The 116,102-nt window shown below is 43.3% G+C and overlaps 1 protein-coding gene across 1 annotated transcript; it reads left to right on the forward strand.

The window, feature by feature from the left end:
• The first annotated feature begins 889 nt into the window (after positions 1 to 889).
• BMPR2 (bone morphogenetic protein receptor type 2) lies at positions 890 to 92,219 on the forward strand. Its single transcript, XM_081911965.1, has 13 exons — positions 890 to 1,589; positions 39,204 to 39,377; positions 42,510 to 42,689; positions 69,305 to 69,415; positions 70,851 to 70,942; positions 71,936 to 72,166; positions 73,809 to 73,923; positions 76,514 to 76,674; positions 79,050 to 79,197; positions 82,380 to 82,516; positions 84,177 to 84,352; positions 85,853 to 87,132; positions 90,116 to 92,219. The coding sequence occupies exons 1-13, from the start codon at positions 1,514 to 1,516 to the stop codon at positions 90,364 to 90,366; spliced, it is 3,132 nt and encodes a 1,043-aa protein (XP_081768091.1). The 5' UTR covers positions 890 to 1,513; the 3' UTR covers positions 90,367 to 92,219.
• The last annotated feature ends 23,883 nt before the right edge of the window (positions 92,220 to 116,102 follow it).

Consider the following 116,102-nt stretch of genomic DNA (forward strand, 5'->3'; position numbering starts at 1 on the left):
AGTCCACCGGGAGAGCGGCGTCAGGCGGAGGCGCCTTCCCACAGCGACAGCGGCAGCCAGAAAGAGAGGGGAGAGGCGCGAGCAGCTCCCCCTCTCGCCGGGCCGCCCGTCTGGCGAGCCTCCGCAACATGGCGGCGCGGAAAGGCCTCCGTCAACACCTTCTCACCTCCCTCCCTCAGGGGGCCGCTCTGCCGGGAGGAGCGCCGCCTCTCTATGACCGCCGCTTCCCAACCGCGCGCGGATCAGAACCTTCGGTGGGAGAGAGAGAGAGCGAGAAACGGGAGAAAGAGGGGCTGTTGGGGGGGGGGGACGGGACGTCGACGTCGCGTCGGCTCCCAGCCAATGAGGGGCGGGGCGGGGCGGGGCATGGTGGCGCCCGCGGGCCGGGCGCTTCAGACTGGCAGTTGGAGCAGCGACTCCCCTTTGTGTCTGGTCTGAGGGGGGAAAGAGGGAGCAGCTGCCAGCCGAGCCCCGAGCCGCCCGGCGACTGGGAGGCGTGAGAAACGGGCCCCAGGGCGGGCTGCGAGCGAGGCGCCCCCGAAGGCAGGGCAGGCGAGACCGTGTGTGTGTGAGGGGAGGGCGGCAGGAGGGCTTGGCCGGCGCTGAGGGAAGGAAGGGGGGAAGCCTTTGTGAGGGGAAGACGAGGGGGCGCCCTCCTTCGCCGCCCTCCCTCATCCCCTCGAAGCCTTTTCCAGTATTGGGGGTCGGGGTGGGCTGAGGAAAGAAGGCCTCTCTTGCCTTCGGGGCTGCTGGTTTGGGGGGGGAGACCCTCATTACTGGCGCCCTTTCCAGAGAAGCGCCAAGAATATTTCCCTTTCTCCCGTCAATTATTTTATGTAAGGCTAAAGGATCGGATCCTGACGATTTCTCTCTCTCTTTCTTTCCAAAGACTCGTCATGGGGAGAGACGCCGTTAAAACCCCTCACGTCGAAGACGACGACGCCTTGTTTTTAAACGTCAAGTGACTGGAAATAACATTTCAGGAAAGAGACGAAATCCGGGTGGTTTGGTGGTTTTTTTGTTTGGTTTCCTCAGACCTCGGCCTTTTAAATGCCTGCCCGTGTCTGCCTTTAGGGGGATCGAGGAAGCTGCTTGTAAAGGTGACAATCGTGGGGTTTTTTTGGTTTCGTCCTCTCCACACCTCTCGGATATGATTCCTGTGCAACGTGTGCGGTGCTTTGATATTGCGAAGAAGCGTGGGAAGTAAGCCTGGTTTTTATATACATATATATATAGTATGCGGAAGATGACCGCCGGCTGGGGGGAAAGGACACGTATGTTCGCTTGAGAACCAAAACTCTTCATTGGGAGGCGAGCCCTGAAACATGAAGACAGATCCGTGTAATGGAGTAAGAGGTCAGGCTGCTCCTCTCATCTGCCATTTGCCCTTTCAGACTGGATTGTAAACCAAGAGGGTTAAGAACTCTTTGGAGACGGGAGATTTCCTCCTGCTGGCATTTTAAAAGAAAATTATTCTACACATCGTCACCCACCCTCCTGGATTTCTTCAAATATGACCGCCTTGCTGCAGCACCTTTTGCTATTGCTCCTTTTCTCCACTGCCACCTTACTACTCAGCACTGCGGCTGGTAAGTAGCCAGTGGGTGTAGCAGTACAGCATGATCTGCAAACGAATTAAGCCGGATTACCTGGATTTAAACCAATTTGGTGCCAGTGAAGGCCATGTGAATAAATCAGCGTACATTTCAATAATTTGACTTAATTGGTTCTAGAGATTGCATCCACGCTCGTTTTGCCTACAGGGAAGGGGGTGCGGCTGGCCACTGCTAAGGCTTATCTTTTTAAAATGTCTGCATCATGCTCCTGGAAATTGTTTCAGTTTTCAGACGCTGATCTAGTGAATCTATTTATCTTCCTATATTTTATTGGGGCAGATTAGCACAATCTAGTAGTTAGGATGAAATTTTATTTTATTATTATATTTGTCACCATTCGTATTTTTCCAACGCACACCCTGCACTTCAGAAACTGTTGGCTTGCTGTGTATGAAATCTTTGTTCACAGCCATAAGTGTGGTCAATGGTTCTTCATTGACTGAAGTATGTAATACATATTGTTTCACACTATGTGAAACAATGTATGTCTGGGTTGGAAAAAACCACAATCTGTCAGTATTGGCAGAGAAAAAAGTACAGAATGTAAGCAGAAAAACTGATGCAGAATTATTTTGTGTTCTGACTATCTTGAGCAATTTTGTTTTTATGAGCTTTGCTCACTGCAAACAACATATTGGATATATTATTCATCTTTTGGACATGTGTGGAAGCTTGATAATGGCATAAACCTTCTTGGGTGATAAAGGATAAAAGAGCTCGTGAGTTGAGCCTATGTTATATGTTTAATTTTGATTCCTGGTACATATTTTCAGCCAGTTTTTAAACTGCAACCCAGTTTTTATACCTGCTTCCTGGGAATAATTCCAATTTAACTCAATGGCGCTTACTTCTGAGTAGAGATATGCCAAAAATTTCACTGACAGAAATCTAGAAGTACTGTATGTCTTCCTACCCTCAGTTACCAGCTGAAATACCAAACTAACTTCATTTTCCTCTATTTTTTTCAAGTGGACAAATAAATTTGCTTTAGGAATGCTTCAAAAGAATTATATTAAAAGAACAGGTGAAATTATTTGGGTCCTTCAAATAAAATTTTAGAATTAAGATTAAGAGAGCAATTCTCTCAGGTACAAGAAGCCAATGATGATAAAACCTTTAAATTTCTATATCTATCTATCTATCTATCTATCTATCATCTATCTTAATACTAATTGTTTTAAAAAAAGGAGTGGTTAAATGTGAAGGGTTTTTCAGTCTTCTAGGCAAGTTACATGTAGGATTGCACTGCATATTTGTTTTTCAAGCATGATTTAAATGTTGGTTGATGTACCTAGGAGTAAATCTCAATGAGCTTGGTAGTGCTTATTTCTGGGTATACATGCTTAAGATTTCAGCAGTACTAATTTTAAGTCTTTAAAAGGGCTTTCCGTGGGGGGATATTGAACTAAAATGATTGATATAGAACATTTGATTGCAGCTGGCTGGCCTTGGGCTAAATCATTGGTGCTTCAGATTAATGTCCACTATGCATGTCATTGGTAGTTCATAAGCTGTTTCCTCTGTAGAATTTATATTTGAAACCCATATTTCTACGTTTAAACTTTACAAGTGTAATAAACTATTCCATATTCAATCAAGTCTGCAAAAAATACATGGTTTTTCTATGGGATGATTTCTTGGCAAAATTTGAGACATTTATTGTGCTTGCTAAGAGGAATAGCAATTGTCTTCAGTTTTTACCTGAGAGTAAACTTGGTATTAATTATAGACTGGGGAAGTTCTTATGGGCAATCTAGCCAGCGTTTTACATATGATGGGAGAATCCGTGGCACCTACATATTCAGTCTAGAAAAGTAAGATGGTTCAACAGCTCTGCTGAAGAAAGTAATTCACTAACTAATATTTAGAGTCCAGATTTATATTCTATGAATATGCTATATCCTATTACCACTCAAGAACTTTCTGATGTGCACTCATTCACAAACCCCAACATTTAAGTAGTGGTAAAGTTCTACAATATCTAACAGGGATAAAAACAAATGGAGTCCTATACTGAATCAATAAAATGAGTCTAATTCCCAAATTCTTTTAAATGTATTTCACAAAATCTATGAATACATTGTAGGATAAATCAGTTTAAACATAATAAAAGTCCTGTTCAGTCAGTCCAAAGACCCATCTGGTCCAGCATTGTGTTCTTATAGTGGCTAACCAGATGCCTGTGGGATGCCCAAAAGCACTCTCGCCACTTGTGATTCCTGGCATTTGGAAGCATACTGCCTCTGACAATGGAGGTAGAACATACAGTAGGTAGGGCTGTCACTTCCTCTTGTGGGAGTGAATTTCATGGTTTAACTTTGCACTGTCTGAAGACATTCTTTTGTGCATCCTACATCTTCCAGCAGTCAGCTTCATTGAATGGTCCTGGTTTTTAAAATTATGAGAGGGAGAAAAGTGTCTCCCTGTCCAGTTTGCTACACCATACATAGTTTTTTTTCATTATGTCCCCCTGCTTCCCATTTTTCCTAAACTAAACTGTTGCAGATGTTATAACCTTTCTATGTAGGGGAATTGCTCCAGTCCCTTAATCACTTTATTTGCTCTTTTCTGAACCTTTTCTAGCTCTACAGTATCATTTTTGCAGCAAGGCAACCAGAACTGTGCACAGCATTCCAAGTATATTCGCAGCATAGACCTCACAGCACCATGATACTGGCAGTTTTATTTTCAACCCCTATTGATTCCTATCATATATTGATCCCTATGTTGGTGTTTCCGTTGCATCAGAAGTGGTTTAGTCATGCTGGCCACATGACCCGGAAAGCTGTCTGCGGACAAATGCCAGCTCGTTTGGCCTGAAAACGCAACCTCATAGTTGAATTAGACTGCACTTAACTGTCCAGGGGTCCTTTACCTTTACCATTTTTTAAACTTATCATGTGATTCACATTTCACAGCTACCACACACCAAATCAACATCTTCATCAAACTGCCCACTGTGACCCCAAGGTCTTGTTCCTGGTCAGTCACCACCAGTTTAGATTCCAATAGTGTTTATGTGAAATTATATTTTTTTACCCCAGTGTGCATCTCTTTATATTTGCATCTGTTGATTTGCATTTGCCATTTTACTGTCCATTCACCTAGTTTGGAGAAAACTGAAAGTCTGTGAATAACTTTGGGTGACATTCAATGCTGTCTCATTCAATGGGGAGGAAAGCCAAGTTTTTCTAAGCCCTCCACCCCTTGTAGTAGCCTCCTATGCCATTCCCTCAAATCTGCTGTGATGGGTCTCCATACTGCAGAGTAGATTTAAGGAGGGGCAGCAGTGAGAGGAGGAATCATAGGATCAACAGCTTCCAGCTGCCATAAAACCCCTTAAAGAAAGGTTGAGTTATAAGACTATTTTTTAGGGACTTGATAAGGTCTTTTTTTTTTAAGGGTAAACAGCCCATTTCCATCTGAGCTGGCTATTATAAGAACTTCGTAAATTTATAATAAGATTTTTTAGCTTGCTTGTTTTTCTCTTACCTCCCCCTTCTTTTTTCTACTTGTGTCATGCATTTTAACATTGTAAGCCTGAACACAGGAATTATGTTGGGTTTTTTTTATTGATATGTAAGTTTCTCGGGGGCCTTGCTAGCTGAACTGTAGAATATAAATGCCTCAAATAAATAAAGTTTTCCAATGTGATCTATGAAATGCTTGGTTCCATAGATGGATCCAAGTATTTGTACTTACACATCTTACTTTACCTTGAAAAACCTAGAGCAACTATCCCATGCAGTCTCCAGTTCAAGCTCTGACCAGGCTATGATCTGTTTATTTTTAACAATGACACACCATTATTTATTTATTTTATTTTAAAACCGCATAGCCCATCCTTCCTCTCAAAAGAGCTCAGTTCAGTCAATACATCTACAATTTAAAATAAATATAAAAATAAAAACATTCTAAAAACAATTAAAGTTAAAAAAACATTACTTCATATGGTGATTATGTGCTCTCACATACTTTTCTTTGGACTTGGAGCATAATTCCACCTATCCTAATGTTATTATTTTCAATCACAAACTTTTTAGTATAATCTGGCCAAATGTAGATGTGTGTATTTTCCTAGTTTGTGGAAAGTCTCAGTAAGTCATTGAAGATAACACACTTAATTAGGCTGAATTAAAAACTTAAACTAGAATTATTTCCCAGAGAGGATAATTTTGATTGATACCCCTTTAAGCCAAGAACATTTTCTATCTAAATTGAAACACCACACAAATTAGGTATCTAATAGGGGGGAAAGTGGCAGAACTAGAAGTATGGTGATATGATTCTTTTTTGGCAACCAACTGCTATGTTTTTGGGTACTAATCCCCACAATCTTCTCTTGCAGGTATATTTAGTTATAATTTATTTTATTTATAAAAATATTTCTATACTGCTGTATCAGGAAAATATATCCGTGGTTTAAAGGTAAAGGTACCCCTGCCCGTACGCGCCAGTCTTGCCAGACTCTGGGGTTGTGCGCCCATCTCACTCAAGAGGCCTGGGGCCAGCGCTGTCTGGAGACACTTCCGGGTCACGTGGCCAGCGTGACATCGCTGCTCTGGCGAGCCAGAGCTGCACACGGAAACGCCGTTTACCTTCCCGCTAGAAAGCGGTCCCTATTTATCTACTTGCACCCGAGGGTGCTTTCGAACTGCTAGGTTGGCAGGCGCTGGGACCGAGCAGCGGGAGCGCACCCCGCCGCGGGGATTCGAACTGCCGACCTTTCGATCGGCAAGCCCTAGGCGCTGAGGTTTTAACCCACAGCGCCACCCGTGTCCCCTTATCCGTGGTTTACAGCAATATAAAAACATAAAAACAAACAATAAAATTTAGGTCAGGTAGGTGGTCCAACTTCATTTTGTAACCTCTATTATTCTGGGAATCCTCAGTTTATCCGTTTGCTTTTTTGGTCTGCTCTTATTTCAAATAATAAAATGTTTAATTTTTCCAGAAATTTACTGAGCATATGTAGCATAGAAAAGTCTTATGGCTGTATGTTGATATGAAAACCAACACAGTTTTAGGACTTGTTACAAATCTCTCCGTGTTACCCGCTTGTACTAAAACGCCTTCCAGTTTCTCAGCCTCAGTTCTTCACTTTTAAATTTAGTTGCTATTAATATGATTGAGGAGGAACGAGAATCTTTTATATTGATTGTAATGCAGTGAAAATGTGAGTTAAAAATGATATACTGAATAATGACTTGTCTTGGGGTGAATAAAGATGACTGCCTTACCTTGTGAGAAATGTGGGTGAGTTTGTTCAGATTACTATTCTCCTAATTTTATACTGTATATAGTGCCATGTACATGGATGACAGTGTATAAATAATAACTTGCAAATAATGAGACAATGGATCCCTGCTCCACTGACTTTTCCTCAGTGAGATGAGCGGCAGGGGAGCATGTTGAACTTACATGTAACTTTGTCTCACTAGGTTTGGAACTAGGTGATTGTGTGAAAGCCTTAATGGAGTATGTGGGTTTTATAGAGGAATATGAAGGAAGTAAGAGGTGGCATTAGAGAACATTATTGGATACAGTTCCAGGTATAATGGGGCAGCAAGGGAGAAAGGGCAGAGTTATGTGGGGAAATGGTTGACCTTTGGATTGCTGAGGGTGGTGGAACCCAAGGTGTGAATGCCTCAGATATGTGAAGATGCCACCATCTGCGAGGTTCTCTTTGTGTCCATGGTAGTTGGAACCCTATGAAACCTCATAGACCATCAATCATGTAATTTTGTGAAAGGGGAAATTGTTACTATTTGGTGATGGATTGAATGTGGGAGTTGAAGGAATGAGCAGATGAAGGATAAAAATCATGACTATGTGCCTTTCCCACGGGGTGGATGATGTCAGTGGATAAGAAGAGCGGGGCTTAGGAGAAAAGATAAGCTCATTCATGGGCATATTGAGTTTGTAATGACAACAAAGCATCCAAGTGAAAAAATCAAAGGGGCACTTGGACATGAGAGACTAGATGAAAGGAAAAAGTTTTGGATGTCAAGTACAGGTGGTTCTGAAAGCTGTGGGATGTAATGGGGTTACTCAGGGACAGTGTAGTGCTGTAATATAGGTCAACTGGTTTTGTGATGTTCTGTGGTTATTGTTGCTGATTCCAGTTACTTAATTCTGTTGCTGTGGGATACAGCCATCCCTTCAGGCATTGCTTCAGCCTGATGTCACTTTTTCCTGGTTCTGTCTTTGTTAATGGGAGTAAATGTGGCTTAACACAGCAAGAACAAAACAAATATTAACTCACATTGATAATAGAGATGCTTACATAGTTTTCAAAACTGATTGAAAATGTTTGCATATATGTATATATAATGTTCTGCCTTCTTAAGGTTCTTTTTTTCTTTGCTAAATAAATGTTCTTATCTCTGGTGACATTTTTGTATATGAAGTTGAGTGATTGTGTGTTGAGCAAGGAATATGCTGTTAATCTTTTTTTAAATGTGTACAGTGCATGCTCAGTTCTACATTTTCCCCATATTGTGGAATATATTGCAGAAAAAGCAATGGGAGGAATTCAACATCATACTCTTCTGTTCATTCCATCAGCATAAGAATATCTGCTTGCCAGACTGAATGATTCCTCCTCTCCTCCCCCCTACATGCTGTTGAGAGTTTTCTTCATCCTGTAGATCAGATTGGGGGGCAGAGAGACTTGGGGAAGCCCCATTGCCCTTGAACTGGCTTCTGCTAGCACACTGGAGTAGATGAATGTGGGCCAAGGAAGTGTGTACCTGAAATATTTAAAACAAAATTAAAGGTGTGTGTATGTCAGGCTTGTAATTAAATCCACACATTTTACTAGCTTCCAGTGGTCTGATGGAGAGCTCTATCTTTTTGCAGCAGTCTCCTGCGTTTTTATGGTCTTGCAGCCTGCTTGTTTTCTATGCTGGACTCACTCCATTGTGGCTGGTCTTGTGTTGTCTGTTTACTTACTGAATGGAAGTGGAAAGTAGATGAGGGAAAAGAATAAAGATGGTATAGGAGCCCACTGCACCTGGCCGGCCATCACCACTAGAGTGCTAGAGGAAGGCAGAATAAGAAGAGAGCAACAGCTATGTGCCTGTTAATTCCAGTATTGAAGGCCACATGGCTGTTGATCCTTCTGATGGGCCCTCCCCAAGTGGCTTTGTGAGGAGTATTTCCATGGTGGGGTGCAGTGGGCAAACGGAGTCTGCCGTGTCAGCCCAGTCCTTGTCACCAAAGCAATGACTAGCCTGGTGCAGTGGGCTCCGTTTGCCCTCCACACCCCGCCATGTACAGTAACACTCCTCGCTAAGCTGCTCTAGGAGGGCACGTGAGATGGACACAACAGCCATGCCTTTGCAAGGCTGGGTTCCTTCTCATGCCGCCCTCCCTGAGTGGCTTTGCAAGGCTGGGACCTGATCAGCTCCCATTCTCACAAAGGCACACAGGGCTGGTTTGAGGAGGGCGGCATGAGAAGTGTGCCCCCTGCCCAAAATACGCCTGGGGCAATTGCCCTGGCTACACCCCACTATGCCTCTGCTTTAGCCCACCTCTACCCATAAAAGAAAAATGGCCTGAGACAAAGCTAATTGATCCTTTCAGTTACTGCAGATAAGGAGTACTGGAGACAGTCAAACATGCATAAGACCATTTTTGAACACTAGCTGGCAAGAAGCAGCTATAAAGACAGGTTGCATGGAGTGATGTTGAGTCCGTGGCCATATTCCAGTGATCATATCTTTGCATGTATCAAGACATACGGTATATGGTTTGAAGGCTACCACTTTGGTGAAGCTAAGCAAGTTTGGTTTGGGTACAGGCCTGAATGGGAGATTCTCTAGGAACTACATATGCACTACCTTACGTTCTATGAAAAAATATAGGTGGAATATAAATGGAAGAAAATAATAATTTAAAAGATTTTAAGCCAAAATATGAACAGGGCTTGTGTAACCATACATAGATGTTTCGCTCTTCTTTTTGTGTGATCTGGGAAACAAGCCAGAATGTCTTCAGTTTCCTATAACTCCGTGTTATGTTCAGATTGGTAAGCCATGTTAATGACTTCTAAACAAGTTAGAATATAAAGTTCTGGTTTTTAAAGCCATTTACCATGGTTTCCTGGTTCTGGTGTAGTGGCCTTTGTGTGGGGCTTGAGATTGTCGGAATGCATCCCCTCTTGTCTTTCAGGCATCCGGCCATTTTATGTGTGCAAACATGTTTGTGATTCCGCTGGAGGAGAAGCACCTCAAACCTTCCCCTACCCCCATTGTCTCCATAGAGTCCATACACAGGCGTGGGTTCATGTGGCCAACAAGTGTGAAGTTATCTTAGGCAGTGTTCGGAATTCTCCAGGTGCCAGGCGTGTTTTGCAACTGGAGCAAGTTCAGTTGCAACCACATTGAAATTTCTGAATGCCAGGTTGGTGGCTGACATCTCCACTTGGCTGATAGCACTGTGGCGCTGCCAGGCAAGCCAGGTGACTCGGATGCAGCCAAAGACACATGTCTTGTGCTTCTTCACTGTCGCACAAGCCAGATGACTCACATAGCAGCAAACTTTGCTTCAGCACTGCTGTGAGAACTGCAATCCTAGGCACACTTTCTTATGGGTAAGAAAGCCCCTCTCAATGAGGTGGGGCTCACTTCCAAGCAAATGTGCCTAGGGATAAAGAGGAGGAAGTGTGTTCGCCCTCATGCCTACACGCGCAAGCTCACCCAGCCCCATGCTCCCGTCTCTCATGAGGCGGCTGCTGGGTGCCTCGGAGCAGCCATGCTGGGCCAGCCAGGGCACCCCAAAAGGTGTTTCTCCCACTCCCTCCCTGCCCCCCTTGCAGTATTAGTTCATATGTTTTTTAGGGGGGGAGGTTACTGTAATTGGTAAAATGCACGACTGAATTGTTAAATATGTTAATGTTGATGATATACACGATTCATTTTTTGCTTTGCAACCTGGTGCCTAGACATTCCATTGTGGCAACCTCAGCCAAGGTTTAAGGTGCCATTTGGCGAATAGCTTACATACCTGAATTTCTAACACAAATTTTAGGCCAATGGGTATAACTGGTAATTCTGATTCCTCTTCAGTGCCTAGGGCAATTTTTATTTCACAGATCCCCAAACCATTCAGACCATGTGGGTCTTGGGGCAAAGAACATAATTATCTGATTTAGGCACCCACCCTGCCAACTGGAACATGCCCTCAGGTGGTGAACCTGCAAGGTGCAAGTACCAGATATTTCTTGGGGACTCCTTCTGCCTCATTATGCTTCTTCTCCAATAATTCCAGTATTAAGATGGGCTTTCTAGGTAAGTCACCTCCTCCATTCCCAGGATGGCCTGCCCTGGTAAATTGGTACTCTTTTCATTTGGGGAAAATAGCTGGTGCTAGGGGGAAATAAATATTCCCTAGCAGACAGAAGGCATTGCTTTTTGCTAATGTCTCTTGTGGTCATCTTCAGGCAGGCTTTCCCTCCAAGGCATTCAGGTCAGGCCTTCCTGCTGTTGCTATTCATGCGAGCACTCTCCCCAGAAACATTGTGGACTACCTTTTAATCTTCCTCAGGAATATCTAGGACACTATTCTGGTTTCTTCTCCCACTGGTCTTAACCACACCACTGGTCTTAACCACACCTGCCCAGCAATGCCATTCTTCCACTTGTACCTCATCTGTCAAGGTTGAATAATTGCAAGAGGATTGTTTAATCTCCTGCCTGGGCTCTGGGGCTATTAAAGGTCCATTGGACTCCTCCCCAAGTTCTTGGGTGTGGGCTAGAAATGGACTGTTTTTAGTGTCTCCTTGGGGGTGCCTTGCATCATGAACTATTTAAAACCAAATGTACAATTGTATATTTTAGAGTATTCCTGAAAATTAAAAACATAGCATAATACTTAACTTTTTAAAAAAAGTAAACTTGTGCTTCTTCTCACCACTTTTTACTTGGGGTATAAAATGGATTTCAAGCTATATCTAGAAGTGTGTCATTTCCCCTGCAATTGAGCAAGGGGAAATCTCCCAAAGTCAGCAATGGAACAAGATAGCTGAGCCTTCATTCTAGTATTATTTAGGTCCCACAGTGATGCAACTTCTCTGACTGCTTGAGGCTAACAGGAGGTATTATCTTTATTAAAACATAAAGTGTCTTGATGCAGTGTAATTCAAACACATTTCCCACACTATAGAAATATGCAGAGAATGACATGTAGAACAGCTTTCAGAAAGCAGAAGCTTTGATCTTCTCTTTTAAGAGCTGAAATCCCAAAACTTCCAGGAAGGGTTTATAACCAGTCTTTTTCTTTTGTTTCATATTTCAGCATAGCAAGATAATGATGAAATACAGCAATCCATTTTGTATAGATTTCCTAGAGTCTTTACATAGTAAAACACCCTAGAACCTCTCTTAATTCTTTTACAAATGAACACTTAGGTAAACTGGGGTTTGGGTTTACCCTAGAAGAAATATTTTTAAATTACTGAAACACGTTAATATCATTTAAATTTTAAACTACTTTTAAAGCAAAATCACCTTATAACAGTGTTTTTCAACCACTGGTGTGGTGTGGGAAAAATTGAAAAATTTGAAAGATTTAAACATAAAGTATTTTATAATTTTTCATATTTCTGTTTACTTGCTGTTTCATAATAAAGTAATTATAAAATACTTTCTTTGTGTTTATTTGATTCCTATTCAAGAGAATTACTTGAGTTAATTTTTTTAACATTTTCTAATGGTGGTGTGCCTCGTGACTTTTTTCATGAAACAAGTGTGCCTTTGCCCAAAAAAGGTTGAAAAACACTGCCTTATAATGTTGTAGCTTGGGGTTATGGTCATCAATTTAGAAGCAGATTGAATTTATAGGCTTTCTGTTTCTCCATTTGAAGAACTGGGGTTGATTTTAAAATTGCAGAAATAATACATTTGCACTGTCCTGTCTAGAGTAGGTCATTCCAGGCAAAGCAAGCAAGCAAACAAACAAACAAACTAAGAAAACCCTAGCAACCTTCTAACATGTGAAAAGTTAGCATACCTGGAAGAAGGTGATCTCATCGTTTGTGAAAATTTAGGTTCACAGCAGTGTTGGAAATTTGTCAGGCGCCCAGAGTGTTCTGTGACTGGCACAGGTCCAATAGCGACCACATAGAGATTTCTGGAAGCCAGCTTGGTGACTGACATCTCCTTCTAGCTGTTCCCTCCAGCTTTCTTAAGCAGGTAAGCAGAAGAGCTCATGTATTGCATTTATATCCCACCTTTTCCTCCAAGGAGTATGGTTCACCCTGCTTTCCATTAATCCCTACAATAACCCTGTGAGGTAGGTTAAAGGTAAAGGGACTCCTGACCATTAGGTCCAGTCGTGACCGACTCTGGGGTTGCGGCACTCATCTCGCTTTACTGGCCGAGGGAGCCGGCGTACAGCTTCCGGGTCATGTGGCCAGCATGACTAAGCCGCTTCTGGCGAACCAGAGCAGCACACGGAAACGCCGTTTACCTTCCCGCCGGAGCGGTACCTATTGGGAATCCTGGGAAATCAGGATTTCAATTCCAGGTGACTTTGGGCCAGTTACAGCCTCCTAATCTACCTCACGGGACGCAGGTGGCGTTGTGGGTTAAACCACAGAGCCTAGGACTTGCCAATCAGAAGGTTGGCGGTTCAAATCCCCGCGACGGGTTGAGCTCCCGTTGCTTGGTCCCTGCTCCTGCCAACCTAGCAGTTCGAAAGCACATCAAAGTGCAAATAGATAAATAGGTACCGCTCTGGCGGGAAGGCTCTGCGCTGCTCTGGTTCACCAGAAATGGCTTAGTCATGGTGGCCACATGACCCGGAAGCTGTACGCCGGCTCCCTTGGCCAATAAACGAGATGAGTGCCGCAACCCCAGAGTCGGCCACGACTGGACCTAATGGTCAGGGGTCCCTTTACCTTTACTAATGTGTTACGTAAACTGCACCTGCTCCATTTCTTTATATTACACAATTATTAAAAGTTTAGGAATCCTGCCATCTTTTGTATTTGGCCACCCTTTGTGTGGGCATCTGTGTGTTGTGTGAGTATAGGTGCTAGTACCCAGAGCTAGTATGCTGACCTCAGGTGGGGCAAAAAATCCCACCCTTGGTATAATATTGTATATCTCATTGGGATTAAGTGACTTTCATTAAGCCATCTTGACCTTTGTCAAAAATATTCATATTCTGGTTGATGAACGACTTGATTTGCCTTGCAATATTCAGTGTTTTAGTTTCTGTGTCAAGGTTGTAGAGTAAGGTTTGCTTTAGTTGAGGTTCTATCCTTTCTTCTTGGAAACCAGTAGCTTAACCTTAAAGCACATATATTCACAGTTTTTTTAAAAAAAATAAAACACAAATAGCCTTCAGAGGTACTTTATGAGAATATATTTAGTAACTATTAATGTACCTGCACTGGAAGTTCTTGTTCCTAACTGAGATAGCAGGTTCAGAAAATTTACTAAAAATTTCCTTGTTGAAATGCCAGAACCTTCCTTATCCCTTTAACTCCAAAGAAAGCAAAATTATGTATGTTGAACTGAAGTAGAATGACATTCATTCTTCATAACATCATTGCTATTAGGCCTGCTCAGGTGCTCACCAAGAAGATACACAGGGAACGCTGGGGTAGCCTTTCTTTGGGTGTCCTCAACTCCAGCCTGAGCTTCCTTTAGGGCAAAGAAGGGGGAAACTGGTACAATAATTTTAAGTTTCCAGTCATCTTTTTTGCTTTTTTAAAATCAAACATTGTGGGTTTGTGTTCACAAAGAAGATTTTTGTTTTTGTTTTTAATTTGGGGACAAGGCAAAACTAAGCTCACCTTCCCGTCACTGTCAGAAAGACTCCAGTGTGACTTTCAACTCTTGTAAGACAGAACAGGTTAATCAGACTTCCAGCTGCAGCAAAATTCTTGCCTCTTTCAGCATACCCAGGAGAACACATCTTCCTAGGAATGTGCAAACAGGCAGGAGAAAAACTGACATAGGTCTAATCATCTTTTTTTTATTATTTTGAGGTAAGCCTCAAACTATACTGTGTTTGTTTCTCTCCCTATCCCTTGTGATAGTACGTCAAAATAAATGTGTTTTCGAGTTGTAGATGTCTGAGCTTCTGGATAACCTCAGGGCAAAATAAGCAAACAAGAGATCCGTTCATGAAAAATGGAACTTTAAATTCAGGCAAGATGAAAATAGTACTCTAACAGTATTCTATCCCAGCCTTGCTGTTAAATGGTGTAGGCCAGGACCTAAAACTTGCAATTTATGATGAAGTTTCATCTAACCATCTTTTAGAAAGCAAGGCCCTTTTCTGTGTGTATTGGGAAGGTATGAGGTTCTTATATGTATTGCCAATTCAGTTCAGGCAGATTGCTAAATCTTCATCACCGAAGCTCCAATTCTTGGAATTCTAAGATGTTAAACACATAAGGAATTATTGTGGTGAAGAACAAGTGTTGTTTTGGAAGCCTAGGAATTGGTTGGAAAGTTCAGGAATGCAAATAGTTGCAAAGTAACAACCATCTGCCACTTATGATCCCAGCTGTCCAAATTCTCAGTCACTGCTGTTACAAATTGCCACTTAAAATCCAGTTGTTTTTTCATTTATATACAACGTTGAGACAAGTGTTCTAGTTTTAATTTACATACCCTGAAAATGTTTGTGGCCTTTGCAGTTTTGCTGTAAACTAACACATGTCTATGCTGGAATAGCTTTAAGAAATTCAATTTGGTAAACATGTAATTTTCTTACAGGGAATTTTGAATAGGACTGCCTCATATCAGGTTATATTTTTTGTCTTCCTAATTGCAGAGCTTGTTTCATGGTGATGGCTGGCAGAATAAAGTATTTCTAAGGAATGACTTGCTTATTTTTCTTTTTGTGCTATAGTTACAAAACAATATGGATTAAATAAATAATATGGTTTTAAAAGAAATTATTTGAGAGCTAATGTCCATTATAGCAGAGGCTTGAAGACTATCACAGATATATTTTTAGCTTTTCCAGGTCACTTCTCTGCAAGCATGCACTTGATTTTTTAGACCACATTTCAAATTGTGCTGCACTATGAAATGTATTTTAAGATGGACAGATTTATGCTGGGAGCTTTTTCATTCCTTTTCAGCTCATCACATTACTACTTAAAATGGAAAATAGTTCAATTTATTCTAGCAATAAAGCATGTGTTATTTTATAAATACATGATTTTATACATAATTTTTATACTGAAATTCACCTATTACTTTTAAAAATAGCCTGATGTCAAAATGTTTGCTGATCATTGGAAATGTAATATGTAATAGAATGCAAAATACTTCGTTGTTTCTTTTCCACATATAAAGTTACATTCTTTTTACTCTCCAGGGTATTGTGAATAATGGCTCTAATATACTGGTTGTGACCATTCCATATTTTTCTTCTTATGTTTGGTCTCCCATTATTAATAAGCATTTAAAAAATAGCATTAAAAAAATAGTTCATTTAAAAAACTAGGTATTATTTTCTATTTTCTCTCTCTAGAATAGCCCCTTGTTTCCTCTTCACTTGTGTGCTGCCTGTCAAGATCCAGACAGAATTTTCATTACCATCTTTCTATACTCCTCCATTTCCAAATGTGAATTACCACATTTTCTTCACAGCTTTGTGTGTTTCACTGAATATGTGGGGCACATTTTATTGCATCATGAAGAGGCAATTATGTGTTTGGCATTGAGTATATATCGTATTTTTCGCTCCATAAGATGCACTTTTCCCTCCTAAAAAGTAAGGGGAAATGTGTGTGCATCTTATGGAGCGAATGCAGACTGCGCAGCTTTCGCTGAAGCCAGGAGAGCAAGAGGGATTGATGTGCACCGATCCCTCTTTCTCTCCTGGCTTCAGGGATAGCCTCCGAAAGCCTCCTGAGCGCAGCAGGAGCGCTCTCGCTGTGCTCAGGAGGCTTCGCGTTGCTTTCGCTGAAGCCAGGAGAGCAAGAGGGAAGGAGCTCTGTTTCTCCTGCCACTTCGCTGGAGGGCGCTGCGCAGAGAGGGAGAGAACACTTTTTTTCTTGTTTTCCTCCTCTATAACTAGGTGCGTCTTATGGTCAGATTCGTCTTATAGAGCGAAAAATACGGTACTCAGTGGGGTGTTGAAGCCATTCACAACTTGCTGCCTTGCAAGTATGCCCAGATGATACACGTGTTAGTCACATTCACACTCTACTTCTCAGGCATACCCCAAAAGTGTTAGGTGTACATCGTTAAGAGACGCAGGTGGCACTGTGGTCTAAACCACCGAGCCTCTTGGGCTTGTCGGTTATAAGGTCGGCAGTTCAAATCCATGCAACAGAGTGAGCTCCTGTTGCTTTTTCCCAGCTCCTGCCAACCTAGCAGTTCAAAAGCATACCAGCATAAGTAGATAAATAGGTACCGCTGCGACGGGAAGGTAAATGGCATTTCCATGCACTCTGATTTCTGTCACAGTGTCCCATTGCACCATAAGTGGTTTAGTCATGGTGGCCACATGACCCAGAAAAGCTGTCTGTGGACAAACGCCGGCTCCCTTGGTCTGAAAGCGGAGATGAGCACTGCACCCCATAGCCGAATTCAGCTGAAGTAAACTGTTCAGGGCTTTGGACCAATTATATTTGGAGACCACAAGTCATTCTCGCCTCAGATTTCACAGCTCTGAATTATTCCTGATCCATTCCTACAACAGAATTTTTTTTTTACTGATTTGCTGCTAAGTAGGCTTGTTGTGTTTAAATTCTCTCTGTTACTAGTGCTAGGTATGATTTAGTGTAGTTAAGAGAGTGGTGTGAACAGGTAATTTATTAAAAAGTCTGACCTCTTTTAACAGCAAAGAAATTTTGCCTTGTGACCTGTTTATATAGATTCTTTAGTTGTGCAATCCTATGCATATTTACTCAGAAGTCCCTCTGTGTTGTTATTCTCAGATAAGTGTAAATTCAGCGTTCAATGCAATAATTAAATATGTTAATTCCTACCAATAAGGCCTGTTTTTGTATTTTGCCCGATGGTTAATTTAATACTATATTTTATGTTCTGTGTAGCATGTTAAAAATATGCAGAAGGTATTAAATGATACAATAGTAGTAATTTCCAGAATAGTAACAAATAAAGATTGTGAGCTGTGTGTTTTATTCATTTACAGCACCTAGTGTATATTGAGGGACACGCGTGGCGCTGTGGTCTAAACCAGTGTTTCCTAACCTTGGGCCTCCAGATGTTTTTGGCCTACAACTCCCATCATCCCTAGCTAGCAAGACCTGTGGTCAGGGATGATGGGAATTGTAGTTCAAAAACAGCTGGAGGCCCAAGGTTGGGAAACACTGGTCTAAACCACAGAGTCTAGGGCTTGCCGATTGGAAGTTCAGCGGTTCGAATCCCCGCTGCGGGGTGAGCTCCCGTTGCTCGGTCCCTGCTCCTGCCAACCTAGTAGTTCAAAAGCATGTCAAAGTGCAAGTAGATAAATAGGTACTGCTCCTGCGGGAAGGTAAACAGCGTTTCCATGCGCTGCTCTGGTTCGCCAGAAGCGGATTAGTAATGCTGGCCACATGACCCGGAAGCTGTACACCAGCTCCCTTAGCCAATAAAGTGAGATGAGCACCGCAACCCCAGAATCATCCGCGACTGGACCTAATGGTCAGGGGTCCCTTTACCTTTTGGTGTATATTACATGCTTACACAAATGATTAAAAGGTGCAATATATAAACATACTCTTTAACAGCCCTGACCAAATGGTGGAATATACAATATGAGTGGATTAGACTGTTGACATGAGTGCCCCTGAGCACCCTCTTCTGCTTTGTAGAGCCCACATGGCTCATTGGTATACTCCAGAGCTCATGGCAATGAAACAGGCTGGGAGATGGCTTGAACACAAGTGCAGGAAAACAACAGGTGAATGCAATTGAATGTTGGTGAGTGCTCATTTCTGAACCTACTCAGTGGCAGTGAAGGAAGCAAAGAAGGCATACTTTGCTGCCTCCAATACATAGCCACTGTATCGTTCAGCAGAGAGTAGTTTGGGGCCTTTTATAGTCTGGCCCAAAAGGAGGTGGTATTTACTTCCTTTCGCTTTAGCTTCTTGCTGCCATTCATGCACTCTGTACCCCCCTTCTTGTCTGCAGCAAGATTATTTGATTTTATTTGTTATCAGGGCACTTGTTAAAAACATATTCCCATGATAATGCTGTCTTTTCTGTTTTCTTTCATGTGAATGTCAGGAAAAAATAATAATTGAGTTTTGCTACTATGCATTAGTATGCATTGATCAGCATTTTATTGTTTACTAGTTCATTCCTAAAATCATATTGTTTTTGTTTTTGACTCCGTGAATGTTGTAGAGGCTCCACAGCTGGCAAAAAAGCACAGGGTTTCTGTCTATTTCAACAATTTTTCAGGAGTGAATTTACGGGGAATTATAGAGCTGGAAGTTTGCTGCAAAGCAAGACTCTTCACCCACCACAGATCAGTCCCCACAGTAGCAAAGTGTGCTGTAAATAAGAAGCTCCTGTGTTGCAGAAAGATGTCTGTCAGATATGTCTAGATGACTTGAGGAACATCAGATACCTCTAGAGGAACTGAGCCAAGCTGCATACTGATTGGATAGTGCAAAATTTTGTGTGACTGGTTATAAAAATATAGTTCCAGCAAGTATGGGCAACTGTTGCCAGCAGCTATCACACAAATACAAGTCAAGACAATAGATCATAATTCTGTCATTTAGGTGAGCTTCGGATATTTCATAATCAGTGTGGTTTCCCCTGTAAATCTATTTTTGTAATCAGCAGACACAAGGAGTTGGATCCAGGCTTGGCCTTCTGTGAACAGAAGGGTTCCTTTCATTGGCAGAAGGATTATGATCACTGGTAGAATAGGGGAGGTCATTTTATCCATTTTATCCACCACTCTCCACAGCCCACCATGTTCCCTAAAAATCTGATCTGAGGATGCATATTTCTCTCTTAATTAATCGTCTAAGCTTAGAAGACTGCAGGAAGGAATTCAGAAGCAGCAGTGCCTGTGAATGTCATGGACTCTGAATGGACCTTTGATAAAAACAGAACATTGAGCAAATGAAGATGAGAAATGGAGGTTGAAGAGATTTTGGTGATAAGATATAGCTGAAAGAGGGTATAAAGCCTTACAGAAACATTAGCTAATCCATTCAATGGAGTGGGGACATTTAAGGGTAAGTCAATGGACTGGTAATTTTTAAAATCATAGTTTTATAACTAAACTTGAAGGCTAACTGTGCATAAGAATATATTAAAAGTCTAAGTACAGTATCTAAAGGGAGATAGTGAATTCTTTAGATAAAAGCACATTATTCTAGTGACTTTTCTTTAACTCTGTATCAGTATGTATCAATAGCATTTATACAAATGGTGGTAGTTGGGTTAAGCTATTGGTGTACAGAAAGGATATTTAAAAGTATGTATCTATTGACCCGGAAGTGTCTGCGGACAGCGCTGGCCCCCGGCCTCTTAAGTGAGATGGGTGCACAACCCTAGAGTCGGACACGACTGGCCCGTACGGGCAGGGGTACCTTTACCTTTACTTTTTATCTATTTCATCTCCTGCCTGGCTGCAAAATCCTACTAGTCAAGTTTTACAGTACAGTCTTACCTCATGTTGTGTTAGGTTCATGTTGCGTCTTTTCAGCTTGCGAACGCGGCAAACCCGGAAATGTTTAGTTTTGGATTTTGTCGCGCACGTGCAGAAGCATTCTGTGTGTTTCACACATGTGCAGAAGCTCTCTATCGCGTTCTGTGCTTGCGCAGAAGCACCCTCTAGTTGCGAATTTTTCAGGGTGCAAACGGCACCCTGGAACGGATCGTGTCTGCAGCGAGAGGTACCACTGTAAATGTTACAAGCTTTGTGAATTTTTAGGAAGTACCTTGTTAAAGGGTAGCTAGTATTTTGAATCTTGTAGTCTCTTAACTGCATCCTGAGCACAGCTGCGTGTTCTTACTTTGCTCACTGCCAAATTTAAACAAGGTCGTAGAAAAGATTAGATTAGGAATTGAGTTTTACTAGAACCAAATATCAGCTACTCATCTCGACTTTTACACTGCCAAATCAAAACAAGGTCATAATAAAGATTAGATTAGGAATTGAATTTTACTAGAACTTAATTTTAGCTACTCATTCTAGCTACTTGTCTTTAGCAAGTGTTTCTATAGTGTGGTCTTAGTCCTATGCCCACTTACTTGGGAGTAAGCCCCTCTGAACTCATTGACACTTATTTTCCAGCAGACCTGTATACTGCACTACTAATAGAAGAGTCTTTCTGGAGCCCTTCCATTTTTTTTTAGTCCAGCAGTTTCCTCATCTGCAGTTTTTGAATGGTTTGAAGACCAACCACTCATAACTTTTAACTGCTGAAGTTGATGTAGACAAGCAGGTTATTTTAAAAAATGGTGCTGTGTCCTGAATAATTTTGAATTTTTTACATAGCCTTTTGAAGGATCATGCCCCAAACATTTGAGCCTGTCTGTCCAAATTCTGGATAAAGCCTAGGATAGCAAATAGTTTTTCCAGACATGCCTACGCATGAATTCAGATTGTTAAGAATTTGCTTGATAAGAGAATGTGATTCCATTTGCCAACTATATGTGATGCTTTCCCCTGTCATTTTGAACTTGTAGTTACTTTAGCCCCATTTTTAGAAGCAGTAAAAGAGATTTTTTAAAATTGTATAATTATAAGAAAGTGAGTGATGCAGTGAGTGAACTGAAGCAGTCAAAGTGTATGATGCTTAATATTTTAAAATCAAATATAAAGTACCGTATTTTTTGCCCTATAGGACACACCGGCCCATAGGACGCACCTAGATTTGGGGGGGGGATAAAGGGGGGAATTATTATTTTTCCCCACCCAGGCGCGGGGGAAGCCCTAGCCCCCAGCCCCCAGAACAGGAGCCAGAGCGATGCCGAAGCTGAGCGCAGCTTTGGCATCGCTCTGGGAGCTTGCGCGGCTGGGGGCAGGGCAAGCCCGAGCTTCCCCCAACCCCAGCCCCCAGAACGGGTCATTCAATTAAAAACTATCCATTTTATGGGTGAAATTGTAATATAGATTTACATATTTGTAAAGAGACATGCACAGCAAGCTATTAACTTTGTACATTGACTATTATGTCAGGAAGCATAGCCTTTATAACTGAGATAGTAAAAATACTATTTTCTTGATAGTTGCCAGAATATTTCAGTCTGAACTGTAAGATCTAGGAAACTCCATTCATATTGAGAAAACTTCATTCTGATTATGGTAGCAATACCTAATTTGACCTTATGACATGAGGTTTGTGACATACATGTTAGACGTGGAGAGTCAGTGAACTGCACTGCCAAGAATGTAGGGTTTGGGTGTGGGAGACATAAGCCCATAGCCTCACTTAGCTGTACAGTGGTACCTTGGGTTAAGAACTTGCAGTTTCACCCACCAGGTTTAGTTAGGAATTAATATTTTGTATTAAGTTCTGTATAGCCATGTATAAGAAATGTTTCTTTTCCAAGATCCAGATGCTAGTTTTTTAATAGTCACGAAAAGGCATATGATTACCCACACACCCCTTGAGTTGTCAACCAATTTTTTAAAAATTGCTCATGGAATAACAATGCTTTGTAAAAAAAATCTATGCAGCTGGGGGAAGGGGTGGCTAAATGCAGAAAATAGAAGTGTGAAAAGAGTATATGAGAGAGGAAAGTACATGAAATTTAGTATTGGAGACCCTGAGTGTTTTTAATTCTACTTGATTGATATACAGTACTACATGGGTAACTAAGGCAAACTAAGGCCCGCGGGCCAGATCCGGCCCATTCGCCTTCTAAATCTGGCCCGCGGACAGTCTGGGAATCAGCGTGTTTTTACACGAGTCCTTTACATGTGTCCTTTTATTTAAAATGCATCTCTGGGTTATTTGTGGGGCCTGCCTGGTGTTTTTAGAATGTGTGCTTTTATTTAAATGAGTAGAATGTGTGCTTTTATTTAAAATGCATCTCTGGGGTATTTGTGGGGCATAGGAATTTGTCGTCGTCCCCCCCCAAAAAATAGTCTGGCCTCCAACAAGGTCTGAGGGACAGTGGAAAGTTTGCTGACCCCTGCAATAAGTGATTTCTAAAATGATGTTTTATGCATTTATTAGAGGATTGATAGTTAATATTTTGCATCTTTCATAAGGCAATACGTAAGAAAGTAAACGTGACCTGAAAGATTTGTGTTTGAATGGAGCAACTGAGATGCAAAATTGTACACTGAAACCTAGTTATTATAACTAAGTACCGGTAGCTGCGGGGCTGTGTGCTTCTAATGTGCGTTAGGCTGACCAAATGGCATGAAGAGTTTGTTACTTGGATACGCTGTGAGGCTGTTCCTGTCCTCTCATGCCTTTTTTTGAAGTTTTCAGTGACTGAAAAAAAATATTGGCTGCAGTGTGATGTTAGGCAGCTGCAAGAGATGGTATTTGTTTATGTTAGCTGATTTGTTTTGCAAATTAACAGCCTAAGTCTATCTTAAGCTTTGAGAAGTGGCTTTCTGGTGAAAAGAGTTGTGAATTGATGTCAAGAATTTTAAACTATGTTCTCTTATCTCTGCAGCGCAGTTGGAAATCTGGGAGTTCTCTCAGATATTGTCCATGTGTGCTATTAATTGTAATGTTTGTGACCCTTAGTACTACACATGTTTTATTTAAGCGATTAAAGTTATTCATCATAACAGCTTGGAGAGCACATGATAAATTAAAAATCTGGTGCATTCACAAATTCTAAAAAACCAGGTAATTTGCATTTTGTATGTGCTTATTGTATTCCTGTGTTCTTTCTCCCGCCCACCATGTTCATTGGATATTATGTTTTATGCAATTATATTTGTTTACTTTGATTAAACATATTAAATAATTTAGAGGTATTATGAGCTTGGTAAAGTATAATTTGTTCATTAATGGTATATTGCTTAACAGCTTATTGCTGAACTTACATTCAGATGTGAGGAATAACATCTCTCTTCAAATTTAGCGTATTCCCATCTCATTTAAGCTAGTGAAACAAGATAAACTGCAATTACAAGAACTGTGTGTTGATAAAACAGTGTTGCTTTTTGTATAGCAACAGATTGCTTAATAGATTCATGCTACTTGCTGAGAAAGAGTTGAAGCAGAACAGGAGTCCCTCTGTCTTCTGGGAAGTGAACTTTATTCCAGTTAGCTGGGGGTCTCTAGGGACTGTTGGACAGTCTATTGTTTAAGATTCTTTGTAATGTAAACTAATGTGGATTAATGAAGTTGGTTTGAACAAAATAGCTTTGTAGAAGCTAAACCTCTTTATTTTTGCATACTTTGTATGTATTTTGCTTGTTCATTTATGAATAATACGTTCGTTTAACAAGTAAAGTAACTAAATGTCTACTATACAATGAATACATGTAAAATTCTGAACAAAATTCCTGGTATGATAGTACTGTGGTTGGTGGAACACCACCTCACATTTAGAACAGAAATGAAACTCTCTATTCTTGTCATAAAGCACCGTATTTTAGGATTGGGACTCCAGTCAAATATGCCATAGAGTAGGGTTGTTCGTGTGGAATCATTGTGTAAGTGGCAGCCTACACTTCTATTATTATTGCATCGTGGGGCCTTCTGATAGCAGTGGTAAGAATGAAAACCCCTCATTCTCTATCTCTGCAGTAGTCACTTTATATGGCATGCTGCACCTGCCCTGCCAACTTTTTAAAAGCTTGTTTCTACCTTGTAAATTAAGCTACATTATTTGTCATAACTGGAGGATCTCCAAATAGCAATATAGCATTCACAAGAAATCACCATTGTGTAGTAGTAGATGACAGGGTAGATCCAGGGTCAAATCCCCCCATTTAATGATATTGAACCAGTCACTATCTCACAGCCTAACCTACTGCAAAGGATCGCTGTGAGTTTAAGTGTTGAGGAGACCTGCCTATGCTTTCCTTTCATTGAATTAATTTTTATTTGTATATTGTGTTTGTACATGTTTTGTATTACATATTTGTGTGTGTTTAAATGAGTTGTATGTTGCTTGGAGACCTTCAGTGACCAACAAGTCCAATAAATGATGATAGTGGTGAAGCAAAAATAAAGTTTATCAGAGAGGCATATGGTTGCAGTCACACCTGAATTAGTCAAAATGGTACCTACTAGGCTTCAGCTGGTGTGTTTTGACCCACTACCAGTTCACAGTCTGATCCAAGTTGCCACTCAGCAGCACTAACACCATATATGGTTTTAAAAACCTGAAGAGGGGGAAATTGGGCTGCAAAAGTGTGTGAGATCATGGCAACCAAAATGGCTGTCATGCTCTCATGATAGAAATTTAGTTGTCCCGGTCGAGCACACTTGTGGGGTATGCAGTCCCCACTCCGTTCTGCCCTGTATTTTGTCAAACCAAAGGTGGCAGCCCTAAACTAGTCTCACTTTTTATTGGGCTTTGGAGAGAGGCAAGAGGGGAAGATCAGTCCTTACCCCAAGGGCAATAGGAGCAGCAGAGCACCATATCATAAGCCAGGGGTCAGCAAACTTTTTCAGCAGGGGGCCAGTCCACTGTCTCTCAGACCTTGTGGAGGGCTGGACTATATTTTTTGGGGGGGATGAATGAATTCCTATGCCCCACAAATAACCCAGAGATGCATTTTAAATAAAAGCACACATTCTACTCATGTAAAAACACGCTGATTCCCGGACCATCTGTGGGCTGGATTTAGAAGGCGATTGGGCCAGATCTGGCCCCTGGGCCTTAGTTTGCCTACCAATGTCATAAGCCTTGTCAGCTTCTGCCAATCTTAGTAGAGGGCTGTGCATGTTTTAGGTTTGTTGTTGTTTTGCTTCACCAGCTCCAGGCTGGTGCAAGAGAGAGGCACAGCTCCACTAATACCCACGGAAGACCCTATTTCAGGGCCCTACTCTGGCTATCACCAGTTGTAGCCTGCTGCCTGCTTGGTCAGAGCTTGGGTCTCTGCCACAGTGATCCTCTTCATGGCACTCCTCTTTGCCAGCAGGCTGAGGACACTGCTTTGTCCTCTCCCCACCCATTAACCCACCTATCACCTTGCAGCCAGAGTTCCCCTCTGCCTCTCTCCTTAGCCCAGCACAGATTGCCGACCATGATCTCCTGTAATGACTGGCTACTAAGCAAAGCAAACATTTGTGAATTTCTTCTTGCATAAGGTAGGAGCAGGTAACTTCTCAGTTTATATTTATGTTTACTTAGATTGCAGTAGGTACATATCAGCTTTGTATTTGACAGCCACGTTTATGTGGGCTGTGTGTCTCTATATGGATGTAATAAGATTTGATGTTGATTGGAAATGATGTTCTGCAGAACATTTTGTTCCACCATACTTTCACATTCATTTGCAGTCAGTTGCGTTTAGGTTTTGTAAGATCACCCTTATCCTGTGCCTGGACTTACATGCAGCCATTTCAGATGGATCAACCCAGTGTTGCTGTCTGGTGCTCTGATTGTATAAATTGCTTGGCTGCAGTGGACACAGAGTAGCTTGCGTGAAATAGGTGTACTGTAGCAGCATTCTGGCCATGAAAGTTGATTCTGTTGTGTTGCCTCTAAGGCCTTTCTCTGCAGTAAATTGCACTTGTTGCAAGGGATCCAGATGTCTTTCCTCAAGGTAACAACTTCTGTGGCAAACCACAATGCTCATTGCTAAGAAAATGTGGTCTCTTTTCCGCATGTTAGTGTGTCATTTGAGAGTCTGGTAGGGAATATAATTGCTCATGTGTCATAGGCACTTATTGGTTAATGTCTGACATCACTGGTGCAAAGCAAGATGGCTCCTTCTCCCATGGCCACACTATTTCGTGTACTTAATTTTTTAAAAAAACCTTGCACTTGGAGGTGTAGCACAGAGCTGTGGAGATAACACCCTGCCCCCATCCCAGCTCCTCACTGTGCACATCTACCGGTACTTTGCAAGGAAGGAAAGCATCGCTCATGGCTCTGACTACTACTGGTAGTACTGACACCACCCTGGCTTATGAGCCTCTAAGCCAATTGGGGGCGTGGGCCTCCCCAACCTTTAGGCTTTTATCCTGGGATTTGGGGAACTGGGAGGAAGCCCATCTTTTATTTTACTCCCCGTTTACACAAAACTGTTTGCACAGAGTGTGTTGGCAATGCGCCTAGTTTGTGGTAGATGAAACCCAGTGGGCTAAAACAGCTAACCAAGCCCCAGTATTCCATATGATGGAGAGTTTATTTTAGAAAAGTAATGATTAGGGGATGCGGGGGAGAGACATAAGTGGAGTATGTTATAAAATAAAAGCGTAGGTTCAAAATAACAATAACAAGAATTTATTACTTAAACTCTGCCCATCTGACTGGGTTGCCCCAGCCACTCTGGGTGGCTGCCAACATATTAAAAACACAACAAATTTGTTGTTGTTGTTTAGTCGTTTAGTCGTGTCTGACTCTTCGTGACCCCATGGACCAGAGCACGCCAGGCACTCCTGTCTTCCACTACCTCCCGCAGTTTGGTCAAACTCATGCTGGTAGCTTCAAGAACACTGTCCCACCATCTCGTCCTCTGTCGTCCCCTTCTCCTTGCACCCTCCATATTTCCCAACATCAGGGTCTTTTCCAGGGAGTCTTCTCTTCTCATGAGGTGGCCAAAATATTGGAGTCTCAGCTTCAGCATCTATCCTTCCAGTGAGCACTCAGGGCTGATTTCCTTAAGAATGGATAGGTTTGCTCTTCTTGCAGCCCCTGGGACTCTCAAGAGTCTCCTCCAGCACCGTAATTCAAAAGCATCAATTCTTCGGTGATCAGCCTTCTTTATGGTCCAGCTCTCACTTCCATACATCACTACTGGGAAAACCATAGCTCTAACTATATGGGCCTTTGTCGGTAAGGTGATGTCTCTGCTTTTTAAGTTGCTGTCTAGGTTTGTCATTGCTTTTCCCGATACAGGGCCTCCTTGAGATGTCTTCAGAAAGTTGTGTAGTTGTTTACCTTTTTGACATCTGATGGGATGTTCTAATTGATGGAATGTTGTATCCTAACATTTTGAGCATGTTATGATGTTCAGCTTACATGCCTGGCATATGTATAATTCTTTAAGATGTTCTGATGAAGACAAAAACTAGTAAATATCACCCCACCTTAACTTTTGTTGACAGAGGAGTGGGTGGTGGAAGCCCCCTAATATGGAGGTACCTATGGCAGCATGGAAACTTTTGTAGATTGCTGCTTGGGGCAATTATTATTTTGCCCTGAGAGGAGAGGGCATATATATTAGAAGGATCTCTTCTTGGGTTCCTGTGCAACAAATTATTGTTTCTTCGGAGGAGGGATGCTTTAGCTGTGCAGGCTTCCCAAGTATAGCATTAGTCTATAAAGCATTAGAAAGCTACCTGCTTTATTAGAAAAATAAATTAAGGTTATCTATAACTTATCCCAGAAAAATATACCAATGGAAGAAATTACAATTGTATCCTGAAATGAATTTAAAAAAGAAAATAAAAGATTGTTTTGTGCTTGAGTAATTCTTCTCATCTGGAAGGCGGCAGCATTTTACTTTCCCCCGATAGTATTTCCTGTGTTCGTTACAAGTGCAGCTCTGATAAGCAAAAGCCAGCCTAAGAAAAGTTCATGAAGTGTAGTCCAAGGCAAAGATAAGACGTTCAATTTCTTCCCATTCTGATAAATGCTATGCAGCTACTAGGTGGCTCAGATTCTTATTACATTTTAGCATGATTGTGAAGCAGTGGGCTGTCATCACATTTAAATAGAGCAATAGAGTTTAAATAATGTTTGCAAAACTGATAAACTTAACATAGTTTAATTCATACTAAATTATCTTTTATCACTTCAAGTGACTTTAAGCATATTTAGTTTTTTTTATAATGTGTCATTACTTTTCCATTATTTTGACACCCCCCCCCAAAAAGCCTCTTTAAAAGCAGTCAGTTCCCCAAAACCTGCTGGAACAAAAATGGCTTCACCTGCTGGCAGCAGGGCAGCAAATAGGGAGGCAGTACTGCTTCCCTAGAGAGGGAGTTCCAAAATCTGGATGCAGTTGTTTATGTATGTGACAACGGCCGCTTGGATGTTACTAGCCCAGAGATGGAAGGAAGAAACAACCCCAACCATATACGATATATACGAAATATATGTGTAATGGTTCTAGGGGTTGCTCGTGCGTAAGTTGCCGCCACTCCTGGCTAGGTTGCCTGGTTGAACCTTTTCTGTCTGGACAGCCTTCCACCCGTGGCTGTCTCAATCGCTGGCAGAATCCGTCAGTGGGCGTTTCTTGAACTTCTTCCAGCAAAGAAGTTCTTTGATGCCAAGTCTCCTCCTACTCTCCCTGTGCGGAAGTCTTCTGCGCAGGGAGGGTGTGGGCAGCGGAGGACCCGTGCTCTCCCCGCTGGTCTCTGGCGAGGAGTGCTGGAGCCTCGTCTTTGATTCCCCCATCTGCCCCCCTTCTCCACTGGTGTTACGCTGATTTCCTTCCCCAGCAGATGGGCTGCCTCTCTCCCTACTGGGACCCTCTCCGGCATCCCTCCGGAGCCTTCCCTCCGCCTCTGGCTCCGATGGCAGTTCCCTGACAATACAATATACATGATATACAATATCTTTATTGTCATTGTCCCATGCAGAACAATGAAATTGAAAAACTACATAAAACATTCAAAAACCCCATTTTAAAATACACTGTACTATAGAGACCCCTTAAGCTGCGTTTAGAACCAGAATTGCATTTGCGTAGAAACTGTTTCTCAGGCGGCTAGTTCTGGCCTTTATAACCCTTTACCTTCTTCCAGAAGGCAGAAGCTGAAAGAGGTCATTTCCGGGGTGCTTACTATCCCGCACTATCTCTGCCGCTTTCTTATGGCACCTGACAGCATAGATTTGATCTAAGATGGGAAGAGTGCACCCAATTATTCTATCTGCAGTCTTTACAACCCTGGACCAGAGAAGAATGGCAAATTAAGTTGATGGACTATGCCGAATTGGCAAAACTAACTGGGAAGCTCTGGAATCAAGAAGACAAGAAATTTTTCAAAGAATGGGAAATGTTTATAATGTATATACAAAATCATTGTAATCAGGTCAAAACATTAGCAGGATTTTAAGCACACTTGTAATCTAACAGAATGTATAGATAATTTAGGAAGATGAAAAATTGGAGAAGTATTGATATGCAATTGAAAATAGAATCAATGGAAGGGATGGGGGGAATGTCAGGAATTCAGAATAATCTTGACAATTAGATTTGGAATTGTTTTTGTTGTATGTTTATATTTTGGAAAAGCAAATAACCACACACCAAAAATCTGGGAGCAGTGACTGAGAAGGCCATCTCCTGTGCCCCCCCCCCCCGCTAAATGTGCCTGTGAGGGTGATGGGACCAAGAGAAGGCCTTTCCTTTCTCAGATATTAAACCTTCATATGTATTAATGTGGAAAATAAATACGTTGCATTTCATTATTTCACAGTTATCACAACTATGAAAAAAGATGTGTTAATCGCACATCTATATTAAGATAACTTTAAGAAACAGTGGTGGTAGAATTCTGATTATCATTTTCCAGGAACATTGATGCAAGAGGTATGAAACAGAGCTATTCTTTTGCTTTTGACTAATGCAGACATTACTAATTCAGGACAAGTCACTGGTGTAAATATATGTGAATAGCTTGCACTTCTTGATAAACAATGGAATTGGAAGGAGAAGGAAGAGAAGGGGGGGGGTTAAAATACCGGTTTGTAAAAGGATATATATGTGAATAGCTTGCACTTCTTGATAAACAATGGAATTGGAAGGAGAAGGAAGAGAAGGGGGGGGGGTTAAAAATACCGGTTTGTAAAAGGAAGTGCACATTCCATGGAAAGAATGGGGAACTTGTTTAGAGGTGACAATTTTCTATCTTAATGAGGAATCAGTCCTTTCTTCCTTTGGTGCAAGGGTAGCCAACATGGTTCTCTCCAGAGGTCATTGAACTCCAACTTTCATCTTCCCTGGCCATTGATGATGCTATCTGCAGCTGATGAGAGTTGCAGATCACATTTTTGGTACCTGCACTCTGAAGCCAATGAATTTATAGCTCTGTTGCTGGGCATTTTGAATTCCAGTTTCCTCTTAGGAATGACGCAGCTAGGAAAATAACAGAGAATGCTCTGTTATGCATTTTGAGGAGGAAATTGGTTTTGTTCAATGTTTTTGTTTTTTCTTTAAACCAAAATTCCAACTGTCAAGTGTTCAAAGTGAAACTTAACAAAAACCTTCATCGGAACTTCTTTGCAGTTCTATTAAAATAGCCTTTCTATTTAGTAGTAGGAGTAGTAATAAAGGAAATCATTTTTTCCAAATACTAGTAGTTATGATTCATGAAGAAAAATATAAAAATTATCACATTTTATTTATTAAAGCCTAATGTATTGGATCCATCACAATTTTCCCTGAATGCAAGGAGTCCTTCCGTGAACTGCAACCCAGAAAGGGCTGAAGAAACAGGAGGGATGGAGGCATTCTTTACCAGTTGCCCATTTCCCCCGGCATGCTCTCATACCATGCTTGTATTGTTTCATATAAATTCCATCAACCCTCCTGGACAGTCTTTTGCTAAAGGCTGTAGGGGGAAATCAGAAAAAAAATTGCTGCCACCCCCTCCATTCATGTGAGAGTTCCATGAGCAGAACTGGGCTGATACATCTCTGAAACCAGTGTCTGGTTAATTAAACTTTCAGAAAATGGTTAATGGAAAAAGAAGTGTCATACATTTCCAAAGCATTTTCATCCTAAATACTCTTCTGACTCCCTGAAATCAAAGCATTTTACTCATGTAAAATAGAGAACATGTTTCCTTCCTGGAAGAAAGGAGCTCAGAAGAAATTCTACAACATACCGTTTTCCTGTAAGCATCAAGTCATTAAAGTACTGTTTCAATATTAATGAATAATCTATGAACCAAAGGCAGTAATCTGGTTTGGATTCAGTAGCTACAGTTCTAAAACTATTACTTGTAAGTACTTCATGAAGCGATTTGAGATTTCATATAACTAAGCTGCTGGAAAATGCCTTGCTTTTATTATAACTTCTGTTGTTGCCCTAAAAATAGGGATTCCGCTACTGTAATTTGATATATCCAACAAGCATAGCTCCTTCTCAGAGAAGCAATTGTGTGGTAATATCTCCTTAGGATGCATATTGGTCAGTATGCAGCAAAGTGCTTCTGCTAGAACAAGGATTTTTTACTTATGCAACCAAACTTCTCCATCTGCTTTCCCAACATTGTCTTCTGTCTCCCTTCCTTAAAGGCAGGGTAGGTTTATCAACTTTAAAATCTGGGGAAAGAACATTCCTATTTGGTTGCTCACCCGAAGCTTGCTTAAACTTCTTTTTGCAGTCTGTTTGGGACTTTAAAAATAGGGGAACTGTCAGGCCACGGTAAATGACTGGAGAGCTGTGTTCAGATTGGTTCGTTAGAAGTTACGCAGACCTGCGATACAGTGTCTTATGTTTAGATGAGGGGAAGGAAACCACCCGTGGAATGTGTAAGCTTGCTAGTTTGACTGCATTTGTCTGCATTTGGGGAAACATTGGAGCAAATAATAGAAATAATTAAGCTGGCAACGTGTTGAAAAAAATTAAGGTGTGCAGATCTGTTTCACTGGGGATGGCCACAGTTGGATATCACCCTATGGGCTGATGTGGGCCCAGTTACCATAGCCTAGTGATGTAAAATAAAGCCGAACACCTGCAATAGGAAGGAATAATACAACATGGATATATGAGGAAGAAGCAATATAGGATAAAGTTTCCAGGTTGGAACTGTGTGGAAAATCTTATAAATTCTGAGGGGCTGTGAATTCATGATACAATTAATATCACTTAGCAGACTAGATCATGGCGATTAATATAATATTTTAAACACTGCTGAGTTGGGTAGATAATAACAAAACTAAGCTCAACAATGTCAAATGTGAAAATGAGAAGAGGTGAAAAGAATATAATATAAATATAAGAATAAATATAAGAAGGGTGCTAAGAGGCCAGACAGTTGCTCCTCTCAGTAATTCAGATGCTACAATGGATAAGAAACTGTGCATGAATTAACAATGTGATGATGTGACCCCAAATATCAGTGCTTTTAAAAATTGTATTAACAAAAGCATTATTTCCAAGATTTTGGCAAGTAAGGATAGTGCTGCAGCTCTAGTAAGACTTAATGCAGGCTTGCATTCAATTCTGGTCAAAAGAATTCAAGGAGCTTGTTGCTCAAGAGACAAGTTATCAAGATGATTTGTTTCAGAAAATCAGGTTGAGAAGGAAAACTGAGGAAAAATAGGCACATTTTTTTCAAATAAGAAGATTACAATGGCAATGTATTTGAGAATGATGGTCTGAAAGAAGTGGCAGATCACTTGCTTGCCCAAGTTTTTGCATCTTACCCTGTTAAAACAGCAAAAACCTTAAATTGCAATATAGTGATTTTAGAGCAGCTTTGCAGTGGAATAAACTGCTCAGGAAGGATGTCTGAGCTTCCTAGGTGATTTTAATAAAATGTTGGGTACTTCTTCCAGACATGAATTAGGTATATAATCCTTTATTTTAGAACAGGAGTTGGACTAAATAATCCAATATCTTGTCTTTCAATACTGTGACTGACTCTTGCTTCCAAAGTGATTATGAAAGATTGTGCGTCAGTTCAGATATTTAGAAATAATTTTCTTAGTGTGGTATGCCATCGCTGATCTGGGAATACAATGCACTCATGCAGTAACTTAATATCTAACCTGGTTTACCCTTCAACTACACACTCTCAGACAGAAGCACTTTCCATGCTTGTGGTGACAAAAGAATCTGCTGCTGCTATTATGTAAATTGTTTCCAGGGTATCCTAACTATTTCCATGCAGGAGCAGTTATTTATCAGGTTCTTGATGCAAGTGTTTTCCCAAAGATTAGCCCTCAGCAAAACTTTTGAATATCTGGTTTCACACTGAGAAGTTATTTTAAAGTGTCCCCAGGGACTGAAGATAGAGCACCCATAGAGACCACTGGGGAGAAACCCCAAAAGATTTTAATTAAGCTTCAAATGTGTACAAGTATGTTTAGTTGTCATGAAATGCTAACATGACTAACTGGGGTGGTGGGGAGGAAAATTGGGGCTCAGGAAATGTAATGGAGTGGCTTGAATATTAATTACACTGTAACACTTTGATGCAGAACTCCAGTTCTTATCCTTTTAATTTATGTGTACAGTTGCACAAGTCAAGATTTCATAAGGAGCAAATAATTTGCAGTTAGTGAAATGTGTGAATTTCCTCCTTTCCTTGAGTCACAGCATAAATACTTAACATTTACACATGGAACTGTGTTGTCCTTTGTTACTGAAGATAGAAACAACATCCTTTCTTTGTTTCTTTGGCAGTCAGTGCCAAGGATCAGAAAATACAGGACAGCTGAGCATTCCAGGCACAAAGCATCTGTTCTTGAGAATAAAATTGTGTGTGTGTGTGTGTGTGTGTGTGTGTGTGTGTGTGTGAGAGAGAGAGAGAGAGAGAGAGATAGATCTACAGTTATTAAACCAAGGCAAGAGCAATCCTTTGTCTTCAGAAATGTCTGAAAGGCAGGAGTGGGGAAGGTTACATTAGTAGTCAAGACAATTTCTGAGCATGTAATGTGCCGCAGCAAGATATAATTTTTGCAGAATACTTAAATAATGTGTAAGATAACGGGAAGGTATGTGACATGAAGTTCCTAGACCATCAGTGCTATCAAATACCGCCACACATTGTTATCCATTGCTGTCTTGTGTAGGACAACTTATGCTGTGAATCTTCTGCTTTGTAAATATAGTGTTGGGTGCTCTATCAGCAAGAGGTGTCACAATTTAAAAAAAAAACTTTTTAAATGAGTTTATGCTGCAGTGTTATTTTCAGATATTTGGAAATTGCATAATAGGGCTGCCAATTACCTTGCCATAGTCTCTGGTCAAACTGGTTTTGGCGCTTTTTATAATACAAATGCAGTACTCTTGGGTGGGGACCTGTTGTATAATTCCTATGAGGAGTAACACATTCTCCACACTAGCTTGAAACACTTTTTATGATGTTTCTCCCCCTCCCTTTAGTACATTCAGCAGTAATGCTTACCCTATATAGCTCTGTAAAAAAAACCAAAGAAAACTCAGCTTCCTTTCATGTCAATAAAATAGTCGTATGTGCTATCCTTATATATCAATAGAGTGGACATCAGTTTCAGCTTATTTTCTTTTTTAAGAGAAGAGAACAGGTTGTCATTTGGCTTATGTCGAAAATGGCTCTGAAAACTATAGTTTGGTATGATATCTGAATTGGCAAACCAGAATCAGAAATCACGGTTTGTGCTAATTCGGGTCTATGGTCCTTAATTATGTTTGTATTGTTATAGTAATAGAAACAGGTTTTCTGTTACTTTAACAGTGAGAGAAGAAGCCTTGTCATTTCCTCCACAGAAATCATTGTGTGCATACAGCCTAAATGTTTCTGCATTACTGTATTTTTCGCACCATAGGGCGCACCGGACCATAGGGCGCACCCAGTTTTTTTGGGGGGGAAATAAAGGGGAAAAAATTATTTCCCCCCCAGGTGCGGGGCTGGGGCGGGGGAAGCTAGAGCTTCCCCCGACCCCAGCCCTCAAACAGGCAGCTCTCCGCAAGCAGCGGGAGCGCTCCCGCTGCTTGCGGAGAGGTCCGCGAAGCCTGGACGCGCTGAGCTCAGCGCGCCCAGGCTTCGGCATGCAGGCACCTCTCCGCAAGCAGCGGGAACGCTCCCGCTGCTTGCGGAGAGGTCCGCGAAGCCTGGACGCGCTGAGCTCAGCGCGCCCAGGCTTCGGCATGCAGGCACCTCTCCGCAAGCAGCGGGAACGCTCCCGCTGCTTGCGGAGAGGTCCGCGAAGCCTGGACGCGCTGAGCTCAGCGCGCCCAGGCTTCGGCATGCAGGCACCTCTCCGCAAGCAGCGGGAACGCTCCCGCTGCTTGCGGAGAGGTCCGCGAAGCCTGGACGCGCTGAGCTCAGCGCGCCCAGGCTTCGGCATGCAGGCACCTCTCCGCAAGCAGCGGGAGCCCAGCGCTGGGCTCCTGCTGCTTGCGGAGAGGTGTGCAAAGCCTGGAGAGCATGAGGGGTTGGTGCGCACCGACCCCTCTCACTCTCCAGGCTTCAGCGAAAGCCTGCATTCGCACCATAGGACGCACACACATTTCCCCTTCATTTTTGGAGGGGAAAAAGTGCGTCCTATGGTGCGAAAAATACGGTAGTCTCTTGTAGTAAAAACAGCATTCTTTGGGCCCCTGAAAGCCTAACAAATGTATTCTGGCATAAACTCTCAGGGGCCCAAGACTACTTCATCAGATGCATGAAGTGAAATCTTAGCTGAAGGTCTTTTTTCTAAATTTTGCACCTCATTGCCATTCAGTTCCTACCTTACATTATTCCCCATTTATATATCTGCCAACTAAGATTTCACATTATGTGGTTCCTGTCTGTGGGAATTGCAGGGCCCCGGGCCTCACCACACAATACAGCTCCCCTTTTCCAGGGGGGCTGCATTGCAGGAGGGGTTCCAGGACCTCAGTTACCCAGCAGTGGACAGAGGGATACTGCCCATGTCACTAGGATGCCCAGCCGCGTCATGCCCCCCGGCTAACCTATCATCTACTTTGGTGCATCTGCCAGCCCACTCACCCTCTTTCTTGCGTTGCTTGACTATGGCCTTGCTATGACTAATCTCGGTCGCCTGGTTGTTGGGGCCGGGTAGGAATTTTTCCACTTGGCAAATTGGCTCCAGCCATTTGGTTTTTGCCTACCTTGTAGCAATCAACACAACTTTGTAAGGTGAGGCATTGGGTAAGCAGGTGGCGCTGTGGATTAAACCACAGAGCCTAAGACTTGCTGATCAGAAGGTTGGAGGTTCAAATCCCTGTGACGGGGTGAGCTCCCGTTGCTTGGTCCCTGCTCCTGCCAACCTAGCAGTTCGAAAGCACGTCAAAGTGCAAGTATATAAATAGGTACGGTGGGAAGGTAAACGGCGTTTCTGTGCACTGCTCTGGTTTCCAGAAGCAGCTTTGTCATGCTGGCCACATGACCCGGAAGCTGTATGCCGGCTCCCTCGGCCAATAAAGTGAGATGAGCGCTGCAACCTCAGAGTCGTCCGTGACTGGACTTAATAGTCAGGGGTCCCTTTACCTTTAAGCCTTGTTATGGGAGGGGAAGCTGTTGCCTCCACCTGCTCCTCCACGCTAAGGGTGTCCCATTGAAGGGATCCAGGTGTGTGGTTCCTGTCCGAAGCCTGGTCATGGGTTAGGGTCATGCCACGACCCCATCGGTGACCCTGGGGGAGTTTTTAATTGATATGTATCACAAGGCTCCCGCTATTGATGGTTGACCCTTTCAAGACTTCCTGCAGCCGGGCAGGAGTCAGGATATAGTCTTGCTTCACCCAGTTGCCTAAGCCAAACTGCTCACATCTCTAACCAATAAAGTTGTGGCCTAATTTATCCCATTAATCCAACATATTTGTGCTTGTATGTTTATTTCTGTGGGAACTGTGGGCCCAGGGCCTCGCCACGCAAATAGATTTGTTAGGCTTTCAAGGGCCACAAAGTTCTGATTGTTTTTGCTGCAAGAGACTATGTATACACAGTGATTTTGGTAGAGCTGTTGGAAAGCCTTCCCTCTTTAATTGCTTTTATAGTCTAAATGGTAGGTGAAGATTTACATGCAGATTCTTGTCGTAGCATATCTAAAGGTGAAAACAGAAGAATAGAATCGGCAGGTAGCTTTGCTAAAGAGGCTGAACTTTGTTGCTGAGTATAGTTCTAGTTCAAATCTGATTTGACTCTATTTACTCTAGGTCATTAATGTCAAAATTATTTTGTGGAAAGAATATATATTGAAAGGCACAATGAACATATGAACTGTGATATTTGCTGTCAAAAATGCTACGTTAATGCTAGTGTGTATTTCTTCCTTTACAGAAAGTTCGCATATTTTTTCTTTGATGCTAGAAAGTGGCAAAATTCTGATTTAAAGCAAAAAAAATAATTTCGCATTAGTGTATTTTCCCTTTCACTATTTTAATAAGGCAGTCACTTATGGATCAATTTTATCCAGTCCCTTTGTTTTATGATACATTATTACACAATGCTTTGCTCAGGCATGGCAACCCAGTGAATACTTATCTATGAAAAATCTGGAAATGCACAAAATAGGCATTTTGCTTTGATTGATTCAACCAGTTTAAATTCTGTGCACTAGTTTAAGGACTTTAAATGCTTCTTTCATTCTGAAGAGTCTTTCTTTCTAATGAAATAATTATATAGGGTTGTTTTGATGAGGTATGGCCTAATTTCTGGAGTGTATCAAAAAGAAAAGTGGACAAAAATTCCTTTGAATTTCTGGGATCTTAAGACATTTTGATCTTTTAATATTCTAGCTCAAGGGAGATGTATGTTCAGTGGGAAGACTAATTATGATGATGATGATCTAAGATTTACTGATAATGTGGCCTGGGACTGAATGTATTCCTATTCATCCGGTTTCCCTTTCTGAATATTTAAAGCATCTTCATTTATGAATACCATAAAATGTACCAAGCTTGTGATGCTGCTGCAGGCCACCTTTAAGTGCTTTTTTTCTGCTGTAGTACTCAGTGTCACTTCATTACTAATGGTTCTGCAAATAGGATTTTTGGATAAGTATAATATATTTCTGCGGGACACAGGTGGTGCTGTGGGTTAAAGCCTCAGCGCCTAGGACTTGCTGATCGAAAGGTCGGCGGTTCGAATCCCTGCTGCGGGGTGCGCTCCCGCTGCTCGGTCCCAGCGCCTGCCAACCTAGCAGTTCGAAAGCGCCTCCGGGTGCAAGTAGATAAATAGGGACCGCTTACCAGCGGGAAGGTAAACGGCGTTTCCGTGTGCAGCTCTGGCTCGCCAGAGCAGCGATGTCACACTGGCCATGTGACCCGGAAGTGTCTCCGGACAGCGCTGGCCCCTGGCCTCTTAAGTGAGATGGGCGCACAACCCCAGAGTCTGTAAAGACTGGCCCGTACGGGCAGGGGTACCTTTACCTTTACCTTTTATAATATATTTCTGACATGGTGATCTCTGGTGTTCTAGTGTGAGAGGAAGAACTATCCCGGGACAGCATATTCACAAAAAAGGAAAGGAAAGCAGATACTGCAGAGGAAAATTTTTCCATACACATAAATAGGAATTGCACTGGGTCCAGTGGCAGCTCCTAACAGGAAGTTGGGTATTGCTTTTCTGAAAGTTCTGAAGTACCAAAATTGCCAAGACATTTTGCTACCTGAGGCAATCTAGCCAACATACATAGTACCCAAGCATGACTTGTCTGCACATGGAAGAAAAACTTACCAGCACCTCTGCCTGTTTGCCCTTTAATGATAACAAAATCAGCTACCTAAGGTGACTACCTCACTCTTCCTAATGAAAGGGCCAGCCCTGAAAATGACTCTTCTAGTTTCTTCAGTTATATTTTTCTCTTCTAGTTTTGTCAACAATCAGTGCCACAATCTGGTTTGTAAACTTGCCTGTTTTTGTTTTCTTGTTTAGCTGCACAGAGTGAAGAGACGACATGTGCATTTAGGGACCAGTACCAAAATGATCATGGAATTAGCGAAAGTCGAATTTCTCAAGAGAATGGTACAGTTTTGTGTATGAAAGGCAACACCTGCTATGGTCTGTGGGAGAAAACACGTGAAGGAGAGATCCATCTTGTGAAACAAGGTAACATTCAACAATAATGGCATTCAGCAATAATGACAACAAACATAACTTAATCTACTTGTCACAAAGGTCTTAATATTCAGAGGCAGGTAGCAGTTTTTTTGTAAAACTTTTAGACATGTATCTTCTCATAAACCACAGAGCCTAGGGCCTGCCGATCAGAAGGTCGGCGGTTTGAATCCCTGTGACGGGGTGAGCTCCCATTGTTCGGTCCCAGCTCCTGCCAACCTAGCAGTTTGAAAGCACGTCAAAGTGCAAGTAGATAAATAGGTACCACTCCAGTGGGAAGGTAAACGGTGTTTCCGTGCGCTGCTCTGGTTTCGCCAGAAGCGGCTTAGTCATGCTGGCCACATGACCCGGAAAAACTGTCTGCGGGCAAATGCCGGGGCTCCCTTGGCCAGTAAAGCGAGATGAGCGCCGCAAATCCCAGAGTCGTCCGTGACTGGACCTAAAGTTCAGGGGTACCTTAGCCTTTACCTTAATACCTCCGCGAACGTCCGCCCTATCGACCGTCCATTTTGGCGAACATCCGTGGCAAACCCAGAAGTACCGGAACGGGATACTTCCAGGTTTGCCGCTTGCGCACATGCGCAGAGCGGCGCTTTGTCGAGAATCCCATTCATTGAGTGTCCAGGGCTCTGGAACGGATCCCTGACTCAAAATAAGGTACCCCTGTACTGCCTTCTGATCACAAAGGAATCTACAAACAAATGTCCCTCATTTTGAAGAACAGCTGAGTGCAGACATAACTCTTCTCAGTTCTCTGCTGCCACAAAGGCCAGGACTGGGCTTAATTTACAGGAGAATATATTTCATTTGAACATTAGGAGAAACTTATTGAACAGTTCAACAGTGGGATCAATTACTTAGAGGAGTGGTGAGTTCTCCCTCACTAGAGTTCTTCAAGCAAAGGTTGGCTAGCCATATATTGAAGATGCTCTAGTTCTGGGACTCTTGAATTGAGCAGGGGGTTGGACAGATGGTCTATGACACACCCCGAAAAAAGCTCTGATTCTCTTAATTGTATGACTCCTGACTCCTTCCCAGTTCATTGTTGCACCCCCCTCTCCTCCTCAAGCTAAAGCTAACTACAGTTCCATCTTCAGTGGTGTTAAGATGCCCATAGTTATCAGCAAATTTGCAAAGCTGCTTCTATCCATTGTTGCAAATGGTGGTTAGCATTAATGTAAGTTAATGGTCAATGGTCAAATTGAAAAGGTGGGGAGGATACTCACTTGGGAAAGCCGTGTGCATGTCCATAGGGCATTCCCAATAGCTTAATCATTATTAGGCTTCTGGGCAACATTACAATTATGCCAAGCCACAATTTTTTCAAGCATACTTTATAGAAATTTTTAATACATGGCAATCTAAAGTTTGATATGCTAGTGATTATAGAGCTGCTAAGTAGAAATAGATAAAACACTACAAATTACCAGAAAGCAAAAACAAGGTCATAGTGCTTATGTTTAATGAAAATAGTAATAGGTAATAGCAATGAATTAGAAGTGAGCATAGAGGATAGTCTCTAACATAACACTGAGCAGTCTTGGATGATTAATAAGGATGATTAAATGAATAAGCCATACAAAAGAAGGAAGTTCCATTACTGATCATTAAGGGCCCCAGACTCTGAACTTCCATTTTGTTTTTTAAAAAATAAGTCTCTATCCCACTCAGAAGGAAAGTTATGAAGCAAAATATGTAATTAGACCCTAAAACTACATACAGCAATGAAAAAAAGAAGTTTTTTGGGAGTAGGGGACGGGAACATGCAAAAGTGGTATAAATACATAGTACCTCCCTTAAAAGCTGAAATGTTAGATGCAGGTTCATCAACTAAATCAAAGTATGATATTTAAACAACCAACATAACCAGAAGTTGTTGGAAACCTGAAGGCAAAATGCCAGGATAATGCGAACTCGCTTACACAGTTGGGAATGCTTCACCTGTGGTTTGTTTCAGAGGTCAACAGTTCAGGAGTCTTGATAAATTTTAGCCACACTATTTTGCTCACTGTCTTAGCTCAGGACGAATCACTGCATACTTTAATTGAATACTGTGCTCTGTCCACTTCCTGCATGCCAGACATGATGACCCCTGCAATTGTATGTGTAATCTGTTGGTCTGGTGCGGTAGAGAAATGAATCAAGAACATGCATTAGTTTCAAAAAACATGCATCAGCCTCTGACTAACCCTTGAACACACACACGAACACACACACACCTGAAGTGGAATGAAAGGACTGGTATGCAGCTGATAATGTAAATGAGTCACAAATCAGTAAACCAATGAACAATTTGAAGACGCTATGGTGCATTTGATATTTTGCCAGGACCAGGTTGTTACGGTCATAAGACTGTTTAGTTTTGGGACACAGACAGTGGTTAAATTGTTGGAATGAAAAGAACCACCACAAATATGTTTGTGTAGGCTTTTATCTGCTTTAATACAACTTTTCTTACATGAAATTGAATCTGTTTTCAGCATTAAAGCATTAGTACAAAATGCACGTCTCAGTAGTGAAATCCACCCACATAAGAGAATGCAGTTAAATTGGCTAAAGAAAGTACCGTATTTTTTGCTCTATAAGACTCACTTTTTCCCTCCTAAAAAGTAAGGGGAAATGTGTGTGCATCTTATGGAGCGATTGCAGGCTGCGCAGCTATCACAGAAGCCAGAACAGCAAGAGGGCTGTTCTTGCTGTTCTGGCTTCTGAGATTCAGAATATTTTTTTTCTTGTTTTCCTCATCCAAAAACTAGGTGCTTCTTGTGGTCTGGTGCGTCTTATAGAGCGAAAAATACGGTACATAGTCCAAGTCACATAATACCCATTTAAGAAAAGGAGCATATATTTAAAAACAGAAGATGAAAGAAAAATGTCCTAATGTCAAAAAGTCATGGAGCTGCAAAAGACCCTACCCAAGGTCCCAGCAGGTGACACTTCTCTTAGGGAAAGGATTCAGAGCAGTGTTTCCCTGGTCTTAAAAGGCAGAGGGATTTTTCTAGGTGAGAGACAATCTAATAAGAGCATGAAGTTGAGGAGCAAAACATGTAAAAAGTTTCACAAGCTAAATAAATAGCCAAAAGAAATGCTGCTATTTGATTTACAACCTTTTTCTCCCTCCAGGATGCTGGTCTCATATAGGAGACCCTGAAGACTGTCACTCTGAGGAGTGCATCGTCACAACCACCCCTTCCTTGGTTCAGAATGGGACATATCGTTTCTGCTGCTGCAGTTCCAACTTGTGCAATCTCAACTTCACAGAGAATTTTCCACCAGCAGACCCTACCGATGGAACGCCTTTCAGTGAGTCAGAGTGCCTCAGGCTGTGTGATAATCATGATTTAAGAGCAACTGAGAAACCATTGCTACTAATAGACTCCACATGCAATTCACTGATGAGAACTTAAAGATTGAAATTAACTTTGTTTTTCTATTAGTATGTAAGCTATCTGTTGTATTATACAATGTTTCACCTTAAAAATAATTTAGGCTTCGCTTGTATATCCTTTACAACATTGTGGCAATATTATTTTGCCATGGTCTTATTCTCCATGCAGAGGGCCTATTTGCTCTTCCTCTTGCTTTGAAATAGCTCAAAATACCCTTTTTAGTCTTTTAACCTGTCTTGCAAGGTTGAGCTTGGTTCTGAGCTTTAGCCCTCCTGACCTTCTCCCTGAAAGTGTTGGCGTCTTCTTTATATCCTTCCTTTGTGATTTGCTTCTCCCATTATACATGCCCCTTTTAAATCTCAGCTCATCTAAAAGCTCCTTATGCAGCCACACTGGTTTCTTTAGATGCTTCCTACAGTACTTCTCTTCCTTGTTGGAATTGTTTAGATTATGCCTTCAATATTTCACCTTCAAGAAACTCCCAGCCATCATGAACTCTTTGCATATTTAAAAAAATGAGATCTCACCCTGTAGTTCCTGAAGCTGGCACAGTGGTTTTTTGTTTTTTTACGCCCTCCCCCACCTTCCACTCTAGCTTTGACTCTGCCCTGCATGATGGTTAGGGTGGCTTTGGAATACTTCAAACAACGGCATCTGTGAAGCTACTGCAAAGGAGAACACAAATCATAACCACAGCTGTACAGAATTGTATTAGGCATATGGAGGTTACATTTTGCATTGCAATGTTGTTTTTCCTACTTCTGTTGAGCTATAATTATGCTGAGACTGGGATCACACTCTGATAGAAAATATCTGGAATGGCAACACGACCCAAAGCTCTCTTTTACTTCCAGACTAACGGGAGATAACTGCCTATATATTTACAATCATTTATTTTCTATCTATCTCCAGTGCCCAGTATTTTTTGAATTGCAACATTGGAAGACAATTTAGACATTGCTCTGGCTTGTGTGTAGATGTCAAAATACATATAGTCCTGGAAAATAAGTAATGCTCCTAATTAGCTGCAAATGCTGTATATTAATGTAAGAGCATATGTTTTTAGACATCAACACAGAATTTAAATTTGTGGTATTTAATATAATCGGCACATAACCATTAATATTGTGTAGAAGGGATTATGTTTTTATAGTGAGAGAGCCTTAAAGCAACATAGGAGGAAATAATGGAAATTTATGTGGTATTGTGTGGTATTTAAACAACGTGATTTCAGAAACTGGGATGTTTGACAGCAAGAAAGGAATATTGTTCAATGTTCTATATGTATAAAATGAGGCTTCACAAGAAACCACAAAGAGGATAAATTATTTGCAGTAAGAATCTGAAATGGTCTTCTTTGGGTTCATATTCCCTGTTGCTATTTCATCTCATTGTTTTCATTATGATTTATATTGGAAGAAACTGATATTACTAACCAGTACTGAAGTGCAGGGCTAAACTGAACTTTCATCTTAAAAGAACAAAATAAATATTGCTCTCAATATCTGCTGGAAATTGATAGTTGTGGAGAGTTAAATGGTATACAAATCATGCAATTTGGACTTACTAATATTCCCTAACAGACAAATGCTGTGTAAGCATCCTGCAAGCCCCATACTGTAAGACTGTAAACATCTCAGAACAATAATTAGGCCATATATGCATTGTTAATGTTTTGCAAGATTGCTTTGCATACCAAGAGGAAATTTCTAATTCTGGAGCAGAATTGTTTCTTTACTAGTTAGATGATTTATGATCAGTAGCTGTGCTTGAGAAACAAAATTAACATACAGGAGTCTTAAGGTTGGAAGGCAGAAAGAAAAGTAGGTGGGAGACAAGAGGGGGGTCACCATAGTACTGGTGTTTCATTGGCTGAAGAGCAGCATGCTACTCTGTGACTGCCAGTTTTGCCTCTCTTTGTCCCCGGCTTGAAAAGCTACTGTGCTGTGATCTGCTTTCCTATGTGTTTTCCCTTGCCCTACCCCTCCTCCCCTTTCCCTCTCTCACTCCCAGGCTGTGGGAAAGAAAGAAACTAACAGGTCCCCCTGTTTTCCCTTCTAAACTTTCAGCATGCATTGTTGGATGCACTTGGGGTTTGTAAAAAAAAAGTTTAAGAAAAGAAAGTGTTGACTCCCTTTGTGCAGCACCTGGTCGGTCTCTTCTCCTATACTAGGTGGCAGCAGGCAATTGATATTATTCTTTCTCCTTTTAAAAAAGCTCTAACAGAACAAGGTGAGGTCATGGTACACTGCAGATCAAAGTTGCTCTCATGTCCCCCATCTTATTTTCCCTCTCTGGGCCTGCATGGCGTACAGAGACACTCCCGGAAAATGACATGGCCAGCATAATTGCAGGTTTGCTCTACAGCAGTGATGGCCAAACTTGGCCCTCCAGCTGTTTTGGGGCTACAACTCCCATCATCCCTAGCTAACAGGACCAGTGGTCAGGGATGATGGGAATTGTAGTCCCAAAACTGCTGGAGGGCCAAGTTTGGCCATCACTGCTCTGCAGCATGCCTGTATGACAATACTGCATTGCTGTCCTAAGAAATAAATAAATTGAAGGCGGGCATGTTCTCTTCAGGGCTGCTGTAGTAGTGAGGGATAAAATTTACTTCTCAGCTTTTCTTCTGCTTCCATCACTGCAGCTTCCAAGTCAGGAAGGGGGAGTGTGTTTTGAGTAGATAGATCCTGGCAAAGAAGGCTTTTTGCTGAAGGAGTAAACTAACAAAGATAAGCAGAGGGTTTTAAAAGCTTGCCTGCAGTTTGAAGAAACTTTTAAAAGTTCCCAAAGTTCATTTTGAAGTCCAAGCTTGGGGACTTTTGTTTGCTAGCATCTTGGCGAAAAACTACAATGTAAACCTTGTTTTAATGCATTGCTAGGACCATTCAGAGATTCAGTGTGCCATCTGGAAACCAATTAATGCATTGCAATATCCATTCCCTGTTATTTTGTCTTGGTTTATCTCTTGTGGTACATTCTCTAGTTTGCCAGAAGTTCTAAATAAACATTAGTGTTGTAGTTAGTTTACTGATACCATCTTATGAATAGCTAAGGACTGACTGTATTTCACGCTACTACAATTTCCCAAAGTTATGGGTACTGGTAGATGAGTTGAAGCAACAGCTGTGTAGACTTAAGACAGCCCTATTTCTGCCTCTGTTTACACCAGCGTAAAAAAATTGTATATTTTTCTCTTAACACAAAGATGGAATTCTAAAGGAAAGTTTCATACACTGATGGAAATTATGGCACTTGTCTGAGCCTGCTTCATGCTCACTGCATAGCTGGATTTTTAAAGGCTTATTCACATTGCACTGTAGCCAAACTAGTGTGTGATCTAAGGTAAGAAAACAGATTTCAATAAAATGTTTGGTATGAACTAAGGTGGTTCCAAATATTTTTCAGAATTTAAACTTGCAAACACAAGTTTAGCCAACAAATACTTCTGATTCACACATCACACATGATGGTTTTAACACCATGTGGAATGTTAGTTAATTATGATTTATACTGAAATCATTGCCTTCATGGCTAAAGGATCCTTGAGATCTTTCTCCTCATTGTTATCACTTTATTAGGTGGCGGTCCTTCCCTCTTCTGTTCCCCTAAAAATATACATAGGAATCCCTGTTACTTATTTGCTTACATTTTAAATCCATTTAAACTTCAGTTTATAGTAAAAAAACACAAAAAACCATTTCCCCCTATTGCTCCAGTAGCACCCATCCTAGCATAATAGTTAAAAAGTAAACTTGCTGAGCTTTGTATGCTTTGTGTTTGTACATACTTTGGAAATATGAACTTCAGCACTGGAGAAATGAATCTGCAATCTTCAAAGAATTAAGCCTGAAATTTTAATAATGAAAAAGCAAAATTTGCATAAAATGTTTAGTAAGCCAAGTTATGAATGAACCTAGTGTTCCCATATACAGCTACTTTATGTAAGTTGGCAAACAAGGCAGACCGTCTTGACTCTAGTTTCCCATTATGTCCAAACCAGAAAAGTATGGTTAACAGCTTGGGAGCACTCCAAAATATTAATTAAGCTGCAGTTTAAAGTTAGCTTAATATTGCGGCATGTTTCAAAGCTGTTAACTATCATTTCCTGGTTCAGGCGAAAAGGAAAACTATAGTCAAGGGAAAACTTACACAAAGGCAGGAGTCAAACAGTTGTGTATTGGGGGAATATATCTGGTTAATAAGTTGAGATCTGATTGTCTAAATGCTACTGGTGTAGTACAGCTTTTCTTCAGAGGCAAGCTGCTTTTAACAGCTAAAGGAGCAGCTTGTGTCTGAATTGCTCAACTTTGGCAGTAGTATGAGAGAGCAGCAAACTAGTTATCATCTCTAATTATGTTGCAGGCACTAACTTCACAGTACTCAGCAATCGTGCTCAACAAAGCATGCACAATTGTAGCTGATGTGCCAACTAATAGAAGAATGTCCCCCCCCCCCCCCCCCGGCAACAAGATGTCAGGATTAAACTGCAGGTGGAAAATGTAGTATTACAGCAACAGAAGTACTAGCCCAAAGAATGACTCCTGTGTCCCTATCGTAATTGAGTAACACATGCACATTTTATGATGAAAAAAACCCCCTGGAAAGGCCCCAAGAAGCATTTATTTACATTCTCCTGTCAATGACTTGAATACATTACCTCTCCATAGCTTCCACAATTTGAACATTTTCAGCCCCCCTAGAGATTATGCCTAACTAGTATTGTGTTGTACTATTCTTGGAATGCATCTTGTGTTTTTGCAAATAATATTTAAACATAAATAAAAGGCACATTGCTCAGTTGCTATAGAAACCAAGATCGTATTAGCAGACTATGAGCCATTTTGTTCGCTGTGTTTTCTCTTAGTGCTGGCTCAATGATGAGAAGTGAGATACTTGTTTTATGGTTCTTGGGTTTTTTTAAGAATAGGATTTTGGCTATTATTAGAAGATGAAAAAATCTTTCAAGATTGAGAATAAATGAATATTTGTATCAGACATTTTTAGGAATGGCTGGGTTCAATCATGTTGTGCATTCCAATATTAATCCAACCAAGTCAATATTTAAAAATTTACAGATTTGGTAAATGTTATTTTAAGCCTTACCTGAAATAATATGTCTAGATTATTTGAAATTCTCATACCACCATTCCATAAAATTGGTAGGTTGCATAGCTGACATAATTTAAGCAAAGTTTCATACAAGTTTTTATTTATTTATTTATTTGTATTATTCATACAAATAAACAATATTAGGTAGCAGATGTCTTAAGCCTGATAGTATATAGTTCAGTATGGAGAATGACCTGAAGGCTGTGAAAACTTCTGCACATACTGAATAGTCTTTAGGGCATTTTCCAGAGGTCTTTATGTTTACGATTAATACAAATAAATACAAAATACTTGTATAAAACTATAATAAGAACCATGTGGAAGACACAGAAAGACTGTGAAAACTGTTCAGGTTATGAAAACCAGAGGCACTTTTGCTTCATTTTTGTTTTGCAAGGCTAACAGTGTAACAGTTCATTTTTTACTTTTCACTGTCACTAAATTGCTATGTAAATTTGGGCAGTTTAAGAAGTGCATCTGTTAAAGGAAGCTAAAAATGCATCACCCGCATTTAACAATTGAAATGGAATTTTCTTTGAAACGTTTCTTCAGGACACCAATAAAAACTTTTCAAGGAAGAGGTAAAATGATAGCTTCTATATAAGTATCGTATGCTGTAAAAATACAGCACGTCGTTCGAGTGCAGTTGTTGCATAAGAAAATAACATGTGTCTAAGGGGTGCGATTGAAATATGATTCTTTTTCTTTTGTATGAAATAACGAGTGCAAGTGTGCTTGCCTATGAGTTAAATGATTTGGGGGGCAGGCCAGCTCTCTCCCCCCACCCCATATTTCTCAGGGAAAGCGTAAATTCACTAATCCGTAGACTACCTTTCTGAGCGAGGCTGTGAAAAAAGGAGGGAGCCCCAGCAGTTGCATTGTCTTGAAACCATCCTTTGCGGAAAACACAGCAGGGTTGTTCTTTCTTTGACACAGTAAAACCAGACAAAGGCTGAGTGTAGCAAGGAAGCAGACGGCACGCCTCCAGCCAGTGCCCCGGCCTGGCTCCAGGATTTGTAAACAGAAACATCCCAGGCTCCAATAAGGCAGACGGCGGCTCCCCGTCTGATCTGCATGCAGGAAGTGCCTGCTTGTACAAGTCTTGCCATCGCATATAAGCACCCATGAGCTGTTTAAATTTGCCAGAGCTGCCTTTCTGTGAACATGGGAGAAGCCAGGGTGTTTTAACTGCTTAGAGGAACACAGCATGCTTTATATGCAGCATTCTTAAATGTGAAAGACCATGCAGCCACGTGAAATGTTCAGAGATGCATGGGCGTATGTGTTTTAGTGGGGATCAAGCTTTATGTTCGGGGGGAGGGCAGAAGCGAGTTATCTGCAATGCAATCGGTCAGCTTGTTAAATATTTTTATTTATTTTCTTGATTACGGGGGCAGCTGCCTCCAACCCCCCCCCCCCCGCTACGCCCATGCAAAGGAATGTGTGTGTTTTCTCTTGGAGTATAAAAAATCCACATGCACTCAGATTTTAAGGAACGTTAACTTGATCAAGCAAACTACAGCTCAGCCTTTAAAATTCCAAATTTGTTGAACAAAAGAAAGCAACTTACAACAAAAAGGCAAAGTGTGGTACATTCAGTTCCTTAGTATAACAAATTACATAAATCTTATCAGCGTTCAAATCATGCATATAGAGGTGGTGCTTTTTTTAAAGTAGCAGTACTTGCAGATTTCCTTCTGGCTAACTTTGGTGCCCGTATCCAGGAGGAGAGCTGCAACTATTTAAGAAAGCCCATCTGTCTTAAGTGCCTGTGTGCCTCAAAGTTCCATCACGTGGCTTGCCTTGCCTTTTCTCACTACTCTTTCAGCAGGAAAGATGTAGCTCAATGTTTACGTCTCTGGAGGACAGGTCAGCTGGAAGGAAGAAGCTTAGCTTGAAGCCTCCAGGCTTCCCCAAGACTAGTGGTAAAGCACTGTCTGACTATGGAAAATGATTGATTGATCTTGCCGTCATGGAAAGGAGACAGTTGCTGCTGGCTTGGTAATTTGCTTCTTCCGTGCTCATTAACTATTTGAGGCCACTTCACATTGCAGTGCTTAATTTTGAGAGGTGCTATGGATAAAATCTGCAGCTGTGCAAGCAAGCAGGTATCCTTATCGTTAGATAAGAGGAAATTGGGTATTATTACTCCAGGAGTAAAAGGCGCACTATGTATGCTCTGAGCTGCCATCTTTATTTGCTACTTCATGTGTTTTGTAGCCATTCTACCTGTAAGAGCACAGTTATCAGCTGCTCTCAGATTTTATACAAGCCTCTCAAGATAAAGGGACCCCTGACCATTAGGTCCAGTCGTGGCCGACTCTGGGGTTACGGCACTCATCTCGCTTTATTGGCCGAGGGAGCCAGCATACAGCTTCCGGGTCATGTGGTCAGCATGACTAAGCCACTTCTGGCAAACCAGAGCAGGGCACGGAAGCGCTGTTTACCTTCCTGCCAGAGCGGTACCTATTTATCTACTTGCACTTTGATGTCCTTTCGAACTGCTAGGTTGGCAGGAGCAGGGACCGAGCAACAGGAGCTCACCCCGTCGCGGGGATTCAAACCGCCGACCTTCTGATCGGCAAGTCCTAGGCTCTGTGGTTTAATCCACAGCGCCACCCGCGTACAGTATTATACTACAAACTCTTCTTCCCAAGCAGTTGCATCACCAGGAAATTTCATTACTTAGACTTAGACTTAGGCTTAGAGCTAGGAAAAGGCTGCTTTGATAATGAATAGTGTTTTTCACCTTCTGGCATGTGCCCAGCAGTAGGCAGATTCTGTGACTGAAAACCAAAACAAGAGAACTTGCTGCCACAATTTTTAAAAGAAGTTACAGCATTTTGAATCTTGGGTCAATTTCAAATGAGCATTTCCCCCTCTGTAGAATAAGGCAAAATCTACACAAATTGTACAGGAAACACCTAAGAGCAGGAATCTTAACACCTTGCTTGGAAAAATCTTCATAGATGTTACATTTTGATCGTGATTATTTTGCAGTGAGAAAAGTTGTTCTGGAATAGGTCATTTGTACTTGAAGCAACACCCTTCTTAATATATTAGGGTAAACTTAATTTTGCTGACCATATTTTCAGCCGTATGATATAACTATTAGTTCAAAATAATGCAAATAAAGTTCAGTGTTAAATCAAGCAGTGCCACAAAACACTTTACAACAGGATTACAGTAAATTTGGTATAGTATAACGTATTGTCTTTGTATCCAAATATCTATAGTTCCTTAAAGAATATGAGACTACTGCATGAGATCAAGGCATAATGCTAAAACAAGAATTAATGTTACGACAGTGAACTGGCACATGCCTTGGGCTTGCACATTCCCCACTAACCCTTCCCCTTCTCTCCTTTGTACACAAAGAGAGGAAGCCTGAGAACGTCAATTTACTGCTTGGAACAAACAGTAGCTTCCCATAATAAAGTGTGACAGAAATTGGAGTTTGTTCCAAACAGCAAACAGAATCTAAGGTTTCTAGACACTAACCCAACGATAACCCTAGTGGTGCCCTCCAGATCTTGCTGGACATCAGTTCCCATCTGTCCCAGCCAGCATGACCAATGTGGTTTGTGTTTACTCTCCAAACTAGAATTGCAAACATGGTTTGAAGCCGTTTTGTCATTCTGGTTTGCTGGGGGAAGCGCAGACCATAGCTTGCTGGTTCCAAGTCTGTTGGCAAACCAGTTGAAGCAGAGCGTGAAAGAAGAGAAGAGCATGAGTGTGAGGCTCCTGTAGCACCAAAGCATGATTTAGCATTACATGTGAATCATTTCAGTATGATTTCTGTAGCTCCATGTGTGAGAGTAACAACTTTTTTGTAGACATGGTAGTAACCTTTCCTGAAGACGCACAAAGTTGCAGCTGCTATACCATATTTTTCGCTCTATAAGACGCACCAGACCACAAGACGCACCTAGTTTTAGGAGAAAGAAAACAAGAAAAAAAAATATTCTGAATCTCAGAACAGCAAGAGGGATCGCTGCGCAGCGAAAGCAGCAATCCCTCTTGCTGTTTTGGCTTCTGGGATAGCTGCGCAGCCTGCATTCGCTCCATAAGATGCACACACATTTCCCCTTACTTTTTAGGAGGGAAAAAGTGAGTCTTGTAGAGCAAAAAATACGGTATTAGCTAAACCCGTTGAAATGAAAGTGTGAGAAACAAGAAAATACCTCACAGTGTGTAAGCATTTCAAATAATTTAGTGAGTCTGTTTTTTCCGGCATCTCAATTTATTGTATTGCATATAGTCCTCTTCTGCTTAATAATAGACTGCACTTAATTAAAAATAGCTGCAATTAGCTTGGATTATAGTGAGAAGAAGTGCCACCAGGTGTCCCAGAATGCAACTATAATCTGACTTTGGAAGAAGCTCAGTCATAAGTATGGGGTAATGGTTTGAGAAACTGGATTTAATTAAACTAAATGTTGTACTGCTTAGCATTATTAAAACGGTGATAAACTGGTACCTCTTTGTATGTGAATACTCTTCATTTTGATTGAAATCTGGTTTAATAAAACATGACACAGAAGCAAATGAAGTCTTAGGGTGAAGCTCAGATGTTCCAAATCCAGATAGCCTCCCTAGTTTTGTCAAAATGATTAGATTGCGGAGGAGCCCGTACACACACACACTTGCATTCGAAGAGCCAACAAGGCAGTACAGAAACAAAACATATGGTTTTGGATCTGGCCATAGCTTTGCCCAAGAGGCCTGATCCTGAAGCTAGTGTAGCAAAAGCAAAAGTAGGGCTTCCTAGCACCATTTTGGGCTGCTCTGCCCCTGGGATACCGGGAACAAATTCAACATGAGTGTGATGGGACGATGAGCTGCTTGTGCGTAAAATGCAAGTCCCTCAGAGTTTGATCAGGTTTTCAAACCTCTGCCTGTGACGGAGCCCCTCCAGCATGGCTGCGTCAATCACTAGTAGAATCCGAAAGTGGCTGCTTTCGGAAACGTTTCCAACATAAAAGCTCCTTAACGGAAACACGTCGTCTGGCCTCTCGGCGTGACAGTTTCCGTCGAGGTGTGGGTGTCCCTATAGGAGGTCCTGAGACCTCCCCACTGGTTTCGCTTGAAGCGTCTCTGAGCCATCCCTCCGACTCACTTTCCCTTGGAGTTCTTGCTCGCCCTCTACTGGTTCCCTCTTCCGCTGCTACTGCTCTCTCAACCTCAGGGAGCCTTTGCACCTGCGGCGCTTTAGATGTCAGTTCCCTGACATCCACCTCCCCTCCAGGGCCCCCTTCACCCCCTCCCGTCTCCTCTCCTACTGGCGGTGAGGAGGTAAAACCCCTGAAAGAACCTCCCTCATCTTCCGACGTCGCGAACACTTCCTTCCACTTGTTGCTGTTCCTACTCTCTAGGTACTCTTCGTCATCAGAGTCCACTCCATCTTCCAACTCCGACTCCGCGAACCCTTCCATTTCCTCTTCCTCATCGGTGGTGCCGAAATACTCCCTCCTAAACCTTGCTATAGGCTGAGGTTTCCTCGGGAACCTTTGGTGGAACGTTTCTGTTAAAACCTCGTCATTGACTTCCTCTGCACTTACCCAGGTGTTTTCTGACTCCGGTTCCCCTTCCCACGCCACCAAATACTCCACCTGATTACCCTTCCACCTGGAATCGAGGATTTCCGCTACATGGTTGCGGCGTTCCCTCTCTTCCAAGGCTGGTCCCCTGACGTGCTCCCCTTCACGTCCCCCCCTGTATGGTGACAGTAACGACCTGTGGAACACTGGGTGCAATTTCATGTGGTTGGGTAATCGGAGTTTGAAAGCTACCGGGTTGACCTGCTGAATCACCTCAAAGGGTCCCAATCTTCTGGGCCTCAGTTTCTTACAACCCCCTTTGAACGGCAACCCTTGGGTTGACAACCACACTTGATCCCCCACCCTTATGGTTTCACCTTCCCTTCTGTTCTTGTCTGCCTGCTTCTTATATTGTGCCTTGGCCCTTTCTAAGTTGAGCTGGAGCTGCTGATGGATGGCTTCCATCTCTTCTACAAAATGTTCAGCCGCTGGAACGCTCCATCTCTCCCCTCCTTCCCCTGGAAATGCCCTGGGGTGACACCCGTAATTAGCCAAAAAGGGACTCATCCCTGTGGACACATTCTCCGCATTATTGTAGGCAAATTCTGCCAACGCCAACTTTTCGACCCAATCGTTCTCTCTGTCATTGACATAACACCTAAGATATTGTTGAAGAATGCCATTTGCCCTTTCCGCCTGCCCGTTGGTTTCAGGGTGCCGGGCAGTTGAAAAATTAACTTCCACGTGTAGCAAGCTCATGAGCTTCCTCCAGAACCTGGAAGTAAATTGTTTGCCTCGATCTGAGATCACCCTCGAGGGAGCCCCGTGCAACCTAAAGATATGTTCCACAAACAACTTCGCCGTTTCTTCCGCTGTGACTGCATGTGAGCATGCTACAAAATGGCACATCTTAGTTAACAGGTCTACTACTACCATGATGGCTGTTTTCCCCTTGGACCTTGGCAGATCCGTCATAAAATCTATTGATATCGCTTCCCAAGGCCGTTCTGGTGTGGGTAAAGGTTCTAATAACCCTGCCGGCGCCCTTCTTTCCCCTTTGGCTCGCTGACATTGGTCACACCCTCTTACATACTCCCTTACATCTTCCCTCACCTTAGGCCACCAAAATTCCCTGGTAACCAACCACATGGTTTTGTGTTGCCCAAAATGTCCCGCCGTGGGGCTATCATGCAACTGCTTGAGTACTCTCCCCCTCAATTCACCTTCGGGTATATACAGTGCTCCTTTGTAATACAATGCCCCATTTCTTTCCTCAAAACCTCCGGGGCTCTCGCCCTCCCCCCTGAGACCTCTGAGCTTATCCTGGGCATATTCATCATTTTCCGTTTCCTCCACCAGTTCCCGTTGCCCCACCAGCGCCGCCCCACACACCCAGCGGTCCTCCGGGATGACATGTCTCTCTTCGATCACCTCCTCCCCTTCCCAATATTCTGGTTTGCGTGAGAGCGCATCCGCCCTGACGTTTTCTGGGCCTGGCACATAACAAATCTCAAAGTTAAATTTGGAGAATTCCTGTGCCCATCTCACTTGTCGTTGGTTGAGCACTCGAGCTGTTCTCCAATACTCTAAATTTTTGTGGTCGGTGCACACTTGCACCTTGTGTGTGCCCCAATTAATAAATGTCTCCACCTCCGGAATGCTTCGTGAATGGCAAGTAGTTCCCTGTCATACACCGTGTAATTCCTCTCGGACTTATTCAGTTTCCGCGAGAAGAATGCACACGGTCTCCACTCCGACGCACTCCTCCCCGGTTGAAGAAGGACCGCCCCTATAGCCCGATCGGATGCATCTGTTTCCACTCTCATGGGTTTTTGTAAATCCACATGCAGAAGTTGTTCTTCCGAGGCGAAAGCCCTTTTCAGTTCTTCAAAGGCTCGATCCGCCTCCACCGTCCAAACAAATTTCTTCTTGCTGCTGAGGCAGTCGGTGATGGGCGCCGTCAAGTGGGCAAAGTTCTTGATGAACTTCCGATAAAAGTTCCCAAACCCCAAGAATCTTTGCACGTCCTTCTTGGTCTTCGGTGTCTTCCATTCCAGTACCGCTTGAACCTTGCCTGGATCCATGGCCAATCCCTTGTCTGACAAGCGGTACCCCAGGAATTCCACCTCCTTGGTATGAAACTGGCACTTCTCCAGTTTCACCCACAGCTGGTTGGCTTGCAGCCTGCCCAACACTTCTCGAACGTCCCTCACATGCTGTTCCTCATCTTCCGAATACACCAACACGTCGTCTAAAAAGGCCACACAGTTCTTGTAGAGCAAAGGTCCCAGAACGTGGTTTATAAAAGCTTGAAAACAGGCGGAGCCCCCTTGTAGACCGAAGGGCATAACGAGGTATTCAAAGGCTCCCAAAGGGGTAAACATGGTGGTCTTCCATTCATCTCCCTTCCTTATGCGTATCAGATTGTACGCCCCCCGCAGGTCCAGTTTTGTAAAAATCTTTCCCTTCCTTACTCTGGTCAAAATGTCGTCAATTCGGGGCATAGGGAAAGCCAGGGGCTCCGACACTGCATTGAGGGCCCTAAAGTCACACACCAGTCTCGGTTTGTCTGTGTTCTTTTTGTCCACAAAAAACACTGGGCTGCCCCCCACCGCTCGGGACTCTCTGATGAAACCTCGCTTCAAGTTTTTGTCAATGAACTCCCTCAGCTCCTGCATCTCCCTGTCTGACATGGCGTACAGCTTGCCTACTGGGAGTTGGGCCCCTGGGAGTAGGTTGATTTGACAGTCAAAGGGTCTATGCGGTGGCAGTTTGTCTGCTTCCCTTTCGCTGAATACGTTGCTCAGATCTGCGTATTGCGGGGGCACCTTCCCTTTGCCCATCACTTCCATCCCCGCTAGGGTGACTCTGTCTCCTCCCGAGACCTTCCCCTCCTTGCAGTGTTCTAGGCAATGCGCTGACCCAAAGGAGACCACCCTCTGATGCCAGCCCACTAGCGGATCGTGTAGCGCCAGCCAGCTCATCCCCAAAATGATGGGCGCTCCTCCCAGGATGGCCACATTAAACGCTATCTGTTCGGTGTGCCTTGCCACTCTCATTATCATCGGGACAGTCTGTTGGCTAACTTCTCCCCCCAACAGCTCTCTGCCGTCAATCGTAGTCACCTGCAAGGGGTTACTTAAAGGGATGGTCTGTATCTGGTGCTCAGCTGCAAACTCCTTACTCATGAAATTACAGGAGCTGCCTGAATCCAAAAGCGCCTTGACCTTTAGTGGGTGTCCGTTTGGCAGTTCTAGTAACACCTCTATCACTAAAGCAGGTCTGGGAGGTTCTGGCATGGGCACTTTCATTGCTCTTTGGCCTGGCTGCTGTGCCCCGACGGTGGCAGCCAGGCGTTGGCTTTTACTTGCTCCTTGCTTTCCTCTTCCTTTCCCCCAACAGCTCCTGCCATCCCTTGCCATTCCTTTCTTTGTGGGCAGACTCTGGCAAAGTGCCCTGGCTGTTGGCAGAGATAACATCTCTTGGCGCTCTTTCCCTCCTTCTTCCGCCCTTCACTGGGATTTGAAACTGCGCGCGCCCGCGCTGTTCCAACTTCCATCGGCTCTGCCGGCGGGAAAGATGGCTCTGGAATGTCTGGAATGCGGAACTCCCTCCAACGGTCTCCTTTCCCTTCCCGCCTTTCCAAAGCCCTCGCCTCCTGGCGCGCTCCTATGGCCAGCGCAGATTTGGTTAATTGGTCCATAGACTCCGCCCTGGGCCCCCGGGAAAGCTCATCTTTGACGGTTGAAGAAAGCCCCTCTTCGAAAAGCATTTGGATGGGCTCCGCCGATAGGTCCCACCCCAATTTATGAATCAGCATAGTAAATTCAGTCCAGTACTCACGGACAGATCTGCTTCCTTGCTGGCAAGCCATTAACTGCCTTCGCACCACCCCCTGCTCAATATCGCTGGAAAACATCAGGTCCATGGCACGAAAAAACTTCCTCGTGTCCTTTAAGATCTCATTATTCGCTGCCATCAGGGGTCTAACCCAATCTTTCGCCCCGGATTCGAGATGGCCAATCACATACGCCACTCGCGATTCCTCGTCGGGGAAGTCATCAAACTGCAAGTTTAGAGCGTATTGCATCTCTGTTCTAAAGGCATGATAGTTCCTGGGATCCCCCCCGAATTTCTGCACCAATCCTGGTACCTTTCTGGCGAGCGGGGTGGTTTTCTCCTTTCCCTTTTCTGCATCCTGAGCCCTCCTCTCCTCAAGCCTCGCCGTTTGCAGCGCCAACTGGATCTCCAACGCTCTGTACCTTTCTTCCAGGCTTGGACCCCCTCCAGCTGCTCCTGCACCCCCGGTTCCGGCTGGGTTGCTCATGATGCTTCTCTCTGCACAAGCTGGCTTTCGGTGACTTTCGGATTGCTGTGATGGGACGATGAGCTGCTTGTGCGTAAAATGCAAGTCCCTCAGAGTTTGATCAGGTTTTCAAACCTCTGCCTGTGACGGAGCCCCTCCAGCATGGCTGCGTCAATCACTAGTAGAATCCGAAAGTGGCTGCTTTCGGAAACGTTTCCAACATAAAAGCTCCTTAACGGAAACACGTCGTCTGGCCTCTCGGCGTGACAGTTTCCGTCGAGGTGTGGGTGTCCCTATAGGAGGTCCTGAGACCTCCCCACTGGTTTCGCTTGAAGCGTCTCTGAGCCATCCCTCCGACTCACTTTCCCTTGGAGTTCTTGCTCGCCCTCTACTGGTTCCCTCTTCCGCTGCTACTGCTCTCTCAACCTCAGGGAGCCTTTGCACCTGCGGCGCTTTAGATGTCAGTTCCCTGACAATGAGCTTCTAACGAAAGGACTTGGAAACTCAGTCTAAACCATTGTCGTTTATCAAAGAAGTAGCCACTTAGGTTGCTATGCAACACTCATCTGACGCAAAATATACACCATCACTTTGCTTTTTTCAACATCCTTTTGTTGGTAATATCTCAAAACCATTTCCAGAACTTGCAGTCACAGCCTGTCAGATAACTCCCTTTTTCCTGTGGTACTTCTGTTGTATTCAAAATTAATCCTTCAGTACAACAAGGTACTTATTTCACTCACAGTAGAGCTATAAACACTCTCAGTGCTTTTACATGTACATCTCTGTGTTTAAGAAAACAATAAAAATAATTTCATGCCCCAGGTAGTTATGAATATGACCCCAAATTGCTCCTTATGACTTCCAATTCTGATTCTTTAATTCTACGAAATTGCACAGGGTTAGTTTTATTCCACATGTCATTTCAGACAAGGGGTTTGGGGTTATTGTTTCCTATCCTGCCTTTTTAATTTTATCGCTTCAACCTATCCTGCTATCTTTCTCCCTCCATGCCTTTATTGTCCAGCTGAGATTTAAAAAAATCTCATCACTTTTCCCCTGGGCTGGTGGGTGACAAGTAGAACTAGTATCAAATGTAGACTTCCTTCTTGGCCGCACAAAAACTCACTCATGTTGATTTATATCCCGTCCAACCGAAGGCAGAGATTCACTGATAGACAGAACAGGGGTTGCCAACCTTTTTGGGCCACTGGGTACATTTGGAGTTTACAAAAAGTGCCAAGGAAGCCATTGACAAAATGGCTGGGTTGAAGTGGGGGTGTGGCGTAACGGAAAACGACTGCCATATCTAAAAGAGCAGAAAAAGTGTCAGGACCACAAAATGGTGGAGGGATGCTTCTCTCCACCAGCTGCGTAGGAGAAAAGGTACCTGCTTCAACCACCACTACAATAATTCACAGATAGAGTGCATCTTCTCTGCTCAGAGCAGGAGGTTGTTGTTTTTTGGCAGGGGGAGATGTGTACAGTTCTGGCACCCCTTGATGCGTGAGCAGTGGCGAAGTTGCATGCTCTGGCACCGGGATGGAAAGCAGGCGGGGGCATGGCTGGCGTGCATCCCAGGGACGTGGCTCATGTCCCAGGAGCGTGGTGTGCATCCTGGGGGTGTGGTGTGCCACGCGGTGGGGGTGCACAGCACGTGTCAGGGCAGCCGCGATGGTGCCCCCCTCCCTGATGCTGCTGGGGCGGTGCGCTCCCCCCCCCACGTTACTCCGCCAGTGTGGGTGAGTATGTGTGCAAACAGAACTAAGCAGGAACAGCAAGCAGTTTTTCATCCATTGTAGATTTATGAGGAGCTATTTGCTTAAAGCTTATACTGGAACGGGTGGCGCTGTGGGTTAAACCACAGAGCCTAGGACTTGCTGATCAGAAGGTTGGCGGTTCGAATCCCCGCAACAGGGTGAGCTCCCATTGCTCAGTCCCTGCTCCTGCCAACCTAGCAGTTCAAAAGCACGTCAAAGTGCAAGTAGATAAATAGGTACCGCTCCAGCGGGAAGGCGTTTCCATGCGCTGCTCTGGTTCGCCAGAAGTGGCTTGGTCATGCTGGCCACATGCTGTACACCGGCTCCCTCAGCCAATAAAGCGAGATGAGTGCCGCAGCCCCAGAGTTGGTCATGACTGGATCTAATTACCTTTACCTATACTGGAACACGTGAGCACAGTGTGGGCCCTGCATGCCCCCCCCCGAACAATATGTAGTAGAACACTATGCATGTAATACATTGTAGAAGAAGTAATGCAGCGCTTGCAAGCGGGCTAGTTGATTCCCCCCCCTTGACATTTGTTAAACACTAATCAATAGTTTACGTTGGCTGTAATTTATTTAATCACTCATTTAAAAATCTGAAGGAAAATCACAGTTGAAATATTAAGGGAGCAGATGCATAGTACTCTGCATTTAGTTTAAAGGTATGATAATGATAGCAATAAACTATATTACTGGGGGTGGGGAGGCCTGGGCTCAATACTCCAAAATGCAGCAGAGGAGATGGATAGAGCATCCATGAAATTATTTTATTTTATTTTTGCTATATATGCTTGTAGAAGTAATACATTTGGGGTTTAGGTGCTGGAAGGGCTTCAAGATTTCTGATGAAGTTTTATTTCTGCAGGGAAGTGGCTAAAAAGAGGAAGGGCAGGAGGCCTCCAGAACTCTTTAATAGCATACTTTATTGCCATGATCAAGACTATGAACCAAGGATGTTAGGGGAGAAGATTATGTACAGTACAGTATGTAGCACAGCAATTAAGGTAACAGGAGTTTAAAATTTGAGGCCTGTTGGGTAATCTGCCTCTGCCATAGTTCAAATAGGACAGCACATTTGATACAGTCTCTTGTTCTGCTATAGCTGTCAACGTTTCCCTTTTTTAAAGGGAAATTCCCTTATTCCGAATAGAATTCCTTGCAAGAAAAGGGAAAAATTGACAGCTATGTGGAGTGGCAACCCTACTTGTAAAATTGCTGCCGCTGAATAATTGCTGGATTGGCATGGCACAGTGGTGAAGAAATGCAAACTTCCTGCATAGACAAGAGAAAATGACTCCTTATCACTTTATGAATATTGACTCGCTATACAGTACAGTGGTACCTCGGGTTAAGTACTTAATTCGTTCCGGAGGTCCGTACTTAACCTGAAACTGTTCTTAACCTGAAGCACACCACTTTAGCTAATGGGGCCTGCTGCTGCCGCGCCGCCAGAGCACGATTTCTGTTCTCATCCTGAAGCAAAGTGCTTAACCTGAAGCACTATTTCTGGGTTAGCGGAGTCTGTAACCTGAAGCGTATGTAACCTGAGGTACCACTGTATAATATTTGTACTGGTCGGTCACACTGCAACAACAGTCTCAGCTGCTAGAAGACAGTGCAAGAGGTACACTCAACTGAGCCAAGACTCAGAAGCAGGATCCCAAAGGGGCTCTTTGGAAGGCCTATACACTGCCGTGGCTGGATTTCTCCCTGGCGATGAGGAAAGCCTTTTCTGGCAGGGGTGTTTTAAGTGTGTGTGAGAGAGAGAGAGAGAGAGAGAGAGAGGGGGGGGGGGAGAGGGTGGGTTTTGGAAAGAGATCATTGTCCTTTGGGTGCAAGAGGAAATGGGGTGGGTGAGGGGGTAAGGTATTTAACAACCCTTCTGTAGGTTCAGAACCTGAAGAATAAAGAAGACGTTGTGGTCTTCTTGTTGTTTAGTTGTTTAGTCGTGTCCAACTCTTTGTGACCCTCTGGACCAGAGCACGCCAGGCACTCCTGTCTTCCACTGCCTCCTGCAGTTTGGTCAAACTCATGTTCGTAGCTTTGAGAACACCGTCCCACCATCTCGTCCTCTGTCGTCCCCTTCTCCTTGTGCCCTCCATCTTTCCCAACATCAGGGTCTTTTCCAGGGAGTCTTCTCTTCTCATGAAGTGGCCAAAGTATTGGAGCCTCAGCTTCAGGATCTGTCCTTCCAGTGAGCACTCAGGGCTGATTTCCTTCAGAATGGAGAGGTTTGATCTTCTTGTAGTCCATGGGACTCTCAAGAGTCTCCTCCAGCTAGTGAGGGGGAATTGAGGCAGGCAGGGTGGAGCTATTGTCCTGGAGAAAGAAACCCTGGTGGAGGGAAACAAAGGCGGCAGAACGAACATAATATTTCATATACACGTTTATCTAAACTAATAATTGTAAGCAGTATTCTAGAACATGCTGTAAATAAAAATAAACCTGCTTCATTATAATCGCAGTCATAATAAACTAACATGGAAACAAAATTCTTTTGCATTAGGGATTTTAGCCCGAATGATTATTCTACCTTGAGCATCTTAACGTACTAACAACGTACTTGCAACTGCAGTACAAAAACAACTAGAATTAAACTAAACACAAAGCTTCTATTGGTCATTTTCTCAACTACTTTATTAGTTCTGAATCAGAAATAAAATTGCAATGAAAAGATCAGTTAGTTTTATTCTGTAACTAGAAAATCATCTTATTGCTGCAGAATCTTGGACAAAGGCAGGATTAGAACTGATTTTAAACTTCATTTTTCCCCTCTAAATCATAATCTGAATTTACTAGGAAACATTCTTAAAGCCCAATATACTATAAGTTTCTTCCTTTGTGAGGTTCTAACAAATAGGAAGACACAAATAGCCTTACAGTGTGCCTAATCCAAGCATAATTCAAACCAAGTTAACAACTAGGAGCATTGTTTTACAGATCAGCTTTATACCAGTGTGTTATTTTATGTGAAGGTCATCCAGCTAGAGACTGGCTGTGGACTTTGTTTAACCCCTGAAATAATTTCCAATTACTGCCCTGTGACCAGGAGGAGAAGTCTGTTATGTAGTGTAGTTTCACCCTGGGCCAACAGGGGGATACTGTATATAGTTTTCACTCAGGTCTGTAGATAGTTTTCACTCAGGTCCGCAGCAGTTATTTTAGGCGGGAACTCTGGGCTGTGGTTGTTACAATGTTGACAGCCGGCTGCCTATAAAAGCAGGCCGGCTGAGCTGTTTGCAGTCAGTTCTATTCCAGCTTACAAAATAAAGAGCTACTTGAAGAAATCGCTGTGCCGGCTGCTATGTCAACCCACAACTTAATACTGGCGACGAAGGTGGGATGGATGGACATCAGAGCACAGCCAGATGCGGCCAGCCTCTGAACTGAGCTGAATCACTGAGCTGAATCACAGAGCGAAATCACTGAGCGAAATCACTGGGCAGAACCAATTCAGAGCTGACTGTTCTGGCTAGAGCACTGTGTTCCATCCATCGCCCTTCACGCCGGCATCGGAATCATGGCTTCACTTGTGCCTCTACTGCCGTTTGCGCCAGCCTCTGAATCATGGGACTCCTACCTTGCTCGGTTCGACTGCTACCTCCAAGCCAACGAGCTGACAGCAGTATCAAAGGATCGGAAGCGGGGCCTATTCCTCAGCCTCTGTGGGCCTGAGGTGTTTGAGACGGCCCGAGCATTGGTTGCGCCTGAAGCAGTCCAGGCAACACCATGGGACACGATCCAAGAGAAGCTCCGCAACCACTATGCACCAAAGCCGTCCAAGATTGCTGCTCGCCATGCGTTCTACCACCGGAACCAGGCAGAGGGGGAGTCAATCAACAGCTACACCACCGCCCTGCGCCAGGCTGCAATGCATTGTGAGTTCCGAGACTTAGACGATGCCCTGATGGATCGAATCGTCTGCGGGGTCCGGGACATCCATCTGCAACGGCGTCTCCTAGCCAAGCCAGACCTCACGCTACAGAAAGCCATTGAGGAGGCTGTGGCCTCAGAAGCTGCTGAACGCTCCGCCCAGGAGATCCGCAAGTCCAGCAGCCCGCGTCTTGCTAGGGAGCCAGTTCCGGTGCATCATGAAGAGGCCAGCAGTGATGAGGCATCCTCCAGTGAAGACGATGACGTGCACCAGACAAAGCGGGAGCGCAGGAAGTTCCAACAGAAGTCCAAGGGCCAACCGGAATGTGCCGGCTGCGGAGGCAACCATTCCCGTGCCAAGTGTCGATTCAGAGACGCCATCTGTAGGAAGTGTTCCAGAAGGGGCCACATCGCTAAGGTCTGCCGATCGGCTCCGTCTGACACCCCCCCTTCATCGACTCGCAAGTCCAAGTCTTCACTCCAGTCTGCCAAGGAAAGTTGTTTCGCTCTCACCAACTGCCGCTGCCCGTCTGGAACCACGATTGGCCAAACCGACTCGCCTACGCGACGCAAGCTGAACGTCACGGTGCTCATTGAAGGAGCTCCATGTGACATGGAGATCGACACCGGGTCTGCCCTGTCCATCGTGTCATGGAGCACCATCAAAAGACTGGTACCCAGAGTGTCCAAGAGGCAACTCAACTCTCACCGCGTACACCTGAGAGACTACCAGGGAAACGACATTCCCGTGGTAGGCGTTGGCCGGTTCCGGATCGCCTTCAAGGATTTTTCGGGCCTGCTCCGGTTGGTGGTGGTCGAAGGTCAGCGGCCAAGCCTCCTAGGGCTAGACTGGTTTGATGCCCTCGGCCTGGAAGTCACCGGCATCAACTGCATCTCTAACGCAGAGACTGAGGGTCTGGTCAAAGACTTTGCCGAGGTTTTTGACGGCACCTTGGGGCAATATACAGGTACGCCCATCTCCTTTAGCCTTGATCCACAAGTCGCCCCCATCAAGCTAAAGCCACGCCGGGTTCCCTTTGCTCTCAAGGCTAAGGTGGACGAACAACTGGACAAACTGATTGCCCAAGGAGTTTTGGAGCCGGTTGACCACGCCAAGTGGGAAACCCCCATCGTCACGCCTGTCAAGCCAGATGGGTCGGTGAGAATCTGCGCTGACTACAAGTGCACGATCAACAAGGCACTTCAGCAGCACGCTTATCCGGTTCCTGTTGTCCAACACCTGCTGCATTCCCTGGGTGAGGGTAAGGTCTTCGCTAAGCTGGACCTTGCCCAAGCATATCAACAACTGCCAGTTGATGATGCCACTGCTGAAGCCCAGACGATCGTCACCCACCGGGGGGCATTCCGTTGCCGCCGGTTGCAGTTTGGGGTGAGTGTGGCTCCTGGAATCTTCCAAAGCCTTATGGAGCGTCTCCTGCAAGGGCTTCCGGGCGTGGTACCATATTTTGATGACGTCTTGGTGTCTGCAGACTCACACCAGCAGCTGTTCGAGCGCCTCCGTGCCGTGCTGACCAGGTTCCAAGAGGCCGGGCTCAAGGTAAAGAGGGAGAAGTGCCAGATCGCCGTTCCACAGGTAGAGTTCCTGGGCTATCTTATCGATGCCTCCGGCCTTCACCCAACCACATCCAAGATCCGCGCTATCCAGCAGGCCCCCACCCCAAAGAACAAAACGGAGTTGCAGGCATTCCTGGGGCTGCTGAACTTTTATAACATGTTCCTGCCCCACAAAGCCACAGTGGCTGAGCCTCTTCACCGACTCCTTAGCACTAAGACGCCTTGGGCCTGGGGTCATCGGGAGACGGCGGCCTTCAACGCGGTCAAGGCTCTCCTTTCTTCAGACAGTGTGCTGGTACAGTACAGTGAATCCAGGCCGCTGGTCCTTGCCTGCGACGCCTCACCTTTTGGCATCGGTGCTGTCCTTAGTCACCGTTTTCCAGATGGAAGAGAAGCACCGCTCGCCTACTTTTCCAGGACACTATCTCCGACGGAACGGAATTACAGCCAGCTCGACAAGGAGGCATTGGCACTTGTGGCTGGAGTGAAGAGGTTCCATGAATACCTCTATGGCAGGACTTTTGACCTCATCACTGACCACAAGCCACTCCTGGGCCTCCTCGCCGGTGATCGTCCAACTCCACCGGTCCTCTCGCCACGCATGCTGCGATGGACTGTTTTCCTGGCTGCCTACCACTACCGGCTCATCCATCGCCCGGGGAAATCGATGGGCCATGCCGACGCCCTCAGCCGTTGCCCTCTTCCAGCATTTGTGGAAGACCCGGCTCCAGCTTCATCGCTCCTTCTGATTGAGGATCTTCCGGCAGCGCCTGTATCAGCTACCACTGTGGCCTCCGCGTCTGCCCAGGATCACACCATCAGCCGGGTGCTCAACTGGGTGTGGAGGGGGTGGCCACAAGGGCCTTTTGCATCGGAGTTCCAGCCCTTCGCAACCAGACAACATGAACTCTCAGCTCATCGCGGCTGTCTGCTGTGGGGAGACCGCGTCGTGATTCCCCAGGGACTCCGTCAGCGCGTCCTGGAGGCTCTGCACGTTGGCCACCCGGGAATTGTCAAAATGAAGGCATTGGCTCGGTGTTACGTCTGGTGGCCTAATATGGACGATGCCATCACTGCCTGGGTGTCCGCCTGTCAAGCGTGCCAAGAGTCGAGGCCTGCACCACCGGCAGCTAAGGGACACACCTGGGAGATGCCAAAGACACCCTGGTCGAGGGTGCACATCGATCTGGCTGGCCCCTTTCACGGCCGGACCTTTATGGTAGTGGTGGACGCCTATTCCAAATGGCTGGAGGTCGCCCTGATGCCCTCCACCACTACCGAAGCTGTCATCCGGGTGCTGCGAGGCCTGTTTGCAACGCATGGGTGTCCTGATGTCCTTGTCTCTGACAACGGACCGCAGTTCACGTCAGGCACCTTTGAGCGGTATCTTTTGGGACTGGGCATCCGCCATGCCCTAACGGCACCCTTTCATCCATCCAGCAACGGGCAAGCGGAAAGAATGGTGCGCTCGGCAAAAGAGGCACTGGCGCGCCTGGACCGGGGAGACTGGCATGAGCGGGTCGCCGAATACTTGTTCGTGCAACACATCACCCCTCATGCGGCCACAGGGAGGAGTCCTGCTGAACTGCTTATGGGCCGCCGCCTCAGGTCACCGCTCGACCGGCTACACCCGGACTTTACCGTGGCTGAACCCCCAGGCTGTGCCAACGCGCCACGGTCATTTGTCCCAGGAAACCAGGTCTTTGCCCGGAACTATGTGGGGGACATTCCTTGGGTGCCAGCCACAGTAGTGGGAGTCACTGGACCTCGCTCGTACCAGGTGGCACTCGAAGATGGACGCTTGTGGCGACGGCACATAGACCAGCTTAGGCGCAGGGTTGGGAACTTGGACACTACCGAGGTGCCCCCAACTGCGCTTGCAGCTCCAGAAGAGACACGTACAGATGGCGAGGCCCCACCTACACCTCCCTCGCAAACTACCAGCGTGGAGCCGAACCAAGCCGCTTCAGAACAGACTCAGACCACTCCACTTGCGGAGGCTCCACCCACAGCAGCGGATCCAGGGGAGTTGGTTCCAACGCCACCTAGGGTCGCACCACAGCCTCAGCGAGAACTGTGTGGCCCTCCGGACTTGGCTACCAGTCCCCGGCGGTCTGGCAGAGTTTCCAAGCGCCCAACTTATTTAAAGGACTATGTTGTTGGACATGTATCACTGTTGGTCTAAGTATGGTAAATGTAACCGATATGCTTTTGTGCCTAATTGAACCATTACGCGTAGTGCTGTATATAAGGAAACCATTACGATTGTAACTAACGCCTTATCTCGGTGGGGAGGGGTGTTATGTAGTGTAGTTTCACCCTGGGCCAACAGGGGGATACTGTATATAGTTTTCACTCAGGTCTGTAGATAGTTTTCACTCAGGTCCGCAGCAGTTATTTTAGGCGGGAACTCTGGGCTGTGGTTGTTACAATGTTGACAGCCGGCTGCCTATAAAAGCAGGCCGGCTGAGCTGTTTGCAGTCAGTTCTATTCCAGCTTACAAAATAAAGAGCTACTTGAAGAAATCGCTGTGCCGGCTGCTATGTCAACCCACAACTTAATAAAGTCAACAAGATGAACAGTCATCTTTGTAGTCTCTCCCTTGTCAATTTAGGATTTAAGATAACTGAAAAAGAACTGCATCATGATTAGCTCTGAACATTTCAGTCTACATGAAGGTGTTGGGTATGGAAAGATGTTGGCAAACAGAAGTAGCTAATAGCTATTTGGAATGGGGGGAGAATAGGTGGTAGCTCTGTGGCTAGCTCTGTGGACAGAAAAGGCACATACTTTTGTAAGCTCAGAAAATCTTTAATAAAAATTATTTTTAAAAAGAAAAGAAAAGGCAAGCCTTTTATTAGCATCTGACTTTGTGAGAAACGCCATTGAGAAAACATGGTGATGTAATGTTCTGCATGCAATTAATGGAGAAAGGTTTTACCTCCACTGCCCAAGGCAGTATGCCTTTGAATGTCAGTTCCTGGGAATGGCAAAAGGCAGACTTCTGTTGCACTTGGGTAATGGTTCCGGGCTTCCCAGGGGCATCTGTGAGGATAGAATGCTGGACTATGTGGGCCAATGGCTTGATCTGGAACTATCAAAACAAAAAGACCATATAAGATAGCTGCCAGCTACGATGATCAAAGCCTGTCCACATCAAAAGACAGCCGCAAATATCAAAGCCACGCAAGATGATGGTGTATCTCGAGAAAAGGAGCTCTGGTAAAACACTTGCATGTAATTCTTTCTGTTTTGTTCAGATCTGTTGAGTGAAAGCTAATTGTTGTTGTTGTTTAGTTGTTTAGTCATGTCCGACTCTTTGTGACCCCATGGACCAGAGGACGCCAGGCACTCCTGCCTTCCACTGCCTCCCACAGTTTGGTCAAACTCATGCTGGTAGCTTCAAGAACACCGTCCAACCATCTCGTCCTCTGTCGTCCCCTTCTCCTTGTGCCCTCCATCTTTCCTAACATCAGGGTCTTTTCCAAGGAGTCTTCTTTTCTCATGAGGTGGCCAAAGTATTGGAGCCTCAGCTTCACGATCTGTCCTTCCAGTGAGCACTCAGGGCTTATTTCCTTCAGAATGGATAGGTTTGATCTTCTTGCAGTTCATGGGACTCTCAAGAGTCTTCTCCAGCACCATAATTCAAAAGCATCAATTCTTTGGCGATCAGCCTTCTTTATGGTCCAACTCTCACTTCCATACATCACTACTGAGAAAACCATGGCTTTAACTATACGGACCTTTGTTGGCAAGTTGATGTCTCTGCTTTTTAAGATGCTGTCTAGGTTTGCCATCGCTTTTCTCCCAAGAAGCAGGGGTCTTTTAATTTCATGACTGCTGTGATCATGGAGCCCAAGAAAGTAAAATCTCTCACTGCCTCCATTTCTTCCCCTTCTATTTGCCAAGGGATGATGGGCTCATTGGCCATGATCTTCGTTTTTTAGATGTTGAGGTGAAAGCTGATACATAACTAGAAACTGAAATCCAGTTTTAATTTCTCAAAAGTCTTTCACTTATTTTTTTTACCTTCCCACAGTAGGCTTGCAACAAGTTGGCAGGTTGCCTATTCTGAAGACCGTAGTTTTGTCAGCATCTAAAAATAGTATTCCAAAGAGCAATGTTCTTTACCTTGTGTATCTTCAGAAAGAGCTATTGGACTTAATAAAATGATTAACAGCTAGATCCTTATCTTTAATTGAAGCGATTTTAACATTAAATTTAAAAAAATAGGGGTATGTGATATAATCACCAGAGTAATACTTCAGTCTCATTTGCTTTCTACTGGGTATCCTAATTCTTTCTGAGAAACCTGCCTTGTATGAAGAAGCCATAATACATAGTTTTCTTTCTTTCAGATTCATCATATTCACTTCGCCGAGATGAGACAATTGTCATTGCTCTGGCATCAGTATCTGTGTTGGCTGTTCTGGTGGTTGCCTTTTTCTTTGGATACAGAATATTTGGAGGTAAGCTTTGATGAGTGTGTTGTTAATTTTCATCTTTTGTTTATCTTATCATGATCATTCCCGAGTTACTTACTCTTCTGTTTGGCAATCCAGTTTTTTAAATATAAAATGCATTAAAACGTCCCCATAGCCTACCCAGAGATCAGAATGCAGGCAGCAATTTGCTGCCAGCTTCAGTAACATTCAGTCCATTCCCTTTTCCCTCTGAGGGCCATGTTCCCAAAGCAAATATCCAAGCTTTAATGTCTAGAGGGCCTGTCACATGCACCTTCTCTATTTTTCAGAGAGGTGCTACACAACTATTGGAGCTTTTTGGTGGCAGTTGATGGTAACAAGAAAACCATAATAAAGGGGATGCATGTGACAAGGTGTTTTGGATTTTGTAGATAGTATCTTTTTTCCCCCAAAATTTTTTTTATTGGTTTTCACAACATTATAAACAAACACATAAGACAAACATAAATCATAGCCTTATTGAAAATTACACTTATTAACATTGTTAAGTGACTTCCTCGCTTCCCCTTGGTTGAATTCCATTGTATATCATTTTAACGGTTTTCCAAATCACAGTTCTTATAAAACTTAACTTAAACATTAACATCCTTAAATCTTCACATTATGAAATTAAACATATTAATTCATCATTTAACATAAATAAAATCCTAAGCCAATTAAGTATCTGCAAGCTGTTTTCAGTTAATTTAACTTGACATATTTAACTAAGTAATCATTAAATTTAATCCATTCTTCCTGGTACTCCTCCTCCTTCGTCGGCTAGCTCCGAAAAATCCCTCATCTTCACCTGCCATTCTTGGTAATTCTTGGGTTTTCCCCTTTTAGCTAACAAAATACGAGCAGCAGTTGTGGCATACAAAAATAATTTAACATCTTTCTTGGGCAATTCCAAACCTGTTATTCCAAGAAGAAAGGCCTCTGGTTTCTTTATAAATGTATATTTCAACATTTTTTTCAATTCATTATAAACCTTTTCCCAGAAGTCCTTCACCTTGGGACAGGTCCACCACATATGATAAAAGGTTCCTTCCTTTTCTTTACATTTCCAACATAGATTGTCACAGTTATGATATATCTTTGCTAATTTTACAGGAGTCAAATACCATCAGTACATCATTTTCATTATATTTTCCTTTAACAGAGTACATAGGGTGGGATTTAGCAGATAAGATCTTGAGGAACACAGCAAGTTAGCTGTCCCGATTAACCTTGGCATAGGGAAAGTAATGTGCAAAACTCCATAGCTGGCATCCATTGGCCATACTAATATTGGTTCTTCTAAAAATGCCACTCTGTCTAACTCTTTAAGTTGTTTGCAAGATGTCTCCTGGATAGGTTTGTCCGTTGCCAAGACATTGTCAAGACCTCGGACATTTTGATGTGTAACACAAACTTTTTTTCCTGGCTCTTCTTTCATCAGGAGATCATAAACAAGGTATGCACAGTATAGACATGATGGAAGCAGCATCATCTGAACCCTCGTTAGATCTTGATAATCTGAAGCTACTGGAGGTAACTATGCCATTTGGAGTTTCTAGGTCTTTGCACTTTGCATGAATTATGAATCACTTGATCAATTTAGTACAAGATGTTAATGCTTACTTTACATACATACAAGTTAGTATTTAAGGATTTTTGCAACCACACTGATAATCATTTAGCTAGATGCTACTTTTTTGTACCTGACAACTAGGTCTTGATAAAGGGGCTATTCAATATATTCATTCATTCAATATACTGACCTTCATCTTAAGCTCTCATTGTCCTATAACATTATCACTCGAGTATTTCTTCATAAATAAAACTGCTTGTATTCTCAGCTGGTGTTTAGAAAGACAAAATTAATATTTTTGTGGTTACTATATTCACAAGTTTGTGATGATCTGCATGCATGAAGCCCCTTTTCTATTTTAATTTAACAAAGCCATGCCTCATAAAGCCAAGCTTAACATGAGCCATGTCTTTGAATCCTGTTATTGGGTTCTTCCTCTTCTTCTTTTTTAAGTAACAACAATTTCCACTTGTATATACCCGTATTTTTCGCTCTATAAGACGCACCAGACCACAAGACGCACCTAGCTTTTGGAGGGGGAAAACAAGAAAAAAATATATTCTGAATCCCAGAAGCCAGAACAGCAAGAGGGATCTCTGCGCAGCGAAAGCAGCGATCCCTCTTGCTGTTCTGGCTTCTGGGATAGCTGCGCAGCCTGCATTTGCTCCATAAGACACACACACATTTCCCCTTATTTTTTAGGAGGGAAAAAGTGAGTCTTATAGAGCAAAAAATACAGTATGTTTCTTTAGATACGAACATGAACTAAATGCTCTACCATGTCAGAGTGAAATGTAGCACTGCAGTTGAAAGGCCCAAATCCATGGACAAAACTCAGTGCTCATGCTCACTGAAATCAGCAAATTTAAGTGAACTGTGCACTGGACTGTGGCCAAAATGTACATCGTATTAATGTGAAGTTCATCAAATGGTCCCTTTTTTAAATTTCACAGCTTATTGGTCGAGGGCGATACGGAGCAGTTTACAAAGGTTCCTTAGATGAGCGTCCAGTGGCTGTAAAAGTATTTTCTTTCACTAATCGTCAAAACTTTATCAATGAGAGAAATATATACAGAATCCCACTTATGGAACACGACAACATTGCCCGATTCATTGTGGGAGATGAGAGATTCACTGCAGATGGACGGATGGAATACTTATTAGTGATGGAATATTATCCCAATGTAAGTAATAATTTAAAGAGAGTTACTTTATACACCTTTGGGAAGATAGAAAATTGATTTAAGTTGCAATTAATGTAAAAATATTCTGTGGGGATTTTTACATTATTGTATTTTTAGTAACAACAGGTCAGGTTCATTCATTCGTTTTGCTTGTATGCTGCTTTTCCACACACAAAATCAGGCTTAAAGCAGCTTACAACAAGGAAACGGATGCATTTCAAACAAATGCTACAAAAACATTTTCACAATAACATAGCAAAACAATAGCAAAGATAATGATATACCAAAAAAAAACCCCACATTCCAGTACTACAAATCTAACAAGACTATTTAAAGAACATGCAGAATCTAACAGCAAAAATAAGAAGGGAGCTTCATAATTTCACCTTAGTCTAGAAACACCCCTCCCATGATGTTGCTCACAGTTGCTCCGCTGCAACAGATTCTTATAAGGCTTCCACAGGCAAAGGGTGGAACTGCTCCTCCCATGATATTAAAGAAGAAAATGCCGGGAGCTGTGTTATATACACATGAAAGGTTCTATCACATTCTGAATCTAGAACAAGAATTTGAACTTAATATAAAGGTAAAGGGACCCCTGACCAGTAGGTATGCCCTCTGCCAGCATTTCTCACAAGCCCTGAACTAACTATGCAAGAAGACATTAGTCCAAATGCAAATAGGTGTATGTAAGGTAAAGGGACCCCTGACCATTAGGTCCAGTCGTGGCCGACTCTGGGGTTGCAGTGCTCATCTCACTTTATTGGCCAAGGGAGCCAGCGTACAGCTTCCAGGTCATGTGGCCAGCATGACTAAGCCGCTTCTGGCGAACCAGAGCAGCGCACGGAAACGCCGTTTACCTTCCCGCCGGAGTGGTACCTATTTATCTACTTGCACTTTGATGTCCTTTCGAACTGCTAGGTTGACAGGAGCAGGGACCGAGCAACGGGAGCTCACCCCGTCGCGGGGATTCGAACCGCCGACCTTCTGATCGGCAAGTCCTAGGCTCTGTGGTTTAACCCACAGCGCCACCCGCGTCCCAGAACCTAATATAGGGCTTTACAAATAGGATCATGTTTAACCATGAATTGTTGTGTCACTGAGCCTGGGATGTCCCCAGATGTCTCGTTCCTTTTCTCCTATAAGTGAACAATTGTGAAATGTGGTTAAGTCGTTTGATTAAAGCGGCCTCAGAAAATACTATTGCTTTTGCCATCATGAAGCACATCTGGTGGACATGAGAGTCATTTTTAGATAAAGCCAACAGTAACCACAAACAAACTAGCACCTCTCTTCCTGTTTATAAAAGAAATAACCTAGGTCCACAAATTTTGAAATGGAGTACAGTGGTACCTCAGGTTACATACGCTTCAGGTTACAGACTCCGCTAACCCAGAAATAGTGCTTCAGGTTAAGAACTTTGCTTCAGGATGAGAACAGAAATCGTACTTCAGCGGCGCGGCAGCAGCAGGAGGCCCCATTAGCTAAAGTGGTGCTTCAGGTTAAGAACAGTTTCAGGTTAAGAACAGAACGAATTAAGTACTTAACCTGACGTACCACTGTATTGGAAATAAGTGTTGATTAAAAGTCTCTACAAGGGACTGATGACCCTAATAACATGCACTGTTTATTCCCTTTCCAGGGCTCTTTGTGCAGGTATTTGAGTCTTCATACTAGTGACTGGGTGAACTCATGTCGTTTGGCACATACTATAACTAGAGGTCTGGCATATCTCCACACAGAGTTGCCTCGAGGAGGTAAGGCCAGGGTTATGCAGCTTTCCATAAAGATAATTTAGGATTTTCTGTTTGATAACAGAATCAAAGGATTTTTAGAGATTTTTATTTTATGGTGATTCAAATATTTCTGCCATTAGAAATAAGCAACTCTTCTATACACTATTTTTTGCACCCATTGTGCTTTATGTAAGTTCATTTGGAGCTTTCTTAAATAATTAGTAACCATGATGAGGTGTCTTAATTTTGGCACTTGATTTAAAATACATTATGCTTTATTTGCTTACACATTTCAAATATTTTTACACTTCTCTTCAGCTGAAAAATGGCTCCAGTAACAGTATAATCTCAATGCATGCTGAGCAATGTATGATTGAAAAAGTAGAAAAATGAGAAAAATGGCCTGAGAAGTTGATTGCAAATAAAAATATATGGAAATAAGATTTTTAAAGTCATTTGTTACCCCACAGTAACTTTGAAGGCTGCTTTTAGCAAAAAAAATTGAACAGAAATACCAAATAAGAGCAGGTGCAAAAATTACAGAATTACTCAATGTCTCTGAGTCAGGCAACCAGATATTATGAATCAGAACAAGGAGGAATGATAGCTCAGTTGGTAGAGCATGATACTCTTAATCTCAGGGTTGTGGATTCAATCCCTTCCTTGGGCAAAAGATTCCTGCATTGCAGGGGGTTGGACCAGATGACCTTCAAGATTCCTTCCAACTCTACAATTATATGATATATATGGGGGGGGAAATCCTTCCAGTAGCACCTTAAAGACCAACTAAGTTAGTTCTTGGTATGAGCTTTCGTGTGCATGCACACTTCTTCAGATACACACGTCACGGGGATTTGAACCGCCGACCTTCTGATCGGCAAGCCCTAGGCTCTGTGGTTTAACCCACAGCGCCACCCGTGTCCCAGAACCTAATATAGGGCATTACAAATAGGATCATGTTTAACCATGAATGGTTGTGTCACTGAGCCTGGGATGTCCCCAGATGTCTCGTTCCTTTTCTCCTATAAGTGAACAATTGTGAAATGTGGTTAAGTCGTTTGATTAAAGCGGGCTCAGAAAATTTTGTGTATCTGAAGAAGTGTGCATGCACACGAAAGCTCATACCAAGAACTAACTTAGTTGGTCTTTAAGGTGCTACTGGAAGGATTTTGTTTTGTTTTGACTATGGCAGACCAACACGGCTACCTATCTGTAAATGATATATATGACTTCTTTGTGCATGGGGAGAAAGAAGAGACACAATTTTTGCCATATTTTTCTATGCTATTTGGTTGTATCTAACAGTATACATCTGCTGATCAAAATAATCTGTTGTCATGGCCAGCCCCAGGTAAAGAAGCACATATCTCGTAGTTTGTACTTTGTCTGCAAGAGAAATACTTACTACAATGTCTAGCCTCTAGGCAGCTGTCCACATGCCTGGGTCCTATAGAGCAGTAGGTCCCTTCCTCTCCTCTGGCTTATATACCCTCCTCTGAAAGCTGGAAAGCTGGATTTAAGCAAGGCAGATCTACCATAGATCACTGTTTTGTCTTGCACATCTTATCTATAAATACGCCAAGAAAACCTGTGGGGTCTTATATGCAGCCTTCATTGATTTGAAGGCTGCCTTTGATTCAATTTCACGAGTAAGACTCTGGGCCAAACTGAATACATCCAGTATAGATAAAAGATCTTGATTAGTGGCCTATATAAAGATACTGTGCTGTATGTAAGATCTTCCACAAATGGCCAACTCATAGGCCCTGTACCAGCCACCAAGGGGGTTAAGCAAGGCTGCATCCTAGCCCCAGCTTTATTTAACCTATATATCAATGATATGGTTAAAAGCTTAACATCTCCGGAGTTTCATGCTCCTAAATTAGCCACAAACCCTCCTCTGACGGGTTGCATGGCCACAACCTGAAACATCTCCTGCATGGACATCATCGCTGCTCTTCCCTTTTCAGGCCCCACCTGGTTCTAGGAGACAGTGGGGCAGGGGAATGTTGGGAATCCACTGACCTGTCCCTCGCCTGAGCTATCCCTTCTTCCTCCACCACAACCTGTGCACCTCCCTCCATCTCAGACTGCCTTGATTCTTCCTCCTCCACCTGGTCTGGCTCCTGCCTGAGAACCAGCATCAATCCCCATAAATCACTGGCCTCCTGACTCCCTGCCTCGGCCACACGTTCTTTGGAGCACTGCCAGTCTATCAGCAGAATGCTGAGGGAGGCAGTTATTGGTGATTCCCCTTTCCCCTCTGTAGCCCCTCCATGTCCCTCTAAATTTCTTCTCAAGGGTCCCCCAACCATTTTTAGCAAATTTAGGGGTACCCATGGGCTGCTGGGGGGAGAAAGAATATTTGGAAATTACCTCTCTTCCACTGACAGAGACATACTTGTTCTGTACAACAAAAAAGTATGATAATATATTATTTTAGTACTGGCATAGATACTCTGAAGTTTGCACAGTTTGTTGCTTTTTAAAAATATCCATGATTATAGAACAGATTCTTAGATTCAGAATAGTATAGCATAGCAATCGTTTCATAGTATATGGACAGAAACAATTAGAAATCCTAAAGCACGGTTTTCAAATGTCCAAACAGATCACTACAAACCTGCCATCTCCCACCGGGATTTGAACAGCCGTAATGTATTGGTGAAGAATGATGGAACATGTGTTATTAGTGATTTTGGACTCTCTATGAAGCTAACAGGAAATAGACTAGTGCGTCCAGGTGAGGAGGACAATGCTGCAATCAGTGAGGTAAGTATGGAAAGGGAGTACAATGGTTGGACACGGTTAAATTATGCACAACAGAAGGATTCCCTTCAGAAACCCCTTCTAAAATCTTAAGGAACTTCATGGAAGGAAAGTTTCCCATCAACTCTCCCCTGCAGCCACCTGATCTTCCTCCCCTCCATCCCAACAAAGCATCTCCAGCCGTTGGGAGTGGGCTTCTGAGACAGTGTGGAACAGGACATGAGGAGGGGAGGCAGGGCAAGGAACAGTAACAGAGAGCCAGCGTGGTGTAGTGGTTAAGAGCGGTGGACTCATAATCTGGTGAACCAGGTTCGCTTCCCCGCTCCTCCACAGGCAGCTGCTGGGTGACCTTGGGTTAGTCGCACTTCGCTGAAGTCTCTGAGCCTCGCTCACCTCACAGAGTGTTTGTTGGGGGGGAGGAAGGGAAAGGAGATTGTTAGCCACTTTAAAACTCCTTAAAGCAGTGGTGTCCAAACTTTTTTCAAAGTTTGGGGACCAACCAAAGTTGTTGACCTTTTTTTAGGATTGAAGTTGTTGAGGTTTTTTACCCCATAAATAATAACTGTCACAGGGGCCAGATTAAACTGACTGGCGGGCTGGATTAGGCCCCCAAAACAGACTTTGGACATTCCTGCTTTAAAGGGAGTGAAAGGCAGAATATCAAGTCCAAACTCCTCCTCTTCTTCTTAACTGAATATGAGACTTGGATCCTAAAATAAGTTAACAAGGATGTTCATAGAAGGATAGGTTCTTTCTTTCTTTCTTTCTTTCTTTCTTTCTTTCTTTCTTTCTTTCTTTCTTTCTTTCTTTCTTTCTTTCTTTCTTTCGCGCTCTCTCTCTCTCTGTCTCTCTCACACACACACTGATCACATCTCAGCCCACATTGTTCAGCTGGTCCCCCAAACTTCCAGAGGCTTTCCAGAGGTCACAGGCAATTGCAAAGCAGAGAGGCTGATGGGATTTTTTTCTTTCATGAGCTTCCTTGACTCCTGTTAGAACCCGAGCCAATGAGAGTTTTCTACTCTACCTTGATGTGACTATCATGAAGCAGAAGACGCTGGCTGTTTTTTAAAGGGACAATTTGTTTCAAACCCAGATCTTTAATCAAAATGTTCACAGAAAGGGCCCCAAATCTTTCCTGGTTGCTGCTTGCTTATATTTTGGAGTAGAGAGGCCAAGTCCTTCATCTCTGGTACAATGCATGTGAATAATCTTGATTGGTTTGTGGCAGAGCTCTGCGGGTTTGTCTGCCTCTCGTTTCTGGTTACTTCCTAACATACCTTTCCTTAACCACATTTGAGGACTGTGTAATATATGAACTCAAACGAGAATGTATTAAGAAAGGAAGAAATATATCTGCATTGGATTTAATTAAATAGGTTATATACCTGGCTTAAGGATTGTATATGGTGTACATCCCGGACTTGATTCACATGTTAGGAAGTAACCAGTAAGGAAATTTGTTACAAACATTATCCTTCAGCCTGTTGTGTCCATTATTTGTTTGCACATGTCAACAGACCTTTCCAACACCTCCAGTAACGGCTGTGTGTTTAACCTGAGATTGAAATCCCCTCTACAGGTAGTTCAGTAACTAAAATTTATAACTGAATCTGAAAAGGGGAAATCGAAAGAGAATTAATCTCTGCTTTTTAGTTCAAGATACATAAAAATCCCGAGTGCCTCGGTATATCATGCAAAGTTTTTATTTCTTTTTAAAGGTACAATGTGAATTTTGTATCTATATAACAATCTAAAGGACAGCTGTTCCCAGATTTACTATTTCACTTTTTACAGTGAAAGGAGGGATGGTATAAAATGCTATAAAAGGTCGTTATTTCACAAAAAGGTTTTTTTAAAAAAGAACAGCTCCTCATGTTTCCTTTTGCCAAATGGAGGTGGAGAAATGGTCTGATCCTGTCACCTGCTCAGTGTGAATGAATAAATATATCTCTGAGACTATCTGCCCTACATGCAGCTGTCGCCCTTTATGCTCCTGCTGGAAATAAGAGAACCTTTATTATTAATTTTGAGGTCAAGGAAATACAGTACTGAACTTTTTAGCTAAACATTACTTTGCTCCTGTTCCACTTATGGCTACTTCTCAAAACTATTAAATCATGCCACAAAAGACTTTTATTGGGAATGAGGACACAACAAAATGGGCATAGTTGTTATTATAAATGTGGTTAATAAGACTAGAACAAGGCAGTATGGCCTTGAAAAGTCTTTCTGTTCAAGAGATTCCACCCTGAGAATGGAAGTGAACATAAATGGGGAGGGGTAGTTCTACTTAATTCCTTTTAAAGATAAGGGCAATAGACGGGATTTTGTAAATACTGAGCTAATGTTAAGAATGTCACAACATGTTTCTGCAGGTTGGTACAATCCGCTACATGGCCCCTGAAGTGCTGGAAGGAGCTGTGAACTTGAGGGATTGCGAATCCGCTCTAAAACAAGTAGATATGTATGCACTAGGCCTAATCTACTGGGAGATTTTTATGAGATGCACAGACCTGTTCCCAGGTAATAGAGGAATTGCTGGAATTCTCCTACTCTGATTACATCCACTGGTTTTGGGTCTTTGGGGAGGGGCGGTTGCTATTGAGATCTGTAAGGATTGGCTGTAAATCCCAGTTCTCTTATTTGTTTCCCACAGTGAACTCAGTGCCATCTAGTGTTTCAGAGTTGTATTAAATGTTATAATTCATGATGAAATATGTAGCCTTGGTGCCTGATAAAGTAATGTTGCCGATAAGCTTTAGGTATTAAGGAAAGCTTATATGTTACAGCTGGTAAAGCTGAATGAATACTGTGGACATGTCCACATGAGGTTTGTTGGGTGGCTGGTGGTATACACAATCTCCACCAACACACACACAAATACATATATATGGCAGACCAGTAACATCTGAAATTCTGCATGCATAGCACAAGCCACAAAAGAAGCGGGGAAGGCCTCAAAACAGCACATTGTGGGATTTTCATATTTTGTTACCAAGGCAAACCAGGTATGTTGGGAGCTTCCATAGAAATATGTCCCTGAAATGTTTACATTTTGAAAAATAAAATGTCAGCTTTTTTAATGAAGTATGTGAGGAAAGTATCATTAGTCTGAATTATAATTATTTAATTGTTATTAGTACAGTGGTACCTCTAGTTACAAACTTAATTCATTACGGAGGTCTGTTTTAAACCTTAAACTCTTCTTAACAAGAGGTGTGCTTTTGCTAATGGGGCCTCTTGCTGCCGCTGCGCCACCGGCACACGATTTCCGTTCACATCCTGGGGCAAAGTTCTCAACTCGAGGTAACTCTTCCAGGTTAGCGGAGTTTGTAACCTGAAGCGTTTGTAACCTGAGGCGTTTGTAACTCGAGGTACCACTGTATTCTTTTATTATTTCAATTTATTTACCACCCTTTATCAAAAGATCCCAGGGCATTGTACAATGTGGCAATTGCATTTTGCACCAGCTGAAGTTTCCAGACTGTCTTCAGAAGCAGCCCCATGTATAACGCATTGGTTATACATTGGTTACCAGAGTGTAGGCCACAGAAGTTAGGCTATCCTTGTCCAGATACTGGTGCAGCTGGGCCATCAGCCAAAGCTGACAGAAGGTACTCTGCACCACTAAGGCTACCTGGCCTTCAAGCAACTGAGGCCACCTGGGTCTCAAGTAGTGGATCCAGAAGTACTTGCTCCTTAAAAGGGAGTGTAACCCCCTCAAGAGCAGTCAATCTTCCACCTATCTGGTCTAGGGAACCACCCACTAATGCTGCCTCTGTCTTGTTTGGATTGAGCTTCAGTTTATTTGCTGTCATCCAGTCCATTACCAAGGCAAGTCGAGCACATCCACTGCCACACCTGTAGATGTAAAGGAAAAATAGACCTGTGTGTCATCAGCATATTGCTTGACAACACATGCGCAAACTCCAGATGACTCCACTCAGCGGCTTCATATAGATATTAAACAATATGGGGGAATAGAATTGAGCCTGGAGGGACACCTTCTTGAAGGCCCCATGGTGCTGAAATACAGTCCCGAAGCATCACCCACTGAAAGCGACCATCCAGGTAGGACTGGAACCATTGCAGAGCAGTGCCACCCACTCCCAACACAGATAACCTCTCCAGGAGTCTTAGGTTGTGGGTGAACATATCAGACAATACAGCGATTCTTCAAACAGCTCTTGTTTATTCACAGGCCAGGACAGAACTGAACTCAAGGGTTCAGTCAGCCTGCTTATATAGAGCTCCAGTACAGCGTAACTGTAACCACTTTCTAAAACTATCCAATCGCTGAACGTCACTTTCGATCCCTTATTTGCATAACTATCTACAGTATCCCCCTGCTGGCCCAGGGTGAGAACTTTAGAACATAACAAGGAGAATACAGTGGTCAATGGTATCGAAAGACACTGAGAGGTCAAGGAGGGTTTACAGGGACACATTGCCTCTGTATCTCTCCTGGCAGAGGTAATCATAACCAGGGCAGTTTCTGTGCCAAAGCCAGGCTGAAACCCTGATTGAAATGGATCTAGAAAATCAGTCTCCTCCAAGAGCACCTGGATCTGGTCAGCAACCATCCACTCAAGAACCTTTCCCAAGAAAGGAGGTTGGCAACTGGCCGATAATTACCAAGGTTCTCAGAATCTAGAGATGGTTTCTTAAGAAGCGCTCTTCTCACTGCCTCCTTCAAACAGAAAAGGACTGGCCCCTCTCATAAAGAGGCATTGACCAGCTCCCTGGCCCAGGCAGCTGTCTCCTCCCTGCTGGATTTAACAGCCAAGAAGGGCAAGGGTCCAGAGCACAGGTATTCGCTTGCACCAATCCCAACGTCTTGTCCACATACTGGAGCTGCATCATTTTTAGTGATCCATGTCACATCTAGATCATTGGCTCCCAGTAGATCATTCTTAGGATTTTTCGGATAGATTTACAAGATTGGATGGAAGAAGAATGTCATACAGTTGCATTTGAGTCAATGTAGGAATGGATAAAATAACGCATCCATGAACTTGTAGAAATCAGCCCTGAGTGCTCACTGGAAGGACAGATCCTGAAGCTGAGACTCCAATATTTTGGCCACCTCATGAGAAGAGAAGACTCCCTGGAAAAGCCCCTGATGTTGGGAAAGATGGAGGGCACAAGGAGAAGGGGATGGCAGAGGACGAGATGATTGGTGTTCTCGAAGCTACCAGCATGAGTTTGACCAAACTGTGGGAGGCAGTGGAAGACAGGAGGGCCTGGCATGCTCTGGTCCATGGGGTCACGAAGAGTCGGACACGACTAAACGACTAAACAACAACAACTACTGCTACTAGCCTTTATTGGTATAAATTAAAACAGTAAAATCATACAAAAAGATCCAAATATGTTGTAGTATAGTTAGGATCAGCATGCAGGATGCACTATCTGGTTTCCTTTAAATATCTCCTGGTCCTCAAGTAGGCAAGGTCCCTTAAATGCTGCTGTTCTTCCTCATATGTTAGGCATAACATATTTGCAGAGCTTAGGCAATTTTGTCACTCAACTTTGCAAAAGAGCGAGATTAAGCCAATAGCACATGCAGCTCACAGTACAACTGGACCAAATTTTGGTTCAGATGCAAGAGGAAAAAATATGATAGGCATCTTCTTGCTATGCCTGGGCATTTCAGAGCTATTTGGACTTTTTGTTTACGTTTAAATTATTGTGTCTGTAAACAGGAGAATCAGTGCCAGAGTTCCAGGCAGCATTCCACGCAGAAGTTGGAAACCACCCCACTTTTGAAGATATGCAAGTTCTTGTTTCAAGGGAAAAGCAACGACCAAAATTCCCAGAGGCCTGGAAAGAGAACAGCTTGGTGAGAGAAGCAAGATGCTCCCCCCCCCCTTTTCATTTGGAAATTATATGTAAGATGCTAGATTATGGAGTTGGAGGCATAACATTGGTTTAATATGTAAGTTGCTGTCTTTAGGAAACTAAAATAAATTAATAAAAAGTAATATTTGAGTCCAAGATACAAGTATGGGCTGGACATTTCATGATGAGGTCAGTAACGTATTCTATTCGTGTGTGTGCTCTTTAAATGCCCAGTTCACTGTCTTGATCACTACACAGGACACATCAATGTGCTTTAAAATATAAGGTAAAGGTAAAGGTAAAGGGACCCCTGACCATTAGGTCCAGTTGTGACCGACTCTGGGGTTGCGGCGCTCATCTCACTTTATTGGCCGAGGGAGCCTGCGTACAACTTCTGGGTCATGTGGCCAGCATGACTATGCCGCTTCTGGCGAACCAGAGCAGTGCACAGAAACGCCGTTTACCTTCCTGCCGGAGCAGTACCTATTTATCTACTTGCACTTTGACGTGCTTTCAAACTGCTGTGTTGGCAGGAGCAGGGACCGAGCAATGGGAGCTCACCCCGTCACGGGGATTCGAACTGCCAACCTTCTGATCGGCAAGTCCTAGCCTCTGTGGTTTAACCCACAGCACCACCCGCGTCCCTAGCTTTAAAATATACTTTATTATAAAAGTTTAATGTGTTATTTCAGGCAATGTCAGTCCAACAGACTGATGAATACAATAAATTTCCATACTCTGTTTTTGGACTAGACTCTTGTTCCATTTGCTCAGTTTTTTAATGCATTAACATTCACAATAGAAGTAACAGATGTAAGCATCCTCATTCTCAGTAATCTGATTATAGCTACCATGTTCACTACCATGATTTGTATAAAGACCTGAAACCCTTTTTATCAACCTCTACCACCCACCTTGTAACATATTTTGAAAACATGTAACATGATTGAAAATATCTCACTGTTGCAGTCAACACGTTTAGAGTAATTTCTGGTTCCCTATTTGTAAAATCATATAGTTCTTTTATCACCTCTGTTGTCAAACGACCCTAGACCAAATTGCTTTTAAAGAGAATCTTAGCTGCACCAGATCAAGTAATAACATACCTTAGTACAGACAAGATTACTAACTCATTGTAGTATTTTTCTAAAAGTTTTACCTGGGAGATGCCCCATTGAAATTAGTAAGGCTGGCTTTTTAGAAAATATACACAGGATTGTGTAACATTTCTTGACCCTTTAGAACACAGGATATGTATCATATTTTTCGCTCTATAAGACGCACCAGATCACAAGACGCACCTAGTTTTTGGAGGAGGAAAACAAGAAAAAAAATATTCTGAATCTTAGAAGCCAGAACAGCAAGAGGGATCGCTGTGCAACGAAAGCAGCGATCCCTCATGTTGTTCTGGCTTCTGGGATAGCTGCGCAGTGAAAGCAGTGATCTTACTTGCTGTTCTGGCTTCTGGGATAGCTGCGCAGCCTGCATTCGCTCCAAAAGACGCACACACATTTTCCCTTACTTTTTAGGAGGGAAAAAGTGAGTCTTATAGAGCAAAAAATACGGTAATTTTGAGATTCAGTTTCATTGTTTGGTCTTAGAATGTGTGTTGAAGTATAGCTTTAAAAGGGTGCAGAACATAATGCTGGTTTACTTTATAGGCTGTGAGGTCACTGAAAGAGACAATTGAAGACTGTTGGGATCAGGATGCTGAAGCTCGACTGACAGCCCAGTGTGCTGAAGAGAGGATGGCTGAACTCATGATGATTTGGGAAAGAAACAAATCTGTCAGCCCAACAGTCAACCCTATGCAGTCTACAGCTATGCAGAATGAGCGGTGAGTAGTACTAAGTGTGTGCTGTTTTCACAATCTGATTCTAAAAATCAATGAAACTTTTTTAAAAGTACATTGTATATGCACTTAAGTGTCCCATTTACTGCTTTCAGTTCTCATCTCAGGGTTGAACTTTGATTTCAAGGATGTCACGTTTTCCCTGAACTAAAATAATGATACTTCAGTACTCGGGAAAAGGTGATTCTCCCTTAGACAGTATCTCTGTGTAAGTCATCTGTCACAGCACTGTCCAGCAAGGACAGTGAGGAATTAACTCTTTCTTGACAAAATTACACTTACAAATTAGGAAAAGGCATGTCCATCAGTCCTGCGTCTCACAGCTACTCCCAGATGTGCACCCAGTGAAGCAAGAGTAGCTCACCCTGATCTCCCCCACCCGAGTGGTGCGCAAGCAGGTGAAGACTACATCTGTGTGTGGCCTGTTTCTGCTGCTCCCACTTCAATCCTCTTCTGGTCCTGAGAGACAGTGGGGCAGGAGAGGTGGGGGCAGGAGGAGATGTGAAAGCCCTCTACTCTATACCAGCCTGACCTATCTCTTCCTCCTCCTGCTTGTGTTCTTCACTTTCCAATACTGCAGCTTCTGCCTGACGAGTCAGTCAGATCACCGATCCCTTCTTCCAAGCTCATCTCCCGGTACCCACTCCTCAGTATCCAGCCAGTCTGTGACATCAACTAACTTAGGTCCATTAATTTCAGTGGGTCTGCTTAGAATATGAATAGTTAAATTCAATCCAAGGGCAGGTTGACAACCACAAAGTTATTGTGCAGTAAGTGCAGCTACAAGGGACGTGGGTGGCGCTGTGGGTTAAACCACAGAGCCTAGGACTTGCCGATCAGAAGGTCGGCGGTTTGAATCCCCGCGACGGGGTGAGCTCCCGTTGCTCGGTCCCTGTTCCTGCCAACCTAGCAGTTCGAAAGCACGTCAAAGTGCAAGTAGATAAATAGGTACCGCTCCGGCAGGAAGGTAAACGGTGTTTCCGTGCGCTGCTCTGGTTCACCAGAAGTGGCTTAGACCTGCTGGCCACATGACCCAGAAGCTGTACGCTTCCTCGGCCAATAAAGCAAGATGAGCGCCGCAACCCCAGAGTCGGTCACAACTGGATCTAATGGTCAGGGGTCCCTACAACATGATCACTGAGGCCATTTCCAGACAAAAGTCCATAATAGCACTTGTCAAAGCCAGTATTATGCCTGTTCCCACATTTGGAACAGTGTTGAAATAATAGTGCTACGAATGGGATAAAATTAAAGTAGGCATGTGTGTGCTAGAATGGTGACATACAGCTTCTGAAGGGGAAAAAAGTCTAGGCCATCACACTGAGGTCCATGACATAACAGCACTGCCACACACACAGCAAAATTCCCATGATAGTTCTGCTTGCTGCAGAAACTATTTTGCATTTTTAGATCCTTTGTGTTAGAAGAATTTATCGTCTACATGCTCTTAATCCTAGTGTCTTTGTGTTTGTGTTTTTTTTAAAGAAATCTATCACACCATAGGCGTGTGCCAAAGATCAGACCATATCAAGATTACTCTTCGTCATCTTACATTGAGGACTCCATTCACCACCCTGACAGCATCGTGAAGAATATTTCGTCTGAGCTTTCATCGTCCAGCACACCACTGACCATTGGGGAGAAGAACAGAAACTCTATTAACTACGAGCGACAGCAAGCACAAGCTCGCATTCCTAGTCCTGAAACTAGCGTCACAAGCTTGTCGACCAACACTACCACCACCAACACTACAGGTCTCACTCCAAGCACTGGCATGACCACCATATCCGAGATGCCTTACTCAGGTGAAACAAACCTTGGTGCTACAAATGGCATGCAGCCACTTGGGCCAACGCCTGTTTGTTTGCAACTAACAGAGGAGGACTTGGAGACCAACAAGCTGGATCCAAAGGAAGTGGATAAGAATCTGAAGGAGAGTTCTGATGAGAATCTGATGGAGCATTCCCTTAAGCAGTTCAGTGGGCCCGATCCACTCAGCAGCACTAGCTCCAGCTTGCTGTACCCACTGATAAAACTGGCAGTAGAAGCAACAGGGCAACAGGACTTCACGCAAGTTGCAAATGGCCAAGCGTGTCTAATTCCAGATGTTCAGCCTGCTCAGGTCTACCCTCTTCCTAAGCAGCAGAACCTCCCAAAGAGGCCTACTAGCCTACCTATAAACACCAAAAACTCAACAAAAGAGCCTCGGCTGAAATTTGGAGGGAAGCACAAATCAAACTTAAAGCAGGTAGAAACTGGAGTTGCCAAGATGAACACTATCAATTCTGCAGAACCTCACGTGGTAACAGTTACCACGAATGACGTGGCAGGAAGGAGCCATACAATAGCCTCTCATGCTGTACCAACCCAGTATGTGAATGGTACAGTGCCCTGTGGCCAAGCATCCAGCTCAGGGGTCCATCGGGCCCAGGAAATGCTGCAGAACCAGTTCAGCGGAGAGGACAGCCGTCTGAATATCAACTCAAGCCCTGATGAGCATGAGCCCTTGTTGAGAAGGGAGCAGCAAGTGAGCCATGATGAGGGCATTCTCGATCGTCTGGTTGATAGGAGAGAACGCTCGCTGGATAATGGTAGAACAAACGCCAACAACAACAACAGCAACCCATGTCCAGGACAAGACGTTTCTGTCCTCCGTAGCCAGAGCACAGCACCAAATTCTGGACAAGCCCACACTAGAAGAGCACAGAGACCTAACTCGCTGGATCTATCAGCCACAAATGTTTTGGACGGCTGTAGTATGCAGTGTGAGTTTTTGTGGGGTTTATCAGTGGGTATTTGCAAAAATATTACAGAATTAAACTTCTTGACTTGGGTCACAACCTAAAAACCAAATTCTGCCCTCCCAACCCAGGAAGATTTAACCCCCAGTGCTGTGGTTTTGCTTGTACAGTGGTACCTCCGCTTACGTATCCCTCTGGTTATGAAAACTTTGGGATGCATAAGCGGCAAACCTGGAAGTATTTTTCCAGGTTTTTGACGCATGTGCAGAAGCGCTCTATCGCCACGCATGCATGCGCAAAAGTGCTCTCTCCAGTTGCGAAAACCTCAGGATCCAGCCGGACCTCTGGAACGGATCCTGCCCGCAACCAGAGGTACCACTATACCAATTAAATTATTTCTGTTCTTCCCAGTGTAGAATATCGCTTCAACCTTCTCTTTTTAGACCGTTAACGTTTAAAACATAAATTGGGAAGGAGTTTAAAATATTTTTGGCTTCTGAGAAAACTGTAATACTGCCAGAGGGACTCGGCAATACTTCTTTTGTTGACCTCTCTTAGAAGTGTGTGAGCCTTGGTTTTTCAGATAAATCAGTGACTTGCAAAAGTAGACTCACCTTTTTAAAAAGTAACATGGTACTCTCCTTCAGCCAAAGCTAGTTGAATGAAACAAGGTTTGACTAGAAGATTCGTTACACTATTTAGCATAACTTTCTACAACTAGTATTGTATTCTAAAATTATTTAGAATGTATTATATTCTAAATTATTTTAGAGTTATTGTAGTAGCCTATTATTGGGAATTAGTTAATTCACATTTTAGAAAGCTTTCTTTTCTCAAGAGCTGTTCTCCATTGTTAAGTTGAAGATGTTAACCATAATAAGTAAATGGAGGTTATGGATGTTGGTGCCACACATACATATAAATATAGTCATACCTTGGAAGTCAAAAAGAATCGGTTTGAGAAGTCTGTTTGACTTCCAAAACGTATGGAAATCAAAGCGCAGCTTCTAATTGGCTGCAGGAAACTGCTGCAGCCAATTGGAAGCCGCAGAAGCCTCGTCGGATGTTCAGCTTCCAAAAATAGTTTGCAAACTGGAACAGTCACTTCTGGGTTTCAGCGTTCAGGAGCCAAAACATTCAAGAACTAAGCTGTTCAAAAACCAAGGTACGACTGTATTACTGCTTTGCTTAGTTGAATCCCACTATTGTAATTTGCTGTTATACAGTGGTACCTCGGGTTACATACGCTTCAGGTTACAGACTCTGCTAACCCAGAAATATTGCTTCAGGTTAAGAACTTTGCTTCAGGATGAGAACAGAAATTGTGCTCCGGTGGCGCGGCGGCAGCGGGAGGCCCCATTAGCTAAAGTGGTGCTTCAGGTTAAGAACAGTTTCAGGTTAAGTACAGACCTCCGGAACGAATTTGTACTTAACCCGAGGTACCACTGTATATCTATGAAGTTGGAAGCTGAAAAGAACAGTCAAGTACAATATGGTTCAGTATTGTGAATATAACATTTATTCATATGAAGGTAAGATTCGATAGAATCGAGACAATAGAGCCTTCTTCCCATTACAAGACCAGTAGAATCCAGGTAGAGGTTGCATAGACTTAATTCATCCTTTGTGCCAACTGTGTTTTACACTTAACCATATTTAATAACACTAACCATGGCTTGAGCTCCAAACATAAGCCACAGTTTAAGGTACTTTGCTCTTTCTTTTTCTTGGCACAGCACACCAGTCTTTTAGCTGGTCTTTTAGTCTTTTAGCTTTGAAATTCTTAGGAGGCAGAGCAACTGCTGTAATTGGTTTGCCAAACCCTGATTTTAAAATCCACTTCAAACATGGTTTCTAATTCTGGCTTGCCCCTGATTGAGCTAACATTTTCATTGCTAAGGGAAGTTTAAGACTTCAAATTAACACAAAGAAGCAGCAGTTCATTTTTAAATCTGCCATTTTAAATCTTTAACAAGAAAGAATCCATAAGTATTAGGCTATGTAATCGATACATGCGCCACGCCCCTGCCTGTTTGCTGCTCTTGGTCCCTCCGCCACTGTCTGCAGCTAAGCTTTCAGACACAAAAACAGGCCCAAGACAGCACATTAAGTCTCTAGTAAAATGTGGAATCCTTTAAAAAATGAAATCATGTACATAAAGTGACAGAAATGGCAATGTTGTTGGGGAAACCCAGCCAGATGGGCGGGGTACAAATAATAAATTATTATTATTATTATTATTATTATTATTATTATTATTATTATTGTTTAGTCGTTTAGTCGTGTCCGACTCTTCGTGACCCCATGGACCAGAGCACGCCAAACACTCCTGTCTTCCACTGCCTCCCACAGTTTGGTCAGACTCATGCTGGTAGCTTCGAGAACACTGTCCAACCATCTCGTCCACTGTCGTCCCCTTCTCCTTGTGCCCTCCATCTTTCCCAACATCAGGGTCTTTTCCAGGGAGTCTTCTCTTCTCATGAGGTGGCCAAAGTATTGGAGCCTCAGCTTCAGGGTCTGTCCTTCCAGTGAGCGCTCAGGGCTGATTTCCTTCAGAATGGAGAGGCTTGATCTTCTTGCAGTCCAAGAAGATGCTTTGATGCATTGATGCTTTTGAATTATGGTGTTGGAGACTCTTGAGTCTCCTCCAGCACCATAATTCAAAAGCATCAATTCTTTGGCGACCAGCCTTCTTTATGGTCCAGCTCTCCCTTCCATACATCTCTACTGGGTAAACCATAGCTTTAACTATACGGACCTTTGTTGGCAAGGTGCTGTCTCTGCTTTTTAAGATGCTGTCTAGAGAAATGGCAATACTTATGACTAATACTACATACAGTAGACCTAGTTCCCAGGATTTATTCTGAAAGGGGAGTTACCAGGGCTGCTTTGTTGAAGTCTACCTATCCTGTCATCCATTGCTTTTGATAAGATTACGTATTTTCTTTTTCTGCCTCTTCTGCTCTTTCCTCCTGTATGACACTGTGTGTATTCTGCTTATTTTTAGTGAGTGAGTCATCCCTAGATGGCAAAGCCGGCTCAGGAGAAAAGATCAAGAAACGTGTGAAAACACCATATTCCCTTAAGCGGTGGCGCCCGTCAACATGGGTCATCTCTACAGAACCACTGGACTGTGAAGTCAACAACAATGGCAGTGATAGGGTAGTCAGCTCTAAGTCCAGCACAGCTGTTTTCCTTGTAGAAGGAGGTACTGCTACAACTATGGTGTCTAAGGATACAGGCGTGAACTGTCTGTGAATTGTTTAAAAGCTGACAAAAATGACATTTTTGCATTCTGTTAAAACAAACATGCAGAAGACCTTGGGGGGGGGAAGGTTCCTTCTCCTGTCAGCACCCCTTACTGAGGACTTGCTTTAAATAGATTTCAGCTATGCAGACGATTTTTAGCTTATGCTTCCATATTTTTAATTTTGTTCTTTTTTTTTTGAAACATTTTTTGCACTTTTTATTTAGTATTGCAAAATTACATCTGTCTGTTCCCGACCACAGGATTATATATATGTGTATCGAATGACGTGGTCTCAAAATATTTTTTTAAAAAAACAAAAACAAAAAAATGTATTGCTGATAATCAGTTTGGACCGGGTTCGAAAGGTCACTAAACACACAAGCCGCCTGGCTACAGTGGTGTTTGCTGTTCATGTTTTGAGTTCTGTGCACAAGCTCGTTTGTATGTTTCTGTGTGACAGAGTGTATTATCTTTTAAACGCCCTATTTTTCACTTGTGTTTTGTTGAAATGTGCAATAGTCTGTAGTTCACAGTATGCTTTGTGTTTCAATCCCTGCTGCACAGTTCCCCTTTTGGAATTAAAGGGTGGTAGGGGTTTTCAATCTAATGATTTGGCAGCCAATGAAATCCAACTGTGAACTCTGCAAAGCATAATCAGCTTAAAGCAGCTGCTTGTATCTATCTGTATGTGTGCTCCAAGGTCACAGTTAATGCATGATTTTCCCTGCCTTAAAAGGGCTTTTTAAAAAGGAAGGAGGGGAGAAAAGAACAAACTTCTGCTTTCTTTCATCCTTCGAAATTAGCAAATTGCAGCTTTCTTCATAGTGGACAATGCAGCTTTGGAAAACTCTAAGCAAGAAAGTGCTGAACAAAATATAAGGAATCAAAGGGTCAGTTTGTACAATCAACGGAGGTAGATACCTGCCCTAATAAGCTTGATGCTTGATAAACATGCCTCACCATTGGCAGGTTTACAAAGTTTAAAAGCTCTATATGGGACAGATGATCTGTGGTATCTTTTTTCACCAAGCCATGATGCATGTGCAAATTATAACTCTGGTATGTGTAAACTGACCCCAAATGTCTACCATTTTATTTTATCTCTTGTCGTATACAATTTGAAAGTTAAATATGCTTTGTATTTATGTACATTTTTCCTTAATGAATGCTTTTGGTGTATATTGAAAAGAACATTTTTGCCTAATCTTGGTAAGTTATCTTAATTTTTTTACTGTAGGTAGGTTGGTAAGACAGGTTTTTGATAGACAAGCTAAAACATGGACTCATTTGCATGATAGTCATGTGATGAGTTCCTATGCCTCTGTACTTTTAACTGCCCAAATCTGATGGCCTAGTTCAGTGTTGCATCAGATTGCCTAGGTGTAACTGGCTGATTTACAGTGCATTCCTTTACATGTCTACTTAAGGAGAACACTGAGTTCAGGTAAGTATATCTAGAATTGCAGCCTTTGAATATTGTGAAAATACCCAGTTCCTTCAGAAATGTCCTGCTTACGCATTAATTGCCCCTTTAGTACCTATCATCACAACATATCAGGGTTTTTTTCTAAGGAAAACATTTTAGAATATTTTAGAATACATGTAACAGTACATATTTGTGCATGACTATTAAAATATCTGGCCCCATAAAAGCACCATTTTGAAAGTCAATAAGGGATATCTCCCTAGACAGAAATGAGTAAATATTTGCTAACTGGCCCTTGTCACAGCATGAAGCCCTGTTGTCACAGTTGTTGTTCAGACTTATGTAACCTTAACAAGATATATATTTACAATCACTAAATAGCATCTAGTATGATATCTGGTTCTAAATAAAAGATTGAGTTCTGATTTATCATAATCCAAGACTTACATAACTGGTTTTTTGGGGGCCCACATAGCACAATCTCTACAGCACATTGTCCTCATGCAAGTTTCTGATGAACTGCTTCATTCTGTTTTTCAGACCTTTAAAAAATTGTTTATTTCCTTAATTCAGTTCTTACCAACTTTTTCCACTTTAAAGTCCTGAACTCTGCACTCTTTTCGAAATACAGTAGAACCTCGGCTTACGAAAGTGGCAAACCTGGAAGTATTTTTCTGGGTTTTGCCCCATGCGCAGAAGCGCTTTATCGTACTGCATGCATGCGCAGAACAGGCGCCTCCGGTTATGGAAACCTCGGGATCCGACCGGAGCTCTGGAATGGATCCCGTCCACAACTGGAGGTACCACTGTAGTTATATCCCGCTACTGAAGAATAAACCAACTTTTTCCACTGTGTGATGTTTGATTAGATTAGACCAATGAAGGTAATAGTTCAAAGTGGTTTAAATTAAATGAAATCCTGGTCTAGAATATCTGGATGCTAAGTAAGTTATGATATCATTTAGAATCTGTCATGGACTTGGTTAATGTTTAAAGTTTTCCATCAAATAAGATCACTGCTTTCATCCTGTGATAACCACATTGAAAGCCCTCTAATCAATTTTTCCCCATTCATAGCCCAGTTTTCATCATTTATCTCCCACTGTGTTGAGTGATTATTTTACAACAATCTACTCTAGGCTAAGAAGGTTTGCGGCCTTTTGCATCATTCCCGGGGCATAGGCTTTTTGAACTTTTGGCCTAAATTCATACAATGTGCATTTACTGGAGTTATGGCCCTGCCATACTTTGTTTTAATTTCCTTTTAGTGTAAGCTTGAGGTTAATATTTGAAGCTTTTAGTTTTCAAATCAGAAGTTGGACTTTGAACAGTGTTGAATCTTCCACTGAAAAAATTAGGCAATCAATCTAATCATTGTTTTGGAGGCTTGTTTCATAGGAAGATCAGGAGTCCCCAAGGCAAATTCTAAAATGAAGCTCTGTGGCATCAGCTAAAGAGCTGCGCAATTCCCATGTCAGCCCTTAGGAGACACATTTTGGGAACTTTAGTTTTTAAAAGGCAGGTTATCCCCAAGGAGCTCTCAAGGAACACACTAGAATAAGTAGCCTAGTTTTTGAAGAGGAAACTGAGCTGTGTGGATTGCTTAGTTAGTGCTAAAGAGCCAGCAATCCAGCTTTGAGTAAACCAGATTTCAGGTGATCTCCCCTTTTCAAGTATTGGAAGGACTTAAGTAAAGGTAAAGGGACCCCTGACCATTAGGTCCAGTCGTGACCCACTCTGGGGTTGCGGCGCTCATCTCGCTTTATTAACCGAGGGAGCCGGCGTACAGCTTCCAGGTCATGTGGCCAGCAGGACTAAGCCACTTCCGCCGGAGTGGTACCTATTTATCTACTTGCACTTTGACGTGCTTTCAAACTGCTAGGTTAGCAGGAGCTGGAACAGAGCAACGGGAGCTCACCCTGTCGCGGGGATTCGAACCGCCAACCTTCCGATCAGCAAGTCCTAGGCTCTGTGGTTTAACCCACAGCGCCACTCGTGTCCCTATTGGAAGGAATTAGGGAGGGCTCATTTGGGCCGGGAATTTCTCTGGGCTGGGAAACCATGCTGTAGTTCAGGGATAGTATATCTTCCACTCCAAAAGCTGGGCAGCTTCTCAGTGCATGTCCCTTTAACTGGGAGTTCACAACCACATTTTTAAAATTAACAGAAAGTGGAAAGAGGCTACTAAAAAATATTCAAGAGTGGAGTGTTTGTGCAAATGAAACTGTGTGAGTGATTTTTGGCTCCTTTTTATTTTTTAGACCTTTTTGCATGTCGAGATCTATTGCCAACGATTGTGATTTCTCTAATGTCTCACATCTGCGTAGTTGGATGTGCCAAGTCCAAATGCTCATGACAAAAGGATGGCAAATCATCCCTCTCCATTCCCTGAAAATAGAGATTTGACCTTTGGATTATCTTTGCACAGTTACTGGAGGTGGGGTGTGTGTGTGTTCTCTTTCTTCAAATTATACTGATGGTAATATATCAGTAAATAGGCATTTAGGGAGAAAGAACCTCTATATGATATTTTGGAGTGAGAGTGTTTCATCAAAAGTTGCATTCTTTTGCCCTGTTGTGAGAACAGTTTTCTAAAAAGGAATGCAGCAATGTTCTCAAAGTTCCATTAGTAAGCAAGTCAGAGACAATTTATTTTTCTAGTGTGGCAGTTGCATCTTTCCCCCCACAAGAAATATTTACTTGTACTGTAATTCAAGGGAAGGGAAATAATGCACAAGTTAAAACAATTGCACTCTTGTAGTTGTGCTTAAGTTATACATATAAGCAAAGGATTTAAAATAAATGGAAGATGTGAGAATCGGCTTTTTAATTCATGGAGGATCAGTGTAGAAAGCTTGCTTTTTGTGTTAAGATATAACAAATGTCAGTTATTCATTCTGCCTTTCAGGTGTTCTGTTCAGTAGTGATATTTCTTTTACCTGAGTGAACAATATCACAAGTTTCAAGGTCACATGCTTATTCTGCAGTACCCAGTGTTTCACAAAATGATTTTTAATCCTCTATGCCTATAAATTGGGGTGGGGGGTGGGAGGTGGAACTATAGGTATGTATCTGAAAGAAAAAGCCTACCAGCAATTTATTTGTGGTGTAGTAGTTAACAAGTCTTTTTGCACCGCTGCATTGCTAAGGGCCATTGACTTTGTTTTTGTCCATATGGTTATCCCTTATGTAATAAATAATTGTAACATGCAAATGAATATAAAGTTTATAAAAGGCTATTCCATCAGTCTATATAATGAAGAATATTTTATGTGATTTGCTTTTTATCATATTATGTATGTCTTTCGATGCCTTTTTTTCAGTAAACACATGCCTCAGATCTCTGTTGCAAGTTTTTCCAGACACACCGTACGACATATACTGATTGGAAATATTAAGCCTATAACCAATGACATAGTTAGCCATACAAAAAGAGGAAGGACTCCCTATAAGATGGAAATGTGTCTGAGGGAGCAAGTTTTAGAGGCAACATGATGGCTGGGTAATTGTTAAGCATCCCTTCCCTACCCAATCCTCTTCTCCTCCTATCTGCAACTTTTTTTTTTAAAGAGGAACATGTCATAGGGCACTGGGATGACTGTCCCTTTCATCTCCAGTGCAGGCTAAGTACTGAAATTCAGATAATAAAATATCATAGGCATTAGCCATCAGCTATATATGACATTCATTCAACTGTATTGCACTATGAATTCCAATGGCCTTGCTAACTGGGAAGACAATTGCATTCAGCAGTAACAAAATCTTGCCATTTGAGTGCTGGTAAAATACAACATCGCTGAAAGAGGTGTGCATATCTGAGGAAGACAGAATGGATCTTGTGCAGAAAAATGAGCAACAGCTACACAGTTGTTGCTTTGTAAACTCGGTGCTTTGAGCCGGTAGGATATCTGGAGTAAGCAAGCTCTTGTTTTCAACAGGGATACACAAGCACCCTAACATTCAACTTGAAAAAATCATACTTTTGCGAGTGCCCTGTTCAAGCACTCACAAAAGTGTAAGCCTTTTTTTTTTTGTAAGTGTCCCGTTTGAGGACTTGCAAAAGGCTTGCTGGTCCTTACAGTGACCACTGCCTCCCATCTCACCAACCTGAATAATATATCTTGAGGCTAGGGCAGGACGGTAGAAGAACGGAGGCAACGGGTGTTCTGGAGCCCCTCTCAGAGCCTTCTTCCCAGCAATCACTCATAGTATCACTGTATTTTTCGCTCCATAAGACGCACCAGACCACAAGACGCACCTCGTTTTTGGAGGAGGAAAGCAAGAAAAAAAATATTCTGTATCTCAGAAGCCAGAACAACAAGAGGGATCGCTGTGCAGTGAAAGCAGCGATCCCTCTTGCTGTTCTGGCTTCTGGGATAGCAGCCTGCATTCACTCCATAAGATGCACACACATTTCCCCTTACTTTTTAGGAGGGAAAAAGTGAGTCTTATAGATAAAAAAATACGGTAAGTCCCATCCCCAATGAAGAAAGATGCTCTGCTGGGGCCTCTGGGTGCTCTTTGCTATCTTTGACTCGCCCCACTGGCAGAGGTGCAGGGGGAGCGCACTACCCCTGGCGGCATGATCCCAGTGGGGTGCCATCGTGGCTGCCCCCTGCGTGCACTGGTCACACGCCCCTGCAGGCAGCGTGCCACACCCCCAGCACACGTGCCATGCCCCTGTGGGCCATGCGTCACGCCCCCAGCATGCATGCCATGCCCCTGCGGATGGCGTGTCACGTCCCCGGAGCATACGCCATGCCCCCAGGATGCGTGCCAGCCATGCCCCCGCTTGCTCTCTGCCACTGGCTCCCCCTGTCTCAAGGTAAGTAATTGGGACCTTGGGGCAGGGGAAGGCAGAAGTGACAGTGGGCACTTGTTGGATCCAGATCAGCGAAGGAGCCCTGCTCACCTTGAACAATTTTCAAGAGTTTGAACAGATGCAATGTCTTCTGTGACCCCCCGGCATGTGTTTACACCATGCTTAGCATGTGTGCTCAATTTTAAGTTCTTTCTGTCACTCTATACATTTTGCCAGCCACACAGATTTATGCAAAATATTCCCACTTCCCTTTGTGTCCTGCTGTTCATTTTTAAAGAAAACCATTTGGTCCAAGTACCATTTTACATTTACATATTTCCTTCAGCACTTGGAAAGTTTAATTTAATTTTTTTAAAAAATGATATTTTATTCAGTTTTCACAGTAAAGAAATTATAAAACAATAAGAAAAACACAAAAGCACAAAAACAGAAAGTTACAAAAATACAAACAATTAACGTAGAAAAAAGAAAGAAAAAAGAAAAAACCCTCTTTTTTCTTTTGTCCTCTTTAGTTAATTTATTTTCCTGACTTCCTCACGCCTCCCTTTTTTGTATTCCACTTAAAAATTGGTTCAGCAAATTCTTATCCTATTGGTTTATTGGAAAGTTTCATTTAAAACACAACTAGTTCAAGTTAACCCTGCCCCAAAGGGAACTACTTCCAGTTCATCCTTTTACAAAACAAAACTTGTTCAATTAATTCATCTAAATGAATACATAAAAAGTTCAGCCTAAAATCAGCATTCAGAATGTCACAACCTGCTGTGCAGAACTATAGGATCTAAAAGGAAATAGGGGTACACAGCTAATAAGATGTCTAACAGACAGAATGTTAGCAAGTGAATCTTTTCAGTTTGTGCCAGCTACACAGCTGTTAAAGGCATCGTTCATTTTGTTCCTCTACCTGTACTTCTCACTGCAAACTACCCTGTTGAAAAAGAGCAAATCTCTTCAGTAGGGAAGGTACAGGAAATGCCTTACATTCCTTCCTTTTGATTACATAACAACAGTGATTAAGTTACTGAGCAATCTTAACAACACCTCCATATCTGTCTAATAAGCCTCCATGGTTTGCTTTCTAACTTTCCTTATAGATGTCTGACTGACTGGGGGGGGGGGGAGGGAGGGAGAGAGAGTCTGGGTCTCCTGCCAGGCTGAAGAGAAGGGAATGAAAGTGAAGATGAACTAGAAGTTTACTACACCCAGCAGTTATGGGGACCACTTTCAAGTGTAGTCCAGAGATTTTTTGAACTAGTTCAGTGAACTTTCTTCAACCAAACCAGTTCATTCCAAGCACTGATTTCCTTGTTCCTTAGAACTTAAACTTTGAGGATATATTAGTTGGCACTGTTATCAGTCTCATACTATTTGAGTAGCAACAGAGTACTTGCTTAAATGTTTTAAAAGACAAAAATTAGTTATGAGTCTTATGTACTCTGCTGACATACGCCCCACTGTTACACACGGGACGGCAGGAGAAGATACATATACAAAGCTGCTTTATAAAATTCCTAAACTGGAACAAAAGAGCAACTAATCCTGAGGAACTTAAAAGACTAACGAATGCATTCTGGCATGAACTTTCATAGCTGCAATATAAATAGGCGTTACATGTCCTGTAAACTTGGTGGCCTTGTGTACACACGTTCACGTACCATGTACCATGGTTCGTGGTACATGCACAAGCTAGAATGAGCCAGAGCAAAACCACCAGCTTGCATTCTCCTTCCACGTAGCCAAGAGAAAGACTTCTGCTATGACTATTAACAGTTTCCATGAATCTTGGCTTCTCATTAGGTATAAACTGGAGACGGTAGAAAAGAACACACCTGATCAATTTCAAAACGAGCCAATTCCAAACTTTGGGTTATAAAGTTGGCTTCATTAACTATCGTGACAGGATTTGTAAAAACTGAAGCCAGGTATTGCAAGAGGAGGGGAGTAAGAAATGAAATTAACAACATGTGCAAGCTCAAAGCTTTACTCAGGCTCATCATAGCTCATTCATGTAGTACTAAATCATAGTTTAGCAGTGTGTGTGAATTAGTACAATGAGACTAAAGGGAAAATAAAACACATAAAATACTGTCAGAGCCACCCGTCTGGTCCCAGCTCACAAGAGACCCAACTCCAATCCGGTTTATTTACAGAAAGTCTTTATTGAAGATCATGGTTGCGTTTGCATTCCATCTTTGTGACTCTACGTCTATAACGTTAGACCGCTGAAGTACCCTCTGAATCTGTACCGCCTCGGCACCAATTTAAGAGGCTTGTGCTGGACCACCTCTTCCTCTCCTTCCTTTTCCGCAGGGTCTTTCTGCCCCCCTGGGTTCCCCCTCGCCGGGACTCGCCCGAGGCTGAATCCTCTGATGCCTCTGCCCCCCTCCTTCTCGCTTTGGGGCCGGGCTCCTCCCCAGGGCTCTCCTCACTTCCGCGCGCCTCTACATTTGAACTTGGCGCGCGTACGTTGCTTCTGACCTTTCTCTCGACCGCTACACTGCTCCCGGTGCTACTCTCCACCCCCTCCGGCTGAGCGTCCTGCTCCGATTTCCTCCCCCTGTCTCCTTCTCGCTCTGCTCCCTCTGACACACTGGTAACTCCACCCCCTTCACTCCGTTCCGGCTGAGAAGCCGGCTCCTGTGTCCAACTCCTACTGGGGCTTCTCCCTTCGCTCCCCTGCTCCTCACTGCTTCCCCCTTGGCCTCCCTTTGGTCTGATCAGGGGGGCTCCCTTCTGGGAGTCCTCTGACTCACTGGACAGACTCATGGACGACCTTTGGTCATCGTCATCCTCCTCCTCATCTCTCTGGGATTCTTCCCCCTCGCTCTCTGTCTCCTCCCCCATCTGCTCTTCTCTCCCTGAAACCCTGACAAATACTATACCACGTCAGAGTTGGGTGTGTGCCTTGGCTCATAGAGGTATACAAGATGCAATTGGAAATTAGGAATTATTCTTTTTCTCCCTACAATTTTAACAAGTGAAACAGAATTTTTTAATTATCTTAAAGCACATCATTCAGATAGGTCTATTTCCAGTTATTAGTATTTAATATCTGTTTCGCACAAATACTGTGTTATGCACTGTCTATTTGGTAGCTTGAAACCAGGTTCTTTGTATCTTAACAGCACTATGGAAAATTCCAATGTAAGTTCCAAAAGAAACTGACAATGCAAATTAAGGAAATGATAATTCCAAACCTCTTTCTTTGTGTCACTTATACAATATTGAGCTGCATTTCTTCTTTGCTTACTCAAGAGTGAGGGAACTGGGTTGTATTGGCATGCATGTAAGGTTGAAGCATCCTTCTCAATGACTGTGGGCTGAGAGTTTCCTCCATCTCAGTGATGGTGTGTTGTGACAATGGCGATATTCCTACTACTTTAAACACGAAGCCATGCATAGCCTCAAATTGGAAAAACGAAAACACTGAGCTACATGGCATTCATGTCCACAGCGAGATTTCTAGGGAGAAGCAGCCGAAGAATACTAGCCCTCTTATTGTAGTGCTTCTCACACATTTCTGCTGAAATGTCAAATTTATACATGGTTGATCTTACTACTTTTGTATAAGCTGCACAGTACCTTGCTATGCTGTTTTAAGTTGCGCATTACAGGATAGTCTGACTACGAATGAAACGTACCGCTTTTTTAAATCATCTGTGGATGCCACTATGAAAGCTGACATTCTTAAATGCCACTTCAGAGTTTTCTATGAATACTTGTTATATATGAACCTATACAAAGAGACTGTATCGATACAAAGAAATTGGATCGGAACATTTAAAAACATTTCTTTAGGTTTGGGGGGTGCGCGGGGAGTCTTGCTGTAAAATGATGCATTAATCCATTTAATAAAAACCACCTTCATTAAAAGAGCTGGGTTTTTTTTTGTGTATGTGTGCCTAAGTTTGAGAACTTTATGGTGCGACCAGTAGATGTCACTGCTTACTATTAAAGCATGGGATTAAGATATATTTATCTGCTGGGAAAGAAGAACCATCTTCTGACTTGGCATGCTACAAGAGTAAGTTGGGGGGAAATGTGCCTAAATTCAGGTTTCCATATTATCTATTTCAATCGTGTAAACTTTGTTGTAAATCGGCTTATAAAAAAGAGTACTCTCCTGAAAGCCCATGATGAGTAAGTATCTCCTCTTAAGTCAGGCAAGGTATATTTTTCCATTGGAAGGACTAGGAGTTTCTCTCTCATTATCTGTGGACCAAGATGTGTGTAGACAGAAAATTTACATCTAAAAATAGTATTAGCACCGACAACTGGGAAACACTGGCCTGCGAGCGCTCCATTTGGAGAACAGCCTTTACCAAAGGTGCCATGGGTTCAGTGGCGTAGCGTGGGTTGTCAGCACCCGGGGCAAGGCAAGTAATTTGCGCCCCCTAACCCATGGATTTGCGCCCCCTAATCCTAACCCCCAGATGTTGCGCCCGATGCGGCCGGCCCCCCTGCACGCCCCACGCTACGCCACTGCATGGGTTTTGAAGACACTCAAACTCAGGACAAAAGGGAGAAACGCACTATGAGGAAGGAATGTTTGGCAAATCCTCACTATGATCAGCTCCCACCCAGAAACCTATGTCCCACTGTGGAAGGATGGGTGGATCCAGAATTGGCCTCCACAGTCACTTACGGACTCACTGTTAAAACAGTGTTTATAGAAGATAATCTTACTCAGCTACGAGTGATCGCCAAAGAAAGAGACAGAAAGTTTTGTAGGCTGGGAATGGATTGTTAGAGTGGTTGTTTATTATGGTGATGTAGCGAAATGGTAACTTGAAGAAACCTCTAACGTCACACAATTTTGCCTAGTGCCAGGGTTCAACAGCTAAGTGATGTCACCCTGGGCTCTTTAAGGAGGAAGGGTGGGATATAAATTGAATAAACAAAAACTGTAATGCTGTAATAGTGCCGTCACTTGGGTAGAAGATGCCACCTGAGAAAAGGAATAGGAATGGGCAGCGTGTATGGAGGTCCTAGGCTGCCTGGACAATGACCTATCTCTTGGCCTTGCTGATGTGATTCAAAAGAAAGCAGAGCAATACATTTGACACAAGCCTGGCTGCAGGAGTTGCCAGAAGGAGGCATACAAGGTGCCACCCAACCACCTTAGGGATGCCAATCCAGATTTGTGTAGGTTTTACTCCCTAGCTGTGGGTTAAACCACAGAGCCTAGGACTTGCTGATCGAAAGGTTGGCGGTTCGAATCCCCACAACGGGGTGAGCTCCCTTTGCTCAGTCCCTGCTGCTGCCAACCTAGCAGTTCAAAAGCACATCAAGTGCAAGTAGATAAATAGGTACCACTCTGGCGGCAACTTAAACGGCGTTTCCATGCGCTGCTCTGGTTCGCCAGAAACGGCTTAGTCATGCTGGCCACATGACCTGAAAGCTGTACGCCGGCTCCCTCGGCCAGTAAAGCGAGATGAGCGCTGCAACCCCAGAGTCGGCCATGACTGGACCTAACGGTCAGGGGTCCCTTTACCTTTACCGTTACTCCCTAGCCCAGGGATCAGCAACCTTTTTCAGCCGTGGGCGGGTCCACCATCCATCAGACCATGTGGTGGGCCGGACTATATTCTGAAGGGGAAAAAAGAACGGATTCCTATGCCCCCAAAATAACCCATAGGTGCATTTTAAATAAAAGGACACATTCTACTCATGTGAAAACACCAGGCAGGCCCCACAAATAACCCAGAGATGCATTTTAAATAAAAGCACACATTCTACTCATGTAAAAACATGCTGATTCCTGGACCGTCCGTGGGCCAGATTGAGCAGGCGATTGGGCCAGATCCGGCCCCCAGGCCTTAGTTTGCCTACCCATGTCCTAGGCCACCATCTGTGTGCAATTGGGACCAAGGTTCTCCACCCAGATTTCTGGTCTGTTTGCTTATCCAGTTGACATGTTAAAAGTTACATTTTTTAGAAATGAAGTTATCGCCGTTCATATTGCAGCGTTACACCATTGTTCTCAGAATTTTCTCTCCAAAAATAGTTCCTTCCTTTATGAGCTCACACCCTAAATAAGGGAGCAAGAGGAAACCCTGAAATAAGTCTTAATTGTCTGGGCTTGTCTGAACAAATGGTGAGAAGGAGCCAAGCTTTGTCATTCCAACTTCTCTGCAAATATTTCTCTTTGCACTATGCCCATGAGAACTCTCCTTTTTAGGCAGGGCCTGGCGACTGGAAAAGGGCAAGAGTGCCAGGCCAGGCGATGTCTCTGTGCTGCAAGCTCTTCCTCTTATTCTTTCCCTATTGCACTGCAGCCGCTTGCTTTGAAATGCATCTCTAAGTAGAAGTCCTGAACAGTCTGAAGCTAAACACTGAAGACATCTGTGGAGAGCATTCCACTGCTGTAGTGCTAAAACCAAGCCTGCTGAATCAAGCCAAAGACCTGCCTTAATCCAGCATATTGTTGCCACAGTGACCGAACCGATCAGAGTTTCCCAAACTTGTTTCTCCAACTGTTTTTGGACTACTGTTTCCACGATCCCTGACCACTAGTCCTGCTAGCTAGAGATGATAGAAGTTATAGTCCAAACAGCTGGAAGCCCAAGTTTGATAAACCCAGAACTAGATGCTTTTGAGAGGCCAGCAAGCAGGACATGAGGAGTCCTCCTGCTTCAGGTTGTTGTTATTGTTGTTGTTTAGTCGTTTATTCGTGTCCAACTCTTCGTGACCCCATGGACCAGAGCACGCCAGGCACTTCTGTCTTCCACTGCCTCCTGCAGTTTGGTCAAACTCATGCTGGTAGCTTCGAGAACACCGTCCAACCATCTCGTCCTCTGCCATCCCCTTCTCCTTGTGCCCTCCATCTTTCCCAACATCAGGGTCTTTTCCAGGAAGTGTTCTCTTCTCATGAGGTGGTCAAAGTATTGGAGCCTCAGCTTCAGGATCTGTCCTTCCAGTGAGCACTCAGGGCTGATTTCCTTCAGAATGGATAGGTTTGATCTTCTTGCAGTCCATGGGACTCTCAAGAGTCTCCTCCAGCACCATAATTTAAAAGCATCAATTCTTCGGCGATCAGCCTTCTTTATGGTCCAGCTCTCACTTCCATACATCACGACTGGGAAAACCATAGCTTTAACTATACGGACCTTTGTCAGCAAGGTGATGTCTCTGCTTCGGGTACTTACACATTCTGCTTCATACTTGTTTTTCATGGAGGGTTAGAGAGAGAAAAAGAAAGACGGAAGGAAGGAAGGAAGGAAGGAAGGAAAGAAAGAAAGAAAGAAAGAAAGAAAGAAAGAAAGAAAGAAAGAAAGAAAGAAAGAAAGAAAGAAAGAAAGAAAGAAAGAAAGAAAGCTCATTCTGTGGCCCCTGTGCAAGACTGGGCTGGCAAACCCTGAACTAGGCCCAACTAAAACTGCCTTGGTAGACTGGAAAAACTAGCTTTTACTATCTATTAATTCATAATATATTCACACTCCAGTTCACAAGACTGGGAAGCCTCTCTGAGAGGTGTTTCTCCTAACAGACTTGACTTTTTTTGTTCTTTTTAAAGCAAAACAAAGGATTTAGTTGGTTTTCAATGAAGGGCTCAGAACCACTGATCCAGCAGATTAGCACAATGTGAAAACAATTTCCAATGGGAATTAGACAGAATTAATAGGGTGGATGGCAAGAACCACCCTGATAGAAATGTCAGATCCACAAGCTAGCTGCTGAAAGCTAGCTTATCCCACGCCTGGGGGGGGGGGACATATAAGGCAGCTGGGGCACTTATTTCCTTGAAAACACAAGTGCGCGTCAAATATGTCAGATAACAAATGAGGGGTCTTAAATCTGTATCTAGTTAAGCAAAGCTGATACTATATCGGTAGAATTTTAGAGCCATAATCTCCACATGAAAAGTACCATGCATGTCAAGTATTTCCATGTAGTACAGCTTATGTTAAATACGTACACATCTACCAACCGCCATTCCCCTCCCCTGTACCTTGGGTTACATACGCTTCAGGTTACAGACTCCGCTAACCCAGAAATAGTACCTCGGGTTAAGAACTTTGCTTCAGGATGAGAACAGAAATTGTGCGGCGGCAGCAGGAGGCCCCATTAGCTAAAGTGGTGCTTCAGGTTAAGAACAGTTGCAGGTTAAGAACAGAGCTCCAGAACGAATTAAGTTCTTAATCCGAGGTACCACTGTATATGGTTCGGCTTTTATTTTTTTGTATTTTCATCTGTTTATTTTAATTTTTTAACATAAGGTGATGAGACTGGGCCCCCAGCATTTTACATAAAGGTACCATCTAGAGCAGGGGTCAGCAACCTTTTTCAGCCGTGGGCCGGTCCACCATCCCTCAGACCATGTGGTAGGCCAGACTATATTTTTGGGGGGAAATGAACGAATTCCTATGCCCCCAAAATAACCCATAGGTGCATTTTAAATAAAAGCACACATTCTACTCATGTAAAAATACCAGGCAGGCCCCACAAATAACCTAGAGATGCAGTTTAAATAAAAGGACACATTATACTCGCGTAAAACACACTGATTCCTGGACTGTCCGCGGGCCGGATTTAGGAGGAGATTGGGCCACATCTGGGCCACAGGTCTTAGGTTGCCTGCTCCTGATCTAGAGGTACAAAGGCATTACAGTGGTACCTCAGGTTACATATGCTTCAGGTTACAGACTCCGCTAACCCAGAAATAGTACCTCGGGTTAAGAACTTTGCTTCAGGATGAGAACAGAAATTGTGCTCCGGCGCAGCAGCAGCAGCAGGAGGCCCCATTAGCTAAAGTGGTGCTTCAGGTTAAGAACAGTTTCAGGTTAAGAACGGACCTCTGGAACGAATTAAGTACTTAACCCAAGGTACCACTGTATAGTTACCGCTGTTGTTTCCTTTCAGCTGTAAGAGCCTGTTGATCGAGTATTTTCAGTGGATTTTGACTCCAAGAATGTTTCCCTGGGCAATTGTGATCCAATCCCTGAATAGGGTTAGCATTTTTTACTGCATTGTCTCAATTTCTACTTACAGGAAGGGTGTGTTCATGTTATACCCATCTTAGTGCCCAGGTGGAGTTGTTGCCATTGCCCCACCACCAGCAGCTGTTCCTATCGGCACAGTTTCATTAGTGGCAGATTTCAATCTGATTGTGTTTGCACCATGGGGTCTTGGCAGGACAAGAATGTCATTATCCTATGCCAAGGTGTTCACACCTTAGCGAGAGATGAATGAGAAGCGTCTTAATCGGTGTGAAGCTGGTTTGAGAAAGAATGCATCAAGTAGCAAAGTGCAGGACGCACATGCATTTTGGATGATGTGTGAACACGGATTAAAAGCACTGGAAATGGAGTGAGTACGGTACATCACACCAAACAAGCTTGCCAAAATGTATAAAATCCAGGATAAAACTTGTTGGAAATGTAGGGAGAAGGAGGGGAATTTCTTGCATATGTGGTGGACATGTTCCAAGATTAAAGCCTTTTGGGATACCATATATAATGAATTGAAAAAGATATTTATACAAGCTACGGGACAAGGATAACTGTGACTTTAAAGAAGAATGGGAACCCTTTACAAAGTATTTGAAGATACAACAAAGCAAACTGGACTCCTTGGCTGGTTTTGAATAAACATTCACAAACTTTTTATTGATAATAATCAGTTAAATAGTTTGAGGATTTATACAACTGTGTAACATGCAGAAAACAGCATTTTTAGAGAAATCAAAAACTGGAACTGAGGGAAGTCGGGGGGTGGGGTGGGGGGTTCTGTGGGGGGAGGGAGGGGGAGGGAGGAAAAATGGGGGGAAATAAGGATGATATGTTTCTGGATAATATGTTTTGTTTTAATTTTGAATAAAAGTTATTTAAAAAGGGGAAAAAAGACATTTAAGTATAATTTCAGCAAAAAAACAGAGGCTTTCCTGTTAATTGAGGAAATCCAAATGAAAGATGTAAATTTATTTATGTATGCAACAACGGCCGCAAGAATACGCCTGGCCCAGAAATGGAAGCAACAAGAACTCCCCATATTGGAAGATTGGCAAGTAAAGATGGTCAAATACGTGGAGCTGGCGAAGCCGATGGGGAAGATTCAGAATCGCTGTGATGATTTGTTCCAAAAGGACAGGGGCAAATTTATACTCTATATGAAAGAAAAATGCAAACAGTTGAATACGTTTGTAGGTTAAAGTTAAAATGTTTGGTAATGGGAAATTAAGGAGCTGATTTACTTATAAGTAGGTGATTGTTAAAAGATTGATTTAAGGTAAAAAAGTGAATTTAGGAATGTGGAGAAATTGGTAATGAGATATGGAAGTCTGTTAGAGGGAAGGAAGGAGGCCGATGCTTTATTCAAGCAATGTCTTATGTTATTTTTTGATAATGAAATGTAATAAAATATCAAAAACTTAATAAAAAATATTTTTTTAAAAAAGGAAATGGAGTGAGTACATAGTAAATGGAAGTGTGAACGAACATAGCTAGAGAGTCAAATTACAGGTTATGTGGGAGAGGAAGAAACGTGTTTCCCACGTGTTTTGCTTTGCTTCTGTAAATCAGTTCCCATGCCAGTTTGAGCAACAGAACAAGAAAGGGGTAGAGGCTGCTCTCTACCCCATTTGCCTGCTCAAAATCACCCTCCCCAAGTTGCTTTTCTCCCTGCACTGGGAGAAAGAACCTTCCTCTCCCATTCTGCTCAGAATCACAGCCTCCTGGGCTACTTTTCATTTGAGGAAAAAACAAAACAAAAAACGAGCATGTATTGCCCACAAATCCACTAGTTTGGATCTGAAACACAATGGTCATAATGTCACCTAGACATCCAGTTTGCAGAGAGCTTTTGACCATGCTAAATGTTTATTTAATGGTCATCTGCAGACTTGCTTTTCGTCATTGACTCTGGATCATTTCTGAACAGCATCAGTCCTGATACAGAGCATCAGGGGAGCAGTTTACATCCTTGTGCTGTTAAAAATTATTTGGTCCTACCCACTTCTTTTCTTTGAACTGATGAAACTCTCAAGCATTTCCTTCTAACCGGTTTTTTAAAAACATTCTGAAAAAGCCTTTTTCCTTCACCCCCCCCTTCCCTGCCGTAAGCTAATGACTCTCACCTCTTACCTAGAGCACAGGTAGGAGATAATCCATTGCAGCTCTAAGGACCAGAAAAGTCACAGCAAGAGACGTGGTGCAGAATTCAAACAGCACCCCAGAATGCCAACGAAACCTGGAGTAGCTGTTTGCAGTGACTCGCAGTCACTGTCAAATTACACTATTTCACCCGAAATAAGCTGAATAAAAGTGGGGTCCTGCTACTCTTTCGCCATAGATCTGGGTTGAACAGATTGAGGTTGAATCCTGACAAGACTGAAGTACTGTTTTGGGGGGGACAGGAGGCAGGCAGGTGTGGAGGACTCCCTGGTCCTGAATGGGGTAACTATGCCCCTGAAGGACCAGGTGCGCAGCCTGGGAGTCATTCTGGACTCACAGCTGTCCATGGAGGCGCAGGTCAATTCTGTGTCCAGGGCAGCTGTTTATCAACTCCATCTGGTACGCAGGCTGAGACCCTACCTGCCTGCTGACTGTCTTGCCAGAATGGTGCATGCTCTAGTTATCTCCCGCTTGGACTACTGCAATGCGCTCTACATGGGGCGACCTTTGAAGGTGACCCAGAAACTACAACTAATCCAGAATGCGGCAGCTAGACTGGTGACTGGGAGCAGCTTCCAAGATCATATAACACCGGTCTTGAAAGACCTACACTGGCTCCCAGTACATTTCCGAGCATAATTCAAAGTGTCGGTGCTGACCTTTAAAGCCCTAAACGGCCTCGGTCCAGTATACCTGAAGGAGCGTCTCCACCTCTATCGTTCTGCCTGGACACTGAGGTCCAGTGCCGAGGGCCTTCAGATGGTTCCCTTGCTGCGAGAAGCCAAGTTACAGGGAACCAGGCAGAGGGCCTTCTCAGTAGTGGCACCCGCTCTAGAATCATAGAGTTGGAAGAGACCACAAGGGCCATCGAGTCCAACCCCCTGTCAAGCAGGAAACACCATCAGAGCACTCCTGACATATGGTTGTCAAGCCTCTGCTTAAAGACCTCCAAAGAAGGAGACTCCACCACACTCCTTGGCAGCAAATTCCACTGTTGAACAGCTCTTACTGTCAGGAAGAGATGTCAGACTGACTGGGCGGTAATTATTTGGGTCCTCCCTTTCCCCCTTTTTGAAAATAGGGACAACATTTGCCCTCCTCCAGTCTGCAGGGACTTCGCCTGTGGAACGCCCTCCCACCAGATGTCAAAGAGAAAAATAACTACCAAACTTTTAGAAGACATCTAAAGGCAGCCCTGTTTAGGGAAGCTTTTAATGTTTAATAGGTTATTGTAGTTTAGTGTTTTGTTGGAAGCTGCCCAGAGTGGCTGGGGAAACCCAGCCTGATGGGTGGGGTATAAATAAATTATTATTATTATTATTATTATTATTATTATTATTATTATTATTATTTTCCAAACTTGGGTCTCCAGCTGTTTTTGGACTACAGTTCCCATCATCCCTGACCACTGGTCTTGCTAGCTAGAGATGATGGGAGTTGTAGTCCAAAAACAGCTGGAGACCAAGTTTGGGAAACCCTGAACTAGATGCTGCCCTTCCCTAATGAAGTGCCCCATTGATGTTTCGCTGCTCCCTGTTAAGATCTCTGACTAGTCTTTGTCTTCCTGGTGCATATTTTGACATCTGTAAAAGGCAATATGGTGCTTCAGATCTCGTTCATTCTTCCATGCCCTCTACAAAGCGGTTACTGCTACACCCAGCCTTGCGGCTGGAAATTGTGGTTGGTTTGCAAAAAAGGGGCTGCATTTTAGTGGTGAATGAGCATTTACGGCAAAGACCAAGGGAGCAAGGCCTTTTCTGGAAGCTCAGCTGTGGTGTGAACTGGCTCTGAAGAGGCCAAGCTGAGTTCACTGCTGACTTGCAAAATGCACCTAGGACTTCCAAGGCCCAAACTGAACACTGGACTGGATTAATAATTTTGATTCTACCCTCCCCTCCTTTACTCCATTTATCATGTATTAATGAAACAAAGAAACACTGGCAGAGTGCCACAAAGAATTGTTTGAAGCTCTTCCAATCTCAGTGTCACGAGGAGATTGTTTTTGCTCTAGGACAGTCACTGAACTGTCTTGGCAGCCAGGGCTGCACTGTACATAAAATGATCTATAGTAATTGCTTCTGTTACCGTCATTCCCACGCTGCTTCGTAAAAGCAGTCATGCCTGAACTGTCTTAGCTGTAAAAACACTCCTTGGTTTAGCTACTGAAGGTGGGCATGAAGCTATTACAGTACTAGCTCAAACAGATCTCCTATAGATTTAGGCCACAATCTTGGAAAGGCCCTACAAGTCTTAACAGCTCTCCAGAGATAGCCGTTTCCTCTCAGTCCTCCTGCAAAAAATGAAAGGAGCAAAAATGGTATCTCTTCTTAACCAGGCAGATTAACCACATTAAATGAGGTAGGCCTCAGTGCATAGCAACACCAGCTTGTAATTGCATGAGTCGAAACACAAAGACGTGCATAGTCAGATGCTATAGTAGACTCAAACAGGTTGCAAAGGGGAAGTGAAGAGTGTAAGAATATTCCACTGTGTTTGCTGAAAACAAACAAACAAACAAACAACTCATTTATTTATGTTTGGAAAGTAAGGGATTAATGTATTGCGGAGGAAAGGAATCAAAGCCGTGCTCCAAAAACGGTTCAATTTCACACACACACCTTTTTTGTACTATAGTCATACACCTATTAAAGGGACGCGTGTGGCGCTGTGGGTTAAACCACAGAACCTAGGACTTGCCGATCAGAAGGTCGGTGGTTCGAATCCCCGCGACGGGGTGAGCTCCCGTTGCTTGGTCCCTGCTCCTGCCAACCTAACAGTTCGAAAGCACACCACTGCAAGTAGATAAATAGGTACCGCTCCGGCAGGAAGGTAAACAGCGTTTCTGTGCGCTGCTCTGGTTAGCCAGGAGCGGCTTTGTCATGCTGGCCACATGACCTGGAAGCTGTACGCCGGCTCCCTTGGCCAATAAAGTGAGATGAGCACCGCAACCCCAGAGTCGGCCACAACTGGACCTAATGGTCAGGGGTCCCTTTACCTTACATACACCTATTTGCATTTGGACTAATGTCTTCTTGCATAGTTAGTTCTGGGCTTGTGTGGAAAGCTGGCAGAGGGCATACCTATACAATTAAGTTGTGTGTGTGTGTGTGTGTGTGTGTGTGTAAATGGTTACGAGAGCCAGTGTGGTGTGGTGGTTATGAGCAGTAGATTCATAATCTGGGGAACCGGGTTCTTGTCTCTGCTCCTCCACATGCAGCTGCTGGGTGACCTTGGGCCAGTCACACTTCTTTGAAGTCTCTCAGCCCCACTCACCTCACAGAGTGTTTGTTGTGGGGGAGGAAGGGAAAGGAGAATGTTAGCAGCTTTGAGACTCCTTCGGGTAGTGATAAAGCGGGATATCAAATCCAAACTCTTCTTCTCTTCTAAATGGCACACATTACAGCATGTGGTGTGGACAACCAGAGAATCACAATTCACATGTGGAGTCTAGGAGACAGTCAGTAGTACTCTCAGTAAATGAGAAAATTGCACCTGTCCCTTCTCCTGTGGGGCGTGGGTGAGATCATAATGATCAATAGTGCAGCTAGGTAATTTTAGCTCCTGGGCTTAATAGTGGAGGGTGGCCTTTAGTGGGCCATGCACATTACCGTACTTCCGTTGTGAAGCACACAATTAACATTTCTTTCTCCCCCACACCACCAGCTGTTCTGTGCTTTACCACTGCTTCTACGTTCCTGCTACGTTAGAGCAAAATGCAAACAAATAAAAATTGCCAACCCTGAATTTTTTCTTTCTTTTTTTTAATGAATATTCTCAGCATGAGCAGTTTCGCATATTAAACTCACTTAAATTATAGCACCATGGTGACTGCAGGACTAAAAGGGAATTTGCTTCTGCCGCCTGGATGCTGAGTACATTTATTGAGCGATAAGCACCGTTTCGTTGTGGGAAATGACAATACCTATTTTTAAGTGGAAATAATGCAAGAAGACAGTGGCGTAGCGTGGGGGGTGCAGGGGGGGCCGGCCGCACTGGGCGCAACATCTGGGGGTTAGGGGGCGCATGTCTAGCCAGCTGCCCCCTAACTTTAATTTTTTAAAAAATTAATAAATAAGAATAAAGGATGCTGCAGTGACCGACATCAGCACTGTTTGCTGCTGCTGCTGCCTCACCTGCCACTCTCTGGGGACCTTCAGGGCTGTGACACTCTGAACCTCAGGGTTCAGTCCGAGCCGCACCACCAGTAGTGATTCAAAAAAGCTTTTGCTGAACAGTTGGCATTTAAGAAGAGTTTAAAGGACAAGGCATTGATTTTGATTGACAAGAAGGCAGAAGAGGTTTTAACCAGTATATCACCAGAGCGATATGGCAGTTAAGTGTGTTCATAGCTTTGGGTGTGGTTTCAACCTCTTTTTTGGCTGTGAAACGCGCAGATGCGCTTTAGGCAATGTGTCTCAAACTAACCTACCTCATAGGGTTATCGTGAGGCCAAAAGTGTTGTTCTGAGATCCTGGGAGGAAGGGTGGGATACAATTATAACTTGCAGATAGTTGCTACAAGCTGCGGCAGCAGGTTTCCCCTTCTATATATGGGGCGTCGCACTAGGCGTGGGAAAAGGATAGGGTTGCTTCTTTATCAGGTTTTAACCTGCCAGATTGTTTCCTTCTGCATTTCCTGGCCCCACACCCCTTTCTCAGCCTCAGGGTTAGTAGTTAATGGGCAAATATTTAATGTGAGAAAGGACTGCACCCCAGGCTATAATGTGAGTTGGATTGGTGGACATAGCTATCAAGTGTCCCTTATTTGAAGGGACAGTCCCTTATTCCAGCGCCATGTCCCGCTGCTGTCCCTTACTGATGGATGTCCCTTAAATGTCCCTTAAATTTCAAAGGAAGCAGCTCCTCTCCCTCCCTCCCTGCTGGCCAGGGAGGAGGGAGGCTCCAACTGTGTTGCTTGGCTGTGTTGCTCACCCAATAAGAAGTCTAAGAACGACTGGGGGGTGGAGCTTGCATGCCTTGTGTGTGGCTAGTTAATGCAAGCTGAGGGGGGTTTTGAATGCTGGACGCCATTTTGTTGCACGTGCTGCTGCAAACTTTGCAGTGCAAAGCCAGGCTGGGGAGCCATCTTAAGGTAAGGGTGCATGTGATTCAGATTCTACTCAGTTGAACCTCTGGTTACAAAGTTGGTTGGACAGTGTTCTCGAAGCTACCAGCATGAGTTTGACCAAACTGCAGGAGGACAGGAAGACTGGAGTGCCTAGAACAGGTGAGGCTGCAGGTCCCTTATTTTCAAGGCTGCTGGTCCCTTATTTTCAAGGCTGCTGGTCCCTTATTTTCAAATCTGTAAGTTGACAGCTATGTTGGTGGAGGATCTGCCATCAAGCATGTTCAACAGTGGAACAGTCTCCCTTGGGAGGTTGTAGACTCTCCTTCCTTGGAGGCTTCTAAGAAGGTTGGGTGGCCATCTGCCATGAATGCTTTAGCTGAGATTCCTGCATTGTAGGGGGTTGGGCTAGATGACCCCCGAGGTCCCTTCCAACTCTACAGTCCTATGATTCCATGAGGACATCTCTGTTGCCTCACTGTGGCTGGCACAGGGAGTAGCACGGAAGTACGGTAATCTGCGTTATTGACTATGCAAAAGCCTCTGACTGTGTCGACCACAGCAAACTATGGCAAGTTCTTAAAGAAATGGGAGTGCCTGACCACCTCATCTGTCTCCTGAGAAATCTCTATGTGGGACAAGAAGCTACAGTTAGAACTGGATATGGAACAACTGATTGGTTCAAAATTGGGAAAGGAGTACGACAAGGCTGTATATTGTCTCCCTGCTTATTTAACTTATTTGCAGAATTCATCATGCGAAAGGCTGTGCTGGATGAATCCCAAGACAGAATTAAGATTGCAGGAAGAAATATCAACAACCTCAGATATGCAGATGACACAACCTTGATGGCAGAAAGTGAGGAGGAATTAAAGAACCTTTTAATGAGGGTGAAAGAGGAGAGCGCAAAATATGGACTGAAGCTCAACATCAAAAAAACAAAGATCATGACCACTGGGCCCATCACCTCCTGGCAAATAGAAGGGAAAGAAATGGAGGCAGTGAGAGATTTTACTTTCTTGGGCTCCATGATCACTGCAGATGGTGACAGCAGCCATGAAATTAAAAGACGCCTGCTTCTTGGGAGAAAAGCAATGGCAAACCTAGACAGCATCTTAAAAAGCAGAGACATCACCTTGCCAACAAAGGTCCGTATAGTATGGTTTTCCCAGTAGTGATGTATGGAAGTGAGAGCTTGACCATAAAGAAGGCTGATCGCCGAATAATTGATGCTTTTGAATTATGGTGCTGGAGGAGACTCTTGAGAGTCCCATGGACTGCAAGAAGAACAAACCGATCCATTCTGAAGGAAATCAGCCCTGAGTGCTCACTGGAAGGACAGATCCTGAAGCTGAGGCTCCAATACTTTGGCCACCTCATGAGAAGAGAAGACTCCCTGGAAAAGACCCTGATGTTGGGAAAGATGGAGGGCACAAGGAGAAGGGAACAACAGAGGACGAGATGGTTGGACAGTGTTCTCGAAGCTACCAGCATGAGTTTGACTAAACTGCGGGAGGCAGTGGAAGACAGGAGTGCCTGGCGTGCTGTGGTCCATGGGGTCACAAAGAGTCGGACACGACTAAATGACTAAACAACAACAATGAAACAAAGGGATGCAACAGCAAGCAAGCTGCTCTAGTATAACAGGCGCCCAAATTGGAGAATGATGGACAAGTTGAAAGGGTTGATACAGTAATGGGTAAAACTCTTACATGTAAGAACTGGAGCCCTGCTTGGCAGCTAACAGATTGGGATACTGAAAAAGGAGTGGAGGGCCAGGCCCTGCAAAGCCCCATCCCACAAAATGGCTTGGAAACAAATCCTGTTGCTCTAAACCAGGGGTCAGCAACCTTTTTCAGCAGGGGGCCGATCCCCTGTCCCTCAGACCTTGTAGGGGGCCGGACTATATAGGCGGGGGGGGGGGATTAAGAAATTCCTATGCCCCACAAATAACCCAGAGATGCATTTTAAATAAAAGCACACATTCTACTCATGTTAAAACACGCTGACTCCCGGACCATCCATGGGCTGGATTTAGAAGGCGATTGGGCCGGATCCGGCCCCTGGGCCTTAGTTTGCCTACCCAGGCTCTAAACACTGTTTGGCTGCACCTTTCCTCTGCCTCTAGAGCTGGCCCCAGGTGGACTAGGGATCAGCAACTGGTAGCCCATGACTAGATTTTAATACAGTGGAACCTTGGGTTATGTACCATCCTCCTTACGAACGCTTCAGGTAACGAGCTCCGCTAACCCGGAAGTAGTAGTAGTAGTAGTAGTAGTAGCAATAATAATAATAATAATAATAATAATAATAATAATAATAATAATAATATTTTATTTATATCCCACCTTCTGCAGCCGAAGCCAGGCTCAGAGTGGCTAACAACAGTAAAATAATACAGCATTCTAAAATCAACAGAGCGCATTGCAGTGGTCCAAGCAGGAGATAACCAGAGCGCTTCATTCAGTCACTGCAGAGCTGAGCAGACAGTGCTGAACTGGTACATGGGACCAGTAGTTTGACCCAGGAGAATGGCAGCTCCCTATTCCCGTCTGTCTGCTGGCCCTTTGCAGCACAAACACAGCCTTAAACATCACCTCCAATATCTCCCATTTCGAAAACAGAAGCAGAACTACATATATGGACCACGGACAGAATTTTATTTTGATGCCAACCTTCCCACAGTTGAAACCATGCTCAAGACAGCTTACAGCACGAGCAAAAGCTCATAATTACAAAAACATCAAAAAGTACACAACCAACTTGAAACAATTTCCACGCAATTCATAACATTTAAATAAAAATCCAAAAATAAGTAAATAATAGCAATAATAGCAGCAACCCCCCCCCCAATTTTGTGTCCAGTCCGCCCCTAATAATGTTGGTCTGAATACAGTATAACCTTTAGAAGTCACCAGAAGGCAGCAGTGCTGTATAGGGAAGGTATTTTTAATGTATAATGTTTTATCATGTTTTTCATATATGTTGGAAGCTGCCCAGAGTGGCTGAGGCAACCCAGTCAGATGGGAGGCATACAATTAATATAATAATAATAATAATAATAATAATAATAATAATAATAATAATAATAATAATGGACAGGAGCCTTTCCCAGCACTGCCAGAAACAGAAAACTAATGGAAAGTGAGACCTTATGCATGCATGCAAACCACATGCAATGAATGTTCTCCATGAAGGTACCTACGCACCTGCACAAATTTAATAAAAATAAAATATATTTTTTTTATTGTTAATCATCATCATCTAGTTTCCATGATGGGGCGCTGTATCTTAAAACAAGACCCAGCCATGTCACCTGCC

Source organism: Podarcis melisellensis (genome assembly GCF_964234715.1).
Source record: "Podarcis melisellensis genome assembly, chromosome: 1".
Lineage (NCBI taxonomy): Eukaryota > Metazoa > Chordata > Lepidosauria > Squamata > Lacertidae > Podarcis > Podarcis melisellensis.

Coding starts and splice junctions, on each gene's coding strand:
- BMPR2 (XM_081911965.1), top strand. CDS start 1,514: ATGACCGCCTTGCTGCAGCACCTTTTGCTATTGCTCCTTTTCTCCACT. Junction 69,416..70,850: donor TGGATACAGAATATTTGGAG/GTAAGCTTTGAT, acceptor TTCTTTCATCAG/GAGATCATAAACAAGGTATG. Junction 84,353..85,852: donor ACAGCTATGCAGAATGAGCG/GTGAGTAGTACT, acceptor TTTTTTTTAAAG/AAATCTATCACACCATAGGC.